This window comes from Tachyglossus aculeatus, chromosome 26 (genome assembly GCF_015852505.1).
Source record: "Tachyglossus aculeatus isolate mTacAcu1 chromosome 26, mTacAcu1.pri, whole genome shotgun sequence".
NCBI classification, from domain to species: Eukaryota; Metazoa; Chordata; class Mammalia; order Monotremata; family Tachyglossidae; genus Tachyglossus; species Tachyglossus aculeatus.
Window position 1 is genome coordinate 1,060,245 of NC_052091.1, and position 137,762 is coordinate 1,198,006.

Below are 137,762 nucleotides of genomic sequence, written 5' to 3' on the forward strand. Positions count from 1 at the left end.
TTAAGCGCTTACTATGTGCAAAGCACTGTTCTAAGTGCTGGGGGGGGGGGATACAATGTGATCAAGTTGTCCCACGTGGGGCTCACAGTCTTAATCCCCATTTTTACAGATGAGGTAACTGAGGCTCAGAGAAGTTAAGTGACTTGCCCAAGGTCACACAGCAGACTTCTGGAGGAGCTGGGATTCGAACCCATGACCTCTGACTCCAAAGCCCGGGCTCTTTCCACTGAGCCACGCTTCGCGCGGGGCTCGTGAGGGCGGGCGAGATGAAACAGGTCCGGGGGGCGGAACCCCAGTTTTTAATAATAATAATAATAATGGCATTTATTAAGCGTTTACTATGTGCAAAGCACCGTTCTAAGCGCTTTTAATGCTTCCTCCTTCCTGTCCGCCACCATCTCTGTGATTCCCTTCACCCTCCCCAGTCCACGACCGTATTGGAAGCAAGACCGGCGGAAAGGGGAAGCAGTGTGGCCTAAGGATGGGAAGCAGCGTGGATAAGAATAATAATGATAATAATGTTGGTATTTGTTAAGTACTTACTATGTGCCAAGCACTGTTCTAAGCGCTGGGGTAGATACAAGATGAGCAGGTTATCCCATATTCATTCAATCGTATTTATTGAGCGCTTACTGTGTGCAGAGCACTGTACTAAGCGCTTGGGAAGTACAAGTTGGCAACATATAGAGACGGTCCCTACCTAACAACGAGCTCACAGTCTAGAAGGGGAAGACAGACAGCCAAACAAAACAAGTAGACAATTATGTTGTAATAATAATAGTGATTGTGGTATTTGTTAAGTGCTTACTATGTGCCAGGCACTGTACTAAGTGATGGGGTAGATATAAGATAATCAGGTTGGACGCAGTCCCTGACCCCCATAGAGCTCACAGTCTTAATCCCCATTTTACGGTTGAGGTAGTCGAGGCACAGAGAAATTGCCCAAAGTGACACAACAGACAGTTGGTGGAGCCAGGATTATAACCCAGATCCTCTGACTCGCAGATCTGTTCTCTTTCCATTAGGCCATGCTGCTTCTTGTATCTACCTCAGTCCTTAGCAAAGTGCTTGACACATAGTAAGCGCTTAGCTGGTACCATAATTTTTAGCTCTGGGTTTGCTGCCTCCTGGGAACCCTCCCAGATTAACCCCACAGAACGTTTCAGTCATGAATGATGCTTTATGCCTTTATCTCTGATTGTCTTGTCTAAATTTAGGACTGACAGCCTCACCCCTGCCACGAGGCAAGGACCATGTCTCCTCCTCCTTCTGCTGTACCCCAATCAATCAATCGTAGTCATTGAGCGCTTACTGCATGCAGTGCACTCCACCCTTCAGCATCCAGAACAGTGAGAGACAGAGAGAGCCTACTCACTCACTATCTTTTGCTACGGGAACTCTCTAGGGGAGTCACGGTGTCAGTGGGCAGTGGGGCATTAATGGCAGGAAGAGGAATCTGGACTATTAGAGTCATTGTGTAATGTTTAATTTTTAAGATGAAAGAAAACTGTTTTGTTCGCCTGCTAGATATAAAGCATATAACGGAGGATTGACAGTTGGGTGGGTGGGCATGTGTTTGGGGGGATGGGGCATATAGGCCTGTATTGGCTTCTCTGGAACAGTCTGTGTGAAGGTCCGTATGTTTGAGTGTCTTTGAGGCGGAAGTGATTGGGCAGCATCATCATCATCAATCATCAATCGTATTTATTGAGTGCTATGTGCAGAGCACTGTACTAAGCGCTTGGGAAGTACAAATTGGCAACATATAGAGACAGTCCCTACCCAACAGTGGGCTCACAGTCTAAAAAGTGGGCTCGCAGTCAGGCAGGTGGCAGGGGGTAGGGGACCCAGGACAACAGAGGGACTGGGGGGGTAGGGGCTAGACTGTAAGCTCGTTGTGAGCAGGTAATGTAATAATAATAATAATAATAATAATAATAATAATCATGGCATTTGCTAAGCACTTACTGTGCCAGGTACAGTACTAAGCACTGGGGTGGATGTAAGAAAATCGGTTTGCACACAGTCCCTGTCCCACGTGGGGCTTACTGTCTCAATCCCCATTTTACAGATGAGGGAACTGAGGCCCAGAGAAGTTTAGCGACTTGCCCAATGTCACACTGCAGACAAGTGGCGGAGTTGGGATTGGAATTCATGACCTCCTGACCCCCAGGCCTGTGCTCTAACCCCCATGCCATTCACATGTAGCTGAATGTGTCAGCTATATTCATTCAATCGTATTTATTGAGCGCTTACTGTGTGCAGAACACTGTACTAAGTGCTTGGGAAGTACAAATTGGCAACATATAGAGTCGGTCCCTACCCAACAACGGGCTCACTGTCTAGAAGGGGGAGACAGACAACAAAACATGTAGCCTGGTTATTGCTATATTGTACTCTCCCAAGGGTTCTCTGCACACGGCAAGTGCTCCATAAATACGATCGATTGATTGATTGGTTGCTCTGCACACAGTAAGCGTTTCACAAATTCATTCATTCATTCAATCGTATATATTGAGCGCTTACTGTGTGCAGAGCACTGTACTAAGCGCTTGGGAAATCCAAGTTGGCAACATATAGATACGGTCCCTACCCAACAACAGGCTCACAGTCTAAAAGGGGGAGACAGACAACAAAACATGTAGACTGGTTATTGCTATATTGTACTCTCCCAAGGGTTCTCTGCACACGGCAAGTGCTCCATAAATACGATCGACTGATCGATTTTAAGCGTTTCACAAATACGCCTGAATGATTGATCGATGGGATGAGGGGGACAAGGGAGGGCATATGCCTTCCCGCTGTTCCCTGAGCGGCCACTAGACGGCGCCAATCATACGATTGATTGATTGATTGGTTGCTCTGCACACAGTAAGCGTTTCACAAATACGCCTGAATGATTGATCTATGGGATGAGGTTTGAGTACTCAGTGTCAGCCTAGCCCTGACTGAATTTATAGTGAATCCTCCTGTATTGTGGCTATGTTACTAACTTAATGGTTGGCTGGTTTGGGGGTTACTTGGCTACCTGGCTCCAATTACAACTGGCTGAGGCAAAAGCCTTCGCCTCTAATGAACTGCCATCTGGATTTTAACAAGTAACTGAAATCGGCTAGCAAGTAGTCCAGGTGGCAAAAGGTTAGGAGGCTTGTGGAGGGCTGGGGTAGCCCCAGACCTGAGGGGAAAGGAGTCTTGAACCAGTAAGGGGAAGGGAGGGCTCAGAAGGCACAGAGAAGAGGCAGAGAGAGTAACAGGCTGTTACCTGAGCTGCTCTTCTAGACTGTGAGCCCACTGTTGGGTAGGTACTGTCTCTATATGTTGCCAACTTGTACTTCCCAACCGCTTAGTACAGTGCTCTGCACACAGTAAGCGCTCAATAAATACGATCGATTGATTGACAACCGAGGGCATATGCCTTCCCGCTGTTCCCTGAGCGGCCACTAGACGGCGCCAGTCATACGATTGATTGATTGATTGGTTGCTCTGCACACAGTAAGCGTTTCACTAATACGACTGAATGATTGATCGATGGGTTGACGGGGACAAGGGAGGGCATATGCCTTCCCGCTGTTCCCTGAGCGGCCACTAGACGGCGCCAGTCATACGATTGATTGATTAATTGATTGGTTGCTCTGCACACAGTAAGCGTTTCACAAATACGACTGAATGATTGATCGATGGGTTGAGGGGGACAAGGGAGGGCACATGCCTTCCCGCTGTTCCCTTAGCGGCCAGTAGACGGCGCCAGTCATACGATTGATTGATTGATTGATTGTGAGCCTTTTAGACTGTGAACCCACTGTTGGGTAGGGACTGTCTCTATATGTTGCCAATTTGTACTTCCCAAGCGCTTAGTACAGTGCTCTGCACATAGTAAGCGCTCAATAAATACGATTGATGATGATGATGATGATTGGTTGGTTGCTCTGCATACAGTAAGCGTTTCACAAATACGACTGAATGATTGATCGATGGGTTGAGGGGGACAAGGGAGGGCATATGCCTTCCCGCTGTTCCCTGAGCGGCCACTAGACGGCGCCAGTCCTACGATTGATCGATTGATTGGTTGCTCTGCACACAGTAAGCGTTTCACAAATACGCCTGAATGATTGATCGATGGGATGAGGGGGACAAGGGAGGGCATATGTACATGTTTGTACATATTTATTACTCCATTTATTTATTTATTTTACTTGTACCTATCTATTCTATTTATTTTATTTTGTTAGTCTATTTGGTTTTGTTCTCCGTCTCCCCCTTTTAGACTGTGAGCCCACTGTTGGGTAGGGACCGTCTCTACATGTTGCCAACTTGGACTTCCCAAGCCCTTAGTCCAGTGCTCTGCACACAGTAAGCGCTCAATAAATACGATTGATTGATTGATTGATTCCCGCTGTTCCCTGAACGGCCACTAGACGGCGCCAGTCCCGGCCCGGGATGGAGGTGGGGGGGGGCGCTGGGCGGGGTTTGGGCTCTTTGGCACCTGGGGCCCGGTATTCCCGGGTCCCCGCCCGCTCCAGGGGGGGCCGGTTTGGGAGCGAGAGCGAGAGAGCAGCAGGGACACCCCCAGCCAATAATAACAATAATATATATTCATACAGATTTATTATTCATTCATTCATTCATTCATTCATTCAATCGTATTTATTGAGCGCTTACTGTGTGCAGAGCACTGTACTAAGCGCTTGGGAAGTACAAGCTGGCAACATATGGAGACGGTCCCTACCCAACAGTGGGCTCACAGTCTGGAAGACTGTGTCTATCAATCAATCGTATTTATTGAGCGCTTACTGTGTGCAGAGCACTGTACTAAGCTCTTGGGAAGTACAAGTTGGCAACATATAGAGACGGTCCCTACCCAACAGTGGGCTCACAGTCTGGAAGACCGTGTCTATCAATCAATCAATCAATCGCATTTATTGAGCGCTTACTGTGTGCAGAGCACCGTACTAAGCGCTTGGGAAGTACAAGTTGGCAACATATGGAGACGGTCCCTACCCAACAGAGGGCTCACAGTCTGGAAGACTGTGTCTATCAATCAATCAATCAATCGTATTTATTGAGCGCTTACTGTGTGCAGAGCACCGTACTAAGCGCTTGGGAAGTACAAGTTGGCAACATATGGAGACGGTCCCTACCCAACAGTGGGCTCACAGTCTGGAAGACTGTGTATATCAATCAATCAATCAATCAATCAATCGTATTTATTGAGCACTTACTGTGTGCAGAGCACTGTACTAAGCGCTTGGGAAGTACAAGTTGGCAACATAGAGAGACGGTCCCTACCCAACAGTGGGCTCACAGTCTAAAAGGGGGAGACAGAGAACAAAACCAAACATACTAACAAAATAAAATAAATAGAATAGATATGTACAAGTAAAATAAATAAATAAATAAATAAATAGAGTGATAAATATTGAGCGCTTACTGTGTGCAGAGCACTGTACTAAGCGCTTGGGAAGTACAAGTTGGCAACATATAGAGACGGTCCCTACCCAACAGTGGGCTCACAGTCTAGAAGTGTAAATATGTATATATATATATATATATATGTATATACAGGTGCTGTGGGGAGGGGAAGGAGGTAAGGCGGGGTGCTTAACAGGTACCACAGCTGTTATTAACACCACGTCTATCATCTCACACACAGACACACACTCAAAGAGACGGTCCCTACCCAAAAGTGGGCTCACAGTCTAGAAGCAGCGTGGCTCAGTGGAAAGAGCGAAGGCTTGAGAGTCAGAGGTCATGGGTTCGAATCCCAGCTCCACCACTTGTCAGCTGTGTGACCTTGGGCAAGCCACTTAACTTCAAAGAGAAGCAGCGTGGCTCAGCGGAAAGAGGGCTTTGGAGTCAGAGGCCATGGGTTCGAATCCCCGCTCTCCCAGTGGTCAGCTGTGCGACTTTGGGAGAGTCACTTAACTTCCCTGGGCCTCAGTGACCTCCTCTGTAAAATGGGGATGAAGACTGAGACCCCCGTGGGACAACCTGATCACCTCGTATCCTCCCCAGGGCTTAGAACAGTGCTTTGCACATAGCGTTTAACAAACACCGTCATTATTATTATTATTATTCATTCATTCAATCGTATTTATTTTAAAGTTTACTGTGTGCACAGCACTGTACTAAGTGCTTGGGAAGTACAAGTTGGCCACATATAGAGACGGTCCCTACCCAACAACGGGCTCACATATACGAATAGTATTTCTAGACTGTGAGCCCACTGTTGGGTAGGGACCGTCTCTATATGTTGCCAACTTGTACTTCCCAAGCGCTTAGTACAGTGCTCTGCACACAGTAAGCGCTCAATAAATACGATTGAATGAATGGGTATATTTGTACAGATTTATTACTCTATTTATTTTACTTGTACATATTTACTATTCTATTAATTTTGTTAACGATGTGCATATAGCCATAAATCTATTTGTTCTGACGATTTTGACACCTGTCTACATGTTTTGTTTTATTGTCTGTCTCCCCCTTCTAGGCTGTGAGCCCGTTGTTGGATAGGGACCGTCTATCAATCAATCGTATTTATTGAGCGCTTACTGTGTGCAGAGCACTGTACTAAGCGCTTGGGAAGTACAAGCTGGGACAAGCTTGGGAAGTACAAGTCTCTCTACGTTGCCGGCTTGTACTTCCCAAGCGCTTAGTCCGGTGCTCTGCACACAGTAAGCGCTCAACAAATACAATTGAATGAATGAATAATAATGACAGTATTCGTTAAACGCTTAACAAACGCTGTGCTACGCACTTTTTCTAAGCGCTGGGGTCTATTACTCTATTTATTTATTATTACTCTATTTATTTATTTGTTTTACTTGTACATATCTATTCTATTTATTTTATTTTGTTAGTATGTTTGGTTTTGTTCTCTGTCTCCCCCTTTTAGACTGTGAGCCCAATGTTGGGTAGGGACTGTCTCTATATGTTGCCAATTTGTACTTCCCAAGCGCTTAGTACAGTGCTCTGCACATAGTAAGCGCTCAATAAATATGATTGATTGATTGATTGATTAAGGGGGTAATCGTTGGAGAAGCAGCGTGGCTCGGTGGAAAGAGCCCGGGCTTTGGAGTCAGGGGGTCATGGGTTCGAATCCCGACTCCACCGCAAGTCTGCTGCGTGACCTTGGGCAAGTCACTTCACTTCTCCGAGCCTCAGTTCCCTCAGCTGTAAAAATGGGGATTAAGACTGTGAGCCCCACGGGGGACAACTTTATCACACTGTATCCCCCCCAGCGCTTAGAACAGTGCTTTGCACATAGCAAGCGCTTAACAAATGCCATCATTATTATTATTATAATCAATCAATCGTATTTATTGAGCGCTTACTGTGTGCAGAGCACTGTCCTAAGCGCTTGGGAAGTCCAAGTTGGCAACATATAGAGACAGTCCCTACCCAACAGCGGGCTCACAGTCTAAAAGGGGGAGACGGAGAACAAAACCAAACATACTAACAAAAGAAAATAAATGGAATAGATATGTACAGGTAAAATAAATAGAGTAATAAATATGTACGAACATATATCCAGGTGCTGTGGGGAAGGGAAGGAGGTAAGATGGGGGGATGGAGAGGGGGAGAGGAAGGAAGGGGCTCAGTCGGGTTGTCCCCCGTGGGGGTCGCGCTTTTAATTCCCTGTTTTCCAGATGTGAAGTGACTCGCCCCCGGTGACAAGAGGAGGAGGCGGGATGGGAACCACGTCTTCGTCCTGCCAAGCCCGGGCTGTTTCCCCTAGGCCACGCTGCTTCTCCGACGCTTCTTCCCCGCGACGTCCCTGTGAGAGGAGGGGGAAAGGAGCCCGTCGGGGTCCCACGAGATCCCCGTCCGGGGCTCCTTGCTGGACGCCCCCCGGGCCGGGGCGCGCGCCGGCCCGCACCGGGCGGCAGGGGGCGCCCCGGGCCCGGCGAGGGCCCCGGAGGTGGGGTCTCCGCCCCGGCTATAAAGCGGGCCGGCGGCCCCCCGCTCCGGGAGCCACGGGGCCGGCGCCGCCGCCGACCCGCCCGCCTCCCCCGCGCCTGGTCCCCGCCCCGCCGGAGCGCGCTTTGGGAGCCGGGTTGGGGCCGGGGTCTCCCAGCCCCCCGCCCCCCGCCGCCGCCGCCGCCGGGGATGCTGGGCTCCGTGAAGATGGAGACCCACGAGCTGGCCGACTGGAGCGCCTACTACCCCGAGGCCAACGAGGTGGGTCCGGCCTGGCTGGGAAGGGGCCCGGCCTGCGCGACACCGGTGACCGGGCCGCCGCGGGACGGTGGGAAGGGGGGGTGGCCACCCCTGCATTCCTACGGAGGACCCCGGACCCACCTTGCTTTCAATCAGTCCTATTTATTGAGCGCTTACTGTGTGCAGAGCACTGGGCTAAGCGCTTTCCCCCGCCCCTGGCCGGTCCCGCGGCCGCCTCGGCCTCCCAACGGACGTGGCAGCGGGTTCTCCGCCCCGGGCTGGCGGGGGGCCCTCCCGCCCCCCCGTCAGGCCTGGGAGACGCCCCCAAGCCCCCTTCCTCGACCCGTCGGACCCCCCGGCCTCCTCGCCGGCCGGCCGAGCCCCCTCCCCTCCGCACCCCCGGGAAGTCCTCCTTCCCGCCTGGCTCCCGGAGTCGGTGCAACGCCTTCAGACGTGAGGTTGCCCCCGAGCCCCGGGTGGAGGCCCCGGGACACGTTGTCCCCGCGCGAGGGTCCGGCCCCCCCCCCACCTCTGATGGAGGGGGAGGGGGTGGGCACCGTCTGGGGTCGGGGGTCACCGGGGTCCCAACGCTTGGCCCGGCACCGAACGGGGCCCCCCCGACGGGGAAGGGGCGCGCGCGGGAACTCCATCACCGAGCTGGACAGAGGAGAGAAAGAGGGGGAGGTCGAGGCCCGGGTGGGTGCCTCAGCCGGGAGAGGAGGGTGGGGGTCCCAGGGTCCCGGGGGAGCGGGGGTCTCGGAGACGAAAGGCTCGGGGGCCGGTGTCCGGACACCGGGGGTAGGAGGGGCTCGAGGGGAGGTGTCCGGGCCGGACTGGACCGGGGGTTAGGAGGGGCTCGGAGACAGAGGGCTCGGGGGCCGGACCGGACCAGGGGCAGGAGGGGCTCGGAGACGGAGGACTGGGGGGGTCGGTGTCTACATCGGGAGTAGGGGGGTCTCGGAGACAGGGCTCGGGGGGAGCGGTGTCCGGCCCGGGGGTAGGAGGGTCTCAGAGACAGAGGGGTCGGGGGCGGATCCCGGATCGTGGGTAGGAGGGGCTCGGGGTTCGGTGTCCGGACCGGGGGGGAGGGGGGGTCTCGGAGCCAGGGGTCTCATGGGCCGGTGTCCGGCCCGGAGTGCGACGGGCGGCAGGAGGCCCTAGGCCGGGCCCGGCCAAGCGCTCCGTTTGCCGCCTTATTGCCGGGGGGAGGGGGGCGGCACGAGCCCCGGGAAGGAGGTGGTGGGGGGTCTACCAGAGGATCTGGAATGGGAGAACGGGGAAGGATCGCGACGGGGCGGGGGGCCGGAACGAAAGGAGAAGTGGGAGCGAGGAGTCCTGGACGGCTGCCTTCCTGAGACCTCAGACCCCCGACCCGTTCCCGGGGCTTCGACCCGGGCCGGTGCCGGGAGGCGGGGAATGGCCCCCCGGGGGGACAGGGGAGGGGAGGAGGGGGGCGGAGGGGGCGGAGGGGGCGGGGCCCGGCCGCAGTGACCTCGGCTGGAGCCAATGTCCAAGGCCTCGGTGTTTGCCGGGACCTGGTGTGCGTGTGTGTGTGTGTGTGTGTGTGTGTGTGTGTGTGTGTGTGTGTGTGTGTTGGGGGGTGGGCATCCGCCAGCCTTGAGGGGAGTGTGTTGGGAGTTGGGACACCTGAGGACCACAGGCCCGGAGAGGCCTTTCCTCTCCGGGTGGGAGCATCGGGCACCAACGGGGCCGAGCGGGGGGTGCGGGGAGGGGAGGGGGCTCCCGCCCGGGGGTCAGCGCTGGGGGGTGGGGGCTCCCCGGGCCACACCTGCCAGCAACAATGGATCATCAGAGGTTGCAGATAAGAACCGGGCCCCTGGGCAAACAGGTTTATCTCCCCGCCCCCGCCCCGCCCCCCTTATCGCCATGGTGATGCCTCCCCCCCCCCCCGCAACAAACCGGGGTGCAGGGGGTGCCGGGCCCTCGAGGAGCCGGGAGAGGGGCGCCGGACCTGGCTTCTCATCCCAGCAAACGAGGAAATGAAACTCTAGAAATGGGGGGCCCCCCCACCCCCCTCATGCCCCCGCCCCCCACCCGCGGAATACCCGAGGGGAACCTGAAAGCATCCGCCGCCAGAAGACCCGACTCTCTCCCTCTCCGCTCAGCCCTGGCCTGAGTTCTGGGATGGGTTCAGCTTGGATTACTGGAAGTCTGAGTGAGCTCTGCCAGTTAGTTAGTCGATCTATTTGTTGAGCCCCTACTCCATGCAGAGCACTGTACTAAGCGCTTGGGAGAGTACAGTGGAACCGACACATTCCCTGCCTGCAATGAGCTTCTCTCCACTCCCTAACACCATCTCCACCCCCACCTCCCTCCCCTAGGTCTCTCCAACCCCTCCCCTCTGGTGGTCTCTGCAGCTGGCAGGATTTGGGTCAGACTTGGGGAGAGGGAGGTGGGACCCCCAGAGAGGCTTATCTTCCGGCCCCTTTTTTCCACTTGGGGATTTGGGGGTGGATAGATGTTATGTTGCCAACTTGTACTTCCCAAGCGCTTAGTACAGTGCTCTGCACACAGTAAGCGCTCAATAAACACGATTGATTGATTAATAGATGAAATATCTCTTCCATTCATTCATTTACTCATTCAATCGTATTTATTGAGCGCTTATTGTGTGCAGAGCACTGTACTAAGTGCTTGGGAAGTACAAGTTGGCAACATATAGAAACGGTCCCTACCCAACAGCGGGCTCACAGTCTAGAAGGGGGAGACAGACAACAAAACAGAACATATTAACAAAATAAATAGAATAAATATGTACAAGTAAAATAAATAGAGTAATAAATACATACAAACATATACAGGAGCTGTGGGGAGGGGAAGGAGGTAAGGCGGGGGGGGAGGGGGAGGAGGGGGCTCAGTCTGGGAAGGCCTCCTGGAGGAGGTGAGGTAGTAGGAGGAGGAGGAGGAATAGTATTTACTGATTGCCTAATGAGTACAGTGCGCTGTATTGGACACTCGGGCAATGTAGCAAAATCACTAGATCCCTGCCAATAAGGAGCTTCCACTCTAATTAGAAGACAGATGACATAGAACCATGGAATATGCATAGATATCCAGGCCCTGAGGGGGTATGTCGGAATCAATCAGTCAATCAATCATATTTATTGAGGGCTTATAGTGTGCGGAGCACTGTACTAAGCACTTGGGAGAATACATCATAACAGTATAATAGGCACATTCCCTGTCCACAGTGAGTCTAGAGGGGAAGACAGACATTAATAGAAATAAATAAATTACAGATATGGACGTAAGTGCTGTGGGGTTGTGGGGGGTGGCCGCGAATAAAGGAAACAAATCAGGCGACGCAGAAGGGAGTGGGAGTCGGAAGCGCCGGAGGCAGCCGAAGTGTTGAACTTGTTTTATTTTGTTGTCTGTCTCCCCCCTCTAGACTGTGAGCCAGTTGTTGGGTAGGGACCGTCTCTGTATGTTGCCGATTTGTACTTCCCAAGCACTTAGTACAGTGCTCTGCACACAGTCATTCATTGAATGAATGAGTGAAAGTGGAGATCAGAATGGATAGCTGGAAAATTGGTGTGGGGAGGCGTGGAGGAGTGGGGATTTAGGATGCTTTGATAGTGGGGAGAGTTGGGGCCTGGTGGCTATTGGGGCAGGGAGAGGTTTGGGCCCCGGGCACAATGTGACTGAAGGATTGGGAGAGGGCAAGGTTGGGGAGTGGATGGGAAAGCCAGGAGGAGGGCTTGGGAGGAGCAAAGAGTGCAAGCAGGGTGGCAGTGGCTGAGCGGAGTGGAGAACCGATATGTAAGGTGGACAGAGCTGGTGGAGAGTCTTGAGGCCGACGGGTAGGAGTCTGTGCTGGCTGCGGGAGGAGAGGGGTGACCACTGCATGGTTTTGTGAGGAAAAGGCCCTTGCTTGGGCCCCTCTGAAATCCCCTTCCCCCTCGGGAGTGCACCAGTGAGCAGAATACCAGGTCCGAGAGTGGGAATCTGCCCTAGCTCAGCCCTGGGGGGTGGGGGCAGAAATCCAGGGCCCTGGGGGTGGTTATCTATCCCTATATTTTCGTTGATCTTGTTGGGGTTTTTTTTATGGTATTTTAAGCAGGTATTATGTGTCAGGCACCATTCTAGGGGCTGGGGTAGATAATCAGGTTGGAAACAATCCATGTCCCACATGGGGCTCCCCCTTCTAGACTGTGAGCCCGTTGTTGGGTAGGGACCATCTCTATATGTTGCCAACTTGCACTTCCCAAGCGCTTAGTACAGTGCTCTGCACACAGTAAGCGCTCAATAAATACGATTGAATGAATGAATGAATGAATGAATGAGGCTCACAGTCTTAATCCCCATTTTATAGATGGTTTAACTGAGGCACAGAGAAGTTCATTCATTCATTCATTCAATCTTATTTATTTATTATTTATTTCTAGACTGTGAGCCCGTTGTTGGGTAGGGACCGTCTCTATCTGTTGCCAACTTGTACTTCCCAAGCGCTCAGTACAGCGCTCTGCACACAGTAAGCCCTCAATAAATAGGATTGGAGGAACGAATGAATGAATTTATTGAGAGCTTACTGTGTGCAGAGCACTGTACTGAGCGCTTGGAAAGTACAATTCGGCAAGTTAAGTGACTTGCCTAAGGTCACACAGCAGACAAATGGCAGGGTCAAGATTAGAACCCAGGTCCTCTGATTCCCAGACTTTAGAGAAGCAGTGGGTCCTAGTAGATTCATTCATTCAGTCGTATTTATTGAGCGCTTACTGTGTGCAGAGCACTGTACTAAGCGCTTGGGAAGTACAAGTTGGTAACATATAGAGACGGTCCCTACCCAACAGCGGGCTCGCAGTCTAGAAGTAGTAGATGATAGAGCACGGATTTGGGATTAATGGGGATTAAGACTATGAGCCCCATGTGGGAAAGGGACTGGGTCCAGTCTGATTAACCTGTATCTTCCACAGTGCTTAGAATAGTGCCTGGCACATAGTAAGCGCTTAACAAATGACATAAAATAAAATGAACAAAAACAGACCCGTGCTCTTTCCACTAAACCACGCTGCTTACTGCAGTTCGGCCGGGGAGGGGGCGGCGGAAGTCCGGTACCCCGGGGGTGGGTATCTTTTCCTGGGGTGAGCATCTGTCCCGAGTTTAGCCCCGGGGGTGGGCGGAACAACAGGGTCCACCCATCCCATCCCCGACTCCCCTCTCCCCCAGCTCAACCACTCCAGACTCCCCGCCCCAGCTCCCCCACCCCATTCCTCAGCCTCCTCCCCTCCTCCGCGGCAACCCACCGGGCCGAGACTAACACCCTTGCCCCCTGCTCTCCCCCCAGGTCTACCCAGCCGTAGGTGCCATGCCGCCCAGCCTGAGCCCCGTCAACTCCTACATGACCCTGAGCCCGCTGGCCACCCCAGCCGCCCTGAACATGCCCTACGGCCCCGGAGGGCTCACCTCCTCGCCGCTGCCCGGGCTGGGCCCGCCCCCCGCCAGCCCGCTGGGGCTCCCGGCCACCGCCGCGGCCACCGCCGGCCCGGGCCTGGCCCCGTTGGGGCCCCAGCCCCCCGCCGCCCCGCTCGGCCCTCTTGTGCCCTACCCAGGCGCGGGGCCACCGGCCGGACCCCCGGGGCTGGCCTACCCGGCGGGGGTGGCACGCCCCAAGGACGCGGGCGCCAAGACCTACCGCCGGCCGCTGGCTCACGCCAAGCCGCCGTACTCCTACATCTCGCTCATCACCATGGCCATCCAGCAGGCGCCCGGCAAGATGCTGACGCTCAACGAGATCTATCAGTGGATCATGGACCTGTTCCCCTACTACCGTGAGAACCAGCAGCGTTGGCAGAACTCTATCCGCCACTCGCTGTCCTTCAACGACTGCTTCGTCAAGGTGGCCCGCTCTCCGGACAAGCCCGGCAAGGGCTCCTACTGGGCGCTGCACCCCGGCTCGGGCAACATGTTCGAGAACGGCTGCTACCTGCGGCGCCAGAAGCGCTTCAAGATCGACGACAAGGCCAAGAAGCCGCCCGGCGCCAAGGTGGCCGAGGGCGGGGAGGGGCCGGGGCCGGCCGGGGCCGGGGAGGGGGCCGAGCCCGAGCCGGCGGAGCTGCCGGCGGGGGCCGCGGAGGACTCCCCGCCCCGGGCCTCCCCCCGGGCTTCGCCGGCCGCCCTGGGCGCCCCCCACTACTTCCCCGGCCTGGACCTGGTGGGCGACCTCAAGATGGACGCCCAGTACAACTTCAATCACCCGTTCTCCATCACCAACCTCATGTCCTCCGAGCAGGGCAGCAAGGTGGACCTGAAGGGCTACGAGCAAGCCCTGGCCTACGGCAGCTACGGCCCCTCCCCGGCGGCCACGGCCTCCGCCGCCGCCGCCGCCACGGCCGCGGATGCCAAGCTCGGCTACGAGGCGGCCGCGGCCCCGCTCGGGGAGGCTGGGACTTACTACCAGAGCCTGTACACCCGCTCTCTGCTCAATGCCTCCTAACGGAGCCGGGAGAGGAGTGGGGTCCCGGAAGGTCAATGGAGGAGGTTGGGGAGGCGGCCGGGGGCGCGCCCAGTGTCCGGCCCAAGCGGGAAGGGGGCCGGGACTCATTCTCTCTTCCCGCGATCGCCCCATCCACCACCACCGTGGTCATTTTGGCAGCCGTGTTACGACGACAGGGGATGGGGATGCTGGGGTGCGGGGAGGGGGAGATGTGGAAGGGAAGGATCTCAGTTACTTGCCCTGAACCCCCAAACGCTGGATGAGGGAGCCGGGGTGGGATGACCTTCCTCTTTCCACCCCGCCCCGGCCCCCTCTCCCCGCCGGGGCCCTAGGTTTCTATTTAAGCGTCTTCTGAAGTGGCGGTGGGCGGTCGGGCTGGGAGGGGTGGGTCAGATGAGAGGTGTTTTAATATATAGGATCACGGCGGGCTGGGGCCGGGGGTGGGGGGGGGGCGGGGGGCACCGTGTTCGGTTTTGTTATTAAAGGCGGCGGATACCCAACCAGCTCTTCCTGCCTCTGGGTAGCCTCTTTCTGGACGCGGGATGGGGAAGGCCTGGGGGGCGGGGGCCCGGGGCTGAGGGGGAGCTTGAGGGCCTGAAAGAGGAGGGGGCTGGGTGCCCCCTGCCCCCACCCCTGCCCTCCCCATCGACCTTTATCCTCTCCCCCCAACACCCTCGCCCCCGCTCCCAGGTCCATGACCGTTGGGACAGTTTGTTAACCAAACAGCCACCCCCGCCCCCCTACTGGGGTTCCGGCCAGCGGGGCTCAGGCCTCCTGGCCTGGTGGGTGGGGAAGGGTGGCCAGAGGGCCCGGCCCGCTGGATTAATCGCTAATCCCTCGTCAGGTCCCTCCACCGTGGCCACCAAGTCCCCCTGTCTGGCCTGGGGCATTAGTGTTCTGCTGGTAGCAAACTACCCTGAAGGGGACTAGCTCGCTGACCTGATAAATTTGTATCTACCCCAGTGCTTAGAGCAGTGCTTGATACATAGTAAGCCCTTAACGAATATCCTATTACCGTAATTATAAATTATTATTAGAAAGGAAGAGGAGAGATGTAACGGGGCGAAGAGAAAGAAGAGTGGAGGGATGCACTGAGATATTCAATCAATCGTCGGTATTTACTGAGCACTTATTTGGGGCACAGCGCTGAACCAAGTGCTTGGGAGAGTACAGTGAATAGAGGCATTAATACAGACTTTAAATTAATTTCCGCACAGCATAAGGATATGGATATAAGTGCTGGGGTCCTGGGGGTGGGTTCGGTCCTCTAAGAGGTTCAGACCCAGTGCACTGGTGACTCGGAATGGGGGGAGGGGGGGAGGGAGAACAGGGTAGGGATTTGAGGGGTTAGTCAGGGGAAGGCCTCTTGGAGGAGGTGTGATTTGAACGGAGCTTTGAAGATGATGTCGGATAGGAATCCGGAGGGAGTTCCAGGCGAGGCACAGTCAATCGATCAGTTGTATTTACTGAGTGCTTACTGTGTACAGAGCACCATCCTAACGCTTGGAAGAGTACAGAAGAGCAGAGTTGGTAGACGCGTTCCCTGCTCACAACCGGCTGACAGCGCAGAGGGGGAGACAGACGTTAAAATAAATTACAGCTATGCCTGTCTCCCCCTTTGCGCTTGAGACGGGGATTAGCGGGTAAAGGGGTATGTTGAGGCAGGGGTTGGTGGGCGGAGGAATACGCTGAGGCGGGAAGGGGTTGGTGGGTGGGTAACCTGAGGCACTTAGGAGTTGAGGAGCTAAGGGTACGTTGAGGCACACAGGGTTGGTGGGCAGAGGGATTTGCTGAGGCATAGAGGTTGTGGAGCGGTGGGATATGTTGAGGCACAGAAGACGTAGGTGGAGGGATATTCTCAGAGGGGAGGGGAGGGAATTCTGAGAGGAAGGCAGGGATATTCTGAGGGGAGGGCAGGGATATTCTGAGGGGAGGACGGAGGAATATGCTGAAACTCGCAGGGTTGGTGGTTGAAGGAATATTCTGTGGTGGGACAGAACTGGTGAATGGAGGGATGCGCTGAGGCCAAAAATGGCCCCCAAATGGTTCCACAGTTGGTCCCTCGGAACTGAGATGAGGAGAGCCCCTGAGGCCCCAAGGGCTAGGGGAGGGGCAGCCTGGGGAGGGCTGTCAATCAATCGATTCATTCGGACCATTTTTTGTAAGTGCCAACTGTGTGCAGAGCACTGGACTTAAAGTACGTGGGAGAGTACACTAGAGTTAGTAAACAAGCTCCCTGCCTGCTAGGTGCTTAGAGTCTAGTGGCGGTAGACTCTTGATCACCCAGTGTGCTCAGTGAATGTGGGGGATTGTGTGTGTTCTGTGAATGTGTGGGATTGTGTGTGCTCTGGGAATGTGAGGGACCGTGTGTGCCCAAATGAATGCATGGGATTGTGTGTGTTCATGGGGGATTGCGAGTTCCCCGTGCTCGTGTGGGATTGTGCCCTGTGAATCTGTGGGATTGTGTCTGTCCTGTAAACGTACAGGATTGTGTGTGACCTGTGTGCCGTGTGCCTGGGAAGTCTGCGAAGGTGTATTCTGAAATTCTGTATTTCTGACTGCCTATCTGTGGCCGAGGGTGCGAGGGAGTGTTTGTGTGCCTGCACCTGTCTCTGGTGTAAAGCGCCGGGTCCCTTCTGCCCGTCCGTGTGTGTGCGTGGCTGTGAGGGGGGGGGAGAGCACCGTGTGTCTGCTTCTGGGTCTGCGCTCCTGGCTTCGGCCGATTCCTCGTGCGTGCTCGCCCTCCGAGGCCGTGATGGCCTGGGGCCCGAGACCGCCTGACTCCTGCAGCCAGTCCGGGTGTCGGTGTCTGAGTGTGTGTGTGTGAGTGTCTGTCCGTCTGTCTCCGCCCCCGGGGGGCAGTGACCCAAGGCTATTCTGCCTGTTTCTGGAAAAAACAACCGAGCCGCAGAAAGACCCTCAGTTTCCCCGGGTTCCCCGCCCTCCCGCTCCCCGTCCAGCTCCTCCTCACGTCCCCGTGTCTCCCCCCGCCAACCCCGAGACACAGACTCACACACACAGACTCACACACACACACCTCCCTCCCTCCCTCCCCAGCCCTGGGTGTCTCCCGGAGCCCAGTGGCCTCGGGGGTGGGGCGAACGGGTGGGTGCGGTGCCAGGGGGAGCCGGGGGCCAGGCCGGGCCGGAGCTGGGCGGCCGGAGGCAGGAAAGGCTGTGGTTTTGCTGTCCCGAGGGCCCCCGGATCCGCTTCTGCCCCGCCAACAGCCTAAATATTATTCCATGCAGGCGTCCGAGCCGGGGAGCGGGGGACGGGGGAGCCAGGGCCGAGCAAAGGGAGAGCCGAGGCTTGGGACGGGAGGAGGGTGGGCCGCCCTGGAAGGCGCTCTCAAAGCTTCCAGGGCCCGGGGTGGGTGGGGGCTGGCGACAGGGGTGGGGAGAGAATTGGGGGGGGTGCTTGGGCTGGGGTCGAGGGGCCCGGGGTCGAGGCTGATTCCGGGATCCTGGCACGAGGGCCGTCCAGGCCTCCAGGCCCCGCCCGGTGCCAGTTGCCCGGGCTTCAGACACCCGGCCACAGGCTGCCACATCCGGCTGGGTGGGGGTGGCGGGTGGGGCCGGGCACACCTGGGAACAGGTTGGGGAGGGGACCCCCTCCTCCCCCGCCCTCGGGCTGTATTACTGTAGGGTCAACTGGAAGTCTGGGAGCTCTGCCTGCCCTTCCCCCCTGGGTGAGGCCCGGGGGAGCGGGAAGCGCGGGGTGGGGGTGGACAACCGCACATCCGGGTGTGTGTGTGTGTGTGTATACCCATGTGTGTGTGTGAGGGGTGCCCCAGGAGTCCCCTCCCCTTCTCCACCCGACGGGTCACCCGCGGGCGGGCAGAGAGGCCGCCGCCACGGCCTCGGGGTGTCCGCTCCTGGCCAGCGTCCACAGGGTCCGGGAGGAGGGGCCGGTGCTCAGCCATGGAGCTCGGCAGTGGAAAAGTACACGGACGCGGGACACACGGACAGGGACACACACAGACACGGGGCCCAGAGGCCTCTCTGACTACAGACACACGCTATTTACAAACACAGACACCCACAGACTCCCATCTGCTCAGACACACACGTACACACAGTGCATGCACTTACACTGTGAACTCACGTGCGTGCACACACACCACACACTCAACGCCGCTGAAAAACACCACCGCCACCAGGCTCGCATCCATATATTCATTCGACCGTATTTATTAAGCTCTTACTGTGTGCAGAGTACTGTTTTAGGTGCTTGGGAAGTCAATCAATCGTATTTATTAAGCTCTTACTGTGTGCAGAGTACTGTTCTAGGTGCTTGGGAAATCAATCAATCGTATTTATTGAGCGCTTACTGTGTGCAGAGTACTGCTCTAGGTGCTTGGGAAATCAATCAATCGTATTTATTGAGCGCTTACTGTGTGCAGAGTACTGTTCTAGGTGCTTGGGAAATCAATCAATCGTATTTATTGAGCGCTTACTGTGTGCAGAGCACTGTACTAAGCGCTTGGGAAGTACAAGTTGGCAACATATAGAGACGGTCCCTACCCAACAGTGGGCTCACAGTCTAAAATGTGGGAAAGAACAATGCAACAATAAACAGCACCAGTCCCTGCCCGCATCGAGCTCACAGGCTGGCGTCCAGTCACCCATGTACACCCACGATGAACGTGCACACATACAGTGACCCCCCCTCCCAGTTTTGGCTCTTGGGAGGTGTTCCCTCCATCCCTTCGGACCTGGCCCAGGAACCCCCTGCGCCCTGGGGCCCTCCTCCTCCTGCCCCGATGGGAGCGGCCACCCCGGGACCGTGGGGACGGGATTGGGGGGCAGAGGAGGGGAGGGGGCTGGGCAGGAAGCTGGTCCCGGCCTTTCCCCATTCCCACGGGGCCCCGGCCCCTAGGGCACCCACATCCGGCTCCGGGAGCAGCTGACGCCCAGGCCCCTCCCTCGGCACCATTGGCCTGCCTTGCTGGAGTCCTCCCTGTTTGCTCACGGCAGCCTCCTCCTCCTCCTCCTCCTCCTCCTCCTCCTCCTCAGCCCCCCCTCCGCCCCCCAGGGGAAACAGCCGGATCCTGGGTCCCCAGGAGCCGGACCTGGACGCGTCACTGTCACCGGTCACCGGCTGCTCTCCGCCTGCTCCGTGATCCTCGGGCCCGCACGAGGATCCCAGGGCGCGACAGGCCAGGGGAGGGGGTGCCCCAGCCAGACAAATTCACTTTGACAGAGCCAGCCGCCCCCTCCATCTCCCAGCCCTGCCCCCTCCATCCCCCACCTCTGCCCTCCTTCATCTCCCAGCCCTGCCCCTCCCTGCACAGTGTTGTCCCCCTTCTCGACGTTCTGGTTGCCCCTGGCCTCCGCTTCCATTGCTCCCTGACCATCGCCTCGTTGTCTCTGGATCTCAGAGAGGGATTGGGTCTCCCTCCCTCCGTCCCGAGTCCCTCCTCCCTCTTCTCTCCCGGTTGTCCCAACCCGGGGCTCGGGCCCCGCGGGTGGAGGGACCACATGCTGGGCCGGCCTGGATTTCTGAGCCTTCCTATTTGCCCCACCCCGCCTCTCCGCCACTGCCCAGGGATCCCGGTGCCCCTCTCGGGCTCTCCAGAACATGTCCGGCCCTGCCCTCAGGAAAACTCACCCCCCACCCCAATTTCACAGCACCCCTCCCTACCGCGCGGCTGCCTTGCCCCCCTCCCCGCACCAGAGCCGCGCGGCCAGGGCCTACATATACCTATTATATATATATATATATATATTTATATATATCTCCAGGCCCCGCCCGCGGCCCGCCGCCCGCCACCCGGCCCGGCCCGGCCCCAACACCGGCTCTGTGTTCCCGGCGGCGGGCGGCGGGCGGAGGCAACACTGGGGCCTTTGTGTCTGCCTGCGGCCCCGGCCCCAGACCCGGCCCCGGCCCGGCGCAATGATGTCCTGAAGGCCGTGCCAGTTTCCTACCAAGGTGTGAGGCGGCCCAGACCCCGGCCGGGGGGCGGGGCCCGGGGAGGGGGGGCCGGGGACCGAAGGAAACCCAAACACCGGGGATTTTCCTGGCGCGTGGAGAGCTTCCTCTGTGTGTGCGTGCGTGTTTATGTGTGTGCGCGCGGGGGGCTTCTGTTCCTGCTCTGTGTCTCTGTCCCTGTCTCTCTGCAGCTCGGGCCTGCCCCTCCAAGACTGTCCCCGTCTCCCTGTCACTGTCACCTCTGCATTTCTGGCCTCGTCTCTGCATCCCCATCTCTCATCTCTGCCCGCCTCCGTGTTTCTGCCCTTCCTTCCACCTGTCCCCGCCCGCCCGTCTCAGCATCTCCTTCCTCTTCCCCGTCCCGGTCCCCAGCCCCATCCACCCCTCATTCCCCGACCCCCGCCTCGGGCCTCCCTTCGATGGGGTGGGTGGCAGTGTGAAACGGGGTGTGTGTGTGTGTGTGTGTGTCTGTATACACACACGAGACCTGAGCCCAGGGGCAGGGCAGGCCGGATCCCTACAGGGACCTGCGGGAACGGGGAGTGGGCCCTAGCCCTGCGGTTAATGGTTAAACGGCCCCAGCCGGGAGGAGGAATGGAGGCGTAGAGGCCGCCTCTATCTAGAATACACACAGCCCGGTGTTTGCAGCCAGGTTGGGGTGACATCCTGGGAGTCCCGGGCCTTCCCCTCCCCCAGCCCCTCGGGGAGACGAGCAAGGAAGAAGGTGGGGGGGGGGGGGGGATCGGGACCCTGTATATATGTATATATATTTGTACATATTTATTACTCTATTATTTATTTATTTTACTTGTACCTATCTATCCTATTTATTTTATTTTGTTGGTACGTTTGGTTTTGTTCTCCGTCTCCCCCTTTTAGACTGTGAGCCCACTGTTGGGTAGGGACCGTCTCTAGATGTTGCCAATTTGTACTTCCCAAGCGCTTAGTACAGTGCTCTGCAATCAATCAATCGTATTTATTGATTGCTTACTATGTGCAGAGCACTGTTACTAAGCTCTTGGGAAGTACAAATTGGCAACATATAGAGACCGTCCCTGCCCAACAGTGGGCTCACAGTCTAAAAGGGGGGGACGGAGAACAAAACCAAACATACCAACAAAATAAAATAAATAGGATAGAAATGTACAAGCAAAATAAATAAATAGAGACCCCTGCACATAGTAAGCGCTCAATAAATACGATTGATTGATTGATTGATTGATTGATTGATTGACCCAGGCATCCGACGGTGCCCCGGGTGCCCCGGTCCCCCGGTTTGTGGGCCCGGGCCCCGCCGGCCCCCTAGTGGCCGCGGCCGGGGCTGCAGCCCCGGCGCCCCGCCCCTTTCGCCCCCACGTCCCTCCCTGCCCGGTCCCGGCCGGTGGGTCCGCACGGGAGCCGGACCGGACCCCACCGGACCCCACCGGACCGGACGGCGGAGGGTCCCCGGCGGCCCGGGCCGGTCCCTGGGGGTGGCCCCGTTTTAACCCTTGGAGGGCCGCTCAGCCCGGCCCCCTCCCGCCCCCGAGCAGGAAGTTCTGGTTAATGATCACCCGCGCGCGGCAGGTGCGGGCCAAGGACACAGAGATAACACGCGCCGTCTCCCGCCTTAACTCCCACCGTGCCGGGGGGGGGGGGGGGGGGGCGTCCATGGGTGTAGGGGGGGAGGTCTCCCTGTCGACCCGGGTTACCACCCCCTAAGCCACTAGTCTCCCCCCCGTCCCACCGGAGAGGAGACTGTCTCTATATGTTGCCAATTTGTACTTCCCAAGCGCTTAGTCCAGTGCTCTGCACATAGTAAGCGCTCAATAAATACGATTGATGATGATGATGAAGTAGAACAGTGGGAAAGGGCCCCTACGGACAGGGAGCAGCATCCCAGCCCTCCCACTCCCACCCCAACACGTGGGCCTGGGGACCGCGTGTCCGCCAGCCTGATCGTTGGGCCCGGAACGGCGAGCAGCTCCGCCAAGGTCGCCCCGAGCTTCCCACGGCCCGGTCGGCGCGGTCCTCCATCACTCCGGCTTGCAGCCCCGGTCCACCCTCTCCCGCTCTGCCCCTCGGTGGGACCGGAGCGGGGGAAAGGGCGGGCTACCGAGGGAAGGGCCGGGACCGGGCACGACGCCCTCGGCCCCCGTCCGCCCCCATCCACCCCAGGCGGCGGATAAGAAGGTTCCGGGTGTGAGGCTGGAACGGGCCCAAGTGGGGCCGGGGCCGCCGGGTCCCGTCCCCGCCCCGTCCCACCGGGCCCGGTCCCGGTCCCCGCCCAACCCCTGGCGCCCCCTGGTGGCGGAGCGGACGAGGCAAAGCAGCCGTGACACTCAACCAAAAAAAACCTCCCAAAAAACCAAAAACGGAACGGTTTATTGAAGGGGGGGGGGGGAAAAATGGTGTTTTATAAACAGCGTGTCTGCCCCTTCCTCCCCCCCCCAGCCCCCTAAAGCGCCAGAGCCCCCTCCCCCACCCTCCCCCCTCCCCGCGGACCCAGTTACAAGCAGCGCGAAAGCCAAGCAGCGAAGGGGGACAGGCGGCCCCCGGGGGGCCCACCCCCAGCCAGGGGCGAGGCCGGGAACTCCGTGGCGCGAAGCCCACCCCCTGCTGCGGGGGGAGGGTGGGGTGGTTAGTGTAGGGTCGCCCACAAGCCGCCGCCGCCCCCTCCCCCCCCCCCCCCCCCCACAAACATATAACAGCAACATGTTCCATACAGACTTGGCCGCCTCCCCTGCCCCACCAAGGCCGGTGAGATGAGTGGGGGGGCGGGGGAGGGACCCACGTGGCGGGGGTGGCGGGTGTGTGTGAGGGGGGGTGGTGGGAGGGAGCCCCCGCCGGAGCCCCGGAGCTGCCACGGCCCCCCCGAGGTGCCGGGGGCCAGTTTACAAAGAGCTATGTACAGGGTCAGGTTCTGGGGGGCGGGTGGGTGGGTGGAGGGGGGTGGTGGGGGGGCGGATGGGGACGGGAGGGGAGAATAATTTAGCAGCCAGGCGGGCCCCTAGGGGTCACGCTCCTTCTTGACCTTGACGTCTCCGGCCAGGATGGTGGCGATCTCCCCCTGCATGAAGGCCCAAGGCACGCTGGACCCCACCAGGGGGCAACGGTCGCCGCTGGGGCAGTAGACCTCCCCGGCCGGACCCTGCGCCTTGATGAACTCGCGCGAGCAGGGGAAACAGAACTTGTGCCCGGGCACCGACGGGCACTGCACGAAGTGGGTATCCTCCAGCCGCTCGCGGCAGATGGTGCAGCAGAGCGGGGCGCCGGGGGCCGGGCCGGACGAGTCGGGCACCCCGGCCGCCTCCTGCCCGTGCCCGCCCCCCGCCGCCGAGGAGGCCACCGAGGCGGCGGCGGAGGAGGAGGAGCCGGAGGAGGAGGAGGAGGAGGAGGAGGAGGAGGAGGAGGAAGAGGAGGGCGCGGGCAGGTCGCCGTTGCGGGTGACCAGGCGGTGCTGGGCCGGGCTGACGGGGCTGGCGCTGCTCTGGCGGCCGCCCGGCGTGGTCGAGTGGACGGCGTTGGACTCCTTGGGGGACTGGCCCAGGGCGTCCGCCACGTTCTTCAGCGCCGCGATGGGCGTGGGGGCCCCGGCCGCCTCGGCCAGCGGCGCCAGGCCCGGGTACAGGCCCCAGTGCTGCTGCCGCTGCTGCTGCTCCTCCCCGGTCAGCTTGCCGGGGCCCTCGCCCTCGGGCTCGGGGGAGGCGCGGCGGCGGCGGGGGGGGCGGGGGCCGGGCCAGCGCCGGGCCGCGGAGGCCGCAGAGGGCGGGGGGCGGCCCCCCGGCGGCGGCGGCGGCGGCGGCGGCGGCGGCGCAGGCCCCGTCCAGGAACTGCTGGGGCAGGGCCTCGGGGGGCGCGGGCTCCTTGAAGCTGCGCACGCTCTCGGTCAGCAGCTCGGCCAGCTGGCGCCAGTCGCCGGAGCCGTGCCGCTTCTCGTACTCCAGGTACTTGAAGCCGGACGAGATGACCTTGCCCGGCTCCTTGAGCGCGTCCTGGAACATCTGCTTGGCCACGGCCAGCACGCCGGCGTAGACGTTGCCCGAGCCGGACGGGTACTCCGTGAACAGCTTCAGCTCGAACTCGTAGCCCGGCGGGCGGGCGGCGGCGTCGAAGGCGAAGACGCGGCCCACCAGCCCGTGGTCCTTCTTGAAGCGGACGTTGAAGGGGGCGCAGGCGGAGAGCGCCAGCAGCTGCTCGCGCACGGGCTTGGGGCGCCCGTGCCACTCCTCCGCCCGCCCTCGCATGGCGTCGTTCAGCTCCGCCAGGCACTCGGCGCTGCGCTGCTTCTCCTTCTCGAAGTCGCCGTAGGCCGGCCGCCCGCCGCCGCCCCGCCGCCGCCGCCCCGACGCCCGGGCCCGGCCGGGGCGGGCAGCGCCAGCCCGCGCCCGCCCAGCCCGGACACGGCCGCCAGCAGCCCCGGGGTGACCAGGCCGGCGGGCACCGGGCCCACCAGGGCCCGCCGGGCCGTGGGGCTGTGGCGACTGGCGCCGCCCTCGCCCTCCTCGTTGCGGCCCAGCCCGTTGGGCAGCCTGGGGCTCAGGCTGTACTCGACGGGGGCCCCGGCGGCGCTGGGCCCGCCCCCTCGGGCGCGCTCGCCGCCGTAGCGGTCCCGGCCCGGTTCCCCGGCGGAGGAGGGGGGCCCGCCGGGCTCCTTGGAGGCTGCGCCGCCGCCGCCGCCGCCGCCGCCGGGCTTGTGGCCGGGGGGCCCGGGCGAGCGGCCCTCGGGCAGCACGTGGCCCCGCTTGAGCTGGCGGGCGGCGTCGATGAGCAGCTCGATGCGGTCGGCGCCCTCGAAGTTGACGCAGCCGCGGCACACGGCCTCGCTGAAGTCCCACACCATGGCCCACGGCATCTTGGGCAGGTCGCACAGGTAGCACCACTGGCGACGCGACGCCGCCCCCGCCGCCATGGCCGCCCCGGCCCCGCCCCCCTCCTCCTCCTCCTCTTCCTCCTCCTCCTCCTCCTGTCCTCCTGCCCGGCCCGGGCCGCGCGGGAGAGGCGGCCGGCGGGGGCGGGGGGGGGTCGCGGGGACGCAGGCCCGGGCCCGGGCCCGGCTCCCGCCTCGCTTCGGCTTCGCCCTCCCGCTCCTCCTCGCCCGCCCGCCCTTCCGCCTCAGCCGCGCGCACGCGCACGCGCGCGCCCCCCCGTTCGATCGCTCGCTCTCGCGCGCGCGCGCCCCCCGCCCCGTTCGATCGCGCGCCCGTCCCGCTCGCCCGCCCGCCCGCCCGCTCCAAGGGAAACTTACATAAGTCGCCGGCAAAGCCTTCTGGGAAATGGAGTCCCGCCGGGGCGGCGCTCTTAAAGGGGACTCGACCCTCCGACACTCTCTTTAATAACGATAATAAGGATGGGGGCATTTGTTAAGCGCTTCCTCTGTGCAAAGCGCTGTTCTAAGCCCCGGGGGGGGATACAAGGCGATCAAGTGGTCCCGCGCAGGGCTCACAGTCTTAACTCCCATTTTACAGACGAGGTAACTGAGGCTCGGACAGGTTAACCAAGCTCGCTCTCTTCCTCCCTTCAAGGCCCTACTGAGAGCTCACCTCCTCCTTCCTCTCCCCCTCCATCCCCCGCATCTTACCTCCTTCCCTTCCCCACAGCACCTGTATATATGTAGATATGTTTGTACATATTTATTACTCTTTATTTATTTTACCTGTACATATCTATTCTATTTATTTTATAAATAAATATTTTATAAATAAATCGTATAAATACGATTGATGATGATGATATGTTTGTACATATTTATTACTCTATTTATTTATTTTATTTGTACATATCTACTCTATTTTATTTTGTTAGTATGTTTGGTTTTGTTCCCTGTCTCCCCCTTTTAGACTGTGAGCCCACTGTTGGGTAGGGACTGTCTCTAGATGTTGCCAACTTGGACTTCCCAAGCGCTTAGTACAGTGCTCTGCGCACAGGAAGCGCTCAATAAATACGATTGATGATGATACAAGGCGATCAAGTGGTCCCACGCAGGGCTCACAGTCTTAATTCCCATTTTACAGACGAGGTAACTGAGGCTCGGAGACGTTAACCAAGCTCGCTCTCTTCCTCCCTTCAAGGCCCTACTGAGAGCTCACCTCCTCCTTCCTCTCCCCCTCCATCCCCCGCATCTTACCTCCTTCCCTTCCCCACAGCACCTGTATATATGTAGATATGTTTGTACATATTTATTACTCTTTACTTATTTTACCTGTACATATCTATTCTATTTATTTTATTTTGTTAATGTGTTTGGTTTTGTTCCCTGTCTCCCCCTTTTAGACTGTGAGCCCACTGTTGGGTAGGGACTGTCTCTAGATGTTGCCAACTTGGACTTCCCAAGCGCTTAGTACAGTGCTCTCTGCACACAGTAAGCGCTCAATAAATACAATTGATTGATTGATTGATTCCCCACAGCACCTGTATATATGTATATATGTTTGTACATATTTATTACTCTATTTCTTTATTTTACTTGTACCTATCTATTCTATTTATATTATTTGGTTAGTATGTTTGGTTCTGTTCTCTGTCTCCCCCTTTTAGACTGTGAGCCCACTGTTGGGGAGGGACTGTCTCTATATGTTGCCAACTTGCACTTCCCAAGCGCTTAGTACAGTGCTCTGTACACAGTAAGCGCTCAATAAATACGATTGATGGTGATGATATGTTTGTACATATTTATTACTCTATTTATTTATTTATTTATTTTACTTGTACCTATCTATTCTATTTATTTTATTTTGTTAGTATGTTTGGTTTTGTTCTCTGTCTCCCCCTTTTAGACTGTGAGCCCACTGTTGGGTAGGGACTGTCTCTAGATGTTGCCAGCTTGTAGTTCCCAAGCGCTTAGTACAGTGCTCTCTGCACACAGTAAGCGCTCAATAAATACGATTGATGATGATGATGATGATTACTCTATTTTACTTGTACCTATCTATTCTATTTATTTTATTTTGTTAGTATGTTTGGTTTTGTTCTCTGTCTCCCCCGTTTAGACTGCGAGCCCACTATTGGGTAGGGACTGTCTCTGTATGTTGCCAACTTGGACTTCCCAAGCGCTTAGTACAGTGCTCTCTGCACACAGTAAGCGCTCAATAAATACGATTGATGATGATATGCTTGTACATATTTATTACTCTATTTACTTATTTATTTATTTTACTTGTACCTATCTATTCTATTTATTTTATTCTGTTAGTATGTTTGGTTTTGTTCTCCGTCTCCCCCTTCTAGCCTGTGAGCCCACTGTTGGGTAGGGACCGTCTCTATATGTTGCCAACTTGTACTTCCCAAGCGCTTAGTACAGTGCTCTGCACACAGTAAGCGCTCAGTTAATATGATTGATTGATTGATTGGGACACCCGGCCCGGGGTTTCCCCGCCGCCGCCGCCGCCGCGGCTTGCGAAGTGTTAATCTCCCGAGCCTCCTGCCCGGTGGACTCCATTTCCCAGCAGGCACCGCGGGCCGACGTGATGACGCACGCTCTCGCGCCCCCCTTTCTCCCACAACCCCTCGCGTTCCCCTCTCCATTTTCTTTCCCCTCTTCCGGTCCTCCCTCTATCCCGTCCCCGGCTCCTTCCGCTCCCTCCCCTATTCCGTTCCCCTTCTTTCCCCACCCCGGGGGGCTCGGAGTCGCGACCTCGTTATCATCATCAATCGTATTTATTGAGCGCTTACTATGTGCAGAGCACTGTACTAGGCGCTTGGGAAGTACAAATTGGCAACATATAGAGAAGGTCCCTACCCAACAGTGGGCTCACAGTCTAAAAGGGGGAGACAGAGAACAAAACCAAACATGCTAACAAAATAAAATAAATAGAATAGATAGGTACAAGTAAAATAAATAAATAGAGTAATAAATATGTACAAGCATATATACAGGTGCTGTGGGGAAGGGAAGGAGGTAAGGCGGGGGGATGGAGAGGGGGACGAGGGGGAGAGGAAGGAAGGGGCTCAGTCTGGGAAGGCCTCCTGGAGGAGGTGAGCTCTCAGGAGGGCCTTGAAGGGAGGAAGAGAGCTAGCCTCGTCGCAGCCTTAGGGCTGCAGATCGGCCACGGTGGGGGAAAGATTGGGAAACTGAGGCCGCACCAACCCCCCCCCCCCCCCATGTACAACTACATCAGTGGTATTTATTGAGCACTGACGGTGTTCAAAGCACCGCACTAATCGCCTGGGAGAGATCAGTCAGTCGTATTTATTGAGCACTAATGGTGTTCAAAGCACTGCACTAATCGCCTGGGAGAAATCAGTCAGTCGTATTTATTGAGCACTGACGGTGTTCAAAGCACCACACTAATCGCCTGGGAGAGATTAGTCAGTCGTATTTATTGAGCACTGACGGTGTTCAAAGCACCGCACTAATCGCCTGGGAGAGATCAGTCAGTCGTATTTATTGAGCACTTACGGTGTTCAAAGCACCGCACTAATCGCCTGGGAGAAATCAGTCAGTATTTATTGAGCACTTACGGTGTTCAAAGCACTGTACTAATCGCTTGGGAGAGATGTCAGTCGTACTTATTGAGCACTTAACGGTGTTCAAAGCACTGCACTAATCGCCTGGGAGAGATCAGTCAGTCGTATTTATTGAGCACTTACGGTGTTCAAACCACTGTACTAATCGCTTGGGAGAGATGTCAGTCGTACTTATTGAGCACTTACGGTGTTCAAAGCACTGCACTAATCGCCTGGGAGAGATCAGTCAGTCGTATTTATTGAGCACTTACGGTGTTCAAAACACTGCACTAATCGCTTGGGAGAGATCAGTCAGTCGTATTTATTGAGCACTGACGGTGTTCAAAACACCGCACTAATCGCCTGGGAGAGATCAGTCAGTCGTATTTATTGAGCACTTACGGTGTTCAAAGCACCGCACTAATCGCCTGGGAGAAATCAGTCAGTCGTATTTATTGAGCACTTACGGTGTTCAAAGCACTGCACTAAATCGCCTGGGAGAAACCAGTCAGTCGTATTTCTTGAGCGCTAATGGTGTGCAAATCACCGTACTTCTTAGCACTTGGTAGAGAATCAATTAATTGTCTTGAGCAATTACGGTGTGCATGGCACTGTACTAAGGCTTTGGGATAGAATCGATCAGTTATAGGTATTGAACACTTACTGTGTGCAAAGCACTGTACCAAGTGCTTGGTTGAGAACTTCCCAAGCGCTTAGTAGAGTGCTCTGCACACAGTAAGGGCTCAATAAATACGATTGAATGAATGAATGAATGAATCAAGTGTATTTATTGAGCACTTATCATCATCAATCGTATTTATTGAGCGCTTACTATGTGCAGAGCACTGTACTAAGCGCTTGGGAAGTACAAATTGGCAACATATAGAGACAGTCCCTACCCAACAGTGGGCTCACAGTCTAAAAGGGGGAGACAGAGAACAAAACCAAACATACTAACAAAATAAAATAAATAGAATAGATATGTACAAATAAAATAAATAAATAGAGTAGTAAATATGTACAAACATATATACATATATACAGGTGCTGTGGGGAAGGGAAGGAGGTAAGATGGGGGAATGGAGAGGGGGACGAGGGGGAGAGGAAGGAAGGGGCTCAGTCTGGGAAGGCCTCCTGGAGGAGGTGAGCTCTCAGCAGGGCCTTGAAGGGAGGAAGAGAGCGAGCTTGGCGGATGGGCAGAGGGAGGGCATTCCAGGCCCGGGGGATGACGTGGGCCGGGGCACTTACGGTGTGCAATGCCCTGTACTAAGCTTTTGGTAAAGAATCGATCAATCTTATTTGTTGAGCAATTACTGTACGAAGCCCTTGGGAGACAGTACGCTACAACAGAGTTGGTAGACACTTTCCCTGCCCGTAGTGGGTTTACAGTCACACTCCCTCAGGCTAGCCTCAGGGTGCTTCCGAGGAGGTGGCCGATCCGATCCAGGCACTTTGGGGCCCGGGGCCCTGTTGCTCTGGCTTCCCGTTGCCACCTCCTCCAGGAGGCCTTCCCAGACTGAGCCCCTTCCTTCCTCTCCCCCTCGTCCCCCTCTCCATCCCCCCATCTTACCTCCCTCCTTTCCCCACAGCACCTGTATATATGTATATATGTTTGTACATTTTTTTTTACTCTATTTATTTATTTCTACATATCTATTCCATTTTATTTTGTTAGTATGTTTGGTTTTGTTCTCTGTCTCCCCCTTTTAGACTGTGAGCCCACTGTTGGGTAGGGACTGTCTCTATATGTTGCCAATTTGTACTTCCCAAGCGCTTAGTACAGTGCTCTGCACATAGTAAGCGCTCAATAAATACGATTGATGATGATGAGGATCTCCCGCCCCCAGGAGATGCCCATCCCGCGCTTCCCCTCAATCCCTATCCCCCTTCCCTGGGCCAGGCCTGGCCAGCTGCCCTCATCCGGCGCACCGAATCCAGGGGCGTTTCTATTAAAAAATAGTTTATTGATCTTCTCTGACCGACGGGGTGAAAGTGCGGAGCCGGGGGCAAGAAGGAACCGGCCACGGACGGGACCCTAAGGGGTCATCCAGCCGGCTCCGTCTCCCCCAAATCACCAACAGCGCAGGGCTGGGGGCAAACCGAGGGCCCGTCCTGGGTCACCGCCTCGCCCTTCCCGCCGGTGGCCCCGAAAGGTGAGCCCCGGCCTCTCCAGTCCTTCCCACACCCCCAGATTCGGGCAGGGGAGGGTGCTTGCCCCCTCCACCCGCAATCGAGAACTGACAAAGGGGCAGGGTCCCCCCGGCTTGGCGGGGTGCAATCATTTTAGGTTTAGAAGTTCACGGGGGCTTGGGAGGGCGGGGTGGGGAGGCGAAGCTGGGTGCTCCCTAGCCTCACCTTGGATCAGTAATAAATAAAACCATGACAGCAGCTCCAGCTTTTGATTGAAAAGGCCCCGGGGGCGGTGGGATGTGGGGGGCGGTTTCAGGGTCCTTCCTTCCTCGGAGCTCCATCACTGGGGTGGGGGCAAGCAGAGGGGTCTGTTGGAGGGGCGGGGATTCAGGCACTAGAGAGGAACTGGGGGGGTGGGCTCAACCATGACCGCCCCCCTCTCCCGGGGGAAGAGGAGACGGGGCAGAATGAGTTGGGGGAGCAGGCAGGGAGGAGGGCAGCTGGAGGGGGGGGGGGGGACCCGGTGGGCATCGGATCAGGGTGCGGGGAGGGTGCCGCTCCCCTCTCCCCCATCACAGATTCTTCCACCGGCCCCGCCTCTTGCGGGTCGGGAAGCCTTTTCGGCGCTTGGCTGGGGGGGACTCGCGTGCGGGGGCCGGCCTGGCCCCTCCGCCCTCCTCCCCGCCCCCTCCCGCGCCCCCCTCCGCCGCCGGCTCGGGCGAGGCCTCCACCTTGGGGGGCCGGGGCCCGGGCGGGGGCTGCGGTGGCCCCGGGGCGGCCGGGCCCGGGAGGAGCGGGAGCAGGGTGGCCAGCACGTGGCTCAGTTTGTCCAGGCCCTGGCGGAGGGCCCCCGCCAGCTCGCGGACGGCCGCCGTGGTCTCCCGCTGCGCCTGCAGAAAGTCCAGGGACGGGTCGAGGGGCGGCGGCGGGGACGGGGCGTCCTCCCCGCGGGGCGAGGGGCCCGGCCGGGCCGGGGGCCGGGAAGGGGCCGGGGAAGGGGCCAAGCGGGGCAGCTGGATGATCTGCAGCGGCGGCGGGGCCGGAGGCGGGGCGGGAGAGTCGCGCTCCTTGGGCCGGACCAGGGTCCCGTCCAGCGGGCAGCAGGAGGCTCGGGCGGAGGGCTCTGGGCTGCTACACACTTTGCCCCGGGCCGGCGTCTCTGTGGAGAAAGGGCAGGACGGAGAGAGACACACGGGGAGATGGGTTGGGGGACGGGGACACACAGGCAGGGCCGAGGGCACTGAGGGCCACAGAACTGAAGCGGCTTGCCCAAAGTCGCCCGGCTGACGAGTGGCGGAGTGGGGATTTGAACCCGTGACCTCGGACTCCAAAGCCCGGGCTCTTTCCACCGAGCCCCTCTGCTTCTATTTTATTTGGTTGTACAACCAAAATATGTACAATATGGTTGGACATATTTATTACTCTATTTATTTATTTATTTTACTTGTACATTTCTATCCTATTTATTTTATTTTGTTGGTATGTTTGGTTCTGTTCTCTGTCTCCCCCTCTTAGACTGTGAGCCCACTGTTGGGTAGGGACTGTCTCTATGTGTTGCCAATTTGTACTTCCCAAGCGCTTAGTACAGTGCTCGGCACATAGTAAGCGCTCAATAAATACGATTGATTGATTGATTTTGCAGTATGTTTGGTTTTGTCTCCCCCTTGTAGACTGGGAGCCCACTGTTGGGTAGGGGCTGTCTCTAGATGTTGCCAATTTGGGCTTCCCCAGCGCTTAGTCCAGTGCTCTGCACACAGTAAGCGCTCAATAAATACCATTGATGATGATGACGCGGAGGGGAGCAGGGAGAGACAGAGTGGGTCAGGGAAACAGAGAGGGAGTCTCAAAAGGGGAGATGACAGGGGCCAAGAGACACACACAGAGCATCTGAGAGACAGAGGGGTGTCGCAGAGGTCCACCACAGTCTGCCTCTCCCTGCTCCCTCTTGGCCTGTCAATCAATCAATCAATCAATCGTATTTATTGAGCGCTTACTGCGTGCAGAGCACTGGACTAAGCGCTTGGGAAGTACAAGTTGGCAACATACAGAGACAGTCCCTACCCAACAGTGGGCTCACAGTCTAAAAGGGGGGCTCACAGTCTAAAAGGCCTGTCCCCTTCCCACTGAGCTACTGAGAGCCGGGGGCCTGGGGAAATAATTATAATAGCAATAATAATGGTTAATAATGGTCATGGGTTCGAATTCCGGCTCCACCACATGTCTGCTGTGCGACATTGGGCAAGTCACTTAATTTCTCTGAGCCTCAGTGACCGCATCTGTAAAATGGGGATTAAGACTGTGAGCCCCACGTGGGACAACCTGATCACCTTGTAGCCCCCCAGTGCTTAGAACAGTGCTTGGCACATGGTAAGCACTTAACAAATGCCATTATTATTATTATTAAGCGCTTACTACGCGCCAAGCACTGTTCTAAGCACTGGGGTAGCTACAAGGTAATCCGGTTGTCCCACGTGTGGCTCCCGGTCTTGATTCCCGTTTTACAGAGGAGGTGACAGAGGTCCAGAGAAGTGAAGCCACTTGCCCGCGGTCACCCAGCAGACAAGTGGCGGAGTCGGGATTAGAAACCAGGTCCTCCGACTCCCGAGCCCGGGCTCCTTCCCCTAGGCCATGCCCCCGGATGGCTGCGGGGCTGGATCACGAAGCAGCATGGCTCAGTGGAAAGAGCCCGGGCTTTGGAGTCAGAGGTCATGGGTTCAAATCCCGGCCCTGCCAATTCATTCACTCATTCAATCGTATTTATTGAGCCGTTACTGTGTGCAGAGCACTGTACTAAGCGCTTGGGAAGTACAAGTTGGCGACATATAGAGGCGGTCCCTACCCAACAGTGGGCTCACGGTCTAGAAGGGGGAGAATTGTCAGCTGGGTGACTCTGGGCAAGTCGCTTGACTTCCCTGGGCGTCAGTCCCCTCATCTGTAAAATGGGGATTAAGACTGTGATCACCTTGTAACCTCCTCGGCGCTTAGAACAGTGCTTTGCACATAGTAAGCGCTTAACAAATGCCATTACTATTAATTATTATTATTAAGCGCTTACTGTGCCTCAGTTCCCTCATCTGTAAAATGGGGATGAAGACGGTGAGCCCGCCATGGGACAACCTGATCACCTTGTAACCTCCCCGGCGCTTAGAACAGTGCTATGCACATAGTAAGCGTTTAACAAATGCCATTATTATTATTAAGCGCTTACTGTGCCTCAGTTCCCTCATCTGTAAAATGGGGATGAAGACGGTGAGCCCCCCATGGGACAACCTGATCACCTTGTAACCTCCCCGGCGCTTAGAACAGTGCTATGCACATAGTAAGCACTTAATAAATGCCATCATTATTATCATTATTAACAGCCATCATCAACATCATCATTAACAGCCATCTCCCCCTTTTAGACTGTGAGCCCACTGTTGGGTAGGGACTGTCTCTCTATGTTGCCAACTTGCCCTTCCCAAGCGCTTAGTACAGTGCTCTGCACACCGTAAGAGCTCAATAAATACGATTGATTGATTCCCCCTTTTAGACTGTGAGCCCACTGTTGGGTAGGGACCGCCTATGTTGCCAACTTGTCCTTCCCAAGCGCTTAGTACAGTGCTCTGCACACCGTAAGGGCTCAATAAATATGACTGATTGACTGATTCCCCCTTTTAGCCTGTGAGCCCGCTGTCGGGTAGGGACCGTTGCCAACTTGTCCTTCCCAAGGATTAACTGATTGATTCCCCCTTTTAGACTGTGAGCCCACTGTTGGGTAGGGACCGTCTCTCTATGTTGCCAACTTGTCCTTCCCAAGCGCTCAGTACAGTGCTCCGCACACAGTAAGGGCTATATAAATACGATTGATTGATTGATTGATTCCCCCTTTTAGACTGTCAGCCCGCTGTTGGGTAGGGACCGTCTCTCTATGTTGCCAACTTGTCCTTCCCAAGCGCTTAGCACAGTGCTCCACACACCGTAAGGGCTCAATAAATACGACTGATTGATTGACTGACTGATTCCCCCTTTTAGACTGTGAGCCCACTGTCGGGTAGGGACCGTCTATGTTGCCAACTTGTGCTTCCCAAGCGCTTAGCACGGTGCTCCGCACACCGTACGGGCTCAATAAATACGACTGATTGATTGATTCCCCCTTTTAGACTGTGAGCCCGCTGTCGGGTAGGGACCGTCTATGTTGCCAACTTGTCCTTCCCAAGCGCTTAGCACAGTGCTCCGCACACCGTAAGGGCTCAATAAATACGATTGATTGATCCCCCCTTTTAGACTGTGAGCCCGCTGTCGGGTAGGGACCGTCTATGTTGCCAACTTGTCCTTCCCAAGCGCTCAGCACAGTGCTCCGCACACCGTAAGGGCTCAATAAATACGATTGATTGACTGATTCCCCCTTTTAGCCTGTGAGCCCGCTGTCGGGTAGGGACCGTTGCCAACTTGTCCTTCCCAAGCGCTTAGCACAGTGCTCCGCACACCGTAAGGGCTCAATAAATACGATTGATTGACTGATTCCCCCTTTTAGCCTGTGAGCCCGCTGTTGGGTAGGGACCGCCTCTCTATTAGAGTTGCCAACTTGTGCTTCCCAAGCGCTTAGCACAGTGCTCCGCACACCGTAAGGGCTCAATAAATACGATTGATTGACTGATTCCCCCTTTTAGCCTGTGAGCCCGCTGTCGGGTAGGGACCGTTGCCAACTTGTCCTTCCCAAGCGCTTAGCACAGCGCTCTGCACACAGTAAGGGCTATATAAATACGATTGATTGATTGATTCCCCCTTTTAGACCGTCAGCCCGCTGTTGGGTAGGGCCCGTCTCTCTATGTTGCCGACTTGTCCTTCCCAAGCGCTTAGCACAGTGCTCCGCACACCGTTAGGGCTCAATAAATACGATTGATTGACTGATTCCCCCTTTTAGCCTGTGAGCCCGCTGTCGGGTAGGGACCGTTGCCAACTTGTCCTTCCCAAGCGCTCAGCACAGCGCTCTGCACACAGTAAGCGCTCAGTTTGATTGATCATTATGCCCTGGAGTGTGGGCGCCTGGGCGTTGGGGTGCGGGGGGGGGGGGGGAGGGTGAGGCAGCCCCCCAACGCCCCCCACCCCCCGTCTCACCGCTCCGCCGTTCGTCCGCCAGCAGGTAGCGGCGCCCGAAGGCCCCCGCGGCGGCGGGCAGGGGTTGGAAGGGAGCGGGGGCGGCCTTCCCCGCGGGCTCGGGCGGCCCGCGTCCGCCGCCCCCGACGACGCCGGGCCCCAGGATGGCGAAGATGGTCTCCTCCTCGGCGGAGAAGGCGTTGGCGTTGGCGCTGGCGGCGGGGCCGTCGTCGTTGGCGGGGCCCCCGGCGCCCTGCGTGGAGTGGGGCACCCGGGCGAGCTTCTCCTTGGTGCGCCGCTTGAAGTCGTTCCAGCGCTTCTGCACCTCCTGGCCCGTTCGGCGCCACGTGGTGACGCCGTTGATCTTGGCGGCGATGCCCTCCCACAGCCGGCGCCGCTCCGCCACCGTCACCCGCCGGCTCTGCGGCCCGTACAGCTGCGGGTAGTGCGCCCGCACCTCCTGGATCAGGATCTGGTTCTCCTCGTACGAGAAGCGCGGCTTCCGCAGCCGGGTGATCTCCTCCGCCGCCCCCGCCGCCGCCGCCTCGTCCGCCATCCCCGGCCCGGGGCCTCCTCCGGCATCGGGGGCTGCGGGGAGGGCGAGGGCTGAGCGCCGACGGCCCACCCCGCCCGGCGACCCCCCACCGGGAAGGAGCCGACGACTTGACCCGTTAACGAGGGGTGCTTTCCAAGCGCGTAGCGCCGTGCTCTGCACGTACTTGTACTTCCCGAGCGCTTAGCGCAGTGCTCTGCACCCAGCAATAGCCCGATAAATACGATCGATGATGATAAGTCGGCGCTCAATAAGGGCGATTGAATGAAGGACGCTTGGCCCGGGAAGCGGTCCCGGCGCGGGGCGGGGGTGTAAGGGGGAGATGTCCCGGGGCCCGTCCGCCGTTCCCAGCCCTCCCGTCCCCGGCGGCACTCACCCCCGCCCCCGCCCCGGGCCCCGGGGCCCGGCTCCGGTCCGGCCGCTCTCGAGCGCGTCGCTCCCGCCGCCCGGACCCCTGCCCGCCCCGCCCCCACCTCGCCCACGGCGACACACACACACACACACACACACACACACACACGGAGCCCCGACCCCTCCCGACGCCCCGGCGGCCGCTCCCCCCCCCCTCCCGCCCCCCGCGCGCAGGCGCACTCGGCCGAGCGAGGCGCGGGATGGGAGGGGGGGCGACCACTCGCGGGGCGCGGGGACTGCGCGTGCGCGGGCCGGTGACGCTCCCCCGTGTCCCCTGCTCCCCACCACCGCCTACCCCCTCGGTCGCCACGCAGGCCCGGCGTCCCTCCCGCCCGGCCTGTTTCCATGGCGACCGCGGCCCGGCGGGGGGGGGGGGGAGGGAGAACGAGAGGGAGAGAGAGAGACGGGGGGAACGGCGCCGCCTCCTGGTCCCCCCTCCGCGCGGGGCATTTCGGGACGGCGCCTCCCTCGGGGGAGTCCTCCAGGAATCGCTCCTTTCCCTCCGATGCCCTTGCCCGCCTCCAGCTGCCAGGAGCCGGGCCGGGGGGGTTCTGGCGACGGACCCCCCCCCCAATCCCCATCCCATCCCCCCCCCCCACCTCGGGCTGGAAGCCGGGGAAAGGACCGGGAGTCTGGGACACTCGGGTCCTGGTGTGGCCTCTGGTAACCACGGCAACCAAACCGCCTCTCCTCTCCCGCCCATCCCTCCCCTAACGCCCCTCACCCTCCCCACTTGCTCCGACCCCTGGGGCGGCTCCGTCTTGAACCGTTTCCCGGTGTCCCCGCGGCCTCAGCCTCCCCTCCCGTCTAGAGAACCGGTTCCGGATCCGCCACCGGGTCGGGCGGGATCGCGCTTCTGGCTTTCCCCCTCGGGGGCCGCGGTCCTGCGGGGCGGGTGGAGCGGCTGGTCCCGGTTTCCCGGCCGCGGGGGAAGCAGCACCATGGACAGGTTCGGGGCCGGCCGCCCCCGCCCCTTAGGTGGAGCCGGGATGCCGTGGTGGGTGGGGAGGGGACCGCTCCCGGAGGGTCACGGAGCCTCCGGGCCTGGGGAAGCCCCCTCTCTCCTTCCTCCAACCGGTCCTAGTTCTAGCCTAGAGCCTGTCCCCCCCCCACGATGCTCTCAGGACAGTGCACAGATCGCGCGCTCAATAAATACCATAGATTGAGTGATGGCGTGCCAGGCCAGCAGGGAGGTGTGGTGGCTTGAACACGGGAGGATGGGGTTCTTGGAGAGGGGGAGCGTGGAAGACTGAGGAGAGTATTGGATGGGGCGGGGGGGCGTCCAGCCTGCTCCTCGCCAGCCTGACTCGGGGGCCGCTTGGGTCTCCCGAGAGTCGGTGCCTGAGAAGCTGACGTCTGGTTGCCATGACAATGGGTTAAGGTGGTTGCTATAGCAGCAGTGAGGGCTGGGGATTAAAAATATCTACGAGGAGGTGTGTGCGTGTGTAGACGTATGTGACTGTGTGTGTGTGTGTGCCAGAGTGGGTACGCGTGCGGCTGTGTAGACGCGGCTGCGTTGGTCCGCGTGTCCGGGTCGGGATGGTCGCGGACCCGCGTGTCTTTAAATGCGTGTCAGTGTTGTGATGCTGTCACGGCGTTATCAGTGTGGAGGCGAACGTTAGCGCGGGTCCGCCGGTGCGTGGCACCGGGTCCCCGTGGGCCTCTGGTTGGTGTCTCTGTGTGTGTCGGTGTGTGTCACGGTGTGCCTCTGGTCAGGGTCTCTGGGCGTCAGTGTGGGCCACTTTCTGTCCCTGGTCAGCTCCTCTGTGTGGGTCCCTGTTGGTGACTGTGCGTCTCTGGTCGGTGCCTCGGCGGGGGCCGGTGTGTTTGTTGTGCGGCTCTGGCCGGTGTCTCCGTGTGCGGTAGTGTGTGTGCCACGGTGTATCCCTGGACGGTGCCTCTTTGTGTGTCAGCGTGCGTCGCTGTGTCACTGTGTAGCTCTGGTCGGTGCCTCTGTGTGTGTCCATGTGTCTCATTGTGTCGCTGCGTGACTCTGTGTGTCCCGTCCTCCATCTTTATCCCCGTTGCCACTGGCAACCAGTCCCTTTGGCGCTGGCCCTCGCCGGCTTCTGGCCCACAGCTCCTTCCCTTCCCCCCACCCCGGCCCACCCCCTCCCAGGGTCTCAATGTGGCCAGAGGACAATGGGGAGCGGACAGATGGGGCCGGCCCCTCCCCCATCCCCCTAGACCGGGGTCCCATCTGCTCCAGGCCCCAGACGGGGCCCCTTCCCTCCGGAGCTCCCGAGGGCGGGGTGAGGGGACGGGCCAGCTGCCTCTTGGAGTCCGGTCCGGGGACCGCGCGCGATCCGGGCCCTGGGTTGTTCCCCTCCCGCTGCCCCGACTGCCGGCCGGGAGAGCCAAGAGGCGGCCCGGGTTCCGGAGGAAGCGGAGAGGCGGGTTGGAGCGGGGCGAGGGGACGGGGGACGGCGGCGGGGGGAGGGGGGGGTCCGCATGGTCCCAAAGTAGGCGAGATGAGGAGTCTGGTCCTCCCTAGCTAGGATGGTCCGGGGCCCAAGGCCAGGCCGGCCCCACCGCCTCCTCGGGCCTCGACGCCGCAGCAAGATGGTTGAAGCCTAAATTGGAGGAAGAGCTTCCCGGCCGTCGATGTGGGAAGGGCTGCGGATCCGGGGGACCTTTGGCGCCTCCGCTGTCCTGGGGTAGGAAACGGTATCCAGGCCTCCCGCTCCCACTCCCGCCCTCTCCGTCATCCCTGCCTCAGTTTCCCCACCGCCTCGCAGGAGCGGAAGCTCGCCCGGCCTCTCGGGGCGAGAGCACCGCCCCGGGGGCAGGGCGTTGGGGGAGGGGGCCGAATGCCCCCGTGGACCAGTCCGTCCGTCCCCCCCGCCCCTCGGCCCCCCCCCGCGATGAGCCGGACCGGGAGGGGCCGAGGCCCGGCGCGCGGGGGAGGGGCGCGGGCCCGGCCAATGGGAGGCAGGCCGGGGCGGGGCGGGGCCGGGCCGGGGGCGGGGGCCGGGCCGGGCCGGGGGTGTGTCCGCGGGGGCGGGGCCCGGGCCGCTCCGCCGGGCCACAGCCGGAGAGGATGCTGCAGGGAGGACCTGCCGCCGCCGCCGCCAAAGCCGCCGCCGCCGCCGCCCCCCCGCCGCCCCCGGGGCCGCCGTTAGCGGCCCCCGCCCGCCCTGCCCCGAACGGGACCGGAGCCGCCGAGGCCAGAGCCCAGGGGCCGGGCCTAAGCGCCCCCCCCGCCCAGCGGCCCCCGCCCCCGGCCCCCGCCCCGCCGTCCTTTGTGGGGCCCGGCCCGCCTTCGTCCCCCACGGTCCCGCAGGCCCCGCCCTCCTGCCCCCCCGGACCCCCTCCTCGCCCCCCCGGCCCCCCTCCCGTCCCCCCCCCGGCCCCCCTCCCGTCCCCCCCTCGGCCCCCTTCGGCCCCCCTCCTGCCCTCTCCGCCCCCGCCCGACATCGGCCCTCCCCGGCCCGCCCCCCGCCCCCCGCCCCCCACCATGAAGATGATGGCCGGCGGCGGCGGCGGCGGCGGCGGCGGCGGCGGGGGCGGCGGCGGGGGCGGGGGCGGCGGCGGCGTGCATCCCAACGGCCTGTTCTCCGGGTCGCACCCGCAGCCGCCGCCGCCGCCCCCCCCGCAGCAACCGCCGGCCCCCCCGCAGGCCTCCCACATGGAGGCCGAGCCCCCCGACTCGCGGAAGCGGCCGCTCGAGACCCCCACGGAGGCCATCAGCACCAAGCGGAGCAACACGGGAGGTGAGCGGGCCGCGGCCCCCCCCCCCCCCGGACCCTCGGGCCCCCGCCCCCCCCCCCCAGGTCCCAGGCAGGTGTAGAGACCCCTCCCCCCTCCCGGTCCGCGCCCCGGGTCCGTAGTCCCCCGTTTAATCCCCCCCCTCCCGAGCCCCGGTGTGCGGGGGACTGGCCCCCTCCTCCCCCGGGATGCGGCACTGGCGGCGGAGTCGGTCCGAGAGGCGCGGGGGCCGCGGGGGAGATCCCTGACCCCCCAAATCTCCACCAGTCCTCCCCATCACCCGCGCCCCGGGGGCTTTGTTCGGAGTAGGGGGAGGTATAGTGGCGTAGAGCGGGGATTGGGATTGCGGCTGTGTTACTGTGTGTGTGTATGTATGTGGGTGTGTGTGTGTTTGTGACTGTCCCAGGTGTACCGATGAATGTGCGTGTGTGTGTGTGTGTGTATGTGTGTGTGTGTGTCTGTCCGGCTACGTATGTGTGTGTGTGAGGGAGCTTGCGATTGTCCTTGGGGGATCGGTACTCGTAGGGGACTGTCCTTGCGTATGTGTGCACATGTGTGCATCTGTGTGAACCTGTGGCTGCCCTTGATCGACTGTGTGTCTGGGAGACTGCCCTTGGTCGTGTACGGGCGTCCGTGTGACTCCCCTTGGGTATGTGTGGGGGGTGGGGTGGGGAGCGGGTGTACGAGACCGTTTTGGGGGGAAGATGCGGGTAACGACTGCCTTTGGGAGCGGGATGCTAAAAACAATATTTGGTGGTTAACTGTTATTTCCCTAAGCCTGCGGGTGTGCGGGCAGTGATTTCTCCACTGAGCGAAACAGGATGCGTGTGTTTCTGGGGATCTGTCCATGGTGTGTGTGTGTGTGTGTGTGTGTGTGTGTAGGGGTCGCTTTCCTGGTCAGGGGTGTCTGGCTGTCGGTGGGCATGGTTGATGCCCGAGTGTGACAGAGATAGAGGGGACGGGTGTGTGTGTGTGTGTGTGTGTGTGTGTGTGTGTGTGTGTGTACGCGCGCGCGCGACTGTGAACAGCGGAGCCTTCGTGAGCGAGGGTGGGATTTGGGGCGTCCGGCCGATCCCTGGGGACCTCGGACCTGGCGTTTTCTCGACCGCTTAGCCCTCAGCCGGCTCTTGTTCTCCCTCGCCCATCATCTAGTCTACCTTAGGGATCTAGAATGGACAGTCGTGGATGGCTGCGAGTGTGTATATGTGGGGGAGAGGGTGTGCCTCTGAGTAGATGTGTGTGTGAGAGAGAGAGATTGGGGGGGGGTGTACGTGGGAGCGTGCGAATGCACGTGGGCGTGAGCGAGTGTGCTTGCTTGTGGTGTGTTTGTGCGTGAGCGCAGGCGGGATTTTGAGCGTGGGAGAACCAGGTTCGAGCCAGCCTCCTCTCCTCGCCCTCCTACAAAACCCCCTTGGCGCTCGGGGCCGAAGGCTCCACGGGGAACCCGCGTGGCCTGCCCACGGCCCGAGCCTCCCGGTCCCGGCCCCGGTCCCGGCCCCCTCCCCGGCCCCCTCCCTCCTCTCCAGGGGAGATAAAGGAGGAAACGGAAACTCCCGCCCAGGCGGGGGATGGGGCTGGAGGACCCCGTTTCCCGTCCTGTTTCCTGCTCCCTCCCCCGTCCCCCGCCATCTGCCCCTTCCTCTCCGGCTTCCTTCCTCCTCTTCCTCCTCCCCCCGGCCGGGCTGGCCGCTCCCCTCCGAGATGAGGCGCTTTGGTCGGTGGTGATGGATGGGGGTGGGGGTGGGGGTCTGGGAAGGGTCGCCGCGGGGAGGGGGAGGAGCAAGGGATTGAGGACCGAAGGCGGGAGCCAAAGGGAAGGCCCGGAGGACCGGGACCCCTTTGGGGACCCTTTGGACGGGGCCAAGAGCATCCCTGAGTTCCTTAAAGGGCCAGGTGCCCTTGAAAGGAAGGGCAGTGGGTGGCGTCAGGGAGCGGGAGGGTGCCGTCGGCCCCGTGCTGGGATCTGGGATCGGGACGGGTCCGGGTTCGGGGATGGCTTGGAGGGGTCAGTTTGAAAACCGCTCCGAGCTCAGGAGTAGGAGTGGGCGTTTCACTAGTGCGCGGGCATAACCTCCTGTCAGCTACCACTCTCCAGCGGCCCCCTGCCAATTACTCCCTGCTCGTCGCCCCCTGCCAAATACCCCTTGCCAACTGCTTCCCGCCCGTCACCCCCTGCCAGCTACATCCAAGCGTCAGACGGCCCTCTCCAGGTCAGCAACACCCAACACATTCCCTAAGGACAACAGGCGACGATTCTTCCCCTTCGAAAACGCTCAACCCATCCTCCCTCAATTTACACCCCCCCCCCCCGCAACACTCTCCACCCCTCCACCCCCACTATAAACATCCCCCAAACGCTCTTGGGCCACCCGGGGCTGGAGGGGAGGGTCCTGGCCCTCAGCCCGCCGAGGCCTTGGGAATCCCCTGCCCTGCAAGGAGGTGGGGGTCGAGGCAGAAGGAGACAGCGCTTGGGGTGCGGGGGAGGGGTGGGAGAGAGAAGCGGGCCACCGGGCGACCCTCCAGCTCTGGAGCAGCCTCACCAGAGCGGGGAAACGGGCCCGGGCAAGGTGGAAGGCCCGGGCAAGGCGGAAGGCCCGGCCGGCTGGGAGGGCAGGCTGAGGGGGCGGGGGCCGACTGCGGAGGGGTGGCAGGCGGGGCCCAAGTTCGGGAGGGCAGGCGGATCGGGCGGACCCGGGCCTAGGGAAGGCAGGCCGAGGGGGCAGAGCCAGGGCTGGAGGACAGGCTGAGCGGGCGAGACCTGGGCCTAGGGAGGACAGGCTGAGGGGGCAGGCTGAGGGGGCGGGGGCTGGCTGAGGGGGCAGGGCTTAGGGGAGGGGGGCAGGCTGAAGGGGCGGGGCTAGGGTTGGGCGGGAGGTCAATCAATCAATCAATCAATCAATCGTATTTATTGAGCGCTTACTGTGTGCAGAGCACTGTACTAAGCGCTTGGGAAGTCCAAGTTGGCAACATATAGAGACAGTTCCTACCCAACAGTGGGCTCACAGTCTAAAAGGGGGAGACAGAGAACAAAGCCAAACATACTAACAAAATAAAATAAATAGAATAGATAGGTACAAGCGAAATAAATAGAGTGATAAATATGTACGAACATATATACATATATACAGGTGCTGTGGGGAAGGGAAGGAGGTAAGATGGGGTGGATGGAGAGGGGGACGAGGGGGAGAGGAAGAAAGGGGCTCAGTCTGGGAAGGCCTCCTGGAGGAGGTGAGCTCTCAGTAGGGTCTTGAAGGGAGGAAGAGAGCTAGCTTGGCCGATGGGCAGAGGGATTGGGGGCATTCCAGGCCCGAGGGAGGACGTGGTCGGGCTGAGGGGGCTCAGGCTGAAAGGCGGGATCCGGGCTGGGCAGGGGAGATCTGCGGGAGAGGACCCAGGGGAGGGGGGAGCGGGCGGGTCCAGGCTGGGCCTGCAGCGGGAGGGATCGGGGTCAAACGGCAGGAAGGACTTCCCGCCCACGAGGTTTGAGTGAGGGAGGTCGGCTGCTCGGACGATGACGGTCCAGAATCCAGCCTGGGGCGGGGCTCGAGGCTAATGGTCTAACGGGTTTAGCGCGGCCGAGACGGGCGGGGTTAAGGGGGTTGGACTGGACGAGTTTCCCTCGAGCGAGCCTGGGGCCTGAGCCCGGTCCTGGGCCGCGGGGTCTCCCGTGTCCCCGGCCCCGCCCCCAGACCGGCCCGGCTCCACCCGCCGCCTCCGCGGGGAGGGTCAGTGGGGGCCCGGCCCGGCCTGAGCTGACCCGGCTTTCTCCTCCAGAGGACGGCGAGTTCTTCCTGAAGGTCCTGGTGCCCAGCTACGCCGCCGGCTCCATCATCGGCAAGGGCGGCCAGACCATCGTGCAGCTGCAGAAGGAGACCGGCGCCACCATCAAACTGTCCAAGTCCAAGGACTTTTACCCAGGTGACAGCCCGGAGAGGCCCCTAACCCCCTCCACACACACCACATCCACGAGTTCCTTTGCATGGCAACCGATGCGTGTCCTCGACCCGACCCTGTCACCTCATCATCCTCCTCCTCCCCCCTCCCGGGACTTTCCGGGGCTCGCCGCCCCCGCCCCGCCTCAGGGACTCCCGCCCTGCTCCCTGTGCTAAGCCAGGGTCAAACATCAGATATCAGGGCCGGGGGGCCGGGGGCGATAATCCGGGGGATCGGGCTCCCTGATCCGAGCCTCGCCAGCCCCTGGATCCAGCCCTGCTAAGCTGCTTTACCTTCCCCGCTCAGGGCTCAGGGGACTTGGCAGAGGGAGGAGAGGAGAGGGGCTGGGGCTGGCGGGACGGACCCGACTGCCGTTGCCCCATTCATTCATTCAATCATATTTATTGAGCGCTTGTTGTGAAGAGCGCACTGTACTGAACGCTTGGGAGAGTGCACTACAACAATAAACGGCGACATTCCCTGCCCACGGCGATCTTACAGTCTAGCGGGAGGAGAGAAGGACATCAATACAAATAAATTACAGCTACGTACATAAGTGCTGAGGGGCTGGGAGGGGGGCTCTTCCTCCACCCATTGCCCTACACCCCTGTCCTCATTGCACTTTCCACCCTTCTCCCTCTCCCCTACAAATTCATTCATTCATTCAATCGTATTTCTTGAGCGCTTACTGTGTGCAGAGCACTGTACTAAGCGCTTGAGAAGTACAAGTCTGCAAGATATAGAGACGGTCCCTACCCAATAACGGGCTCACAGTCTAGAAGGGGGAGACAGACAACAGAACAAAACACAACACACATGCCCCCAAACCCTCTTCCCCCCACCACACGTGCCCCCAGACCCTCTTTCCCCACAAATACACACACGCCCCCAGACCCTCTTTTCCCCACACACTCACACACGTGCCCCAGACCCTCTTTCCCCACAAACACACACATACACACATACACACATGCCCCCAGACCCTCTTTTCCCACAGACATGTGCCCCCGACCTTCTTTCCCCACAAATATACACACGTGCCCCCAGATCCTCTTTCCTCACACACACACACACACACACACACACACGCCCTCAGACCCTCTTTTCCCACAGACACATGCCCCCAGACCTTCTTTCCCCACAAACACATACGTGCCCCAGACCCTCTTCCCCGCCATGCACACACATTCATTCATTCATTCAATCGTATTTATTGAGCGCCTTACTGTGTGCAGAGCACTGTACTAAGCGCTTGGGAAGTACAAGTTGGCAACATATAGAGACGGTCCCTACCCAACAGTGGGCTCACAGTCTAGAATACATACATACAGACAGACAGACATAAATACACACACTCCTGCCTCCACACTCTGCATACTCCTCTCCCTTACACAAGCCCCTCTCCCACCCCTACCCCCTACCCTACTTCTGCTCCCTCTTCTGCCCCTTTCCCACACCCTACCCCACTCCCCCTACTGTGTTCCTACCCCACTTCCACTCTCTACTCTCCCCTTTTCCCACTCTCCTCTCTCCCCTTCTCCCACCTCTCCCCTCCCCTACCCCATTCTCACGCCCTTCTCTCTAGCCTACCCCGGCCGTCACCCTCTCCCCCACTCCCACGCCCTTTCCTATTTACACCGGGCGGAGGGCGGAGGCTGGAGGCTGCTGGGCGGGCGCTGACTCACTCTTGGCTCTAATCGGACTATTGTTCCCGGGGAGCGGAGGGGCGGGGGGCAAAACAACGTGGGGGGACGCGAGGGGTGACCAACCCGCTGGCCACCACCGCTCTGTCTGTCAGGGACTGAGTCCGGCCCAGGGAGAGGGACCCTCTACGCGACCCCCAACCCGACCCTGAGAGACGGGACCGTCCCCGGCCGCACACGCAGACCCTCACAGCTCCTCCCCGCACCCAGGCGCATCCACATCCACCTGCGTACACACTCACACACGTACTTCCCGATCTTTCCTTCCCTCTCCCCCTATATAGACGGGCGGGGGCGAATACATACGACACTTCACACCCAGGGGCCTACGGTAATTCCCGGGGCTGGACACTCCCACCCATGTGACGTCACTCCCACCCCTGTGACGTCACCCCCACCGTTCTCTAGACTCAGTCATTCATTCAATCGTATTTATTGAGCGCTTACTGTGTGCGGAGCACTGTACTAAGCGCTTGGGAAGTACACATCAGCAACACATAGAGACAGTCCCTACCCAACAACGGGCTCACAGCCTAGAAGGGGGAGACACACAACAAAATAAGTAGACAGGTGTCAATACTATCAGAATAAATAGAATTATAGCTGTATACTACATCATTACTATATACACAAAACATCGTTACATACAGAAGCAGCGTGGCTCAATGGAAAGAGCCCGGGCTTGGGAGTCGACACCATCATCGGCCCATTTCCGATGAGAGTGGAGTGGGATGGGGGTGATCGCTCCTTCCCACTCCCCTCCCCGTCTGACACACACACACACACACACACACACACACACACACACACACACACACGCACACACACCGCGGGGTCGGATGAGACTGACGGCTGAGGCTTTAAGGAGCTACCCTGGCAACACGGCCCAGCCCCCTGTCGCCAGGGTGGGCTGAGGGACAGACAGGGACCCCCAAACCCTCCGAGGCGGGGAGAATAAGGGGGTGCTGGTCACCTTGGCAACCGGCTCAAATGACCCGGTCTCCGGGAAGGGCGCCCGGTGACACGGAGGGAGGGGGACGGTTGCCCGGGCGACAGGAGCCGGAGAGGACACGGGCCGTGGTGCCTTTTCCCCATTCTCCCTCAAGGATCTCAAAGCGCTTTAGAGTAAATCCCCTTCCCCCCCCCCCCACTCTCAGGGAGCGAGGCGGGAAGACGCAGAAGGAAAGAGCCCAGGCGTCCTGATCCTCTTAACGACTCCCCTACCCGCCACAGCCGCGCTGTGAGACCCAGGCTCCTGCCACCGTCTCTCCTCCGTTTCTATTTCACCCTGTTTCGGTCTCCGGTCTCCATCTCTCCTTCCGCCTTCGCCTTTATCTGCCTCCGGTGTTCCCGATCTCTGTCTCCCATCACTTTCTCTTTTCCCGTCTCCTCTCCTTTTCCTGTCTCCATCTTTCCCCGCCTCCTTCTTTCCCTGTGTATTTTCGGTTTCTGTCTCTCCCCTCTTCAAATCGCCCTGTCTCAGTCTCTCCCCTTCTCCACCTTTCCCTATCTCCGTTCCCACCGACTACCTCTCCTCTGGTTTCTATCTTTCCCATTCATTCATTCATTCATTCATTCATTCATTCATTCAATCGTATTTATTGAGCACTTACTGTGTGTAAAGCACTGTACTGAGCGCTTGGGAGAGTACAGTATAACAATGAACAGACACATTCCCTGCCCACAACGAGCTTACAGTCTAAAGGAGTTTACAGCGCATCCATCCTCCTCGTCTTCCTCCCCATCTTTGTCTTCAAGCCCTGTTGTCCCCAAGTCATTCATTCATTCATTCAATCATATTTATTGAGCGCTTACTGCGTGCAGAGCACTGTACTAAGCGCTTGGAAAGTACAATTTGGCAACAGATAGAGACAACCCTACCCAACAACGGGCTCATAGTCTAGAAAGGGGAAACAGACAACAAAACAAAACAAGTAGACAGGTGTCAATACCATCAGAATAGATAAGTAGAAGAAGCAGCGTGGCTATGTGGGAAGAGCACGGGCTTTGGAGTCAGAGGTCATGGGTTCAAATCCCGGCTCTGCCAATTGCCAGCTGTGTGACTTTGGGTAAGTCACTTGACTTCTCTCATCTGTAAAATGGGGATTAAGATGGTGAGCCCCCCGTGGAGCAACCTGATCACCTTGTAACCTCCTCAGCTCTTAGAACAGTGCTTTGCACACAGTAAGCGCTTAATAAATGCTATCATTATTATTATATTATTATTATATATACATCATGAATAAAATAGAGTAATAAATATGTACAAATATACCCAAGTGCTGTGGGGAGGGGAAGGGAGTAGGGCAGAGGGAGGGAGTAGGGGCTATGGGGAGGGGGGGAGGAGCTCCTCCGTCCCGCCCGTCCCTTCGGCGCCGGGGCAGTGACCCTGGCTGTGGTTGGGGCAGAGCCCGCCCCACGATGACCGCGCGCCCCTGGTGACCCCGCATCCCTCCCGCAGGGACCACCGAGCGGGTGTGCCTGGTGCAGGGCACCGCCGAGGCTCTCAACGCCGCGCACAGCTTCATCGCCGAGAAGGTGCGGGAGATCCCTCAGGCGGTGGCCAAGTCCGAGGCCGTTAACATCCTGCAGCCGCAGACCACCATGAACCCAGATCGGGCCAAGCAGGTGGGGCTGGGGGCGCGCGGGGGAACGGGGGGGGGCGGGGAGGGGGCTGGTCAGACCGGGGGACCGGACACAGCCTGATGGGAGGGAGGGTCAGCACGCGGGGAAGGCACAGATGGGGCCTCCCCATTCCCTCTCCTCCCTTTCTCCTCTCATCCCTCCTCTTCTTCCCCCCCCCGCCCCCCATCCTTCTCTCCCTCCTTCCTCCCCCTCTTCCTTGGCCGCTTTCTCCCCGGGAGAGCGGGCCTCGGACCGCCCCCCAAGGGAGAGGAAAGTGAGCGAAACGGTCCGTCCCGTTGTCATGGTGAAATGGAAGCAGTCGGGCCGGACCGAGGGGACCCTCCCCCTCCCCTCCCCCGCCCCCCGCCGCTTCCCGGGCCTCCACCTGCTTTCCAGCACTGCGGCTCTCCAGTTGCCATGACAACGGCGGCGCGGGCGGCGCGCGCGATGGGGACCGTGGGGCGCGCAGACGGTCGGCTGGCGGGAAGGGGGGAGAGGGGGAAGCGGGGCGCCACGCCGGATTTCCCCGGTTGACGGTGTGAACCGAGCGGGTGGCAGCCCGGGGGCGGGGCCCGTCCTGGGGGCAGGAGAGCCACGCCCCTCCCGGACATTTCTGGGCGGGGGCCGAATAATGATGACAATAATAGTAATGATGGTATCTGTTAAGCACTTACTATGTGCAAAGCACTGTTCTAAGCGCTGGGGAGGTTGCAAGGTGATCAGGTTGTCCCACGGGGGGGGCTCACAGTTTTAATCCCCATTTTACAGATGGGGTAACTGAGGCCCAGAGAAGTTAAGCGACTTGTCCAAAGCCACCCAGCTGACAGTTGGCGGAGCCGGGATTTGAACCCATGACCTCTGACTCCAATGCCCGGGCTCTTTCCACTGAGCCACGCTGCTTCCCCAAAGCTTCCCCTTCGCTGAAGCTGCGAAGCTTCCCGAGGCGGGAATCGGGACGGCGGGGGCGGCGGGCGGGAAATCTCTGGGCCTCAGTTTCCCCAGGTCCGTTGAGGACAGGATGCGCCACCCCGTCGCCAGGAAACGGGGCCGGCCGTGTCGGGGTGGTGGCGGGGAGCTCCCGTCGGGCCGGAGCCCGGGCACGGGTCGCTGTCCGCGGTGCTGAAGGCTCGGGGCCTCGCCGGGCCCCGCCGCGGCCCCCTCCCACCGGGATGGGCGGTCGGACCGGAGCTCGGCTCCGAGCCCCTGGCTGGGCCGCCCCCGTTTTGGATTGGATGAGCTAGAAGCAGCGAGGCTCAATGGTTAGAACCCGGGCCCGGGAGCCAGAAGGACCGGGGCTCCAATCCCCGCCCCGCCCTTTGTCCGCTGCGTGACCTCGGGCAAGCCACTGCTCTGGGCCTCCGTTCCCTCATCTGGAAAATGGGGATTAAGTCCGTGAGCCCCACGAGGGACTCGGGCTGGGTCCAGCCCGATGAGCCTGGCAGAGTGGATAGAGCGTAGTCCCGGGAGTCAGAAGGTCATGCCTTCTAATCCCCGCTCCGCCACTGGTCTGCGGTGGGGCCTTGACTTCTCTGTGCCTCAGTTCCCTCCTCTGTCCCATGGGGGTTGAGACCGTGAGCCCCACGTGGGAGAGGGACCGTGTCCAACCCGATTTGCTCGTATCCACCCCCGCGCTTAGTACAGTGCCTGGTACACAGTAAGCGCTCAACAAATGCCCCAGTTACTAACAGTGCTTTGCACATAGTAAGCGCTTAATAAATGCTATTATTATTAACAGTGCCCGACGCGTAGTAAGCACTTAACCAATGCCCCAGTTTCCAACAGTGCCCGACGCGTAGTAAGCGCTTAACAAGTGCCCCAGTTGCTAACAGTGCCCGACGCGTAGTAAGCGCTTAACAAGTGCCCCAGTTGCTAACAGTGCCCGACGCGTAGTAAGCGCTTAACCAGTGCCCCAGTTGCTAACAGTGCCCGGCGCGCAGTAAGCGCTTAACCAGTGCCCCAGTTGCTAACAGTGCCCGACGCGTAGTAAGCGCTTAACAAGTGCCCCACTTGCTAACAGTGGCCGAGGCGTAGTAAGCGCTTAGCAAGTGCCCCAGTTGCTAACAGTGGCCGAGGCGTAGTAAGCGCTTAGCAAGTGCCCCAGTTGCTAACAGTGCCCGACGCGTAGTAAGCGCTTAACCAGTGCCCCAGTTGCTAACAGGGCCCGACGCGTAGTAAGCGCTTAACCAGTGCCCCAGTTGCGAACAGTGCCCGACGCGAAGTAAGCGCTTAACCAGTGCCCCAGTTGCTAACAGGGCCCGACGCGTAGTGAGCGCTGAACCAGTGCCCCGGTCCCTAACAGTGCCCGACGCGTAGTAAGCGCCTAAAACCAGCCAACAGGAACAAAAAGCAAGGAGTCCGCCGGACTAACTCGGCGTTTCCCCGGCCCCTCCCCCCCGGCAGGCCAAGCTGATCGTGTCCAACAGCACGGCGGGCCTGGTGATCGGCAAGGGCGGCGCCACGGTGAAGGCGATCATGGAGCAGTCGGGCGCCTGGGTTCAGCTGTCGCAGAAGCCGGAGGGCGTGAACCTGCAGGAGCGGGTGGTGACGGTGAGCGGGGAGCCGGCGCAGATCCACAAGGCCGTGGACACCATCGTGCAGAAGATCCAGGAAGACCCTCAGAGCAGCAGCTGCCTGAACATCAGCTACGCCAACATCACGGGCCCGGTGGCCAACTCCAACCCCACGGGCTCGCCCTACGCCAACTCCACGGACGTCCTGCCCGCGGCCGCCGCCGCCGCCGCCGCCGCCGCCGCCGCCGCCACGGCCTCGGGCCTGCTGGGCCCCACGGGGCTGGCGGGCGGCGGGGCCTTCCCCGCGGCGCTGCCGGGCTTCTCGGGCAGCGACCTGCTGGCCATCAGCACGGCCCTCAACACGCTGGCCAGCTACGGCTACAACACCAACTCGCTGGGGCTCAACTCGGCCGCCGCCTCGGGGGTGCTGGCCGCCGTGGCCGCGGGGACCAACCCGGCCGCGGCCGCGGCCGCCAACCTGCTGGCCTCCTACGCCAGCGACGCGGCCGCCGCCGCCGCCGCCGCCGCCGCCGCCGCCGCCGCCTCCACGGGCCCCGCCGCCCCCGCCGGGCCCGTGGGCGCCTTCACCCTGGGCTCGCTGGCGGCCGCCACGGGCGCGGCCAACGGCTACCTGGGGGCCGCCTCGCCCCTCGTGGCCGGCTCCTTCCTGGGCCCGGAGAAGCTGGCCGCCGAGAGCCCCAAGGATCTCGTGGAGATCGCCGTGCCCGAGAATCTGGTGGGCGCGATCTTGGGCAAGGGGGGCAAGACCCTGGTCGAATACCAGGAGCTGACCGGAGCCCGGATCCAGATCTCCAAGAAGGGCGAGTTCATCCCGGGCACCAGGAACCGCAAAGTGACCATCACGGGCTCGCCGGCCGCCACGCAGGCGGCTCAGTACCTCATCAGCCAGCGCGTCACCTACGAGCAGGGGGTGAGGGCCACAAACCCCCAGAAAGTGGGCTAGGGCGTCGGGCCCCGCCCCCACACCTCGGGGGTGGCGGTGGGGGAGGGCCCACCCCCCCCACCCCGCTCCCCTCTCCCGCCGCGCGCGCGCCTGCCCCCCACCCCACCCCCCGACCCCCGACCCCCTCCTGCTCCCCCGCCCCGGGAGGGGGGAGGGGGCAGAACACACTCCGGCAGCGTCAGGGGGGTGGGAGGGGGTCGGACGTCCCGTCCCCTTTCGTGATTTCTCTCCCCCTCCCCACCCCCACCCCCAGCCCCGCCGCGCTTAATAACTGGAGCCCCCTGGGGGGGCCGTGTGATCTCTGTATATATTGCATTTTGTTCATTTTAATAGAAAAATCTGGTTCTTTTCTCTTTCTTTCCCTTTCTCATTTGGGGGCGGGGGGCTGGGCCAGGGGGCAAGGCTGGGGTGGTCTGGGGCCCCCCCCTGCTTCAGCTCAGGTCGGGGGCGTCTGTCAGGATGAGGGGAGGTGGGGCACCTGGGCTGAAACAGGGGCTGCCTCAGTAACACCCCCCCCCGCCCCTCCGCCCCCGGCCCCCCCCCCCATCGTCCCTCCCCCACCACAAGGGTTGTGGTCGTGCGTGTCTGCACACGCAGGCTGGAAAATCTGTGTTTCTTTCTGGTGCTCAGGGTCTTCTGGGAGCAGGCGCTTTGTGGAGTCCGGTAGGGGAAGGAGCCCCTGAAGCAGACTCACGCCTGCAAGGCCTGGGGTTGCGGGGAGATGGGATTTTAGTAAATCTGAGGTATCCGCTGGTGCCTCGGGATCCCATGCTGGATCACCGGGGAGAAGAGAGATAGAGAGAGGCTCCCAAGGCAGAGGAGTGGATGTTTGGATGTAGCTGATTAGTGATTCCACCGCCCCCCACCCAGCCTAACACGTGTGCTCATGTGTGTGGGCGTGGGAGCGCTGGTGGGTGCCTGTTCCTTTCAATTTGGTTGAGTAAAGTGGTTAGGATCAGCCTCTAGGCCTGGTATTTTTCCTAGGGCTGTATGGATCAGTCTGTTCGGTAAAGATGTATGGACAGGTCTGTTCGGTAGGTTGTGGGGACCAAACCTGTTTGGGAGGGCTGAATGGACCAGCCTGTTTGGGAGGGTTGTATGACCCGATCTGTTTTGTAGGGCGGTACGGACTGGTCCGCGTGACAGAGCCGTGTGGAACGGTCTGTTTGATAGGACCGTAAGGATCGGTCCATTTCGTAGAGTTGTGTAAACTGGTCCGTTGGGTCAGCGCTGTGTGGACTGGCCCATTTGGTAGGGTTGTACAGAATGATTGATGCGTTGGGCAGTGCCGTGTGGACTGGCCCCTTGGGTAGGGTTGAACCGGCTGAGCCAATGGGCAGGAAGGTATGGACTGGCCGACTTAATAGGGTTGTACAGAACGATGCGTTGGCCAGTGCTGTATGGACTGGCCGATTCGGTAGAGTTGTTCAGACCGGTCCATGGGGCAGGAAAGCATGGACTGGCCCATTCGGTGGTGTGGTACATTGCGCAGGGCCGTAGGAACTGCTTCATTGAGTGGGGATTTACGGATCCGTCTGCTGGGACAGGGTAGGACGGATTCAGTGCTGGGCTCAGGGCTTCACTTGTGCCGCGATCCGGGCCCGGTCCTCTGAGCTCCACAGTCACGGTCCCAGAAGTGTGGTTGCCCCGCTGCGAATGACGGCAATCCTGCTCACAAGGCCACAGTTACAACCCCAGCCCCAGCCGAGGCAGCGTTGCGACAGATTTACCTGGTCCCCATCGCCTTTCACTCTGGCATGAATGCGTATGTGGGTGAGCGCGTGTGTGTATTTTTGTGCGTGCACGTATGTGTGTGTATGAATCAATGCCTGAGCATGCGAGTGTCGTTGGGGGGGGGGGGGAGTGTGCATGTGCGTGAGATCGCAGGTGAGGGTAACTGTATGGGTGAATCTGTGGGCATATTTGAGTGTGTGTGTGTCTGTGAGAGTGTATTTGTGAGCGTGTGTGTGTGTGTGTGTGTGTGTGCCCTCAGGGGCTGCGGCTAGGAAGGGAGAGAGGCCAAAGGTCAACAGGGCCCCTATCTCCAAACCCAGCCCCGTCCCCCCTGAAATTCGGGGTTCCCATATGGAGTCCCCGGCACAGAGACTCCACCTCCCACAACACCTGGTTCAGCATCAGCATTTTGGGCAGCTCCTGCTCCTTCTCCTCCTCCCCCCCAGCCCCGACGGCCCCCCAGCAGGTCTGAGCCCCAGTGGCCCCGGCCCTTGGGCCCCGCCCGAGTCCGAGAGGTGGGGAGAGGGAGGGGCCGGGCCTAAACGTCCTCCCCGCCCCCCGATTTTGGGGGTCGGGACCCCATCCCAGCAGCCAGCGGGGTCGCCCGACCGACCGACCAGCCCAGTGAGGGTGGGGGTCAGGGTGGTGCGTCCAAGCCTGGTCCAACTTGGGAACAAATTGAAAATGTGAAGTCCTTTCCTCCGGGGAGCCCGCAAAGCAATACTGAGTCTCCGAGTAGCACCTTGCACTGAATCCGTGCGAAAGGAGGGCGGAGCCAGGAAGTGGGCGGGTCAGGGGAAGGGCCAAGGGGCGCGGGCGGCGGCCGGGCGCTCCCCGGTCCCGGAGGACGGTCAGGCCGCCGCCGCCGCAGCCTCCTCTATCTGTGCATATCAACCGGGGGAAGGCGAGGAGGACGGGGACCCTTCCCCCTTCCTCTCCCCTTCCCCTCCCTGCCCCCGGCAGGAAACCCCCTGAAACAAGGAAACTATATATAGATATTTAGATATATATGTGTATCTCCTTCTCTGTGCCAAAACGAGTGTGTACCTCTCGATGTATATAGCTTGACCGAGGTTGCGCGGGGCCGGGGGGCGGGAGGGGGGGTGGTCTCAGGAGGAGACTCCCTCCCGTCCCCCAGGACCGGGCAGAATCACCCTGAGGTGGGGTGTGTCTCCTGGGACCTTCGCGGTTTCTGACCACCCCCTCACCCACCGCCGCCCGACGGGGCGACGGGACCCAATCCGTTTCTCTCTCCAGGCCCAGTCCCCCTTGATTTGCCTAGATTTTGCATGCGCCCTGCGGCCCTCCCGGAGGGTTCCTTTGGAAGCTGGATCTGGGGGAGGGGTCTCCCCGCAGAGGCCTGCAGGGTCCAGGGCCTCTGAGCACTTTTCGCTGTCCCCGCGGTGCTCCCGACTTCCGGGCGCAGGGAGGTGTGTGGACTAGCCCCCCCTCTCCCCTCTCCGCCCTTCTCCTCAGACAGTATTGAGGCGGGCACCCCCAAGAGTCGACCCAGGGCCCTCAGCCCCCCTCGACCACCCCCGTCCCTGACCCTCTGGGGGCCCTCAGCCCCCTCGACGACCCCTGTCCCTGACCCTCTGAGGGCCCTCAGCCCCCTCGGCCCTCCAACCCGTCCATGACCCTTCTGGGGTCCCTCGGCTCGGAGGCCCGAAGCTGGGCCTGGGGCAGGGACTCCCCTGACCTGGGACCTGCTGGCGGAGGTGCGGCTCTGCCTCTGGTTCCGGCTCGGGGCCCGAGAGTAGACTCTGGCCGGGCTCAACCGCCTGGATCGGGGATGCTTGACTTTGGGCTTCGGCCTCTCCCGGGCCTTCTCCTCCAGCGCGCCCCTGCCAAACTTCGCCCCGTTGGTTTCTGCTCTCCCCGGCCGGCCTGGGACACTGGAATGTCCCCACGCCGCATGGCCAGCCCCCACTGGGGTAGGGCCTGATCTGCCCTCCACGGAGGGAGGGGGATCTCCCCTCCCCCTCCGTTTCGGGGAGCCTGGACCCCAAGCTGTAGCAGCCTGCGGCTCCACCCTGGGACACTGGGTTCAGCTCAGATTGTCACAGTTCCGTTCTGTCGCCTCCTTCCTGGGGTCATGGGTTACTTGCACATGCTCATACACTCGCAACCATTTCCACTCACGCCTCACTCTCTATCTCTTTTCTCTCGCTTTTCTCTCTGTCTCTCTGTCTCTCTCTCTCTCACACAGACACACACGCACACCCTCTCACCCGCACACTCATTCACCAGTCGCCCTCCCAGGAAGGACTGTTGCAAAGTGCCAAATTTTACTTCTCCAGAAACATGCAGCTAGTCCAGGCCCCGGGGCGGAGATCCGCCTCTGAATTTGGGGGCGGGGGAGGAGAGATCAGAAAAAAAGGAGCCGGGTGTCTGGGGCAGGTTGTGGGGGCGGAGGGGGCAACTGGGCCCGCAGCGCTATGTGGGAAAAATCAAAGCCTGGATGGGACGTAGGACGCGGTCTCTGCCCCCTCGCCCCTCCCGCCTCCCCCATCGCCCGCCCGCGTCCGTCCGTGCCCCCGGGGCAGCCGGGGCGCCCGGGCCGGTTGTCTGTTCTGTCGTGGTCCGCGCGGGGCGGCCCGGGGGTCCGGACGAGGGGGAAGAGCCCTCCCTTGGGCCGCGGGAGTCCGGGCCGGCTCTGCCCGGTTCACTGTGCCAAACAAACTGTATTTCTTCTCTCGGATGGAGCGCTCAGCGCCCCCAGCCCCCGATGGACGCGGGCCAGAGAGCGGGACGGCCGCACCTCTAAGGCAATAATGAGGGGGGAGCGGGCGAGCGGGAGAGAGCATGGGGAGGGGCCCGGCTGGGGATGGGCGCTCCGAGGCTAGGTTTCCGGACACCCCCCCGTCCCCACCTCCTCCCGGGGCTCTCGGCTGTCGCAGGGGAGCCCCTCGCCAGGGAGAGACATCTGCACGGGACAGTACGGTACTCCCCTCTCTCGCCCCTCCCTCTATCGTCCGCTGGCCCCCTGCGTAGGTCAGAGCACCCCCTTCCCCCAAACGAGCCCCGGCCTCTGCCCCCACCCCCGCCCCGCCCTCGCGCGTGCCAAGACCCGCCTGTCCCCCCCCCCCCCCCCACGCCGCCTCCCATCTCTGAATTCTTTCGTTTCTGTGTCGTGACATCCATGGGGGACATCGCTCACCACTGTCTTCTCTCACGACACCACGCCGTCTATCACAATACCGCCACTGTCTATCGCAACATCACCGCAGCCCGTCGCCACATCACCACCGCCTGCCGCGACGCCGCCACCGTTTCTCGCAACTCTGCCTCACCAATCGCGACACGGCCACTGTCTGTCGAGACGCCACCCAGTCACTATCGCGACATCTGTCGGGGCGGTGAGGGACTCGGGGAAGGGAAGGGAAGAGGCTGCTGGCTTTTAAACCCCTTCTCGGCCGGTTCACGTCCAGGACATCCGGCTGACCCAGAGTCGATGGGGGAAGTGGAGGGCGGACCCTTGGCCTCCCCCCACCCCTTCTCATCCTCCTCCGCGTGACCATCGCCGGATTATCATCTCCTCTTCCTCTTCCCTTTCCTCCTCCTCCTCTCCTTCCTCCTCCCCCACCTCCTCCACCACCTGGTTCTCCTTCTACTCCATCCCTGCCCCCTCCTCTTCCTCCTCCTCCTCCTTTTCCTCCGTCCCGGGCGACGGGCTGGCTCACCCTCAACCTCCGTCTCCGAATCTCCGCCTCCGACCTCCACCTCATTGAACGATTTAACCTTTCCGTGTCCTCCTCCTCCTCCTCCTCCTCCGCCGCCACCCGAGAAGTCTCCGTTTCTCGGAGAAAGACTGTCCGGCAGGGCCAGGCCCGGTGAGGGGAGGCGAGGGGAGGCGAGCCGCCGCCCACTCCCCCGCTCATCGCTCCATTGAGACTGTTCACCTGGACGGCAGGCGGGGCGTCCCGCGTGGGCGAAGGGACTCTGGCCATCTCTCATCCCCCTCCCCTATTTATTCCCCCATCCCCACCCCTCCCTATCCCCCACCCCCCGGCGAGACCGCGGACTCGGCTCCCGCGCCCCGCCCGGCCGCACAGAGGGCGGGCTCGTGTTTGGATCGATTCTCTGTGAACTCTGTGCCCCCGGCCCCCATCCCGCCCCCTCCCCCCGGCTGCTAACGCCTATTGACGCCCCCATTCCCCTCTCCCCCCACCCCCCACCCCGCCGGTATAAACGTCCATCCCAGCACCGCTCGACTTCCGTTGTCTTTCTTTTCATCTCCAGCCCTGTCTCTTAGCAGGATCCGAGCAGGGCTGAGGTCTCGGGCTGGGGAGGGGGGCTGGGGGGCTGGAGGATGGGTTTGGGGCTGGAAGCTGGGAGCTGGGTTTGGGTCTCGAGGTGGGGCTGGATCTGGGGCTGGGGCTGGAGTCTGGGACTAGGGCTGAAGGGTTGGGCTGGGTCTGGCGTGGAGCTGGGGCAAGGCCTGGAGGCTCCGGCCTGGGAAGTTACAAGTGGCGAGCAAGGTGGAAAGAAAAAGGAAGAATTAGTCGCTGCCAGGGAGCGAGGCCGGGGGGGAGCCGAGGATGGACTCAGTCATTGCAAATCTCCTGCGTAGGCAGCGGGGGTTGGGAACACAGTGGGGAGAAGGAAGGCTGAAGCTCCCCGCACCCCCAGTTCCTCCTCTTCCTTCCTTATTCCCAGCTAGGCTGAGCAGAGTGGACTCCACATTAATGATTGAGGGGCAGAGAGACTCCCTGTGTATGACGTGTGGAGCCGAGAGTCTCCCCGTGTATAATGTGTGGGACCGAGACACTCCCCGTGGAAGACGTGTGGGGCAGAGAGACTCCCTGTATGTGACGTGGGGAGCAGAGAGTCTCCCCGTGAATGATGTGTGGGACCGAGACACTCCCCGTGAAAGACACGTGGGGCAAAGAGGCTCCCTGTATATGACGCGGGGAGCAGAGAGTCTCCCCGTGTATGATGTGTGGGACCGAGACACTCCCCGTGGAAGACATGTGGGGCAGAGAGACTCCCTGTATATGAGGTGGGGAGCAGAGAGTCTCCCCGTGTATGATGTTTGGGACCGAGACACTCCCCATGGAAGACATGTGGGGCAGAGAGTCTCCCCTCGTATGATGCGTGGGGCAGAGACTTCCCATGGATGACATGTGGGGCAGAAACTCCTCGTGGATGATGTGGGGGGCACAGAGTCTCCCTTTGTATGACCTGTGGGGCAGAGAGAGACTCTTATAGGAAGCGTGGAGGAGAGAATCTCCCCGTGAATGACGTGTGGGGCAGAGAGACTCCCTGTGGATGATGAGGGGGGCAAACTCCTCGAAAGAGTTGAGGAAGCTACTGCTTCAGTTCAGTCTCTGGCTGCCCTCCAACCTGGGCTGACAGGGCCTCCCAGTACCCCCACAGAGCAAAGTGGGCGGGGGGGGGGGGAGAGGCATGGAAGGCAGAGCTGGGGAGGGGAAGGAAGGGAACAGGGGAAGGCAAGGGGCAATTCGTGCAGAGGAAGGAGATGAGGAGATGTTGCCATAGCAAAGGAGACTCCAGCTGCGTCCCTCTCTTAAAGGACAAAAGGCCAAACTCCCAGCCCCCAAGCCGGCCGGCAGCTGGTGACAGAGGGAGGGGCCGCAGAGGCCTAGAGAAGCAGACGCGGGTCAGATGGAGAGGCTCGGGGTGGGCAGTGTCGAGGCCGGAGGACCCACCCGGGCACTTAGCCCACGGGATTTGGAAGTTGGAGGCCCCGGCATGGGGAGAAAGACAGAGTAAGAGGGAGGGGGAGGAGGAGGAGGAAGAAGCAGAGGAGATAGTGGAAGGAGAAGAGGAGGACACAGACCATTCATTCAATCGTATTTATTGAGCGCTTACTGTGTGCAGAGCACTGTACTAAGCGCTTGGGAAGTACAAGTTGGCAACGTATAGAGACGGTCCCTACCCAACAGTGGGCTCACAGTCTAGAAGGAGTGCTAGGCCGGATGTGGTGAGGGGCAAAGCGGGTTGGGGGAACAGAGCCGGGTGGCCCAAGGGGAGTGGGAAGGTCACTCAAGAAGCTCCCCCAGGAGGAGGGAAGAAAGGGGTCCTGGGATAAGCTGGGGGGAGGGGATACTTTCGGCCACCTGCCGGGGCTGGAGGGAGAACACCCCAAATCCAAACCCGAAGGAATGAAGCGGGTCCCAGTTCACCCCTCCCTCAGGCAGCCTCATCTCTGCAGGCCCTGGAGTCTGCCTGTGACATCACCGGTGCGGAGACTGCTCTGCTCTGGGCGTCACAGGCAGCATCCCGAAGGGCGTCAGGAAAGCAGGTGAAGGACTGAGCCTGGACAAGAAACCCAAGGCAAGTCTGCGGGCCTGGCACAAGGTGGGTGGGGGGAAGAGGGGGGAAGGGGGAAACCAGGGGGGCCGGAAGGTAGAGGCCCAGACGAAAGTCTTGGAACTCCAGCGGGGGATCCCTGGGAGGCTGACAGGCTAGGGGACGGCTGGAGCGGTGACTGCCTCCACCCACGTTACCACTCCCACCCGTTCCCTCCAGGGAAAACCAGAGCTCTGTCTATGGCTAGAGAAGAGAGCCTGTATCCTGGCAAACTGTTATGGATCCCTATCTTACTGCCCCCAACCCACCTTGGCCACTCTAAGAACCTTGCCCTCCCACCCCTACCACTCCTCCTAACCCCTCCAGCCTTCTTCTTCCCCGTAACACCTGTTCCTTCACTAACCCCTGGCCCCCAACAGCTCTCCATCAATCAACGGTATTTACTGAGTGCCTATTCATTCATTTGTATTTATGGAGTGCTTACTGTGTGTACTAGCATGGTGTAGTGGATAGAGCATGGGCGTAGGAGTCAGAAGGTCATGGGTTCTAATCCCAGCTCCACCACGTGTTGGCTGTGTGACCTTGGGCAAGTCACTTCACTTCTCTAGGCCTCAGTTACCTCATCTGTAAAACGGGGATTGAGACTGTGAGCCCTATGTGGGACGGGGACTGTGTCCAACCTGATTTGCTTCTATTCACCCCAGCACTTAATACAGCACCTGGAATATACTAAGCTCTTAACAAATACCACAATTATTGTTATTATTGTTACTAAGCTCTTGGGAGAGTACATTCATTCATTCATTCATCCAATTGTATTTATTGAACACTTACTGTGTGCAGAGCACTGTACTAAGCGCTTGGGAAGTACAAGTTGGGAACATATAGAGACGGTCCCTACCCAACAGTGGGCTCACAGTCTAGAAGTGAGTACAATACAAGCAGCATGGCCTAATGGGTAGAACATAGGCCTAGGAGCCAGAAGGATGGGGATTCTAAGTCCGTCTCTACCGCTTGTCTGTTATGTGAACTTAGGCAAGTCCCTTCACTTCTCTGTGCCCCCGTTTCCTTATCTGTAAAATGGGGATTAAGACTGTGAGCCCCATGTGGAACATGGACTTCATCCAACCTGATTAGCTTGTATCTACCCCAGCGCTTAGTACAGTGCCTGACACATAGTAAGCATTTAAAACTTGAGAAGCAGCATGGCTCATTGGAAAGAGCCTGGGTTTTGGAGTCAGAAGTCATGGGTTCAAATCCTGGTTCTGCCAGTTGTCAGTGTGTGACTTTAGGCAAATCACTTAACTTCTCTGGGCCTCAGTTACCTCATTTGTAAAATGGGGATTAAGACTGTAAGTGCCCCGTGGGATAACTTGATCACCTTGTAACCTCTCCAGCGCTTAGAACAGTGCTCTGCACATAGTAAGTGCTTAATTAATGCCATTATTATCATTATTAACAAATACCTAAAACACACACACACACACACACACACACACACACCCACACACACACACACCATAGTAGGTAGTCATGCTTCCTGTTCATAAGGCTCATGTAGTCTAGAGGGGAGACAGATATCAACATAAATTCTGGATATGTACATAAGTGCTGTGGGGCTGAGGGTGGGGTGAATATCAGGTTCTTAAAGGGGACAGATCAAAGTGCAAGGGTGGCAAGAAAGGAGAGGTAGTAGAGGATTTGAGAGCTTAATAGAAGAAGGCCTCTTGGAGAAGATGGGATTTTAATAAGCCTTGAAGGGGGGAGTGTGGTGATCTATTACCTATCTGTTTATCTATCTTTCTCTCTAGATACAGATATATATGAAGGGGGAGGGAGGATCCAGACAAAAGGTCGGTGGTTTGATAGACGAGATCAAGGTACCGGGAGTAGGTTGGCATTAGAGGAGAGAAACGTGTGGGATGAGTTGTAGTTGGAAATCAATGTGGTAAGATAGGAAGCAGTGAGCTGATGGAGTTCTTTAAAGTGGATGGTGGTAAGGACTTTCTTTTTGATGCAGAGGCAGATCATCTCCCTCCTCCTCCTCCTCCCTCCTCCCATTCCCCCAGTTCTCCCCATTGACCTTCCTGTGCCCAGGCTCAGGGGCTCAGCCCAGATTGGTAATGGGGCACCGTCGGACCAGGCCTACCAACTCCCAGCCCCTCTGCCCCAGGCTTCCGGCATCCGTGGATGGAGAAGATTTAAGTGTCTGCAGAGAGCCAAGGACGACCTAAAGAGGTTGGTGAGGAGGATTGGGGGGTTGGATCACAAGGTTAAAATGGGGGATGGGAGTAAGAGTGGGACTGGTTTGGGGGTCAGAGAGGAGGCTGGGGTCCTGGGGACAGAGGGCAGGACTGGTAGGTTTGAGCGGGGGCTGGGTTGGGAGTCAGAGGGAAGCTGGTGTCCTAGGGATGGAGTGCCCGGCTGGTGGGGGACGGAGCGGTCAGGGGGGCCGGGTCCCCACCCCATCTCTGTCTCCAGCAGAACATGACCTTGAGGAAGGAGAATGATGGTGAGTCGCCCCTTCCCCCTCCCCCCCCCTCCCCTTTTCCTCTTCAGCTCCAGGCCTCAGTTGACTCCTGTTCATTTAGTCATTCATTCATTCAATCGTATTTATTGAGCACTTACTGTGTGCAGAGCACTGTACTAAGAGCTTGGGAGAGTACAATGCAACAATAAACAGTCACATTCCCTGCCCTCAATGAGCTTATAGTCTAGAGAGGGAGACAGACATAAACATAAATAAATAAATTACAGCCATGTACATAAATGCTGTGGGGCTGGGAGGGGGGATGAATAAAGGGAGTAAGTCAAGGTGACGCAGAAAGGAGTGGGAGAAGAGGAAAGGGGCGCTTAGGGAAGGCCTCGTGGAGGAGATGTGATTTCAATAAGGTTTGGAAGCCAGGGAGAGTTCCAGGGAGTGTTCCAGGCCAGAGGGAGGACATGGGCGAGGGGTCAGCACTGAGATAGATGAGATTGAGGTACAGTGAGAAGGTTAGAGTTAGAGGAGCAAAGTACGTGGGCTGGGTTGTAGCAGAAGAGTAGTGAGGTGAGGTAGGAGGGGTCAAGGTGATTGAGTGATTTAAAGCCAATAGTGAGGAGTTTTTGTTTGATGCGGAGGTAGATGGGCAACCACTGGAGTTTACTGAGGAGTGGGGAAATACGTCCTGAACATTTTTGTAGAAAAATGATCCCGACAGCAGAGTGAAGTACAGACTGAAGTGGGGAGAGACAGGATACTGGGAGGCCAGTAAGGAGGCTGGTACAGTAATCAAAGCAGGAGAGGATAAGTGATTGTATTAACGTGGTAGCAGTTTGGATGGAGAAGGAAGGGTGGATTTTAGCGATGCTGTGAGGGTCGAACTGACAGGATTTAGTGCTGTACTGAATATGTGGGTTGAATGAGAGAGGAGTCTAGGTTGAAGCCAAGGTTAAGGGCCTGTGAGACAGAAAGGATGGTGGTGCCATCTACAGTGATGGAAAGGTCACGGGGAGGACAGGATTTGGGAGGGAAGATAAGGAGATCTGTTTTGCACGCGTTAAGCTTGAGGTGATGAGAGGACATCCAAGTAGAGATGTCTCGAAGGCAGGAGGAAATGCAAGTCTGCAGAGAGGAAAAGAAATCAGGGCTGGAGATGTAGATTTACGTAGCATTCAAATAGAGGTGGTAGTTGAAGGTCAGTGGGTGGAGAAGGGAACTGAATAGAGGTGATACTTGAAGATTGCAGGGTGGAGAAGGGAAGGGGAAAACCAACTCTGGGGCAAACCATCGGGAAAGCCCCCAGGGGAGCCCCTGCAGTCCCTCCTCCCCCCTTTCTTAAAGTCCTTCCTCTCCCCGCGAACTCCCTGGTAGCCCTGCCATGTCACAAGGAGGCTCTGCTCAGGTCAGGGGGGTGGTTTCAGGAGGTCAGGGCAGGACTCACTGGGTCCAGAGAGGAGAGACTCTTCCCGGATCTCCGCTTCTGGCCCTTCTGCTCTGGGGAAGAGGGAGGAAGGGGGAGGGGAAGGAAAGGTAGGGGAGGACATCTCTCCCTCGCTCCATTCTGCCATTGTGTCCCATCCCACCGGACTAGTGGCCAAATTAGAAAATTTACAGCTTGGAGAACCGACCACAAATAATAATAATGATAATTGTGGTATTTGTTCATCACTTACTATGTGCCAGGCACTGTACTAAGCTCTGGGGTGGATACAAGCAAATTGGGTTGGACACAATCCCTGTCCTACATGGGGCTCACAGTCTTCAACCTCATTTTACTCTCATTATACTCATCATCATTATACTCTCCCAAGTGCTTAGTAGAGTGCTCTGCACACAGTAAGTGCTCAATAAATATGATGGAATGAATAATAATATGATATTTGTTAAGCACATACTATGTGCCAGGCACTGAGGGGGTTGGCGGGAGGCAGCAGGGGGTGGGAGCATTGCAGGGGGCTCAGGGATGACCCCACCCCTGTCTCCCTACCCCAGTCCCCTGGAAATTGACCTCTATAAATTGCAACCACAGCTGTGTGATGCAGAGGGCAGGCAGTGCTGTGGGACACTAAGGGAGAGGTGGGGCGGCTCTCTCTGAGGGCCTGCATCCTGCTCATCGCCTTCCCTTCCCCGTCCCGCTCCTGGCCCTCCTATGTGCCTGCACGTGCGACGAGCAGATAATGATAATAATGATAATAATAATAATAATAATAATTGTGGTATTTGTTTAAGAGCTTACTATGTGTCAGGTGCTATTCTAAGCCCTGGGCTGGCTACAAAAAATTGGGGTGGGCAGAGTCCCTGTCCCACATGGGGCTCGCAATCTTCAACCCCATTTTACAGATGAGGTAACTGAGGCCCAGAGATGTTAAGTGACTTGCCCCAAATCACAAAGCAGACATGTGGTGGATTAGAACCCAGATCCTTCTGATTCCCAGGCCAGTGTTCTATCCTCTAGGCCAAGCTGCTTCTGTGATAAAGAAATGAAGACTTCCATGCCCATGCTGTATCCACTAGGCCAGGCTGCCTCTACAGTACAGAAATAAAGACTTTCAGGCCTATGATTTAATCACTAGGCTACTCTGCTTCTGTACTAAAGAAATAAAGACTCCCAGCCCATGTTCTATCCATTAGGCTACGCTGCTTCTGTGATATTAGGTTATGCTGCTTCTGTAATATGGAAATAAAGACTCCCAGTCCATATTAATCATCAATCGTATTTATTGAGCGCTTACTATGTGCACAGCACTGTACTAAGCGCTTGGGAAGTACAAATTGGCAACATATAGAGACAGTCCCTACCCAACAGTGGGCTCACCATATTAATAATAATTATGGTCCTTGTTAAGCACAAGCTCTGTGCCAAGCGCTGTTCCAAGCACTGTTCCAAGCACTGGAAGGGACACGAGTTAATCAGGTTGGATACAGTCCCTGTCCCACATGGGGCTCCCACTCTTAATCCCCATTTTACAGATGAGGGAACCGAGGTCTAGAGAAGTTAAGTGACGTGCCCACGGTCACAAAGCAGACGTGTGGCTGAACGGGGATTAGAACTCAGGTCCTTCTGACTCCAGGCCCACATTCTATCCACTAAGCCACGCTGCTTCTGTAATAATAGAGACTCCCAGCCCATGTTCTATCCACTAGGATGTTCTACTTCTGTAGTAGAGAAATAAAGACTCCTAGGCCCATGCTCGATCCACTAGGCCACACTGTAATGAAGAAACCCTGGGATGGGAGATTGGGATGGCAATGGGGGATGGGGTTGGGGATGGGGGAATCCCCCACCTCACCTCAACCCATCAGTTCAGGGTTGGCACTGGCTGGTCGGTCGGGGGCAGAGGGCGGGGGTCTCGATGATTGTGCATGGAAGAGAAGTGAGGAGAGGGAGGGGAAGGGGAAGGGAAGAGGGGGTGGCCCTGCCCGCTGCCTAGTCCTATCCAACTGCAGTCCTTCCTTCTCTGTCCTTCTGCCTTTCTCCGTCCCCGTTGGCCCAACTCTGCATCTCTGTCTCGCTACGATCCTCTGGGCCCCTCCTTCCCCTCTGCCTGCCACTGCTTCCCTCCTGGACCCCATCCAGCTCACCCTGCTTGAGGAGGGGGAGGTGGGGCTAAAGAGGGGTAGTGTGTCTGGGCCCCCTCCCCCCACAACCAGGGAAAAGTGTCAAATATGATTAAATGAATGAATGAATTAATGAAGGCATCAAGGAGACCCACACCATGCTCAGGGGCCTCAGAGGACTCGGGGAGGGAAAGGGGGGGGGGAAATCAATCGATCGATTGATCATAATTCTTGAGCGCTTAATGTTTGCGGAGCACTGTACTAAGCTCTCAATAGCCCAGACCTCACTCTGAGGCCCCGATCACTTTTCTAAAATGTCATTTTGTACACATTTAAATCCCCCAGTGGTTGCTTATTCCTGTCAGCCACAAACAGAAACTCCTCACTAATGGCTTTACTCCATCAGCTCTCTCTCCCCACTACCTATCCTCATTCCTCTCCCACTGCAACCCAGCTAGCACAATTTGATCCTCTCAAGTCAACCTACTCACTGTGCCTCATCCTCATCTATCCTGCGGCTGATTTATGCTCACCCACTCCCTCCTGCCTAGAACGAGAAGCAGTGTGGCTCAGTAGGAAAGAGCACGGGTTTTGGAGTCAGAGGTCATGGATTCAAATCCCAGCTCTGCCAATTGTCAGCTGTGTGACTTTGGGCAAGTCACTTAACTTCTCTGGGCCTCAGTTACCTCATCTGTAAAATGGGGATTAAGACTGTGAGCCCCCCGTGGGACAACCTGATCACCTTGTAACCTCCCCAGCGCTTAGAACAGTGCTTTGCACATAGTAAGCCCTTAATAAATGCCATAAAAAAAAACCTCCTTCCTCCTTCAAATCCAGCAGACTATTGCTCTCCCCATCTTCAGAGCCCTTTGGAGATCTCATCTCATTCATTCATTCATTCACTTGTATTTATTGAGCACTTACTGTGTGCAGAGAACTGTACTAAGTGCTTGGAAAGTACAATTCAGCAACAGATAGAGACAGTCCCTAACCAACAATGGGCTCATCTCCCCTTGGTGACCTTTCTCTCATTGATTTCTAATGTCCCCACCATTTTCCCTTTCTCACAGGATCATAACCTTGGTATTATCCTCATAATATCTCTATCATTCAAATTGCTTACTGCATCTGTCACCAATCTTGTCAGTTCTACTTTCACAACGTCTTTAGAATATGCCCTTACCCCGCCATACAAATTACTACCACATTGATACAAGCACTTATCAGATCCTGCTTCATTCATTCATTCAATCGTATTTATTGAGCGCTTACTGTGTGCAGAGCACTGTACTAAGCACTTGGGAAGTACGAATCGGCAACATATATATCTACTGCATCAGTCTACTCTCTGACTTCCTCCTCCACATAATAATTAATTACAATATTAATAATTGAGGTATTTGTTAAGCACTTTGTGATGCCAATTTGTACTTCCCAAGCGCTTAGTACAGTGCTCTGCACATAGTAAGCGCTCAATAAATACGATTGATTGATTGATTGATTGATTCCCTGATGACCCTCTTTTCCCCCACTCCCTCTGTGTTACCTATGGACGTGGATCTGTGACATTTAGGCATCTGGTCAGTGAGTCAGTTATATTTATTGAGCGCTTACTTTGTGCAGACCACTGTACTAAGCACTTGGGGGTGTACAATAATATAAACAGACGCATTTCCTGCCCACAACGAGCTTTCCGTCTAGACCCTCAGTCCCACAGAATTTATTACATATCTATAAATTACTATCAGAAATTATGAATTTATATTAATGTCTGTCTTCCCTTCTAGACTTTAAGTTCATTGTAGGCAGGGAATGTGTCTACTGACTCTGTTGTATCTCTCCCACGTGCTTGTAAGTGCTCTGCACATAGTAAGTGCTCAATAAATACCACTGATTGATTCACTGACTTCCCTGCTTCCTATCTCTCCCAGCTCCCATCCACAGTTCACTCTGCTGCTCAGATCATTTTCTACAAATCGTTAAGTCCATTCTCCCAACTCCTCAAAAACCTCCAATTGTTGCCTAGCCAACTCTACATCAAACAGAAACTCCTTACCATCGGCTTTGAGGTACTCAATCAGTTTGCCCCTTCATACCTCACCTCACTGAACTCTTCTGTGACCCAGCCCACACACTTCACTCTTCTAACACCAACCTACTTACTGTACCTCACTCTCATCTGTCTCACCACCAACCTTTTGCTCATGTTCTCCCTCTGGCCTGAACTCCCTTCCCCTCCGTATCCAACAGACTACCACTCTCCCCACTTTTAGAGCCCTACTAAAATCACATCTCCCTCAAGTAGCCTTCCCTGACCAAGCTCTCATTTCCGCTATTTACCCTCCCTTCTGTGTCATCCACACACTTGGATCTGTACCCTGTAGGTCCCACAGCACTTACAAATCCTTATACTCTGCCATTTCCCTTATCTGTAATTTATTTTCATGTCTGTTTTACCCTCTAGTCTGTTAGGTCCTTGTGGGTACTGCTAAAATACACCCTTTCCTCTCTAGGCAAACTACTACTACACTGATCTAAGCACTTATCATATCTCACCTTTTAATGGTCTTTGTTAAGCCCTTACAGTGTGCATCAGTGTCCTCACAGATATTCCCTCCTCCTGTCTCTCCCCACTCCAGCCTTATTTTTCTAAAAAAAATTCAGTTCACCTTCTCTCTTTGGCCTGGAACTCCCTCCCTTTTCATAACCGACAACAGCCACTCTCTCTACCTTCAAAGCCTTATTAAAATCACATGTCCCAGAGGCTTTCCCCCACTAAGCCATCATTTCCCCTACTCCCTCTCGCTTCTGTGTCACCATGCATTTGGATCTATACCATGTAAGCATTTGCTATTCACCCTACCCTCAACACTTTTATACACATCCATAATTTATTTGAATATCTGCCTCTCCCTCTAGGCTGTAAGCTCCTTGTGGGCAGGGGACTCTGTTGTCTTGTACTTTTCAAAATTCTTTGTACTGTGCTCTGCACACAGTAAGGGCTCAATAAATATGATTGATTGATTGGCCAGGGATCATGTGCACCAATTCTGTTGTATTCTACTCTACCAAGAGCCCAGTACAGCACTTGCCATACAGTACTTTCTAAATAAATACCATTAATTGATTGATTCTGCAAGGGGGTTGCCTGTGGGGGCTGGGATTGAATTTGTATAATAATTTTAATGGTATTTGTTAAGCAGTTACTATGTGCCAGGCACTGTTGTAGAGTGAGGATAATCGGGTTGGATACAGTTGGCGTTCAGAACAGTGCTTGGCACATAGTAAGCATTTAACAAATACCATAATTATTGTTACACAGTCCCTGTCCCATATGGGGCTCACAGTCTTAACCCCATTTTACAGATGTGGTAACTGAGGTCAAGAGAAGTAAAGTGACTTGCCCAAGGTCACAAGGCAGACAAGAGGCAGAGACAGGACTAGAACCCAGATCATTTTGGCTCCCAGGCCTGTGCTCTATTCACTTGGCCATGCTGCTTTAGTTCAGAACCTCCCGGGAGGCAAGCAGGCAGGCAGCCAGCCAGCCAGCCCGATCACTGATTGATAACAAATAGCAAAGACTGGTCACTAATCGTCCTAATCAACACGCCCGGATGAAGTCCCCTTCTAATAATAATAATAATGACATTTATTAAGCGCTTACTATGGGCAAAGCACTGTTCTAAGCACTGGGGAGGTTACAAGGTGATCAGGTTGTCTCACGGGGGAGCTCACAGTCTTAATCCCCATTTTACGGATGAGGTAACTGAGGCCCAGAGAAGTTGACTTGCCCAAAGTACCCCCCCCAGAGCACCTGTATATATGTACGTATGTTTGTATGTATTTATTACTCTATTTATTTATTTTATTTGTACATATTTATTCTATTTTATTTTGTTAATATGTTTTGTTTTGTTCTAGACTGTGAGCCCACCGTTGGGTAGGGACCGTCTCTATATGTTGTCAACTTGTACTTCCCAAGCGCTTAGTACAGTGCTCTGCACACAGTAAGCGCTCAATAAATACGATTGAATGAATGAATGAATGTCACACAGCTGACAATTGGCGGAGCCGGGATTTGAACCCATGACCTCTGACTCCAAAGCCCGTGCTCTTTCCACTGATCCACAATGCTTCTCTAGCCTGACCGCCTCTATATGTTGCCAACTTGTGCTTCCCAAGCGCTTAGCACAGCGCTCTGCACACAGTAAACCCTCAATAAAGACGATTGAATGAATGAATGGATGAGGAGGATGCGAGGCCCACAACCAAACGCCTCCCTTCCTCCCCACCCTTGGGGGATGACGTCACGGATCACGTGGGAAGGGCGTGACCCGGGGCTCTTCCGGGTTCCCGTCTCCTCGCCCCCCGCCCCTAGAGCGTGGCGTCTGCTTTGATTGGCGCCTGAGCCACCCAATGAGCGTTGGGAGGTCCGGCGCACCCGGGAGGGAGTCCTAAGGGGGAGGCCGCGACCGTCCAATAGGAAAGCCAAGAGGGCTGGGTTTCCGAGAGTAGCGAGGCGGAGGGCCAATCACCGCTGAGAGGCCGCGCTGGGGGCGGGGCTTGGCTGCCGGCGGTTGAACGGCCGGGGATCAGAGGCAGCGGAGGCGGCGGCGGTTGTCGAGGGTCCGTGGGGCGCTCGGGTTCCCGGGTGTAGCGGGGTCAGGCTGGGACCCGCGACCCCCGAGCCCCCCTCATTCATTCAATCGTATTTATTGAGCGCTTACTGCGTGCAGAGCACTATACTGAGCGCTTGGGAGAGTATCCCGTCCCCACCGGGCGGCCACCTGCCGGGAACAAAGGGAGAGAGCCCGTCCCGCCCTCAGCCTGGGACCCCCACCCCAGAAATTCCAGGCTTGTCACCGTCCCGTTTGTTCGGAGCGTCTCCCCCTCCAAGCCATCTCCAGTTAAATACGATTGAATGAATATGTTTGTACATATTTATCACTCCATTTTACTTGTACATATTTACTATTCTGTTTATTTTATCTTGTTCGTATGTTTTGTTTTGTTGTCTGTCTCCCCCTTTTAGACTGTGAGGCCGTTGTTGGGTAGGGACCGTCTCTATATGTTGCCAACTTGTACTTCCCAAGCGCTCAGTACAGTGCTCTGCACACAGTAAACGCTCAATAAATACGATTGAGTGAATGAATGAATCTCCAGCCCCTTCTTCCCCTCTAAACTATCCCTGTGGCCGAGGGATGCTGCAACAGTCTGGGGGCTCCCCAGGCTGGGCCCCCACCTTACCTCCTTCCCCTCCCCACAGCACCTGTATATATGTTTGTACATATTTATTACTCTATTTATTTTACTTGTACATATTTATTCTATTGATTTTATTTTGTTAATATGTTTTGTTTTGTTGTCTGCATCCCCCTTCTAGACTGTGAGCCTGCTGTTGGGTAGGGGCTGTCTCTATATATTGCCAACTTGTACTTCCCAAGCGCTTAGTACAGTGCTCTGCACACAGTAAGCACTCAATAAGTACGATTGAATGAATGAGCAGGAGGGACTGAGGCTAGACAGCAGCAGGGACTTCCTGTCCCAGAGCGGTGCCTAGTCAGTCAGTTGTATTTAATGAGCGCTTACTGTATGCAGAGCACTGTACTAAGAGCTTGGGAGAGTACACTAGAACGGACACATTCCCTGCCCACAGCAAGGTTTCAGTCTAGAGGGGCCGGGCAGGTGCCCGGGGGGCCATTGTGGAGGCTGGGGTGCCCCAGCAGCTTGCCCATCCCTACTCCTGCCCACAGAGCTGCCATGGACCAGCCGGCGGGGCTGCAGGTGGACTATGCTTTCCGTGGAGTGGAGCACGTTGTGCGCTTGGCGGTGAGCGGTGGCGGAGAAGGCCGCGTCCTGGAGCTGGAAGTGGAGGACAAGATGACCACCGACCAATGGCGGGGGGAGTTCGACATCGCGTGTGAGTCAGGATCAGAGCGGGGGCTCAGGGCTGGGTTTAGTCCGAGTGGGCTTCCTGGAGGCGTCAGTCTGTCAATTGTATTTACTGAGCGCTTACTGTGTATGGAGCACTGTACTAGGCATTTGGGGGAGTACAATACAAGAATAAACAGACACTCTCTGCCCACGATGACAGCAAGCCGGGAGTGTGGCCCAGTGTGGTTTTACCCTCCCTCCACTACCCCTTCTCTCCCCGGGTCCTCTTCTCCCCACCCACCCCTCACCAACCAGTCATCGAGGATCTGACGCACAAGACGGGCAATTTCAAGCAGTTTGGCATTTTCTGCAGCATGCTGGAGTCGGCCCTCACCCAGGTAGGGGCCGTGGAGGTGGAATTGGGCCGGGGGAGGGGGTCTGGGCTAGCCAACTCCCACGTGGGAGACGAGGACAAGCATGGGTTTGCGTGCCCCTACTGTGTCCCTGTCATGCCTCTCCCCTGCTCCTAGAGCAGCGAGTCGGTCACCCTGGACCTGCTGACCTACGCGGACCTGGAAGCCCTGAGGATGCGAAAGGTGGGGGCGCGGCCCGGCCCCCCGGCCCCCCGCTCCGCCCTGCTCAGCTCCAAGCGCTATCTCATCCTCGTCTACTCGGTGGAGTTTGACAGGTGACTGGGAAAAGGACCTGGGGGTCGGGCTTGGGGGGCAACGGGGCCTGGGTTTGCCGGAGCCCCAAGCAACGGCATCACCCGTTCCTCTGGCCCCCAGGATCCACTACCCACTGCCCCTGCCCTACCTGGGCAAGCCAGACCCTGCAGCCCTGCAGGGAGTCATCCGGGCACTGAGGGAGGAGCTGGCCCAGTTCAAGGCAGGGACCGGCCGGGACGTGGAGATCCAGCGGCTGCGGGAGCAGTCAGTGAGGCGGGAGTCCGCGGGACCCGGGGAGGCGCAGGGTGGAGGCGGGAGCCTGCGGACCCGGGGAGGCTCAGGATGGAGTTGGACAGCCAGTGTCCAGTCTGGGCTCCGGCAGGATGTGCTGCCGGGTTGGGCACGGGCGGCTGGGTCCCAGTGCTAGAGGGAAGCGGGTGTGGGTTGTCCTGTCCCAAGTGTCTCTGCCACCGCCTTTCCTCCTCCTTGCACGTGCCCACAGCCCCCTCCACCCCACCCCCAAGACCCTGCCACTCTCCTCCTCTCTGGGCCAGGCTGTCCCAGGCAGTGGTGGAGAAGCGGGAGCTGGAGGCGGCGCTGAGCCGGGCCCGGGCGGCAGAGGCCCGGCTGGAGGAGGTGCGGGGCGGGCATGGGGCCCCGCGGGAGGTGGTGGCGCTGAGGCAGCTGGTGCGTCGCCTGGAAGAGGAGCTGCTGCGCCAGCGGAGCCAGCACCAGCGGGCGGCCGGGCACCGCCAACAGGAGTGCAGGCAGCTGGCCCGGGAGGTGGGGCCCGGCCGGGGCCACCGGCGGCCATGGGGGGCAGGGGCTGGGAGGTGGACCCTGGTGGGTGGGGCCTGAGGGTGGCCATGGGGGCCACCGAGGCCCAGAAATGGACGGGGTGGGGACACAGGTGGCCGAGTGGATAGAGCACTACCCTGTGAGTCAGAAGAGCCTGGCTCCGCCACTTGTTGAGCGAGTCACTTCAGTCCTCTGTACCTCAGTTCCCTCATCTGTAAAATGGGGATTAAGACTGCAAGCCCCATGTGGGACATGGATCGTGTCCATCCTGAGTAGCTTGTCTCTACCCCAGCGCTTAGTACAAGTACCGTAAACATAAAAATGGGTGGAAATGGGAAAGCCCGGGGGGCAGCGCTCAGCCCACGTTGTCCGGCCCCCTGTCCAGCTGGAGGAGGTCAAGGCCTCGGAGAGAAACCTGCGCATTCGGCTCAAGACGGTATCCAGCGAGCTGGCCTTGTACAAGCAAGGGTGAGCATGGAGTCTCAGACCCCTCTCTTCTCCCGGGCAATCAATCTGTCAGTCGGGGTTTCTGAGTGCTTACTCCATGCAGAAAGCACTGTACCGAGCACCTGGGAGAGTACAGTAGAGAAAGTAAACACTATCCCTGTCCTCAAGGAGCTTACAGTTTTTCAGAGGGGGCGGACACTACCATAAAATTAACAATAGGGGAAGAGGCAGAGTGTAAGGATATGGAGATAAGGGCTGTGGGGCTGGGGCTGGGGTGGGTACCATAAGTACTTAGGGGCTATGGATTCCAGCGCACAGGTGATGGTGTCGGGGGGAGAAAGTGGGGAGATGAGGGGCTGGTCAGGGAATGCTCCTTGGAGATGGGGTCTTAAAAGGGCTTTGAAGATGGGGAGAGTGGTGGTCTTGTTGGATATGAAGGGGAAGGGCCGGGGCCAGGGGAGAGATGAGACTGAGGCCCCATGAGTAGGTTGAGGGTAGAGGAGTGAAGTCTGGGCAGGGTTGTAGTGTCCTTCGCCCCTTCCCTGTCCATTTCTCCATTTGGGCTCCCCCTGGCCAACCACCCCCACCACCGTACTGTGTCTCAGAAGGAGGATCCCCAGGGGACCGAGCCCGTCCCCCCCAACCCGCACGGAGCGACCGTCGTCCTGGAGCCGGGCCGACCGCTCATCCTCCCGCGAGAGCCGTCCCCGCAGCCGGGGCCACCCGGCCCCTTCCCCCACAGGTATGTAGGCCCACCCCAAGTACAGACTCTTCCCTCCCCCACCCCCCGGGCACCCAGCTGAGTCCTCTCCCACTCCCGATCTGTAGGTGGCCGAGCTCCCCGCTTCGACCCCACCGCCTTTGTGCAGGCCCGGCAGCAGAAGCAGAAGGAGGTCATCCGCAACAAGTGAGGAACCCCCAGCCCCTGCCCTCCCCCCCCCGGGCTCCCAACCCAAGGGTCCCTCCCTGCCCCACCCCCCAACAGCCTATGGTGTCCCCCTCCTTGGGGTTCGGGTGGGGGAGAAACAGGCCGATTCTGCTCCCCGACCCCCAGCTGTCGCTCCGCTCCTGTTCTCCCGCAGCCAGCGTAAACTGCGTCTCGGCCCAGGGGACCCTCCCTCTGGGGGCCGGGCCAGGGGCCGCCCCCCTTCCCGGGGCTCTGGCACCACGTTGGCCCGGGCAGGTACCACAGGGAAGAACCGGACCCGAAGCTCCTCAGGTGTGGGCAAGGGGTGGGCGATTGGTGGGTTGGGGGTGGCGGGCAGGGCTAGGGGTGGCGTGTGTCCCAGCCCAGCCCTCACCCTCCCCCCCCATCACCCCTCTCCCCCATGCCCACAGTGGAAAGTTTCCGGAGTCAGCGTTCGTCCTTCAGCTCCGGCAGTGAGTTGGAGGATTTCTCCGAGCCCCTGATGCCCCGCAGGTGAGGTCCCCACGGCTGCGGACCGGCTCGATGGCTCCCCTGGGGCAGGGAGACCCCCGTGCTGGCTCACCACCCCAGCCCGCCCCTCTTTCCTCCCTGCCCACAGTGGCCGCCGATGCCTGAGGAAAAGCAGACCGCCCTTGCGGGCCTCATCCTGGAACAGCCCTGCCGGGGTGAGGCTCCTTGCCCCTGTGGGCTTTGTCCTGAAACAGCCCTGGGCATGGCAACCACGCCCCCTCCTCGCCCTCATCTTGAAACAGCCTTAGTGGGGTGATTCTCCCTCCCCCCCGGTGCCCCGTGGGCCTCATTCTGGAACAACCTTGTGCAGGGGTTGCCTTCCTCCCCTCCTCCGTGGCCCATGTCCTGGGTGGGGTAGCGGGGGACAGTGGACCAGGAACAGAGAGGTTTTTAAGGCAGGGAGGGGCTGGGTCGGAGCCTCTGGCAAAGAACAGCGAGGACCGTGACTCTTCTTCTTCCAGGTGCCCCCTCCTTCTGGCAGCCGTCGGAAACGCCTGGTCAGCAGCACCCCCAGCCCCGGGGAACATGGCAAAGGTGAGGGGGCCGGGCGAGGAGACCCCGTTGCCCCTACCAGATCCAATCCCATCTTGATCTGTGCCCCCAGCCCGTGCTGCCCGAGGCCACTGGGACTGTCCGTTTGTCCAGCAGAGATTGAGCGGTCGGAGCCGGCGGCCCAGCTGTCCGACATCGATGCGCGGCTGCAGGCGCTGCAGGAGTACATGACCCGGCTGGACACGAGGACGTGACCCGGAGCCCGACGGACTCAGAGAGGGCCAGGAAATGGCTGGGCAGCCAGGGGCCAGGGCCGGTGACCATCAGGGTGTGCGGGTGTGTCTGTCTGGCTGTCTGTCTGTCTTTCTGCCTGCCTGTGGGCATTTGTAAATAAAACCGTTTGTTCACTAATGCAAGAACGCCCTTGCAACCGAGCAATGCACCGAGCAGAGCAGAGTGAGGCCCGGGTGGGATGGAAACGGGGGAGCCGGGCGGGCGCCGTGTCCCGTCGGCCGGGGGCGCTGCTGCCGCGCTCTGGCCGCTAGGGGGAGCTCGTCGCTCCGACCGCCGCGACCGCTTAACCATCATTCATTCATTCATTAAATCGTATTTATTGAGCGCTTACTGTGTGCAGAGCACCGTACTAAGCGCTTGGGAAGTACAAGTTGGTAACATATAGAGACGGTACCTACTCAACAACGGGCTCCCAGTCTAGAAGGGGAAGACAACAAAACAAGTAGACAGGTGTCAATACACACTTCCTCCAGGACACCTTCCTTGACTAAATCCTCATTTCCTGTTCTCCCACTCCCTTCCGCATCACCCTTGCACGTGGATTAGTACTCTTTATGCACCCCTCCCTCTGCCCTTCAGCGCTTACGTACCTACCCGAGAGAAACAGTGTGGCTCAGTGGAAAAAGCCAGGGCTTGGGAGTCAGAGGTCAATCAATCAATCAATCAATCATCATCATCATCAATCATATTTATTGAGCGCTTACTGTGTGCAGAGCACTGTACTAAGCGCCTGGGAAGTACAAGTTGGCAACATATAGAGACAGTCCCTACCCAACAGTGGGCTCACAGTCTAGAAGGGGGAGACAGAGAACAAAACCAAACATATTAACAAAATAAAATAAGTAGAATAGATATGTACAAGTAAAATAAATAGAGTAATATATATGTACAAACATATACATATGTGCAGGTGCTGTGGGGAAGGGAAGGAGGTAAGACGGGGGTATGGAGAGGGGGGCGAGGGGGAGAGGAAGGAGGGGGCTCAGTCTGGGAAGGCCTCCTGGAGGAGGTGAGCTCTCAGGAGGACCTGGGATCCAATCCCAGCTTCATTTGTCAGCTGTGTGACTTTGGGCAAGTCACTTAACTTCTCTGTCCCTCAGTTACCTCATCTGTAAAGTGGGGATTAAAACTGTGAGCCCTAAGTGGGACAACCTGATTGCCTTGTATCCCCCCCAGCACTTAGAACAGTGCTTAGCACATAGTAAGCACTTAACAAATACTATCATTATTATTATTATTATTATTGTATTTGTTAAATGTTCACTATGTGCCAAACAGTGTACTAAGAGCTGGGGGTAGACAGCAGCATGGCATATTAGATAGAGCACAGGCCTGAGAGTCAGAAGGTCATGGGTTCTGATGCCATCTCTTACACTTGTCTGCGTGTGACCTTGGGCAGGTCATTTCACTTCCTATGTGCCTCAGTTACTTCATCTGTAAAATGGGGATTGAGACTGAGAGCCCAACATGGAACAGGGACTGTGTCCAACCCAAGTTGCTTGTACTGACCCCAGCGCTTAGTACAGTGCTTGGCACAAAGTAAGCGCTTAACAAATACCATCGTTATCATTACAAGATAATCGAATTGGACACGGTTCCTGTCCCACATAGGGCTCCCAATCTCAACCTCCATTTCACAAATAAGGGAACTGAGGCACAGAGAAGTTAAGTGACTTGCCTGAGGTCACACAGCAGACAAATGAAGCCGGGATTAGACCCCAGGTCCTTCTTACTCCCAGGACCCTACCTTATTGGCTGGGCCATGCTGCTTCTCTATATTAACATAAAATGTATTATAAATACAAACACATTTATATGTATTAATATGTCTCCCTCTCTAGCCTATAAACTCGTTGAGGGTAGGGAATGTGACTACCAATTCTTATATTGTATTCCGCCAAGCGCTTAGTACAGTACACTGTCCACAATAAGCACTCAATAAATACCACTGTGGGAAGTCGCAGTGACTGAGCACTCTGTGCAAGTCCCTATCCCAGGGTGGCTCCGACAGGGGAATTCCCCGGGGCTGCGGGACCCCAGGGAGAGGAGGGGGCCTGTAGCCCCCAATCTAACCAGCTTCCTTGCTGTCCCGCCCCGAATTTCCCCGTTGTCTCTGCTGCTGCAGATAGCAGAGGGGCGGGGCTGGACCCAAGTAGCCGGCACTTTTACTAAAGTGGCGGTGGTTCAAACCCACAGGTTCCTGCCTGCCTTCTGGCCTCCCTTTTCCCTTATCTTGGAGGGAACAAAGGGGCCTCGTCTCTCTGCCTCCGCGACCCGCCCCCACGAGGGCCCTTCTTGCCAAATCACTTCTCCTTTCCCTCCCCTCCTCCTCCAGGAAGCTATTTTTTTTGTGGGGGGAGGGGTATTTGTTAAGCGCTTACTACGTGACTGACACTGTACCAAGCTCTGGGGTTGGTACAGCTAACCAGATCGGACACAGTCCGTGTTCCACTTAGGGCTCCCAGTCTTAATCCCCATTTTGCAGCAGAGATAACTGAGCCATGGAGAAGTTAGATGAGTTGCCCCCAATTCCAAGCCGACAAGCGGTGGAGGCGGGATTAGAACCCAGGGCTCCCAGGCCCGTGCTCTCTGTCCACACGCTGCTTCTCTTTCTCGACTGACCCCCTGGCCTCCACAGATGCCGACCACCCTCCGGACCCTTCTCCCAACGTTTTAGGGGCAGACACCGCGTCTCCGTTCTCTTCCCACCCCTCCGGCCCTGGGCTAGGCCCCCAATCCCCCAGTCCCGTCTCCCCCTCCTCCCCTCAGCCGTCTCCCACTCATCTTTCTCTCCCTTCTCTGTCGTCCTGACTCACTCCCTTTGATCTACTCCCCATCCCAGCCCCACAGCACTTATCTATATATCTATTTTATCTATTTGTATCGATGTCTTTCTCCCTCCCCCATAATAATAATTGTGGTATTTGTTAAGCACTTACTAGGTGCCAAGAACTGGAGTAGATACAAGGTAATCAGGTTGGACACAGTCCACGTCCCTTATGGGGCTCACAGTCTTCAGCCCCATTTTACAGATGAGGATAGTGAGGTACAGAGAAGTGAAGTGACTTGCCTAAGGCCACACAGCAGACATGTGGTGGAGACAGGATTAGAACCCAGGACCTCTGACTCCCAGACCTGTGCTCTTTCCACTAGGCTATGCTGCCTGTAGACTGCGAGCTTGTTGAGGGCAGGGAATGTCACTGTTTATTGTTGTATTGCACTCTACCAAGCGCTTAGTAGGGTGGTCTGCACACAAGTAAACGCTTAATAAATATGATCGAATGAATGAATGAATGATGATGATGGTATTTGTTTAAGCTCTCACTATGTGCCAAGCACTGTTCTAAGCGCTGGGGTAGATACAAGGTGATCAGGTTTTCCCACGCGGGGCTCACGGTCTTCATTCCCATTTTCCAGATGAGGAAACTGAGATACAGAGAAGTGAAGTGACTTGCCCAAAGCCACACAGCTGACAAGCAGCAGTCTTGGGATTAGAACTCACGACCTCTGACTCCCAAGCCCGGGCTCTTTCCACTAAGCCATGCTCCTTATCGAATGAATGAATGAATCCATCCTAGTCCCAACCCCACCCGCCCACCCCCAGCCGTATCAGCCCCTGCCCATTCTAGCCCCTTTCCCATCCTCTCTCCTGGTCAGGGGGAACCAGCCCCCTCACACCCCTAATCCAGAGTTTCCCCCGCCCTCCCCCTCTAAACCGCAGGCCTCGCCGAACTCGTGGGTTCTAATCCCGGCTCTGCCACTTGTCTTCTGTATGACCCTGGGCAAGTCACTTCACTCCTCTGAGCCTCAGTTCCCTCCCTTGTAAAATGAGGATTGAGATTGTGAGCCCAGCATGGTAACAATAATAATGATAGCATTTATTAAGCGCCTACTATGTGCAAAGCACTGTTCTAAGTGCTGGGGAGGTTAGAAGATGATCAGGTTGTCCCACGGGGGGCTCACAGTCTCAATCCCCATTTTATATATGAGAGAACTGAGGCCCAGAGAAGTGAAGTGACTTGCCCAAAGTCACACAGCTGACAAGTGGCGGAGCCGGGATTTGAACTCATGACCTCTGACTCCAAAGCCCGGACTCTTTCCACTCAGCCACGCTGCTTCTCGTGCAGGGTACAGGGATTGTGTTCAACTCTATTTGTGTCCACCCCAGCGCTTAGTACGGTGCCTGGCACAAGGTAATCGCTTAACAGAAACCATTATTATTATAGCTCTCTTCCTCCCTTCAAGGCCCTACTGAGAGCTCACCTCCTCCAGGAGGCCTTCCCAGACTGAGCTCCTTCCTTCCTCTCCCCCTCGTCCCCCTCTCCATCCCCCCATCTTACCTCCTTCCTTCCCCACAGCACCTGTATATATGTATATAGGTTTGTACATATTTATTACTCCATTTATTTTACTTGTACATATCTATTCTATTTATTTTATTTTGTTAGTATGTTTGGTTTTGTTGTCTATCTCCCCCTTTTAGACTGTGAGCCCACTGTTGGGTAGGGACTGTCTCTACATGTTGCCAATTTGTACTTCCCAAGCGCTTAGTACAGTGCTCTGCACATAGTAAGCGCTCAATAAATACGATTGATGATGATGATGATTGTTGTTGTTATTATTGGGTTTCTACTCGACTGGCTGTTGCCTCTTCCTCTCTTGGCCTCGCACCTTTTTTCCCTTCTTCCATTCTTTATCACCTTTCACATCATCACACCCCCGGACCCCGATGCCCCCTCCCTTCCCGTCCCCGCCGGCCTCCTCCCGCCCCGCACCTGTTGCCCCTCCCGCCTTCCAGCCCGCATATAGGGCCGGGCTGCGGGCCCGGCCTCTTGTCAGCCCGCCCACGGGACTGGCGACTGTTCGCTCCGCTCACCCCTTTCTCCGGACAGACGTTGGCGGCCAGGATGCTGTTGCGCTGGGCAACCCTGCTCGGAGCGCTCTGCGCCGGGAGCCTCGGTGAGGCCGGGGCCCGGAGGGACGCGCGGGGCAGGAGGTCGGGGGGCGGGCAAAGGAAGCCTGGAGCTCCAGGGGATTGAGGCCGCCCCCTCCTCCGCCCAGGGTGCCCCGAAATCGTCTCCCGCGCCCAGTGGCGGGCGGCCAGACCCCGCTGCCAGAAGCCGTTAAGGACGCCGGTGGACACGGCCATCATCCACCACACGGCAGGCCCGGCCTGTTCCTCCTCCGCCAGCTGCCAGCGCATCGTGAAGGCCATCCAGAACTTCCACCAGGGCCCCCAGAGGAAGTGGTGTGACATCGGCTACAAGTGAGGGGCGCGTCCCCCGGGGCGGAGGGCTAGTTTCCCGGGGCGGCGGGCCCGGCCCTCGGGTTCAATCAATCAATCAATCAATCAATCAATCAATCGTATTTATTGAGCGCTTACTGTGTGCAGAGCACTGGACTAAGCGCTTGGGAAGTACAAGTTGGCAACATATAGAGACGGTCCCTACCCGACAGTGGGCTCACAGTCTAGAAGGGGGAGACAGAGAACAAAACAAAACATATTAACAAAATAAAATAGAATAGATATGTACAAGTAAAATAAATAAATAAATAGAGTAATAAATACGTACGAACATATATACATATATACAGGTGCTGTGGGGAAGGGAAGGAGATAAGGTGGGGGGATGGAGGGGGGAGGAGGGGGAGAGGAAGGAGGGGGCTCAGTGTGGGAAGGCCTCCTGGAGGAGGTGAGCTCTCAGTAGGGCCTTGAAGGGAGGAAGAGAGCGAGCTTGGCGGATGGGCAGAGGGATTGGGGGCATTCCAGGCCAGGGGGATGACGTGGGCCGGGGGTCGACGGCGGGACAGGCGAGAACGAGGCCTAACGGTGAGGAGATTAGCGGCAGAGGTGCGGAGGGTGCGGGCTGGGCTGGAGAAGGAGAGAAGGGAGGTGAGGTAGGAGGGGGGCGAGGTGATGGACAGCCTTGAAGCCCAGGGTGAGGAGTTTCTGCCTGATGCGTAGGTTGATCGGTAGCCACTGGAGGTTTTTGAGGAGGGGAGTAACATGCCCAGAGCGTTTCTGGACAAAGACAATCCGGGCAGCGGCGTGAAGTGGGGAGAGACAAGAGGAGGGGAGATCGGAGAGGAAGCTGATACAGTAGTCCAGACGGGATAGGATGAGAGCTTGAACGAGCAGGGTAGCGGTTTTCATGGAGAGGAAAGGGCGGATCTTGGCAATGTTGCGGAGCTGAGACCGGCAGGTTTTGGTGACGGCTTGGGTCTGAGGGGTGAACGAGAGAGAGGAGTCGAGGATGACACCAAGGTTGCGGGCTTGTGAGACGGGAAGGATGGTAGTGCCGTCAACAGTGATGGGAAAGTCAGGGAGAGGGCAGGGTTTAGGAGGGAAGACAAGGAGTTCAGTCTTGGACGTGTTGAGTTTTAGGTGGCGGGCAGACATCCAGATGGAGATGTCCTAAAGGCAGGAGGAGATGCGAGCCTGGAGGGAGGGGGAGAGAGCAGGGGCAGAGATGTAGATTTCGTCCTGACGCCGCGCTCGGCCCGATCCGCAGTTTCCTGATCGGCGAGGACGGGCGGGTCTACGAGGGCCGCGGTTGGAAGACCTTCGGAGCCCACGCGGGACCCAGCGGGAACGGGCGATCCCTCGGCATCGCCTTGCTGGGATCCTTCAGCTGTGAGTGACCCCCTCCCCGACCCCCAACGCGGTCCGGACCCCGGCCAAGCCCCCCGCCCCCATCCCAGTGTCCGGCTCCAGCCCAGCTCCCCTCCCGGTCCATCCGAAAAGCAGCGTGGCTTAATGGACAGAGCCCGGGCTTGGGAGAAAGAGAACGTGGGTTCTAATCCCGGCTACGTCACTTTTCTGCTGTGTGACCTTTGGCAAGCCACTACACTTCTCTGTGCCTCAGTTACTTCATCTGGAAGATGGGAATGAAGACTGTGAGCCCCACGTGGGACCACCCGATTACCTAGTATCTGTCCCAGAGCTTAGAAGAGTGCCTGGCACATAGTAAGCGCTTAACAAACGCCATAATTATTATTATTATCCTCACCAAGTGTCCCGCCCTGTCCATCCCCCAGTGTTGGGGCACAGGGCCCCGTCCCAGCCAGCCCCACTCTCCTGCTCCATCCCATCTCTCCTCTCCGTCCATCCTTTCATTCATTCATTCATTCGTATTAAGCGCTTACTGTGTATAGAGCACTGTTCTAAACGCTTGGGAGAGTACAGTATAGCAGTAAGTCACATTTTCTGCCCACAACGGACTTTCAGTCTAGAGTGGAAGAGACAGATATGAATACAAATAAATAAAACGACAGAGACATACATAAGTGCTGTGGGGCAGGGAGGGGGAGCAAGTCAGGGCGACGCAGAAGGGAGTGGGAGATGAGGAAAAGTGGGGCTTAGTCTAGGAAGGCCTCTTGGAGGAGATGTGCCTTCGTTAAGGCCTTGAAGAGGGGACGAGGAATTGTCTGTCAGATTTGAGGAAGGAGGGCTTTCCAGGCCAGAGGCTGGATCATGGCCAGGGGTCGGCGGCCAGACAGGCGAGATGAAGGCACAGTGAGAAGGTTAGCACTGTGGGGTGTGGGAGAGAAGTGAGATGAGGTAAGGGGGGACAAGTGTCCGTCCTGAGGGCCCAGCCACTCGCCAAAATCCTGCTCCACCCCAGCCAGGGCCCACCCCCACTTCCCATTTCTTCCCTTCACCGGGGCGCGGTGGGGTGAGGGGCGCAGGGCGGCAGGGATCCCCCTCCCCCGGGATGCCGGGCCTTGGTGGTCCCGCCCAGCTTCCCCGCCCCTCCTCCCGCAGCCCGGGTCCCGAACGCCAAGGCCCAGGCCGCCTTGCGGAGCCTCCTCCTCTGCGCCGTGAGACGGGGCGCGCTCCGAGGCAACTACGCTCTCAAAGGGCACCGCAACTTCATGCCCACCTCCTGTCCCGGCCAGGCTCTGTACGACCTCCTCCGCCGCTGGCCCCATTTCCAGGCCTAAGCACCCGGATCCCGCCCCCCGCCTCCCCAGTAAAACTCTGGAAACCGCTGTCGTGGTCAGGGTGTGGCTGTTTCGGGGGGGCCCGGAGATCTCTTAGCGCCTATCCAGCCCCGGGCCCTGCGCGCAAAGCCGCGCCGGTGGATCGGGGCTGCGGCTCGGGTCGCGGGGCGGGGGCCTGGGCCGGGGGTCGGGGCGGGCCAGACAGGGGCAGGGCGCGGTGCTCGGAGTATGTGTTGGGGAGGGGGCTTTCGTGCTTGCAAGTAGGGGTGAGTTCTCGGGCTCCTCCCCAGTCCTGCTCTCCTGGAGTCGGCTGCCTCCGAAGTGATGATGATGGTGGTATTTGTTAAACGCTTACTGCGTGCCAAGCACTGTTCTAACCGCTGGGGTAGCTACAAGGTAATTAGGTTGTCCCACGTGGGGCTCACAGTCTTAATCATCATCAATCGTATTTATTGAGCGCTTACTATGTGCAGAGCACTGTACTAAGCGCTTCATATGTGCCAGGCACTGTACTAAGCGCTGGGCTAGGTACAAGTTAACCAGGTTGCACACAGTCCCGTCCCACATGGGGCTCACATTCTTAGTCCCCATTTTACAGATGAGGTAACTGAGGCACAGAGAAGTGCCTTGCCCAAAGTCACACAGCTAAGTGGCGGAGCCGGGATTAGAACCCACGACCTCGGACTCCCAAGCCCGTGTTCTTTCCACTAAGCCACGCCGCTACTCCAGGAACCACACTCCTCCACTGCTTCTAAGTGCCCGGGTCTCGTCCCTTCGCCCCTCTTCGATTGGGTCCTTCCCACTTCCCTGCTCGCTCTACCCAGGCCGCGTGGCCTAGTGGCTAGAGCACGGGCCTGAGAGTCAGAAGAACCTGGATTCTAATCCCGGCTCCACCGCTTGTCTTGGGCGTGACTTTGGAAAAGTCACTTCACTTCTCTGGCCCTCAGTTACCTCGTCTGTAAAATGGGGATTAAAAGTGTGAGCCCCATGTGGGACGGGACTGTGTGCAAGCTGGTTAACTTGTACCTAGCCCAGCGCTTGGTACAGTGCCTGGCACATCATCATCATCATCATCATCAATCGTATTTATTGAGCGCTTACTGGGTGCAGAGCACTGTACTAAACGCTTGGGAAGTACAAGTTGGCAACATATGAAGCGCTTAGCAAATATCCATAAAAACAAACAAACAAAAACCCTCAGCCCCACGGGTGCTGGTCTACTTCTTGCGCCACCAGGTTTACACCCGGGACAGAACACTGCAGGAGAGGCCCGACTGGGAAGGAGGGTCTAGTATGGGGAGGAGGGTCTAGTATGGAGAGGGGGCTGCACAGGGAGTCTTGCCTTGGCCAGAGAGTAGGCGCCCCTTCGGGGGTCTCCAGGAACGAGCCGGGAGATGGAGACAGACTCGGGCTCCCTGACTCGCTGCCCGCATAACCGTCTGAGGAGCCGGTGCGGGCGGTCGGAGGCGCGAGGATCAGTGCGGGGGTCCCAGGGCAGGGACCCCCGGGGCTGCGGGCCCCAGTGTGAGGAGTGGAGTCCCGGCGCCCAGCCCCGGTCCGCCCTCACCCCGCATCCCGGGGGCGGCGACGGAGAAGGAAGCAGCAGGCGGAGCGGGCGGGGACCTCACGGAGTTTATTGCCGGGAGCCGCCGCCCGCCCCGCCCCCTCCGGTCCTCCCCCTCGTCGTGCGTGTCCAGCGGCGAGCGTGTCGGCGGCCGACCCGCGGGGGTCCGGACGGGAGCCCCGAACTGGCCGCGACGGCCGGCGGGCGGGCGGGCCAGCTGGGGTCCCGGCCCCGCCGTTCCCGCGCCGACCCCGGCGGCGGCCTCCCCTGGAGCCGGAGAAAGCAGGCGGCGGCGGCGGCCGGGGGGCGGGGGGAGAATCTGGGGGTCCGTACCTGGCGGCGGGCGGAGGGTCCGGTCTTGTGGGCCACGTGGACGGGCCCGGCCCCCGCGGCGGGGACGCAGCAGCACTCTACCCGGGCCCGGTAGGTGTCGGTCGGTCCCGCAGCACAGCCCGCCCAGCGGCCGCCCCCGCCCCCCGCCCGCAGCACTGGGAGCCCCAAGGGTCGTAGGCCTCCGCCCCGCAGAGCTTCCACGGCTGGCACAGCCACACGGGGGGCGTGGGGGGCGCTGGGGACACACCCGGGGGCCCTCTCCGAGGTCCGGACCCCCGCCCCGCCCCGGGCCGGCACCCGGGCCCTCCCCCGGCCCCGCCGCCCGATGCCCGATGCCCACCTACCTCCCCCTGCCCCGGCCCCGTCATGAGAGCATCCAGAGAGCTCAGGTTGGTCCCGAGGCAGAGGGCTGGCGGAGGGCAGAGGGGAGGCTCAGGCCGGGGCAGGGGGCAGCCGGACGGGGGGACGGAGAGACCGAGGGACTAAGGGACGGAGGGACACAGAGATGGAAGGGCGGTGAGACAGAGAGACGGAGGGAGGGCAGGACGGGGAGACAGAGGGACGGAGAGATGAAGGGACAGAGATGGAAAGACGGTGAGATGAAGGGACAGAGAGATGGAAGGACGATGAGATAGAGAGATGGAGGGACAGAAGGACGGGGAGACTGGGGGACGGAGAGACGGAGGGAGGGCAGGACGGGGAGACAGAGGGACGGAGAGATGAAGGGACAGAGATGGAAAGACGGTGAGATGAAGGGACAGAGAGATGGAAGGACGATGAGATAGAGAGATGGAGGGACAGAAGGACGGGGAGACTGGGGGACGGAGAGACGGAGGAAGGGAAGGAAGGAGAGAGAGAGGGACGGAGAGGTGAAGGGACAGAGATGGAAAGACGGTGAGATGAAGGGACAGAGAGATGGAAAGACGGTGAGATGAAGGGACAGAGAGATGGAAAGACGGTGAGATGAAGGGACAGAGAAATGGAAGGACGGTGAAACAGAGATAGAGGGACAGAAGGACGGGGAGACGGGGACGGAGAGACGGAGAGAGGGAAGGACGGAGAGACAGAGAGATGGAGGGACGGAAGGACAGATGGACAGGGAGATGAAGGGACAGAGAGATAGATGGCCGGGGGCGGGGGGGGGACAGCCTGCCGGGGGCGGAGGGACGTCTGGTCACTCGGGATGGAGGGAAGTGGAAAATGGGTGCTCGGGAGTAGGCGAGGCACGGCGGGACAGCCTGGAGTTGACAGGGGCCCGGGGGCCGTATAAGGGGGTGTCCCGGGCCTCCTGAGGAGGCTGGGGCTGGGGCCGGGGCCGGCCCGGCCCTGGGTTCGGGTTCCGCTGGGGTCCCAGGCAGGAGAAGGCCCAGGGCGACAGCGCAATTGCCACGTGGACCGACGTCCTGCCGCCGGGACTGGCGACGGGGGCCGAATTTGGGGCAGAAGCCGAGGGGCGGGCGGCAGCGCCCGGTGGTGAGGGTGGGGTGGGGTGGGGTGGGGGACGGGGGTCGCCTTACCCACGAAGAAGCCGGCCGCCGCCACGGAGCTGAGCTGCACCCCGGCCGTGGACGTCGGGGCTGCCGGGAGCGGAGATGGAGGCGCAGGACTCCGGGGTCCTATTTATCGGGGGCGGCTGGTGATGTCAGCTCCATTCTCCGCGCTTTCTGCAGGGACACCCTCGGTCCTGGGGGCGGTGTGTGTGTGTGTGTGTGTGTGTGTGTGTGTGTGTGTGTGTGTGTGTGTGTGTGTGTGTGTGTGTGTGTTTTGGGGGGGTGTCTGAGTCGCGACACCCCCTGTGGAATTGGCGGGCCCGCGAGGATTGTGTTCTCTGGGCTGCCAGAATTGGGCGCCTCACTCCCGTCCTTGGTCACCCGGGGAAGGACTTGGCCTGGTGGAAAGAGCCCGGCCTTGGGAGTCCGAGGACGTGGGTTCTAATCCCGCCTCCTCCACTTGTCTGATGGGTGACCTTGGGCAAGCCGCTTAACTTCTCTGAGCCTCAGTTACCTCATCTGGGAAATGGGGATTAAGACTGTAAGCCCCACGTGGGGCAACCTGATTACCTTGTATCTACTGCAGTGCTTAGAACAGTGCTTGGCACATAGAAAGCGCTTAACAAACGCCATCATTAATTAATTAATTAATTACCTTCAGCGCCGAGCCCGGGGAAGGGACCGGGCTGGGGGAGGGGACGGACCAATCAATCAATCAATCAATCAATCGTATTTATTGAGCGCTTACTATGTGCAGAGCACTGTACTAAGCGCTTGGGAAGTACAGATTGGCATCACATAGAGACAGTCCCTACCCAACAGTGGGCTCACAGTCTAAAAGGGGGAGACAGAGAACAGAACCAAACATACCAACAAAATAAAATAAGTAGGATAGAAATGTACAAGTAAAATAAATAAATAAATAGAGTAATAAATATGTACAACCATATATACATATATACAGGTGCTGTGGGGAAGGGAAGGAGGTAAGACGGGGGGATGGAGAGGGGGACGAGGGGGAGAGGAAAGAAGGGGCTCAGTCTGGGAAGGCCTCCTGGAGGAGGTGAGCTCTCAGCAGGGCCTTGAAGGGAGGAAGAGAGCTAGCTTGGCGGATGGGCAGAGGGAGGGGCATTCCAGGCCCGGGGGATGACGTGGGCCGGGGGTCGATGGCGGGACAGGCGAGAGCGAGGTACAGTGAGGAGATTAGTGGTGGAGGAGCGGAGGGTGCGGGCTGGGCAGTAGAAGGAGAGAAGGGAGGTGAGGTAGGAGGGGGCGAGGTGATGGACAGCCTTGAAGCCCAGGGTGAGGAGTTTCTGCTTGATGCGCAGATTGATTGGTAGCCATTGGAGGTTTTTGAGGAGGGGAGTAATATGTCCAGAGCGTTTCTGGACAAAGATAATCCGGGCAGCAGCATGAAGTATGGATTGAAGTGGAGAGAGACACGAGGATGGGAGATCAGAGAGAAGGCTAGTGCAGTAGTCCAGACGGGATAGGATGAGAGCTTGAATTAGCAGGGTAGCGGTTTGGATGGAGAGGAAAGGGCGGATCTTGGCAACGTTGCGGAGCTGAGACCGGCAGGTTTTGGTGACGGCTTGGATGTGAGGGGTGAACGAGAGAGCGGAGTCGAGGATGACACCAAGGTTGTGGGCTTGTGAGACGGGAAGGATGGTAGTGCCGTCAACAGAGATGGGAAAGTCAGGGAGAGGACAAGGTTTGGGAGGGAAGACAAGGAGCTCAGTCTTCGACATGTTGAGCTTTAGGTGGCGGGCGGACATCCAGATGGAGATGTCCTGAAGGCAGGAGGAGATGCGAGCCTGGAGGGAGGGGGAGAGAGCAGGGGCAGAGATGTAGATCTGGGTGTCATCGGCGTAGAGATGATAGTTGAAGCCGTGGGAGCGAATGAGGTCACCAAGGGAGTGAGTGTATATTGAGAACAGAAGGGGACCAAGCACTGAACCTTGGGGAACCCCCACAGTAAGAGGATGGGAGGGGGAGGAGGAGCCTGCAAAAGAGACTGAGAAAGAACGACCGGAGAGATAAGAGGAAAACCAGGAGAGGACGGAGTCTGTGAAGCCAAGGTCAGATAACGTGTTGAGGAGAAGGGGGTGGTCCACAGTGTCAAAGGCAGCTGAGAGGTCGAGGAGGATTAGGACAGAGTATGAGCCGTTGGATTTGGCAAGCAGGAGGTCATTGGTGACCTTTGAGAGCGCAGTTTCCGTGGAATGAAGGGGACGGAAGCCAGACTGGAGGGGGTCGAGGAGAGAGTTGTTGTTGAGGAATTCTAGGCAGCGCGTGTAGACAACTCGTTCAAGGAGTTTGGAAAGGAATGGTAGGAGGGATATGGGACGATAACTAGAAGGTGAGGTGGGGTCAAGAGAGGGTTTTTTTTAGGATGGGAGAGACATGGGCATGTTTGAAGGCAGAGGGGAAGGAACCAGTGGAGAGTGAGCGGTTGAAGATGGAAGTTAAGGAGGGGAGAAGGGATGGAGCGAGAGATTTCATAAGATGAGAGGGAATGGGGTCAGAAGCACAGGTGGCCGGAGTAGCACTTGAGAGGAGGGAGGAGAGTTCCTCTGAGGATACCGCTGGGAAGGATGGGAGAGTAGCAGAGAGTGTTGAGAGCCGGGGGGTTGGAGAAAGGGGGGAAGAGACTTTGGGGAGGTCGGACCTGATGGATTTAATTTTGTTAATGAAGTAGGAGGCCAGATCGTTGGGGGTGAGGGAAGGAGGAGGGGGAGGAACCGGGGGCCTGAGAAGGGAGTTGAATGTACGGAAGAGCTGGCGGGGGTGATGGGCATAGGTGTCAATAAGGGAGGAGAAATAGTTTTGTCTGGCAGAAGAGAGGGCTGAGTTAAGGCAGGAAAGGATAAACTTGAAGTGAACGAGGTTGGCATGGTGTTTAGACTTTCGCCAGCAGCGTTCAGCAGCTCGAGCATAAGAGCGAAGGAGGCGGACAGTGGCAGTGATCCAGGGCTGTGGGTTAGTGGTGCGAGAGCGGCGAAGGGAAAGGGGAGCGAGCGAGTCTAGCTGAGTAGAAAGGGTAGAGTTGAGAGCAGTAATCTGATCATCAAGACTGGGTAGAGAGGAGAGGGCGGCGAGGTGGGGTGTGAGGCGCTCCGAAAGATGGGTGGGGTCCAGAGAGCGGAGATCTCTGTGAGGGAGTAATACGGATTTACAGGGGAAAGGAGTGTGAGTGAGGAGGCAGGTGAGAAGATTATGATCAGAGAGAGGGATCACAGAGTTGGTGAGGGTGGACACAGTGCAGCGGTAGGAGATGATGAGGTCGAGGGTATGACCAAGTTGGTGAGTGGGTGAGGTGGGGTGGAGGAAGAGGTTGGCAGCGTCAAGGAGAGATAGAAGGCGGGCGGCAGAGGAGTCGTTAGGGATAACCATGTGGATATTGAAGTCTCCGAGGATCAGAGTGGGCATGGAGAAGGAGAGAAGGAAGGTGAGGAAGGGGTCAAAGTCGTTAAAGAAGTTGGAAGTGGGGCCCGGAGGGCGGTAGATGACGGCTACAAGAATCTGGAGGGGGTGGTAGAGGCGAATAATGTGGGCTTCAAAGGAAGGGAAGGAAAGGGAAGGGGGAGGAGGGATAGTGCGAAAGCGACATTGGGGGGCGAGAAGGAAACCGACACCTCCTCCTTTTCCGGTGAGCCTGGGGGAGTGGGAAAAGAAGAGGCCTGCACTGCAGAGAGCAGCAGAAGAGACCGTGTCGTCCGGCGACAGCCATGTTTCAGTTAGGGCGAGGAGGAGTAGAGAACTGGAAAGGAAAAGGTCCAGGATGAAAGGGATCTTACTTAAAACGGAGCGGGGGGTTCCAGAGGCCACACTTGGCATCAGCTGTCGAGGGTGGGGAGGGAGGGGGAAGGGTGCGAGGGGTGGGGAGGGTTTGGATTGGGATGAGTTGGCGGGGGCCTGGGCGGGGAGAGTGGGAAGGGGGGTGGCGATGGGAAAGGAGAACTGGGATGGGGTGGGGACGGGGAGAAGGGGAGGAGGGGGGCCGGGAGGGAGAAGCGGAGGACCTGCGCTGGTACAGAGGAATCCTTGGTAGGGGTTGAGGGGGAGCGGTCTTGGTGGGTGAGAGGGAGGGAAACAGCTGGGTGGGAGAGGGGAAGGGGAAGGTGAGGAATGGGAATGGCAGTTGGGAGCAAGGGAACTGAAAGTTCATGGTGAGGTCAGCAGGGCGAGTGACAGTACCGCGGGGGGTTAACAATTGAGATGCAGAAGCAATAAAACAGTAGCAATGATAAAAGTAGGCGATGGCATCACAGGGTGTAGTTGAGCAATCAATATGCTCAACCAGGAAGCGGGGCCTGGCGGCGGGCTTTGACCTGATCAGGAAACTGGCTCCGGCCCAGGGGGTGAGCACAGAGGCCCCAAAATGCACGGGTTGAAGTCATGGATCTGGAGAAAAGAACAGCAGTGGTAGGGTGGGAAGTGGTGTGTGTTTGTGTGTGAGAGCAGGGCGGGTGTATGTGTGTGTCTCAGGTGTTTGTTTAAGGGTGCAGCTTTGGGGGTGCCAGAGGCAGTGGGGCATTGATGCAAGGGAAGGGGAAAGAGACCCCGGAGGTCCGGACCCTCAGGAAACAATAATAATAACTGGTATTTGTTAAGCGTTTACTGTGTGCCAGGCACTGTACTAACAGTGCTGTAAACCCGAAAGCAGGCCGCGTGGTAGATTTGCTGCCAATGAATATGTCATGGGTCAAAGCGCTCGGCCCAGCGTCCTGTGCACAGAAGATACCCAGTACATCATCCTGCACATTGTAATAAATAAATAAATAAATAATGATGGCATTTTTAAGCGCTTACTATGTGCAAAGCGCTGGGGAGGATACAAGGTGCTCAAGGTGTCCCACGTGGGGCTCACACTCTTAATCCCCATTTGACAGGTGAGGCAACTGAGGCACAGAGAAGTTAAGTGACTTGCCCAAAGTCACACAACTGACAAGCAGCAGAGCTGGGATTTGAACCCATAACCTCTGACTCCCAAGCCAGTGCTCTTTCCACTGAGCCACGCTGCTTCTCTAATAAAAGGCACCCGGCACAGGGTTCTGCACACAGTGGGTACCCGGCACAGCGTCCTGCACACGGTGGGTGCCCCGCACACCATCTTGAAGAGGGTGGGCGTTCGGCACAGCATACTGCACCAGCACAACAAATGTCGCCTCTGCCGGCAGTGGTGTTCAGGGAAAAGCCCAGGGGTTTGCCAAAGCCTGACTGACATCCGCAGCACTGCAAAGGTGACTTCCCAGGTCTCGGGCTTTATCCGCTCTGCTCCCGGATTACATGAATGTATGTGCCCAAGGGGCACATTCAGGGCAAGTGGCGAGCCTGACCATGGGAGATGCGTGCATCTCCGTGTAGAGTAGAGCTGGTCCTTAGGCTGGGGGTGGGGGTCCACTCTCTTCCCTCTGCGTGACCCTCTAGTCTCTCTGTCCCAGGGGCGGGGAAGTCCTCCCTCTTCCCATCCCTTTACCCCCGTCTTTTTCCCCCGTTCTCGTGGGAAAAACAACCTCAAGGCCTCAGCACCCTCAGAGCCTGCAACGTGTGAGTCGTTTGCTCTTCTACCCCTGACTCACCTTTCCTCCTGCCCCTTCTCCCCCTCCTTTCTAGATGCCAATTTTCTATTCAGCCCCAGGGCACGGGTCACCACACCCAGGGAGGCAGCGAGGCATAGGTGAGGGAGGTGAGGCCGAGCCCCCAAGTCACGTGATCAAGTGCTTTCTCCACGTCCCCCTCCCCCCCAACAATCCCCTCTTGCCCCGTGGCTGCTCAAATCCATGTGTCAATCTGCCCTGTCACCCGGGCCCCGACCCAGGACCCCTGAGGGAAGAGCATCCACCTCCCACTTATTGTAGGCAGGGAATGTGTCTGTTATATTGCTATATGGTACTCTCCCAAGTGCTTAGTACAGTGCTCTGCACACAGTAAGCACTCAATAAATATGATTGACTGACTGACTGCACTATCTGAGCTGGGATACTGGAGTCCTTCTCTGGGCCCTGGGTAGGGGCAGGGCCGGGTTGGGGGCACTCCCAGTCTGCCTTACCTGGTGGAGTCCCACAGGGCTCAGCTCTGGGCCCTCAACACTCCTCATGAATAATTGTAATAATAATCATATTTGTTAAACATGTACAATGTGCCAAGCACTGTACTAAATGTTGGGATAGATACAAGATAATCAGATCTTACACAGACCCTGTCAACCACAGGACTCCCAGTCTAAGGAGGAAGGTGAAGAGAAAACTGAGGCACAGAGAATAATAATGATGGTATTTGTTAAGCACTTACTGTGTGCCATGCACCGTTCTAAGTGCTGGGCGGGGGGATACAAGGTAATCAGGTTGTCCCAGGTGAGGCTCACAGTCTTAATCCCAATTTTACAGATGAGGGAACTGAGCACAGAGAAGTTAAGTGACTCGCCCAGAGTCACACAGCTGACCAGTGGCGGAGCCGGATAACTTGCCCCAGGTCATATAGCAGGCTAGTGGTGAAGCTGGGATAGAACTCAGGTTTCCTGATTCCCAGGCCCTTGATCTTTCTATGAGGCCATGCTGTTTCTCTCTGTCTCTCTGTCTCTCTCTTTCTCTCTTTCTCTCTCTCTCTCTCTCTTTCTCTCTCTCACTCAGCTCACCCACTTACCCAGATTCAGCTAACACCTCTATTCAAGTGACTCAATCAATCATTCAATCAAATTTATTGAGCACTTACTGTGTGTGGAGCACTGTCCTAAGCGCTTGGGAGAGTACAACAAAACAGAGTTGGTAGATATGTTACCTGCCCACGAGGTTACATTAGAGGAGTGTTAGAGGAGCAAAGTGTGGAGGCTAGGCTGTAGTAGAAGAGTAGCGAGGTGAGGTAGGAGGGGGCAAAAGAGATCGAGTGTTTTAAAGCCGATGGTGAGGAGTTTCTGTTTGCTGCTGAGGTGGATGGGCATCCCTTGGAGGTTCTTGAGGAATGGGGAAACGTGGTCTGAACGTTTCTGTAGAAAAATGCATCTGGGCAGCAGAGTGAAGTACGGACTGGAGCGGGGAGAGAAAGGAAGCAGGGAGGGCAGCAAGGAGGCTGAAACAGTAATCAAGGAGGGATAGGGTAAATAGTATGGCCTAGTGGATAGAACATGGAACAGAAAGTCAGAAGGTCATGGTAATCCCGGCTCTGCCACTTGTCTGCTCTGTGACCTTGGGCAAGTCATTTCACTTCTCTGGGCCTCAGTTCTCTCATCTGTAAAATGGGGATTTAGACTGTGAGCCCTGTGCGAGACAGAGACTATGTCCAACACAATTATCTTGTATCTACCCTGGCGCTTAGAACATTGTCTGGCATATAGTAAGTGCTTAAATACCATAATTATTATTATAAGTGATTGTATTAACGTGGTAGCAATTTGGATGGAGAGGAAAGGATATATTTTAGTGATACTGCGAAGGTTGAAATGACAGGATTTAGTTATGAATTGAATTTGTGGGTTGAATGTGAGAGAGAAGTCAAAGGTAGGATCAAAGTTACAGGTTTGTGAGAAGGGAAGGATGGTGGTGCTGTCTACAGTGATGGGAAAATCAGGGGAAGGACAGGGTTTGGGTGGAAAGATAAGGAGTTTTGTTTCAGACGTTACATTTGAGGTGATGGAAGGACATCCGAATAGAGATGTCCTGAACGCAGAAAGAAATGTGAGACTTCAGAGAAGGAGAGAGATCAGGGCTGGAGATGTAGATTTGGGTATCATCTGCATAGAGTTGGCAGTTGAAGCCACGGGAGCAAATGAGTTCTCCAAGGGAGTGGGTGTAGAAGGAAGATAGACAGTAAGCACTCAATAAATATGATTGAATTAATGAACACAGTCAATTGTGGGCTTTCCAAATCACAGTGTGGCTTCACACCTATACGTGTAGCCCAACACACATATTCTTTGTAGTTTGACAGATTTGGAAAAAGGACAAAGGACAAAGCAATACCCAAACTTCCTCATTCTATTTTTGACCTTAAAAATAGTAACCCTAAGGACAGACATAACAATAAGAAAATGCGATGTATAACAATAACTCTGATAGAAAATGATAGCACATGATTTGTAAATATATTCTTTCTTGATGGACTGAAGGCAAAAAACAAAAGCACCTTCCATATAGTTAAGGTGGAATAGAAAATATGTTGGATTCTAAACATGACATTTGGAAGGGAAGACAAAGAGTTGGAGCTGTGATCCTCCGTGCCGGGCTCTCCTCTCCTTCCTCCTCCCTCCCTGCCCAGGCCTGTCTCCGGTTTGAGCTCTCCTCAGTCAGAATAGCAGCCACTATCAGCTTTTCCTAGAAACCAGGCTGAGGCTCACGTCCCCATCCCTAAGGCACGACATCCAACGAGCTGCAGATAAGTGGATTCAAACCCTTCTGTAGCCACAGGCTGGCAGGGGATGCTCATGGGGGGTGGCTGGGGGGGCGATTGGTGGGATGGCTGGCGAGGATTCTGGTGGCGGGCGGGCACTGTCTGGGCATACTGAGGTGACTGGGAGATGGAGGTGGAGTTCCCAGTCAGAGAGCCAGGATCTGAAGAACAGCCGACCCCTATAGTTATATCATACTCTCCCAAGCACTTAGAACAGTGCTCCGTACACAGTAAGCGCTCAATACGTACAAGTGAATGAATGAATGAACATCCAAGTCTTCCACCTGCAGGGCTCCAAGTTCCCTTGCCCCCTCCCACCAGTGGAGATACTGATTCTCCCTGCAGCCTCCCTCCCCTCCAGCCTTCAAACAGCATGGCCTAGTGGATAGAGCACAGGCCTGAAAGGCAGAAGGGCCTGGGTTCTAATTCCGGCTGGCTCAGCCACTTGTCTGCTGTGACAGGTGGCAAGTCACTTCACTTCTCTATGCCTTAGTGACCTATCTGTAAAATGAGGATTAAGATTGTGAGCCCCTGAGGGACAGGGACCGTGTCCAACCTGATTGGCTTGTATGTACCCCAGTGCTTGACACATAGTAAGCCCTTCCTTAACAAATACTATTACTGTAATTATTATTCGGCAGGACGATTAGGTGCCTCTGGTGGGAGGGGGGTGGGTAGATGGGGACTGGTATGGGAGTTAGGTGTTGGCAGGGGGGCTGAGCCCACATCTGGTCCTTGATTTCATCCTCAAGGCCTCAGGCCTTGACGGTAGCACCTCCCCCTCCACCTGGGGCTCAGTTTTTCCCGGTGCCAGCTTGCCTGCCGGCCTTCCCCACTCTCCAAAGGGAGGAAGAGGGAGGGAATGGGTGGAAGGTGGGCGTCAAGAGATCCATTCTGCCTTCGGGACTGGAAGGGCCAGGCCTCCCTCCACTTTTCCAAGCCTCGGGCTGTTTTCCCTCTCCCCTTCCTGCCCTCCCGCAGCAGGGGTTACATCACCGCTGGGAACTCCCTACCAGGGCAGCGGAGAGCGTGGTGGAAGGGAAAGCCAGAGTGGAAAGGACCTTTAGGTCCCATCTGTGTGCAGTCCAGCCCCGTCTACCCTCTTTCAATTCTATTCAGTCGTCTTTATGGAATGCTTAGTGTGTGCAAAACACTGCACTAAACGCTTGGGAGAGTACAATATAACAATAGACAGACATGTTCCCTGACCACATCATCATCAATCGTATTTATTGAGCGCTTACTATGTGCAGAGCACTGTACCACATGGAGTTTATAAGATAAAGGGGGAGCTTAATCGTATTTATTGAGCGCTTACTGTGCGCAGAGCACTATACTAAACACTTGGGAGAGGATAGTATAATAAGGAGCAGCGTGGCTCAACGGAAAGACCCCGGGCATGGGAGTCAGAGGTCATGGGTTCAAATCCCGACTTCACCAGTTGTCAGCTGTGTGACTTTGGGCAAGTCACTTCACTTCTCTATGCCTCAGTTACCTATCTGTCAAATGGGGATGAAGCCTGTGAGCCCCACGTGGGACACCCTTAACACCTTGTATCCTCCCCAGCGCTTAGAACAGTGCTTTGCACATAACACCTAACAAATGCCACTATTATTATTATTATTAATAAACAGAACGTTTCCTGCCCACAAAGCGAATACAGTCTTCCCCTTCTCCCAGCGGTCAGAGGAATGGGCTGGGGGCCGTGGGGGCATTGGGGGGGATGGGGGAAAATCAGACCTCCCCTTAGCTCTGGGGGAGGGGTCAGCAGGGACTTACTCTCTCCCTTCTTCTTTCAGTGCCCCTGACCCCCTCGTTGTGCTCGGGGAATGTGTCTATTTATTGTTACAGTGTACTCTCCCAAGCGCTTAGAGCAACATGGCCTAGTGGCAAGAGCACAGGCTTAGGAGTCAAAGGTCGTGAGTTCTAATCCCGGCTACGCCACTTGTTTGCTGTGTGTCCTTGGGCAAGTCACTTCACTTCTCTGTGCCTCAGTTACCTCAGCTATAAAATGGGGCTTGAGACTGTGAGCCCCACGTGGGACAATCTGATTACCTTATATCTACCCCGGCGCTTAGAACAGTGCTTGGCATATACTAAGCGCCTAACAAATACCATCATCATCATTATTATTATTATCATCATTATTATTATTGCAGTGCTCTGCACACAGTAAGCCCTGAATAAGTACAACGATTGACTGACTGACTAAATGAATGTTCTCTCCTCCGGGAGTATGGGAGGGAGGAGCCGGCCGATGGACGCATTTTCAGAGACTGCCACCGGCACCCGGGGAGTGGGGGAACCCCGTGGCAGGGGGAATCCTTAGAACCCAGAAGCTTTCCTGCTTTAATACGTCTCTCTTTCGGTACCTTCGGAGCTCGGAGAGCCAAAAGCCTGGTTTGGGAGAGCATGGGAAAAGGTAGGAATGAAGAGTGGAATCTCAGGAATGAAAGAAAGAATGCAAGACATCCGGACACCTTCTCCAGCCTCCACGTCACGGCCCTGGCCGGGGGGGAGTCGGGGGCGAAGGAACTGAGGGGTGGGGGGAGGGAGTAGGGAGGCTGAGGGTCTCTGCTTGCTGAGAAATGGGGGGGGAGGGGGAGGGTCTTTGTTCTCTGAGGGATGGGGGAGGCTGAGGGTCTTCCCCACTGAGGGATGAAGTGGGAGGCAGAGGGTCTCTGCTCGCTGAGGGATGCTCGCTCCTTTGCTCTGAGGGATGGGAGAGGCTGAGGGTCTTCACTCTCTAAGGGATTGGGAGGCTAAGGGTCTTCGTCTCTGAGGGATGGGGGAGGGGTTGAGAGTCTCTGCTCTCCGAGGGGCAAGTTAGGAGGCTAAGGGTCTTTGCTCTCTGAGGGATGGGAGGAGGCTGAGGGTCTTTGCTCACTGAGGGAAGGGAGAGGCCAAAGGTCTTTACTCTCTGAGGGATGGGAGAGAGACTGAGGGTCTATGCTCACTGAATGGTGAGGTGGGAGGCAGAGGGTCTCTGCTTGCTGAGAGATTGGGGGTAGGCTGAGGGCCTTCACTCATGGTGGTTAGGGGGATGGTGGTCTCCAGTCGTTGAACTAAGAGGGACCCCCCTGGATGTGGGGAGGGGTCAGCCTGGAGATGGTGGAGGGGCTGGGCCGGGGTTGAGGGGATGGAGTTTTGTTGGGTGGGGGCGCTGAGGGAAAGTGCTGAAGAGGCAGCAGGGTCCGGGGGAGAAGGTAGCCCTCTATCAGGAGCCCCTTGTGCCTTCCTGCCCAGATGAACCTGGCATCGTCTCATTCATTCTTTCATTTAATCATATTTATTGAGCGCTTACTGTGTGCAGAGCACAATACTAAGCGCTTGGGAGAACACAATACAACAATAAACAGGCACATTCCCTGCCCACAACAAGCTTACAATCTGGTGGGGGGGGTGGGGGGAGACAGACATCAATACAAATAAATAAATGACAGATATGGAGATGAGTGCTGAGGGGCTGGGAGGAGGGAAGAACAAAGGGAGAAAGTCAGGGCAATGCAGAAGGGAAGGGGGAGAAGAGGAAAGGGGGCGCTTAGTCAGGGAAGGCCTCTTGGAGGAGATGTGCCTTCAATAAGGTTTTGAAGTGGGGGAGAGGAATTGTCTGATGGATATGAGGAGGGAAGGCGTTACAGGCCTCGAGATCCTGACCCTCATGCCCCCGAATTCCCATGGCTAATTAACCCATGAATGGTGGGGCGCAGCTCGGGTTCAGACATGGTCCTGACTCAGGGCCTCCCCCCAATCTCCCCTCCTATTCGTTTTAGGAAACACCTGCTCAGGCTCGAGGCCAAGCCCTGCCTGGAACCAAGCGAGTCCCACAGCCCTTCTTCTCTGGGGTCTGAAGCCAGAGCCCGAACAAGCAGGAAGGGACCGGAGCCTCTGCAGTGAGAGGGGAGCCTCTGCAGTGAGAAGGATTCGAGTTAGCTCCTAGGAAAACAGCGGGGACCTGGGAGGGGTGGTGACTCATCCCCTAGAGGAGTCTCCTACTGAGGGGTCTAAAGTGTAGACTGTAAACTCTTTCAGGGCAGGGAAAGAGTCTCCCATCTCTGTTATATTGTACTCTCCCAAGCGCTTAGTACAGTGCTCTGCACACAGTAAGTGTTCAATAGATATGACTGGTGGATTGATTGATTGGGGAAGTACAAGGGATCGAAAAGTTCAGAGTCATGCAGGGTGAAGCCGGGTCATAATAATATTCAATTTTTCAATTCAATTCAGTTGTATTTATTAAGTGCTTACTGTGTGCAGAGCACTGTACTAAGCGCTTGGGAAAGTACACTACAACAGTAAACAGTGACATTCCCTGCCCACAATGAGCTCACAGTCTAGAGGGAGACAGACATCAATGCAAATAAATAAAATTACAGATAATAATAATAATAATAATAATAATAATAATGGTAGTTGTTAAGTGCTTTATTATGCTCCAAGCATTGTTCTAAGCAGTGGAGTAGATACAGGTTAATCAGGTTGGACACAGTCCCTGTCCCACATGTGGCTCACACTCTTAGCCCCATTTTACAAATGAGGGAACTGGGGCACAGAGAAGTTAAGTGATTTGCCCACGGTCACACAGCAGAAACGTGACCGAGCAGGGATTAGAATCCAGGTCCTTCTGATTCCCAGGTCCGCGTTCGGCTGCTCATCCAAACCTGTAGCTGAGGCTACAGCAGAGGAGGTCACCCGCCCAGGGGAGAGGGAGCAGGTTCAAATCAAACAAAGGGGAGTGCTTAAGGAGGACTTCCCTGATTGATTTTTCATCCCCTCCAGACTGTATCCCTCGCAACGGCCTTTGGGCCCTTGTGCTCTCACTTCTGTCCACCTCTCCTCCCACGGCCCACTACTGAAGCAATCATTGACAATAATAATAATGGTGGCATTTGTTAAGTGCTTACTATCTGCCAGGCACTGTACTAAGTGCTGGGGTGAATACAAGCAAATTGGATTGGACACAGTCCTTGTCTCACCTAGGGCTCACAGACTGAATCCTCATTTTGCAGATGAGGAAACTGAGACTCAGAGAAGTGATGTAATTTGCCCAAGATCACACCGCAGACAGTTGGCAGAGTTGGGTTTAGAATCCAGATTCCCAGGCCTATGTTCTACTTACTAGGCCAAGCTGCTTCTTTTAGAATGTGAACCCTGGCTGGGGCAGGGACTGTATCCCACCTGATGATTTTGTATCTACCCCAGCACTTAGTAGAGTGCTTGGCAGATAGCAAGCACTTAACAAATACTGTTATTATCATTGTTAATAATAATAATAACAATTCAAAGGCTGGCTGCTCCCACAGTGGTTGGAAAGTGTGTGGGCTGAGTTACTGCAGGAAATCCTGCCAACTGGAAACATCAACCAGTTCCTGCAGAGGAATTTGAATAGGTTCAGGGAAGTGAGACGCAATGTAGACTAGTGGGGAAATCTCCGGCCTTGCAGGGAGGAGGGAGTGTCAGAGGATCTGGGTCCTAATCCTGTTCCACCACTCGCTGGTTATGTGACCCTGGGCAAGTCATCCGACTTTTCTGTGCCTCAGCATCCTCAACTGTAAAATGGGGATTTAATACCTGTTCTCCCTCCTACTTAAATTGTGGGCCCCACATGAGACAGGGACTGTGTCCAACGTTATTAACTTGCATCTGCCCCAGAACTTAAAACAGTGCTTGATACAGGGTAAATGCTTAACAAATGCCAAAAAAAACCCCACAGCTCAACTCTGACACTTGTCTGCTGTGTGACCTTGGGCACTTCACTTCACTTCTCTATATAAAGTGGGGGTTATGACTGTGAGCCCCAAATGGGACAAGGACTGTGTCTAACCTGATTACCTTGAATCTATCCCAGCGCTTAGAACAGTGCCTGGCACATAGTAAGCACATAACAAATGTCATCTAAAAAAAGACACAGTCTCTCTCTTATTTAGCCTAGGAGTCCCATGTGGGACAGGGAATGTCATTATCATCAAGTGCTGTCGAGTAGTTTCCAATTCATAGTGACTCTATGGATATATTTTCTCCAGAATATCCTGCCTTCTGCCATAATCCGTAACCTTGCTATCAGTTCTTCCTTTATTGCTGTTATGGTTTCTATCCACCTAGCTGCTGGTCTGCCTCTTCCTCGTTTTCCCTGAACTTTTCCTAGCATTAGCGTCTTCTCCAGAGAATTAGTCTTCTTGATTATGTGTCCAAAATATGCTAATCTAAGTTTAGTCATTTGGCCTTCCAAAGACCACTTTGGCTTAATTTGCTCCAAATTCCATTTGCTTGTTTTTTTGGGCAGTCCATGGTATTCACAAAAATCTTCTCCAACCCCACATTTCAAAAAATTGATGCTCTTTCAATCCTGTTTTTTCTGTCCAGCTTTTGGATCCATGCTTTGTCACCGGAAACACTATAGAATTGACAATTTGTATTGTTGTGGCAATTGTTGCATCAGCACCTTTCATGACTTTTTCCAGGCTCTTCATAGCAAGTCTTCCTAACATTAATCTTTGGCATATTTCTTGACCACTAGTTCCTTTATTATTGATTATTGATCCCAGGAGAGAAAAATTGTCAACTATTTCAATCTTCTCTCCATCCACTACAAATGTGTTAAAACTTCCAGTTGTCATGATATGTTTTTTCTTGACATTCAAATGGAGGCCCATCTTTTTGCTCGATTCCTTAACTTTTTATAATAAGCCCTTCAAATCTTCTTCACTTTCTGCTAGTAAGGTAGTATCATCAGCATAATGATGATTTTTATATTCCTTCCTCCAATCTTTGCTCCCCGTTCATCTTCATCCAATCCGGCTTCTCTCATTAGGTATTTCGTATAAAGGATGAACAGATAAGGCGATAAGATACATCCTTGTCTTATACCCTTACTAATGGGAAAACAATCTGTTTCTCCATATTCTGCTTTTATTGTAGCCTCCTGTTTGGCATACAGGTTCTGTATTAATGCAATTAATATAGGAACTATGCCTGACCTGATTTTCTTGTATCTACCCCTACATTTAATACAGTGCTTGGCGCATAGTAAGTTCTTAGTAAATACCACAATTATTCTTATTTATTATTAAGTGGGTCCTTGGGGGAAAGGTGGGAGCTGTGTGAGGGGAACATGAAGAGTGTTGGCAGTCCTGAAGAGACTGAAATGGATCCCATGGGTAAATCAATCAATCAATAATATTTATTAAGCATTTACTCTGTGCAGAGCACTGTACTGAGCACTTGGGAGAGTATGATACAACTGAATTAGCAAAATTGCAAGGATGATAGAGATACCATGGGTCATTGGATGTACCATTCATTCATTCATTTATTTGATTGTATTAATTGAGTGCTTACTGTGTGCAGAGCACTGTACTAAGTGCTTGGGGAAGTACAACAATAAAAAGTCATATCCCCTGCCCACAGTGGGCTTACAGTCTAGAGTGGGGGAGACAACATCAATAGAAATAAATTAAATGACAGATATGCACATAAGTGCGTGGGGCTGGGAGGGTGGAAGAGCAAAGGGAGCAAGTCAGGGTGATGCAGAAGGAAGTGGGAGATGCACTGTACTAAGCACTGGGGTGGATACAAGCAAATCATGTTGGACACAGTCCCTGTCCCACACGAGCTCACAGTGTCAATCCCCACTTTACAGATTAGGTAACTGAGGCCCAGAGGCAGGAAGTGATTACCCAAGATCACCCAGCAGAGAAGTGGTAGAGCAGGGATTAGAATCTATGTCCTTCTCTCTCCCAGGCCCGGGCTCTATCCATCACCCCAGGGAGCTGTCCCAGCCCGGACGAAGGTAGGAAGGTGCAGGAGGAGGGATTTGCAGCGTGGCTCAATGGAAAGAGCACGGGCTTGGGAGTCAGAGGTCATGGGTTCAAATTTCGGCCCTGCCAATTGTCAGCTGCGTGACCTTGGGCAAGTCACTTAACTTCTCTGTGCGTCAGTTACCTCATCTGGAAAATGGGGATGAAGACTGTGAGCCCCACGTGGGACAACCTGATCACCTCGTATCCTCCCCAGTGCTTAGAACAGTGCTTTGCACAGAGTAAGCGCTTAACAAATGCCATGATGATGATGATGATGATGATTTGCGGGGGCGGGGGGATCTGTCGATTTATGGGAGGGAAGAGGAAGGACCGGATACATTTTCTGATCTCCCCAACCGACTGTCGCTTGCCCGTGGGCAGTGGCCCCGGGGGTCGGGTGGACGGTGGGCTGCGGGCTGGGATCCCCCCTCTCGGCCGACAGAGGGCGCTCGGGGTCCACCCTTGGGCCATGCGATGCCAGTCGTATTTATTGAGCGCTTCCTGTGTGCGGAGCACTATACTAAGCGCTTGGAAGAGTATAATACAACAATAAACAGACACATTCCCTGTCCACAACACTATTAGGTACCCAAGGACCATTCGTTCATTCATTCATTCAATCGCATTTATTGAGCTCTTACTGTGTGCAGAGCACTGTACTAAGTGCTTGGGAGAGTGTAATACAACAATAAACTCACACAACTTGTACTTCCCAAGCGCTTAGTACAGTGCTCTGCACACAGTAAGCGCTCAATAAATACGATTGAATGAATGAATTATTATTACTCTATTTATTTTACTTGTACATATTTACTATTCTATTGATTTTTATTTTGTTACTATGTTTTGTTCTGTTGTCTATCTCCCCCTTCTAGACTGTGAGCCCGCTGTTGGGCAGGGACCGTCTCTATATGTTGCCACCTTGTACTTCCCAAGCACTTAGTCCAGTGCTCTGCACACAGTAAGCGCTCAATAAATACGATTGAATGAATGAGTTATTATTACTCTATTTATTTTACTTGTACATATTTACTATTCTATTGATTTTTATTTTGTTACTATGTTTTGTTCTGTTGTCTGTCTCCCCCTTCTAGATTGTGAGCCCGCTGTTGGGCAGGGACCGTCTCTATATGTCGCCAACTTGTACTTCCCAAGCGCTTAGTCCAGTGCTCTGCGCACAGTAAGCGCTCAATAAGTACGATTGAATGAATGAATTATTATTACTCTATTTTACTTGTACATATTTACTATTCTATTGATTTTTATTTTGTTACTATGTTTTGTTCTGTTGTCTGTCTCCCCCTTCTAGACTGTGAGCCCGCTGTTGGGTAGGGACCATCTCTCTATGTTGCCAACTTGTACTTCCCAAGCGCTTAGTCCAGTGCTCTGCACACAGTAAGCGCTCAATAAATACCATTGATTGATTGATTGATTGATTGAATATTGCGCCTAGTTACCCTCCCCGCCCACCGAGCTCCTCTCCCGCCTTCTCATTGGCCAGTTCCAGCGCCCGCGCGCTCCCGTCGGGCAAACTCATCCATTCATTCATTCGGTCGTATTTATTGGGCGCTCACTGGGTGCAGAGCACTGGACTAAGCGCTTGGGAAGTACAAGTTGGCAACATAGGGAGACGGTCCCGACCCAACAGTGGGCTCACAGTCGTAACAGCCTCGCGCCAGAGTAGGGGGAAGGGAGGAGAGGCCTGCCAATTTGTACTTCCCAAGCGTTTAGTACAGTGCTCTGCACACAGTAAGCGCTCAATAAATACGATTGATTGATTGATTGGTGTGCATGTGACAGAGCCCGACAGGACGGGAAAGGGGGCTAGTCGGAGCATGCGCCAGGGAAGCTACTCCCCCCCCCCCCCCCCCCCCCCGCCAATTTTAGGTGTTGCTTAAGGTTGCGCATGTCCTGGACCCCTAATGCAGGCGCAAGTGCAAACTTTGGCACCACTGTCTACGCATGCGTGCCAGCCAGGCTACAGGTGGGTCACGTCTTGGATGGCATTTATTAAGCGCCTACTATGTGCAAAGCACTGTTCTAAGCGCTGGGGGGGAGGATACCAGGTGATCAGGTTGTCCCACGTGGGGCTCACAGTCTTCATCTCCATGTTACAGATGAGGTCACTGAGGCTCCAAGAAGTGAAGTGACTTCCCCAAGGTCACACGGCAGACGTGGTGGAGCCCTGATTCGAACCCATGACCTCTGACTCCAGAGCCCATGCTCTTTCCACTGAGCCACGCTGCTTCTCATTGTGAGTGTGGCGGGTAGCAACGTTTTGGTGACCCCTGCACCGGTTTCTTCCCCTCCCTCCCAACTTTGCCCTAGCAGCTTGCCCTCTTCAGTACTTCGGAGGGGCCCTGGATTCCAGGCGGCGGGAAATGGGAAGCAGCATGGTGTAGTGGGAAGAGCACATGCCTGGGACATCGAAATTCATGGGTTCAAATTCCGCCTCAGCCGCTTTTGTCTGCTGGGCGACTTTGGTCACTTCACTTCTCTGGGCCTCAGTGACCTCATCTGGAAAATGGGGGTGAATAATAATGGTGGCATTTGTTAAGCACTTACTATGTGCAGAGCACTGTTCCAAGCGCTGGGGGATCACAAGGTAATCAAGTTGTCCCACATGGGGTTCACAGTCTTAATCCCCATTTTACAGATGAGGTAACTGAGGCTCAGAGAAGTTGTGACTTGCCTAAGGTCACACAGCAGACATGTGGCGGAGCCGGGATTCGAACCCATGACCTCTGACTCCAAAGCCCCTGCTCTTTCCACTGAGCCATACTGCTTCTTGGAAGTACAGTGAAGACTGTGAACCCCTCGTGGGACAACCTGATCACCTTGTGGCCTCCCCAGCGCTTAGAACAGTACTTTTCCCATAGTAAGCGCTTAATAAATGCCATTATTAATATTATTATTATTGTTTGGACAAGTCAGCTTAACTTCTCTGGGCCTCAGTTGCCTCATCTGTAAAATGAGGATTGAGAGACTGTGAAGCCCACATGGGACAGGGACTGTGTCCAACCCGGTTTGCTGGTATTCACCCCAGTGCTTAGTACAGTGCCTGGCACATAGCGCTTAACAAATTCCACAACTAGTATACTGTTATATGAGGGGGAACCTGCTTGACTGTGAGCCCGTTGTTGGATAGGGACCGTCTCTATATGTTGCCAACTTGTATTTCCCAAGGGCTTAGTACAGTGCTCTGCACACAGTAAGCGCGCAATAAATACGATTGAATGAGGTGCGTCCGTCTGTAAGTCGCCCTTGTCCACCAGTGGCTATAAGTTGCACCCCCAAGCAGATTTCACAGTTCAGAGATTTAGTTTCCATCCTTATGCCTGGCCCTCCGACTCCTCTCCCCCCTCCGCCCCTCTCATTTCCCCCAGAGCCCCCTAGATCGGGGGCGATTGTGGTTCCGATCAGGGGTCCGGAGAGATGTGGCCTCGTCCTTCTTCTCCCCGGGGGTTGGGGAAAACAGAGTTGCCCGGGGTTGGAGGACGGCAGAGCCGTGCCCCCTACCCACCCCTACTAATACCCACACTCCGTCGATCCAGTCCAGTTTATAGTGAGAGTTGGTCAAATGGAGACTGAAGGGCCAAGGATTGAAAGTGGTGGGCAGAAGGTGGACGAAGGGACAGTCAGGGGGCTTGAGAGAGAGGTCGGAGAGACAGGGGTGGGAGAGATAGAGAGACAATGCCCGGGGGGGATAATAATTATGGTATTCGTTAAGCGCTTACTATGTGCCAGGCACTATTCTTTCTAAGCACTGGGGTGAATACAAGCAAATCGAGTTGGACACAGTCCCTGTCCTATGTGGGGCTCACAGTCGCAATCCCCATTTTACAGATGAGGCTGAGGCACAGTGATTTGCTCAAGGTCACACAACAGACAATAATAATAATTATTAAGGTATTTGTTAAGCGCTTATTGTGTCCCAGGTACTGTACTAAGCACTGGGGTGGGTACAAGCAAATTGAGTTGGACACAGTCCCATGTGGGGCTCACAGTCTCAATCCCCATTTTCTAGATGAGGTAACTGAGGCCCAGAGAAGCGAAGTGACTTGCCCAGGGTCACACAGCAGACAAGTGGCAGAGGGGGGATTAGAACCCATGACCTCTTATGACTCTATCCACTACACCACGAAGGGGTGTTTGTTCAATCACTCTTTCAATCGTACTTATTGAGCGCTTGCTGCTTGCAGAGCACTGTACTAAGCACTCGGGAGTGTAGCGGGATGGGCGAAGCTCATGAGGAAGAGCCAGACTGAGCCCCCCCCTTTTCTTCTACTCCTCCTCTCCTCCCCATCACCCCAACTCGCTCCCTCTGCTCTACCCCCCCTCCCTGCCCCACAGCGCTTGTGTATATACGTACATGTCTTTTATTCTATTTTATTAATGATGCATTTCGATGAAGCAGCGTGGGTCAGTGGAAAGAGCCCGGGCTTGGGAGCCTGAGGTTATGTGTTCAAATCCTGGTTCCGCCAAATGTCAGCTGTGTGATTTAGGGCAAGTCACTTAACTGATCTGAGCCTGTTACCTCATCTGTAAAATGGGGATAAAGACTGTGAGCCCCAGGTGGGACAGCCCGATCACTTTGTAACCTCCCCAGCACTTACAGCAGTGCTTTGCACATAGTAAGCGCTCAATACCACGTTTTGTTTTGTTGTCTGTCTCCCCCCTTCTAAACTGTGAGCCCATTGCTGGGTAGGGACCACCTCTATATGTTGCCGACTTGTACTTCCCAAGCGCTTAGTACAGTGCTCTGCACACAGTAAGCGCTCAATAAATACGATTGAATGAATGAATGAATAAATGTCATTATTATTAATAATAATAATGATAGCATTTATTAAGCGCTTACTATGTGTAAAGCACTGTTCTAAGCGCTGGGGAGGTTACAAGGTGATCAGGTTGTCCCACGGGGGGCTCACAGTCTTCATCCCCATTTTACAGATGAGGTAACTGAGGCCCGGAGAAGTGAAGTGACTTGCCCAAAGTCACACAGCTGACAAGTGGTGGAGCTGGGAGTTGAACCCGCGACTGTGAACCCGCTGTTGGGTAGGGACTGTCTCTATGTGTTGCCGACTTGTACTTCCCAAGCGCTTAGTACAGTGCTCCGCACACAGTAAGCACTCAATAAATACGATTGATTGATTGATTGACCTCTGACTCCAAAGCCCAGGCTCTTTCCACTGAACCTGTATATATGTATATATGTTTGTACATATTTATTACTCTATTTATTTATTTTACTTGTACATATCTATTCTATTTTATTTTGTTAGTATGTTTGGTTTTGTTCTCTGTCTCCCCCTTTTAGACTGTGAGACCACTGTTGGGTAGGGACTGTCTCTACATGTTGCCAACTTGAACTTCCCAAGCGCTTAGTCCAGTGCTCTGCACACAGTAAGCGCTCAATAAATACGATTGATTGATTGATTGATTGACTGTCTCTATGTGTTGCCGACTTGTACTTTCCAAGCGCTTAGTACAGTGCTCCACACACGGTAAGCGCTCAATAAAGACGATTGATTGATTGATTGACTGTCTCTATGTGTTGCCGACTCGTACTTCCCAAGCGCTTAGTACAGTGCTCCGCACACGGTAAGCGCTCAATAAATACGATTGATTGATTGATTGACTGTCTCTATGTGTTGCCGACTTGTACTTCCCAAGCGCTTCGTACAGTGCTCCGCACACGGTAAGCGCTCAATAAATACGATTGATTGATTGATTGACTGTCTCTATGTGTTGCCGACTTGTACTTCCCAAGCGCTCAGTACAGTGCTCCGCACACGGTAAGCGCTCAATAAATACGATTGATTGATTGATTGATTGATTGATTGACCTCTGACTCCAAAGCCCAGGCTCTTTCCACTGAGCCACGCTTGAGCCCTATTTATAGTGATGCCTGTTTACTTGTCTGGATGACTGTCTCCCCCCCTCCTAGCCTGTGGTTGGGCCGGGATTGCCTCTGTTTGTTGCCGAATTGTACTTTCCAAGCGCTTAGTACAGTGTCGTGCACCCAGGAAGCGCTCAATCCGTACGGTTTCATGAATGAAGACACAGGGGAGCGGGGGGAAGGGAGGGAGGGGTCGGTGAGTGACTTGCCGGCTGCCCAACGAGCGCGGCCCGCGGGGGGCCGGTGACGGGGGAGACCCCCCAGGGTGGGGATGGGGGGCCAATGGCGCGGCGGGGGCGGGGTTGGGGAGGGGTCTGGGGGCGGGATCGATCGGGCTGGTGGTGGTGGCGGCGGCGGTGGCGGCTTGAGCCATGGAGCCCGGGCTACAACGCGCCAGGTAGGGGGGTGCCCGGGCCACAAATCACATCCCCAGGCCCAGTTTACCAACTTCGAGGTGGGGGGAGTTTGGGAGGGAAAGATGCGGGGTGGGATCCGAACAGGTCCAGGGGTCCGTCATCCACCTCCCCTGCAACTGGAGCCGTTCAGATGATGCCCCCTCGGTTGGGTCTGGGGGCTGGACAGGGAGCTGCCCTGGATGCTAATTCCTAGGGTGAAAGCTTGTCAACCCCCACACCCCTGGCAGTAGCCTTCAATCAATCAATCAATCAATCAGTCGTATTTATTGAGCGCTTACTGTGTGCAGAGCACTGTACTAAGCAATCAATAGGAGCAACCTCGGCTACTAGGGGAGAGGGGCGACTGGGAAGCCCAGCAAAGCCAATTGGGATGGGGCCTAGACCCCTTGGGTCTGAGCCACAACTTAGCGGGCGGTGCAGACGCCTCCTCACCCCCCCCATTCGCACCCCGCTCACCCAAGCCCACACCTGGCCTTTTGGTCCCTGGGGGAGGGGGCGGGCAGTGCTGCCCAGCTGGTGCTACCCATCCTCTTGTCCGGCAGGTGCAGTGAACTGGGCAGGAGTGGGTGTGTCAGTGTGAGGGAATGTTGGTGAGGGGGCCACAGAGGGGGACTGGACCAGCCAGCCACCCCTCCTTCACTTCAGGGGACCCTCCCCTTGTTCTGGTCACTGGGGGTGGGGTCCAGGCTGGGGCTGGAGCCCATGTGACTCCATTCCCAAGTCCAGCCCTCTAAGGCCCCCCCCATTTCCTGGTCCAACTCCTGTCCCTGTTAGAGTCTCCAGGCTTTGCCCCCAACCTCCTGACCCTGTGCTGGGTCTCCCACAGAAGCCCCCTCCCGGTATCTCCCCACTTCCTTGACTCTGTGCCCAGCAAAGCCTTCTCTGGGCCCACCCATTCTCCCCCTCCCCGATTGGGGTGGGGTCTTGGCTCAGGCTGGGGTGCCCTCCCCCCACCCCCCCATTGGCCCTGCCCCTTCCTGCATGTCATCCCACTGCGGGGGCCCCCCCCCACCCCTTCCTGCTCACAACTCGCACTCGGGCCCCAGGAGCGGATGACTCCCTCCCAGCTCCGGGCACCTCCTCCCCGGAGCCAAGACACATCAGACGTGCGCTCCGATGCCCCCGTGCCAGGTATCCAGAGGTGCCAGGTTCCTGGGGACGGAGCTGGGGGAGGTGGTGGGGGCCGGAGGTTGGAAGGACCCCGAGCCGGGCCCCGGGAGAGCAGCGTGGCGTTGAGTGGGTGTGGGGGAGTACTGGGTGGGGCGATGTGGTGGACATGGTACCCTCTTTCCCTCCTCCCTTCTTCATGCCCCTACTCTGGGTGGCCTGGCCGATGGTCACACCCGTCCCTTGGGAAAGGTGGCCGTCTACCGGGCTGCCCTCCCCTCCGGCCAGTGGGGCTCAGGGCCCAGCCTTCCCTAGGAGGAGTAGCGGCCCAGGGCCGGGGGGTGCTGGAGGCCAATGTTGGGGATCTGAGATGCTTGGAAGCATGGGGCACCCCCTCTCACCAGTCCATTTAACTCCAACCATGCTGGAGCTGGGGTCCCGTAAAGGGCCAGGGGTGCTGGGTTGTCCATCTGAGGTCCAGCTTTGCTTTGGGCAGCTTGAGGGTCAGCCAAGGCTGGAGCCCTGGTCGGCTGTGGGGTGGTGGCCTGGGACCCCCCACCCCCACCAGGAGGGCCTCAGAATCCAGGCCCCCCACCCACCTTCCCGCAGTGGGAGACCCTAGGGCTTTCCGAGACTGTAGTTGGGGTGGCTGGGGGAGGCCAGGGACTGGTGTCCCCCCATTGTTGCCTGGCTCCTTGACAGCAGCTAAGAGGACACAGGGCAGGGGCGAGGTGGCTTCCCACCCCTCTCCTGCCAAATTGGGGGAACAGGGGAGCCCCCGGCCTGGTGGAGCTGTCGCCCTGCCCCCTGTTCCCAGCCGGAGCACAGGAAAGGGAGCCGGCCCCCTTCCCGGCCTGAGTCGCACGTCCCGACTGGGCAGGGAGCCAAGGGGGCCGGGCCGGAGCAGGGCTGGGAGCTGGGTTGGGGCCAGGCCGGGGGGCCGGGACTTGGCTGGAAGTGGGGCTGGGGGCCTGGCAGGGAGGGGAACGGAGGAGCCTGGTGACGGGGTGCGGACAAGCAGAAGTATGGAAGGGACCGTCCCCCCAGCCGAAACCCAGATGCCTGCACACACCTAGACGTGCCTGTCCGTGGCAAGACAAGTAGGCCCAGCGCACATACGCACACCTTCACATGTGTACCAGCACTTTGCTGACCCTGGGGGCCGGTGGCCCTCGAGGCGATGACCCTCCGGGTACCCTGGGGCACACATGTGCAATGCTGGCGCCCCTGCCAGCCCCTCCATGGGTGCATGGGGACGTGCTAGGACCCATGATATGTGTGCACTTAGGGGCACTGTGAGTCTCCACATGGTAGCATATTCATGGAGACCCAGACGGGGCCCTGAGCCGGCCTGGAAGGTTTTGGGGGTTCCGTATCTGACTCGAACCTCCCAAGAGGAAACCAAGTCACCTGGGGGCCGGCCCACTCAGGGCACTTGAACTGGGAGTGGAGAATGGAGTCTGACATGGGTCGAGGGAGAGGGGGAAGGGGTGGGATTGGGGATGCAGGGCTGAATCTCAGTTTGGTAGGGTGCGGGGGGCGCTTGCCCTGTTAGACGTCCCCTCCCTCCCTGCCCCTAAACCAGTCTCTCCAGATAATAATAATAATATAATGCTATATGTTAAGTGCTTACTATGTGTCAACCAGTGTTCTGAGCACTGGGCTGCCTAGCCGGGAGAAGAGTTTGAGGGATGGTGGGGGAGAAAGGGACAGAGGGCTCAGCTGCTAGGCTGGGCTGTGGGGAGGGGGGTGTGCCTCCTGGATCCAGCCCCCTCCCCGCCCCCAGCCCCCGCCTGGGCCCCCGGCCCTGAGAGGCCCCAGCGGCCCCTCCCCGCTGCAGGAAGACAAACACGGAGGGAACAGAGTGAAACAGAACAGAATGTCCCCCAGCCCGGCCTGGCCCCACCACCCACCGCGGCCTGGGGGAGGGGAGGGTGGGGATTGGAGCTGCCGCCCACCGCAGCCGCGGGTTGGGAGAGGGGGGCGTGGGGATCAGAGCTGATGCCTACTAGGGGAGGTGGGCGTGGGGATCGGCTGGGGGCAGGGGTGTAGGGATCAGAGCCGCTGGGGGGGGGGGGGGAGCGTGGCACACTCCCACTCCCCACTTCGCTTTCCCTGGCAAAGAGACCCTGTCCAGGTCCAGCCTATCCGACACAGTTGATCCGCCACGATGGGGTGGGTGCAGGGGTCTCAGCCGGCCCGGAGGACCGGCCCTTTTTTCCCCGAGCCCTGGTGTGGGTGGGCTGACGGGGTGGCGTGGGGTCGGGCAGCGCCTCTCACGCACCAGGCCCGGTCACCGGTCCGGTCCTACGGCCATGCGGCGTGCTGGGAGCCTGGGATCTTGGCCCTGGTGGCCGGGCGTGGGGAGTGAGCTCCGTGGGGTGGAAGAGCCCTGCCTCCTGGGATGGGGCCTCTGCCAGGCAGCCTTCCAACCTGATCCTGCATGTCACCCTCCCCTGGGACCTGAGGCCAGCTGGTGGATGGGCCGGGGGAGAGGGGGGTGTGAGTGAATGGAAGGTGGGTATCCATGCATCTGGCCCCGGCATCCCATGTGGGAGGCCTCCCGGGGGGGCGGAGAGAGACCAGCTGTTTGGACGGGTTGAGTTTTCCGGCCTCTACTCGAAGCGGGGCAGGGACCCTTCCCGCCGTGACCCCTGATACCGGCCCCCCTCCAGGTCGAGCACGGAGCTGCGGAAGGAGAAGTCCCGGGATGCGGCCCGAAGCCGGCGGAGCCAGGAGACAGAGGTGCTGTATCAGCTGGCACACACTCTGCCCTTCGCCCGCGGGGTCAGCGCCCACCTGGACAAGGCATCCATCATGCGCCTCACCATCAGCTACCTACGCATGCACCGCCTCTGTGCTGCCGGTGAGCCCCGTCCCCGGTCCTACCCCACTCTTAGTGGGGTCCCCGACACCCTGACAGCACCCCTGAGACGTTCTCCTCCCCACTGGTCCCCAGCTGTGTCACTCTGCCTGCATTGACCCTGACCCCGGGTCACACTGTGGTTCTTCATAGGCCCCACCTCCTATCAGTCGACCCCACCCCTTGGTTTTTTCTGCCACCAATTGTCTCTGCTCTTTGGAGGTTCTCCATAGGCCCACCCCTTGTCAGTCTGCCCCAGTTGGCCTTACCCCATTGTTCCTTGGCCTCAAATAGGCTCTACCCGTAGGAGGCTGTGTCCCCCAACACTGGCTCTGCCCCTGCATCACTCCGCCGGCCGGAATGGGGAGGCCGTTCTCGGCCTTCTTGGAGTGACATGGGCCTTGACCTCCCCGTCCCATCCCTGGTCTTTCAGGGGAGTGGAGTGCAACGCAAGCGGGTGGGAGTCCCGAGGAGCCCCTGGACGCCTGCTACTTGAAGGCTCTCGACGGTTTTGTCATGGTGCTGACTGCTGAGGGCGACATGGTCTACCTGTCTGAGAATGTCAGCAAGCACCTGGGACTCAGCCAGGTCTGGGGGCCGGGGGGCCGGGGGGCCGGGGAGAGAGGGACAGGATCAGGGGGGCGAGGACTGAGGGACAAGACACCGGACGCAGGGGCTGGGGGGATGGTGGTGGTGGTTTTGTGTGGGGAAGATTTAGGGTGCATTGGGGGCTGAGTGGGGGTAAGTCAGTGGGGAATGGAATGAGGTTCCTGACCCCTCCCCAACCCTGCCCCCCAGCTGGAGTTGATTGGACACAGCGTCTTTGACTTTGTCCACCCATGTGACCAGGAGGAGCTGCAGGATGTGCTGGCCCCACGCCATGGTGAGACCCTCCGAGACCCCTCCCATCCATCCTCCCTTCCCATTCTCCAAGCACCATTACCCCCTGCCACAGTGAGACCCTCGCCCCTCCCCTGTCAGCGTCTTTCTCTCCTCTGCCTTCACACCGCCCCCACTATGGTGAGACCTTCCCTTCCTCCTGTCAGCCCCTTTCTCCACTCCCCCATGAGAACCCTCCAACTACCGCCAACCTCTTTCTCGAATCCTCCTCCAGCCTGGTCTTCCTCCCCCTCCATATATGCCAGACCACCATTCTCCCATTTTCAAAGTACTCTTAATGTCACATCTCCTCCAAGAGGCCTTCCCTGATTAAGCCCTCTTTTCTATCAATCATATTTATTGAGCACTTACTCTGTGCTGAGCACTGTACTAAGTATTTGGGAGAGTACAATATAATAGAGGGTATTTTTATGGTATTTGTTAAGCGCTTACTTTGTTCCAGGCACTGTACTAAGTGCTGGGGTAGATTCAGGTTAATCGGGTTGGACACTGTCCATGTTCCACATGAAGCTCACAGTCTTAATCCCATTTTTCAGTTGAAGTAACAGGCCCAGAGAAGTTAAGTGACTTGTCCAAGGTCGCACAGCAGACCAGTGGTGTAGTTGGGATTAGTACCCAGGTCCTCTGACCCCCAGGTCTGTGCTCTTTCCACTAGGCCACACTGCTTTTCTGGTAGTCACGTTCCATGCCCACCACAAGCTCACAGTCTACTGGGGAATACAGACATTAATATACATAAATAAATTATTTTCTCCTGCTTCCTCTCGTCTACATTCTATGCACTTGGACTTGTGACCTTTGGGCATTTGGTATTTACCCCATCTTCAACCCCCCAGCACTTATGTACATATATTTAAATAATATACTATAAATTATTTGTACTAATGTCCATCTCCCCCTGTAGACTGTAAGCTTGTTGCGGGCAGGGGAACATGTCTGCGAACTTTGTTGTATTACACTCTCCCAAGCGCTTAGTACAGTGCCCTGTATATAGTAAGCTCTCAATAAATGCTCTGTAAATTGATTGATTCATTCATTCACATTTATTGAGCACTGTGCAGAGCATTGTTCTAAGTGCTTGGGAGAGTACAATATAATAATAAGTGGACACATTCCCTGCCCAAAATGAGCTTACATTCTAGAAGGGGAGAGAGACATTAATATAAATAATTACAGATGTGGACATAAGTGCCATGGTGCTGGGAAGGGGGATGAATAAAGGGAGCAAGTCAGGGTGAAGAAGAAGGGAGTGAGAGAAGAGGAAAGACTCAGGGGGGGCCTCTTGGAGGAGACGTGTCTTCAATAAGGCTTTGAAAGGGGGGGAAAGGAATTGTCTTTTGACTAACCCCTCCCCCCACACCCCGCTGCCACAGTGAGACCCATCCCTTCTCTCTCTCATTCATTCAATCATATTTATTGAACGATTACTGTGTGCAGAGCACTGTACTAAGCGCTTGGAAAGCACAATTCAGCAATAAAGAGAAATAACTCCTGCCCACAACGGGCTTACCCCCCTCACAGGGTTGACACCCTCCGCAGGCCCTATGAACGCTTTTCGCCCTCCCACCCCCGTCGGGGGCTTCCAAGAACCTGGGCTGAGCCCCTGCCGCCCCTCCCCTAGGTCTGTCCAAGAAGAAGAAGGAGGGGACGACGACGACGTCGATGGGGTCGTTGGCCACGGAGCGCAGCTTCTCCCTGCGGATGAAGAGCACCCTGACTAGCAGGGGACGAACCCTCAACCTGAAGGCTGCCACCTGGAAGGTCAGCACCGGGAAGGGGCCGGGGGTGGGCCGGGCGCGTGGTGCAGGGGATTGGTGGGGGTGGGGGGGCCTTCCCGGTGGCTGGCATCCTGCTCCCTCCCACCCCGACCCCAAAGCCGGACACATGGAGGGACCAGGGGAGGGGCCGGGCTCTCTCAGGGGGCACGAGGCGCGGGCTCCAACTCATCCCCCGGCCTCCCCTCCTGTCTCCCGCCCCGCCGTGGCCCCCCAACTCTGCCCATCCCCCAAACCCCCCACCCCCCCCACCAGGTGCTGCACTGCACGGGCCACATGCGGGCGTATGCGGCCCCCCCGGACCCAGGGCCCGAGGGGGGGGCCCCCGGGGAGCCCCCACTGCGCTGCCTGGTGCTGATCTGCGAGGCCATCCCCCACCCCGGCGCCCTGGAGCCCCCGCTGGGCCGTGGGGCCTTCCTCTCCCGCCACAGCCTCGACATGAAATTCACCTTCTGCGACGAGAGGTGGGGGCCGGGCCGGGCCAGGGGCCCGACCCCCAGCACCCCCGGTCCCCTCAACGCCCTTCCTCTCTCCACCCTCGACTCCCCCTTCTGCCTGACCCCGACCCCGATCCCTACTCTGTGTCACGCGCTTCTGTCCGAATCCCATGCTGCCTGAACCCCAGCTCTTGCTCTTCGTGACCCCAACCCCCGCTCTGCCTGACCCCAGCGCTGCTCCCACTTCCGCACAGTTTCTATCCCACCCTTGAGGTCTTGGGGGGGGGGGGGTCTCCTCACCAGAAGGGTCTCTCTTCCTGGGGTCCCTCTGCTTCCCCACGCACCTCCAAAGCCTGCCTCCTGCTCCTCTGCTCTTCCTCCAGCTCCTGGAGGGTGGCAGTGCCTCCGCGGGGCTGGGCTTACCATTCTGGGAGTCAGTGGGGGGCACCACGGTGGAGGGTGGGGGTGCTCTGTGGGTGACTAGGTTTGTGCTCCTCTTCTCCTCCTCCCTCCTCCTCCTCAGGATTGTGGAAGTGGCGGGGTACACACCGGACGATCTCATTGGCTGTTCAGCCTTTGAATACATCCACGCTCTTGACTCGGATGCGGTCAGCAAGACCATTCATACTTGTGAGATCCGGACCCATCTCCCCTTGTTCCCCGTGCCCTGCCCTGTGGCCTTCACCCCTGCTCTCCATCAGTAGTATTGACCAGGTGCCTACTGTGTGCAGAGCACTGGACTGTCTGCTTGAGAGAATCAGTAGAAGCAGCATGGCCTAGTAGAGCACAGGCTTGGGAGTCAGAAGGACCGGGTTCTAATCCCACCTTTGTCAGTTGTCTACTATGTGATCCTGGACAAGTCACCTCACTTCTCTGGCCCTCAGTTACCTCATCTGTAAAATGGGGATTAAGTCTGTGAGCCCCATGTGGGACAGGGACTGTGTCCAACCCGATTTTCTTTTTTCCGCCGTAGTGCTTAGTACAGTGCCTGGCACATAGTAAGTGCTTAACAAATATCACTAGTATTATTATTAGGATTAGTAGACACGATCTCTGATTCAAAGAGCTCACAGTTCAGGCGGGGCAACAGCTGCTTAAACAAATTGGGGCTAGGAAGACAGAGGAAAGGTGACCTGTACCCTTGTTGGTACTTAATAGAGCATGGAAGCTATGAGCTGAGGTACTACAGGAAATTGTGAATTCACAAAGGCTGAGAAGCCATTTGCTTATATGCACCCCAGCGCCCACAGTGCCTGGCACATAGTAAACGCTTAACAAATACCACAGTTATTATTACTGTTATTAAGTGGCTGCGAGGATGGAATCAGGGGAGAGTAGAAATTAAGTGAAGAAGGTGTCTGGGAAGAGATGGGATTTCAGAAGAGGTTTGAAGATGGGGAGAGCAATAGTTGCCAGTTGTGAAAAGGAAGAGGAGTGGGGCATAACGATAATAAAGTATTTGTTAAGCGCTCACTGTGTGCCAGGCACTGTTCTAAGCCTTGGGGTAGATACAAGGTCATCAGGTTTTCCCACGTGTTGCTCACTGTCTTAATCCCTCAGTTACAGATGAGGTGACTGAGGCACAGAGAAGTTTAGTGACTTGCCCAAGGTCATACAGCAGACAAGTGGCAGAGCCGGGATTAGAACCTAGGTCCTTCTGACTTCCAGGAATTTTCCCTATCCACAGGGCAACACTGTTTCTTGTGTAAGCAAGAATTCAGTTCCGGGAGAGATGAGAATGAGATACAGTGGGTGGGTTGGCTTGAGAGGAACAGAGTGTGAGCTGGGGTGTTGTGGGAGAGCGGGATTGGGGGTGAGAGCTGATCTAGTGTCTTAGAACCGGTGTTCCAGAGTTTCTGCCTGATGTGGAGATGGATGGGCAACCATTGGAGGTTTGAGGGAGCAAGGGGGACGGGGGCGGAATGATGTTTAATAATGAATAGTTAAGGTATTTGTTAAGTGCTTACTATGTTTAGGAAAACGATCTCAATCTGGACTGGATGGGGAGAGGCTAGAGGTAGCGAAGTCAGTAAGGAGGCTGGTACAGTACTCAGTCAGTCAATCAATGGTAGTCATTAAATGCTTTCTGGGTGCCCAGCACAGTAATAATAACAATGATGATGGTATTTGTTAATAAGCACTTACTACGTACCAGGCAAGAAGTGGAAAGAAGAGGAAGCGAGGGTGATACCAGGGTGGTGGGCTTCGGGAAGGAGATGGTGGTGGTGTTGTCACCTGGGATGGGAAAGTTAGGTGGAGAAGGATTTGAGAGGGAATGTGGAGAGTTCGGTTTTGGATGTGTTGAGTTTGTTCTGCTGGGTCACCCCTTTGAAGGGAAGGGTGGGAGCGGGAGATGGGGAGACAGCTGGGTGGTACAGTGAGGGCCAGGGGAGGTTTTTAAGGCTTGGGGAGATGAAGGGATCTTTAAACCAGCGTAGCCTAGTGGATAGAGCACAGACCTGGGTGTCAGAAGGACCTGGGTTCTAATCCTAGCTCCGCCACTTTCCCGTTGTGTGATGCTGAGCGAGTCATTTCTCTGGGCCTCAGTTACCTCATCTGTAAAATGGGGATTAAGACTGTGAGCCCCATGTGAGGTGGGGACCGTGTCCAACGTGATTAGCTTGTATCTACCCCAGCGTTTAGCACAGTGCCTGGCACGCATAAACGCTTAACAAAAACCATTAAAAAAAAGAAAGGAGGGAGGCTTCAAGTATCTCATGCCTATTGGTCTTTGTGAGCCCATTGTTAGGTAGAGATTGTCTGTTGCCGAATTGTACTTTCCAAGCGCTTAGTACAGTGCTTTGCACACAGTAAGCACTCAATATGACTGAATGAAAGAAAATGAATGAATGAACTCCTCCGGTCACCCACACCGCGAGAGCCTTCTCCTCCGCACTCTTCTCCAAAGTCAGTCACTCTGTCGGTGGTATCAATCACTGTTCTAAGAGCTTGGGAGAGTACATTATCACGGACACATCCCCTGCCCACAATCAATCAGTTAATCAATGGTATTTGTAGAGCACTTACCATGTGTAAAGCACTGAACTGAGCCTTTGGGAGCGTACAATATAACAGAGTTGGTAGACACAACGAACTTACAGTCTAGAGGGTCCAGGGGGGATTCCCAAGTTGTCCCGATATGTCCCAGTCCCTCGTCGGCTGGCGGGGCTTCTCCTCTGTAGCCAAACCTTGACCTTCCGTCCACCTCCTCCTCCCTGCTCTGCAGTGCTGAGCAAGGGTCAGGCGGTAACAGGCCAGTACCGCTTCCTGGCCCGCAACGGGGGCTATCTGTGGACCCAGACCCAGGCCACAGTCATCTCCGGAGGTCGCGGAGGCCAGGCCGAGAGCATTGTCTGCGTCCACTTCGTGCTCAGGTACGGGCTCTGCTTGGTGTGAGGCGGAGGGCGGGGTGGGAAGGGCACGGTGACAGGGGATGGACTCGGACCAACTCGGAACGCTCCCCCGGCAGCCGAGTAGAGGAGACGGGAATGGTGCTGTCACTGGAGCAGACGGAGCAGCAGGGCCGGCGGCCCCCCCGGCCCCCCGAGCCTGGCCCCCATCCCGACAAGACCCCCACGGACCCCGAAGGGCTCAGCTCCGGTATGAGGGGGTGTTGGGAGTGGTGGGGGTGCTGCGGAGGGAGGGGGGACCACCTGCCACTCTGGCCTCACCCCCCAGGGCTCACACCTCCCCCCTTTCACAGCCGCCCCCGGCCCTCGGCTGCTGGCCTTCCTGCGGCCCCCGGCCCGGAGCGAGGCAGAGCTGGCCGCCGACCCCCGCCGCTTCTGCAGCCCCGACCTGCGGCGTCTGCTGGCCCCCATCTTGGACGGGGGGCTGGCCCACGCCCCGGCCGCGGGACCGCGGGAGCCCCCCCGGAGCCCACCCCCGGTAAGGCAACCCCTCCCCGCCACCCTTCAACCACGGAACCGGGATGCCCCATCCCAACTTGCACCACCATGACCTAATAATACTAGTAATGATCGTGGTATTTGTTAGGCACTTACTGTGTGCCAGGCACTGTACTAAGCGCTGGGGTGATACAAGCAAAGCAGGTTGGATACGGCCCCTGTCCCAGGTGGGGCTCACAGTCTCAAACCCCATTTTACAGATGAGGTAACTGAGGCCCAGGGAAGTGAAGTGACTTGGCCAAGATCACACAGCAGACAAGTAGTGGAGCTTGGATTAGAACCCCTGACCTTGCCACTCCCAGGCCTGTGCTCTGTCCACTACTCCATGCTGCCCACCCCTCTGATTCCCCCCCTTGCCCTCACCTCCAACCACCCCCATTCCCTGACCTCCAAATTCCTTGCACCGTGACCTCTGACCCCACCCCCATGCCCTGACCTCCAGTCAATCAGTCGATTGCATTTGTTGGGCACTGACTATGTTCAGAGCACTGTCCTAACCGCTTGGGAGAGTATAATGGAACAGCGTGGTCTAGTGGAAAGAGTATGAGACTGGGAGTCAAAGGATATGGGTTCTAATCCTGCATCTACCACTTGTCTGCTCTGTAACCTTGGGGAAGTCACTTAACTTCTCTGTGCCTCAGTTGCTTCATCTGTAAAATGGGGATCAAGACTGTGAGCACCATGTGGGACAGGGACTGTGACCAACCTGATTAGCTTATATCAACCCCAGTGCTTAGAACAGTGCTTGGCACATAACAAGTGCTTAACAAATCCCACAACTATTATTGTCATTATTATTAGTAATAAACAGTAGACAGACACAGACTCCAAACCCCTCCCTAATCCTTGCGCCCCAATGCCCCAAGCTCCCTCCGTACACCCTGACCTCCGACCCCTCCTCCTCCTGACCTCCGGCCTCCGGTCTCCAGGCCGACCTCCCAGAGGAGCTGTTCCTGGACCTGGAAGCCGTACACCGGCTCTTCGCCGCAGACCGGGAACTGGAGGCCGGGGCGACGGCACTGGATGAGGCCCAGGTGAGGCAGGGGTGCGGGCGGAAGGATGGACAGATGGACGGTAGATCCCTGGGTGGGAGGCGGCGGCCAGCCATCGTGGAGGAGAAGGGTCTCGTGTGCCTACTGACCGGGCGCCGGCTGGCCCGTGCCGCCCTCGCCAGGCCCCTGAGGCGCTGGACTTGGAGATGCTGGCTCCCTACATCTCCATGGACGATGACTTCCAGCTGAGCTCCGGCGAGCAGCCCCGCCGGCCACCCCTGCGCCGGGCCGCCCCGCCCCGGCCCCGAGCCCGCAGCTTCCATGGGGAGTCCCCCCGCCCACCGGTGCCACCCACCCTACCACGCTGGGACAGCCACCCCCGCCTCAGCCGGCCCACCAAGGAGGGGTGTGACCCAGGGGAGCCCCCCGCAGCCTGCACCGCCCCCCGACCCGGGGCCCGGAAGAGGTAGGGGGGAGCCGGGTGGGGACACTGGGGAGAGACTGACGAACGCTCTATTAGTGGGATTTACTAGGAACCTGCTCTAATGATTATTATTATTATCATTATTGTTGTTATTATCATTATCATTGTGGTATTTAAGTGCCAGGCACTGTACTAAGCACTAGGGTAGATTCAGGCAAATCAGGTTGGACACAGTCCCCGTCCCACGTGGGGCTCACAGTCTCAATCCCTGCTTTACAGATGAGGTAAATGAGGCTCAGAGAAGTGACTTTCCCAAGGTCACACAGCAGACAAGTCAGGGAGGAAGGATTAGAACCCATGACCTTCTGACTCCATCACTCTATGAAGAGGGATGGATGGATTGGGTGCCTACTGTGGGCCGAGCCCTGAACCGGATACCTGCTGCATGCAGAGGATCACTTCTGTCCCCCACTGTCTGCAGAAGAGTAGGGCGGTTGCTTGCAAGTGTGATAACGAGATAACATATCGTTTCTGCCCTCCTGGAGTTTACAGTCCAGTCGGGGAGATGGGCAGGCCCAAAATGACTTAGTTTGGAGGAAAAATAGAAAAGGGCTTGGAATGAGGGAAGGGGAAGGTGGGAGAAAGGACAAGCAAGGAGGAAATGAGGCGAGTGTGGGAATCCACGCTCGTGAGCGTGTGTGCCTGAGGTTGTGAATGCAGTCATCCTTTCGTGTGAGCTGGTGGGCTGCAGGTGGTCCTCCAGGAGACCCCGTGCTCTGCCCGCCCCCCACCCCTGCCCAGCTGCTGAGCTCCATCTCTCCCCACCCACCCTTGCCTCTCCCATCTCAGGGGGCTGCTTGCAAGTGCAGCAGAAGATGGGGTGGGAACCACATCCCTGGGGGCGAAGCCCCCCAAGCGGCCCCCCAGCCTAGATCCTGACCACTTCCTGTTGCCACAACTTGGACTGGTGGGTATGGAGATGGGAAGCGTAGAAGGGGGCATGGGCAAGATCTGGGGGGTGGGGACCGTGGTGTGGGGTTGGTTGGGGGAGCTGGGCAGGGACGGGAGGGTCTTACCCTTGCTGACACTCTCATCGTGCATCATTCCCTTCTCCGGCCCTCCTTCATTCACACACCCTTAATCCCACCCCCTCAAAAGAGCTACTTGCTGGTGGGGCAGCCGGCCCCTGGGACCCCGCCCAGCCCTGTCCCCCAGATCCTGGGCCTGGAGGAGTCCGAGGGTGAGTGTCGCCTCCTGGGAGGGAGCTGGAGTGCGTGGCCGGCGTCGGGGCGTGACCTGAATGGGCCTTGGCCACCGTGGGGATTGTGGCCGGGGCTGGGGGCATGGGGTTTTGGTCTGTGTGAGGGTGGGGCCAGAGTGCGGGTGTGGCCCAGAAGGAGGTTTTGGCGGGAATGGGGGTGTGGTGGGGGGGGCGGTGACCAGGGTGGGCACGTCCAGGCTGATGTTGCATGAGTCCCCCTCGGGTTCTCTTCAATTCAGTCGAATTTATCAAGCACTAACTGCGTGCAAAGCACTGTACTGAACACTTCCCTCTGCCTGCAGCCTCAGGCTTGGATGCGGCCGCAGAGCTGGTGGACCTGTATGAGGACGGAGGTGCCACTCAGGGCGGGAGTCGCTTCCAACCTGGGGAGGGGCTGCTGTAGGCCACAGGGCCGGGCCGGGCCAGCTGACATCCCCGGCCCGCTCCGCCGCCCCAACCCCGTTCAGCCACACTCCAGACCCGGGTCTCTCCAACAACGCACAGGGGTCTCGCCAACCCCACCCAAGCCGGGTCCCCGGGGCTCCGACATCACTCCGCAGCCCCCTGACCTCACTGATGCCCCATCCCGCCACCACCCCCCTTCTCGGGGGCCCGGCCCTCCATGGTGCTCTAGTTCCGCGATTACCTCAATTTTTAGGGTTCATCTTTATTAGGGGGGGAGGGGGGAGGGGGGTTTATACCTGTCTGAGCTCGGGGGACTCCATTTGGACGATCCCTTGGTCTCTGAGTTTCTTTTGGGACACTGGTGGGTTTTTACTGATATTTGTTTCCTGGGATCAGGCTCGAGCCGCCCTCCCGCCTGTCGGCCTCCCTGGCTATGGTCGCTGGTTCCCCACCACCACCCCCAGCAGCCGTTCCAGCCGCTCGGTGATCACACGCACAGCCCTGCCTCCTGCAGCCGGGGGTGGAGGGACAGACGCACACACAAACCTCCCCCTTCCCTCCGCCCCATCTCTCTGCCGGACAAGTGACCTGTTCCCACGGGGCCCGGGGGGCCGCGTGGCACTGTGACCTGGACCGCCCCACCCCCTCCCAGCCTCGATTCACCCCCTTTCGGGCATCGCCCCTCTGGCTCATCCCAGGTCAGGGGGATACAAAGCCCACATGGTGCTATGGGGGAGGCTGGGGGGAGGGCTGGTGGTTCCTGTCTGCCCTTGGTTGAGGGAAGGGGGTCTGGGCCCCCTAGGGACTCTGTACCCCCTGATCCCACCCTGGTACCATAAAATCAGCGGACAAGACAAGCCTGCCCCCGGAGCTGTTGACCAAGAGCAGTTTGTAACGTTGTTCTGGGCAACTTGGGGGGTGGGCTTTGGTCTCCAACGTGTGCATGTGTGGGAATGTAATAATAATAATAATAATGATGGTATTTGTTCATAATGATGGTATTTGTTAAACGCTTACTGTGCGTCAAGCACTGTTCTAAGCTCTGGGGTAGGTACAAGATAATAAGGTTGGACACAGTCCCTGTCCCATATGATGATGATAATGGCATTTATTAAGCACTTACTATGTGGGCTCACGGTCTTAATCCCCATTTTATAGATGAGGTAACTGAGGCACAGAGAAGTTTAAGTGACTTGCTCAAGGTCACACAGCGGACACTTGGTGGAGCCGGGATTAGAATCCATGACCTCTGGCTCCCAGACCTGTGCTCTATCCACTACGCCATGCTACTTCCTTGCACTGTACTAAGCGCCTGGGGTAGATCCAAGTTAATTAGGTTGGACACACAGTCTATGACCCACATGGGATTCGCAGCCTTAATCTCCATTTATGGATGAGGTAACAGGCACAGAGAGTAACTATAATTGTGTACGTTAAGCGCTTACTATGTGCCAGACACTGTTCTAAGTGCTGAGGTGGATACAAGCAAATCGGGTTGGACATAGTCCCTGTCCCACTTGGGGTTCATAGTCTTAATCTCCACTTTACAGGTGAGGGAACTGAGGCACAGAGAAGCGAAATGCCAGGCCCAAGGTCACACAATGGACAGATGGCAGAGCCAGGTTTCGAACCCAGGTCCTCTGACTCTCAAGCCTGGGCTTTATCCTGTAGAACAAGCTGCTTCCTATTATCCCATTGTCTTTCTTGGACTCTTCCCTTTTCTCTCTGCTCATTTTAGACCCTCCCCATTCACCCTCTCCCCTACTGCCCAGTGCCCCAGCTGGCTCCTGTTAGCCTGGCCAGAATTTTGGACCTGAGGCCCAGCATCCTGTCTTTTTTTTTTTTTTATGGTATTTGTTAAGCACTTACTATGTGCCAGGCACTGTACTAAGGCTTGGGGTAGATACAAGAAAATTGGATTGGACACCGTCCTTGTCTTACGTAGGACTCACCTCTTAACCCCCACTTTACAGATGAGGTAATGGAGGTACAGAGACATTAAGTAACTTCCCCAAGGTAACACAGCAAATGAGTGGTGAAGTCAATATTAGAACCCAGGCCTTCTGACTTCCAGACACATGCTCTTTCTGCTAGGCCACGAGGCCATGCTTATGATTATTATTATTATAGGTATTTTTTAAGATAATCAGGTTGGCCACAGTCTGCGTCCCACATTGGGCTCACAGTCTTCATCCCCATTTTATAGGTGAGGGAACTGAGGCACAGAGAAGTCAACTGCTTTGCCCAAGTTTACCCAGCAGACAAGTGGCAGAGCCAGTCTTGGAACCCAGATTCTTTAGGGGGTGGTCAAGGGACACTGATTTCTTGAGGGCCCTCTGAGGTGGCCAAGGTTATTTAGGGGGTCCTTCTGGGGAGAATGAGGGTTTTTTTATAGGCATGATGCCAGACACTGTACTAAGCAATGGGGTAGATACAAGATAATCATGTTGAACACAGTCCATGTCCCACATGGGGCTCACAGTCGTAATCCCCATTTTACAGATGAGGGAACTAGGCCCAGAGAAGTAAAGTGACTTGCCCAAGGTCACACAGCGTACAAGTAGCAGAGCCACTCAGGTCCTTCAAATCCCCAGGCCTTGCTCTACCCACCAGACCACACTGCTTCTCTGTAGAATGCTTCCTTTTAGGGCAGTGGCCCAGTCACAAGGATTCTGAACCAAGGGTGAGGTGAGATGAGTTTCCCCTCCTCCTTCCACTTCCCCTGAGTTGAGGGGAGTGAGATGCAGGCTGAGCATTGCACACATCAGCCCTTCATTCATTTACTTATTTATTCATTCAATCATTTATTGAGCATTTACTGTGTGCAGAGCACTGTACTAAGCACTTGGGACAGTACAATATAACAATAAACAGATGCATTCCTTGCCCACAATGAGCTCACAATCTAGAGGGGGAGACAGACACCAGTGTAAATAAATTACAGATCTGTGCATAAGTGCTGTGGAGCTGGAAGGGGGGATCAATCAATCAATCAATCATATTTATTGAGCGCTTACTGTGTGCAGAGCACTGTACTAAGCGCTTGGGAAGTACAGGTTGGCAACCTATAGAGACATTCCCTACCCAACAGTGGGCTCACAGTCTTAAAGGGGGAGACAGAGAACAAAACCAAACATACTAACAAAATAAAATAAATAGAATAGATATTATCAACAAGTAGGGTGCAAAATAGGTTAATCAGTGTAAATCGGCCGCAGGGTTCTTGTACCCAGGGTGGTGATGCAGATAGGAAAAATGACTCGGAGACATGAGTTCAGATAGAGCAGTAAAGAAGGAAAGTGGCTACCTGCCCGTTCACCTCCCGGGAGAGGTCCGAGTGACAAGCAGCCCCAATCCCAATATCACTGTGTCTTTTATTGAGTTATAGCAACATGGGAGTGGGGCATTTGGAAATTTCAGGAATTTCAGGAATTGGGATGAGTAAAGGTAGCAAGTCAGGGTGACACAGAAGGGAGTGGGAGAAGAGGAAAGGAGTGCTTAATTAGGGAAGGCTTCTTGGAGGAGATGTGCCTTCAAAAATACTTTGAAGGGGGGAGAGTCACTGTCTGTTGGATATGAGGAGGGAGAGCGTTTCAGGACAGAGGCAGGACATAGATGAGGGATCAGCAGCAAGATAGACGGGGTCGAGGTACCGTGAGAAGGTTAGCATTAGAGGGGTGAAGCGTGTGAGCTGTGTTGATCTGCCCCTGGGGCTCTGAGCCCTGACCATGTATTCCTCCTCCTTCCCCCATCCTTTCCTGCAGGTCTTGGAAAATCAACTCCAGGGCTAAGGATGAAGGGCGGGTGAGGTTGGGCAACCTTCAGGCTGCCCCCTTGGCCAGTTCTGGGAGAGCACAAGGCTTTGGGCATATTGGGTACCAGCTGGACCTTGTGATCCAGGGTGCAGTCTAGGGGCTAGGGACAGCTGTAGGTCTGCCACGGCTGTAGCCCCTATATAAGACACCAGCCCAATGTGAGCTACCCCCCCATGCCCCTATAGGAAGTCCCACCTCTCTAGACCATAAGCTTGTTGTGGACAGGGAATGTGCCTGGTTTATCATTGCATTAGTGCTTAGTACAGTGTTCTGCACATAGTAAATGCTCAATAAATACAAGTGAATGAACTATGACTGGTGCCCCCAGTAGGAGCCCCATCCCAGTGTGAGTCATGCCCCATTCCCCTATGGGAAGCCTTAACCCCAGTATGAGCTGTGCTCTGTGCACCTATAGAGAGTCCTACCCCAGTGTGAGCTGTGCCCTGTGCCCCAATAGGGGCATCACAAGGAGAGTCCCACTCATATGAGAACAGTGTTTGTTCATCATGCCTATAAAAAGCTTCATTCCCCACAAAGGATCCCCTAAAAACAACCCTGCCACCTCAGAGGGCCCCAAAGAAATCACTGCCCCTGGACCACCCCGTAAAAGAAGAACTGTCTCCTCAACTGTAGACTGTGAGCTCATTGTGAGCAGGGAATGTCACTGTTTATTGTTGCACTGTACTTTCCCAAGCACTCCATACAGTGCTCCGCACACAATAAGCACTCAATAAATACAATTGAATGAGTGAATGAACCTGGGTTCTAGTCCTGGCTCTGCCACTTGTCTGCTGTGTGACCTTAGAAAAGTTGCTTCCCTTCTCTGTGCCTCAGTTCCCTCATCTGTAAAATGGGGATTAAGACTATGAGTCCCATGAGGGACCCGAACTATGTCCAACCTGATTAGCATGGATCTACCCCTTTGTTTAGAAGAGTGCCTGGCACATAGCAAGAGCTTAATGCCACAAAGGAAGCTCTGTCCCCTATAAAGTTGCTCCGTGTCAATGCGTCCACTCGAGATGGGACTTGTAAAGATGCTTATAGTGCTTCTTTCTGCCCCATTTCCCATCACCAGTTTGGCTGCTCCAGCCTCTGGAGGCTATTCTAACGTCTCCTTCTCTCCATCCCTCTAATAATAATAATAATAATGACGGTATTTGTTTAGCGCTTACCAGGCAATATACCAAGCGCTGGGGTGGATACAAGCAAATCAGGTTGGACACAGTCCCTGTCCCTCATGGGGCCCACACTCTCAATCCCCATTTTACAGATGAGGGAACTGAGGCCCAGAGAAGTGAAGTGACCTGCCCAGGGTCACACAGCAGACAAGTGGCAGAGTCGGCATTAGAACTCATGATCTTCTGACTCCGAGGCACGCCGTGCCATTTCTCTAGACTGTGAGCTTGTTGTGGTCAGGGATTATCTCTCTTTATAATAATAATAAAATAATGATGGATTTTGTTAAGTGCTTACTACGTGCCAAGCACCGTTCTAAGCAATGGAGGGGATACAAGGTAATTAGATTGTCCCACATGGGGCTCACAGTCTTAATACCCATTTTCCAGATGAGATAACTGAAGCACAGAGAAGCAGCATGGCTCAGTGGAAAGAGTCCCAGCTTTGGAGTCAGAGGTCATGGGTTCAAATCCCCGCTCTGCCAATTGTCAGCTCTGTGACTTTGGGCAAGTCACTTAACTTCTCTATGCCTCAGTTCCCTCATCTGTAAAATGGGGATTAAGACTGTGAGCCCCACGTGGGGCAACCTGATCACCTTGTAAGCTCTCCAGTGCTAGAACAGTGCTTTGCACATAGTAAGCGCTTAATAAGTGCTGTCATATGCACAGAGAAGTTAAGACTCAGTTAAATTAGAGAAGCAGCGTGGCTCTGCAGAAAGAGCATGGGCTTGGGAGTCAGAGGTCATGGGTTCTAACCCCAACTCCACCACTTATCAGCTGTGTGACTTTGGGCAAGTCACTTAACTTCTCTGTGCCTCAGTTCCCTCATCTGGAAAATGGGTGTGAAGACTGAGCTCACGTGGGGCAACCTTGATTACCTTGTATCCCCCCAGCATTTAGAACAGTGCTTGGCACCTAATAAGCAGCGTGGCTCAGTGGAAAGAGCCCGGGCTTTGGAGTCAGAGGTCGTGAGTTCAAATCCCGGCTCTGCCACTTGTCAGCTGTGCGGCTTTGGGCAAGTCACTTAACTTCTTAACTTTTAGACTGTGAGCCCACTGTTGGGTAGGGACTGTCTCTATATGTTGCCAACTTCCCAAGCGCTTAGTACAGTGCTCTGCACACAGTAAGTGCTCAATAAATACGATTGATTGATTCTCTGGGCCTCAGTTCCCTCATCTGTAAAATGGGGATGAAGACTGTGAGTCATCATCATCATCAATCGTATTTATTGAGCGCTTACTGTGTGCAGAGCACTGTACCAAGCGCTTGGGAAGTACAAGTTGGCAACATATAGAGACAGTCCCTACCCAATAGTGGACTCCCCGCGTGGTTACCTTGTATCTACCCCAGCGCTTAGAGCAGTGCCTTGCACATAGTAAGCGCTTAACAAATACCAATATTAGTATTAGTAGTAGTAAGCTTTTATCAAATACCAACATTATTATTATTAAGTGGCTTGCCCAACGTCACACAGCTGACTAGTGGCGGAGCCGGGATTAGAACCCATGACCTCCGATTGTGAGCCCACTGTTGGGTAGGGACTGTTTCTATATGTTGCCAACTTGGACTTCCCAAGCGCTTAGTACAGTGCTCTGCACACAGTAAGCGCTCAATAAATACGATTGATTGATTGGCTCCCAAGCCCAGGCTGTTTCCACTGAGCCACGCTGCTTCTTTATTGGTGGATTGGGCTTTTCCAAGCGCTTAGTACGTTGCTCTGCACCCAATAGGCGCTTAATAAATGCGACTGATTGATTGACTGATTGATTGAGTGACCGAACGACCTCCACAGCGCCGCCTGTGGAGCCCGGCATTGCGCAGGCGCAAGGCGGAGGACCAGTGGGGGGGGGGAGCTTTGCGGCAGTGCCGGGTGGCGCCGCTGCTCCGGCGTCTTTGCGACAGCGCAGGGGGTGGCGGTTGCCAGGGGCTCGCTTTGCGGCAGCGCCGGGTGGCGCCGCTGCTCCGGCGTCTTTGCGACAGCGCCGGGGGCTGCCGCGGGCGGCGGTTGCTAGGGGGCTCGCTTTGCGGCATGGCGATGGCGGAGGGAGAGCGGGCCGAGTGCGCGGGGCCCCCCCGCGACGAGCCGCCGGCCGAGGGTGCGCTCAAGCGGGCCGAGGAGCTCAAGACCCGGGCGAACGAGTATTTCAAAGGTGCGGGGGCCGGGGAGGTAGGGGCTGCCGGAAAGTGAGCCGCGGGCTGGGGGTTGCCCCGGACTGAACCACGGTGGAGGGGTGGGGGGGGGGGGAGGTGGAGATTGGCGGGCCCGGGAGGTGCCAAAGAGTGAGCCACATGGGGGGGGGGGGAGTGGCGGGGTGGGCGATACCATGTAGTGGGGGGAGTGGCGGGGTGGGCGATTCCATGTGGTGGGGGGCGTGGCGGGGTGGGCGATACCATGTAGTGAGCCACGCGGGGGGGCAGGGGGGAGTGAAGGCCGCAGCCTGCCCCACGGTGAACCACGGGGCGGGAGAGGGGGCGGCCATTCATTCACTCATTCAGTCGTATTTAGTGAGCGCTTCCTGCAGTGTACTAAGCGCTTGGGACGTAGAAGTCGGGCCGGGGGCTGCCACGGGGCAACTCAACATCAGTCGTATTTATTGAGCGCTTACTATGTGCAGAGCACTGTACTAAGCGCTTGGGAAGTACAAATTGGCACCATAGAGAGACAGTCCCTACCCAACATTGGGCTCACAGTCTAAAAGGGGGAGACAGAGAACAAAACCAAACATACTCACAAAATAAAATAGATATGTACAAGTAAAATAAATAGAGTAATAAATATGTACAAGCATATATCCAGGTGCTGTGGGGAAGGGAAGGAGGTAAGATGGGGGGATGGAGAGGGGGACGAGGGGGAGAGGAAGGAAGGGGCTCAGTCTGGGAAGGCCTCCTGGAGGAGGGGAGCTCTCAGCAGGGCCTTGAGTGAACCGCGGGAGGGCGTGGCGGGGTGGGCGATACCATGTAGTGAACCGTGGGGGGGGGGATGGGGGAGAGGGAGGAAGGGCCGGAGCCTGCCGCACAGTGCTCTGCACACAGGAACCGCGCCATAAATAATAAGAATGGAATTTGCTAAGCGCTTACTATGTGCAAAGCACTGTTCTAAGCGCCGGGGAGGTTACAAGGTGATCAGGTTGTCCCACGGGGGGGACTCACACTTTTAATCCCCGTTTTACAGATGAGGGAACCGAGGCCCAGGGAGGTTAAGTGACTTGCCCAGAGTCACACAGCTGACAGTTGGCGGAGCCGGGATTTGAACCCGTGACCTCCGACTCCAAAGCCCGGGCTCTTGCCACTGAGCCGCGATGCGGTCGAGTGAATGAGGACGCGGGCTGCCACATTGCAAGCCACCGGGTGGGAGAGAGGGAGGTGGAAGGCTGCCCCACGGTAATAATAATAATAATGATAGCATTTGTTAAGCACCTATTATGTGCAAAGCACTGTTCTAAGCGCTGGTGAGGCTACAGGGTGATCAGGTTGTCCCACAGGGGGCTCACAGTCCTAATCCCCATTTTACAGATGACTGTGAGCCCACTGTTGGGTAGGGACTGTCTCTATCTGTTGCCAACTTGTACTTCCCAAGCACTTAGTACAGTGCTCTGCACACAGTAAGTGCTCAATAAATACGATTGAATGAATAAATGAATGAGGCAACTGAGGCACAGAGAAGTCAAGTGACTTGCTCAAAGTCACCCGGTAAACCACCTGGTGGGTAAGAGGGAGGCTGGAGGTTGCCACACAGTGAACCGTTTGGTGGGAAAGTGAGAGATCAGGGGTGGTTACGTAGTGAACCATGGAGGGGTGAGGGGGTCCAGGGCTGCCAAATAAGTGAGCCCACCGTGGGGGAAGTTAGAACTGGTGGCTGCCACATGGTAAACAATAATAACAATAATGATGGCATTTGTTAAGCACTTACTATGTGCAAAACACTGTTCTTAGGGCTGGAGAGGATACAGGGTGATCAGGTTGTCCGTCTTGGGGCTCCCAGTCTTAATCCGCGTTTTCCAGATGAGGTCACTGAGGCCCAGAGAAATGAGTTGCCCAAGGTCACACAGCTGACAATTGGCGGAGCCGGGATTTGAACCCATGATTTCTGACTCCCAAGCCATTCCCAATGGGGTGGGAAAGAGAGAGATCGGGGACTGCCGCGCAGTGAACCACGGGGTGGGAGGGAGGTCAGCGGCTGCTGCACAGTGAACAGTGGGGTGGGAAATTGAGAGATCAGGGGCTGCCACAGAGTGAACCGTAGGCTGGGGGAGTGGTGGGCCCAAGGCTGCTAAATAGGGAGCCGGGGGGGTGGGGGGGAGTTAGGGCCAGAGGCTGCCACACAGTAAACCACAGGGTGGGAGAGGGATACTGGGGGCTGCCACACAGTAAGATACGGGGTAGGAAAATGAGAGGTCGGGGGTCTGCCATATAGTGAACCATGGGGTGGGAGGGGGGCCGCGGGCAGCCAGAGTTAGTGCTTGGGGTACGAAAGTGAGAGACAGGGGGGCTGCCACATAGTGAACCGTGGGGAGGAAGGAGTTGGGGCCTGCCCCATAATGAGGGAGAGGGAGAGGGAGAGATGGGCTGAGGAGTCATGGATCTGGGGAGAATGGCAGAGTGGGGACCAGGTACAGTGTACCTTGGGGTGGAAAGGGGCTGAGCTTGACCCCTTGAGAAGCAGTATGGCCTAGTGGATAGAGCACAGGCCTGGCAGTCAGAAGGTCCTGGGTTCTAGTCCCAGCTCTGCCACTTGTCTGCTGGGTGAACTTGGGCAAGTCACTTCACTTCTCTAGGCCTCTGTTGTCTCATCTGTGAAATGGGGATTAAGACCGTGAGCCCCATGTTGGACAGGGGTCACGTCCAACTCAATTTGCTTGTATTCAGGACAGCACTTAGTACAGCGCCTGGCACATAGTGGGGAAGCAGCGTGGCTCAGTGGGAAGAGCACGGGCTTTGGAGTCAGAGGTCATCGGTTCAAATCCCGATTTGCCCAAGTGACTTTGGGCAAGTCACTTAGCTTCTCTGTGCCTCAGTTACCTCATCTGTAAAACGGGGATTAAGACATGAGTCCCACATGGGACAACCTGATCACCTTGTAAACTCCCCAGTGCTTAGAACAGTGCTTTGCACATAGTAAGCACTTAATAAATGTCATCATCATCATTATTATTATTATTGTAGTAAGTGCTTAGCAAATAACACAGTTACCACCAGTGGTAAGACAAAGGGGGAAGTGGCAGTCAGTCAGTCGTATTTATTGACTGCTTATAGTTTGCAGAGCACTGTACTAAACGTTTGGGAGAATACAATACAACAATTAACAGACACATTCCCTGCCCACAAGGACTTTACAGTCTAGAGGGAGAGACAGACTTTAGTATCATATGTGACAGGCAGAGGCTGCCATGGGGACTTGGGGGGAGTAGTGTAAGTTAAGTGACTTAAGTCACTTAACTTCTCTGGGCCTCAGTTCCCTCATCTGTAAAATGGGGATTAAAGACTGTGAACCCCCGGTGGGATGACGTGATCACCTTGTAACCTCCCCAGCGCTTAGAACAGTGCTTTATACATAGTAAGTGCTTAATAAATGCTGCTATTATTATTATTATTACTATTATTATTAGTGGGCCTGGGGCTGCCACACATTGCTAGCCCTGCGGCTACCTCTGCTGAGGGCTGGGCTCAGGGGCACTTTGAAGGAGTAGGAGAGCAGCCCCCTCAAACCCATCTTCCCACCACACAACATCCCTTAACTCTGTGTCAGCCCTCCTCACCTTTCACCCTCCAAGCCCCCGTCTGGCATCTCCACCCTCCTGCCTCTCCTCTTGGTCCCCCCGGACGTCCCTGCCTGTCCCCTCCTCTCCTTTATGCCACCCTCAGTTTCCCTTCTGATGTTGACCCTGGGCCCCCTGGGCGGGGGGATGCCCAGGCCGGGGGGGCCGGTGGTCTGCCCAGGTCCCAGCGAGACTCCTCGTGTGCCCTAGGGAAGGACTATGACAACGCCATCAAGCTGTACAGTCAGGCCATCGAGATTAACCCCAGCAACGCCGTCTACCATGGGAACCGCAGCCTGGCCTACCTGCGCACCGAGTGCTACGGCTACGCCCTGGCCGACGCCACCAGGGCCATCGAGCTGGACAAGAAGTACATCAAAGGCTACTACCGCCGGGCGGCCAGCAACATGGCCCTGGGCAAGTTCAAAGCCGCCCTGCGCGACTATGAGACGGTGAGCACGTGGTTGCTGTCCCCACCTGGTCTTCCCATCCAGCCCTCCGCCTTGTCCACCTGTGGTCTGTCCCCCGTCCCCCCCTCAGCTATGCCCAGGACCCTCCCCCCAGGTTAGCTGCACCCTGTCATCCCCCCTACTTAGCTCTGCTCACCTTCATGTTGCCCAGGCCCCTGCCCTGACTTGTCCTAGCCCTGGCCCATCATCCCTCTCAACTGTGCCCATCCTCATCCCGACTGGCCATGCCCAGGTGCCGTGTCTCTCCCCCGTCCCTCGCTCAACTGTGTTCACCTTCACCATGCACGGGCCCCCTTGACTGGCCAGAGCGATCATCCCAGGGTCACAGGGTCAGGGGCGGTGGGTCACCGCGGGGCCCTGACCCGGTGGCCGGCGGCACCTTGGCCCGGTGACCCGCAGGTGGTGAAGGTGAGGCCCAATGACAAGGACGCCCAGCTGCAGTACCAGGAGTGTCACAAGGTGGTGAAGCGGAAGGCGTTTGAGCGCGCCATCGCGGGCGATGAACACAAGCGCTCGGTCGTGGACTCGCTGGACATCGAGAGCATGAGTGAGATGGGCCACGGGGACAGAGGGGCACCGTGGGAAGAGGGAAAGGAGGGGGTTGGGGGGAGGTCAAGGGGGGGGCACGCGGGAGGGCTTGGGGTCCTGACACCCCTCTGCGCCTCAGCCATCGAAGATGAGTACAGCGGGCCCAAGCTGGAGGATGGGAAGGTGACTGCTGGCTTCATGCAGGAGCTGATGCAGTGGTATAAGGAACAGAAGAAACTGCACAGGAAATGTGCCTACCAGGTGCGCCCAGCCTGAGCCCCACCTCAGTACCCCCAATCTCCCCCCACCCGGGATCAAGAGTCACCCAAACTGGACAGCAGCCCCTCTGCAGGAGCTGGGGGAGAGGAGGGGTCACCCAAACCATCACTTTCCCCCCGTGGCAGATTTTGGTGCAGGTGAAGGAGCTGCTGGCGAAATTGACAACGCTGGTGGAGACCAAGCTGAAGGAGGTGAGGAAACGACTGGACCGACGTCTCTGGCCCTGGGCCAGTCTCTAGCCCTGCAGCGGGGTGCTCTCGGCCTCTGAGCGGGTTTCTCTGTGGGGCAGGAGGGTTAGGGGGCGGCAGTCTGTTCACTAATGGGGGCTTCTCTGCCTCACGAATCTGTCCATCCGGGCGATAGGAGTCTTTCTGGTCTCTGTGAGTTGGGCGGGGGTCTCTCTCCTTGGTCCTGAGTTTGGGCAAATTAATTTTCCCTTATTAGGGGGAAGCATGTTTGGGAGACTGCAGGTGGGGGGCCCGGAGGGAGTTGGTGGATTCCCTGGGCACTGCCCCTCACTCCCCCCAAAAAAAACCTCCACGGCTCCAGGGGGAGGGGGCGAGTATCCACCACGTGTCTCTGTCCCCCGGTCTCCCCTCACCTCTTTTCTTTCAGACAGAGCAGATAACCATCTGCGGAGACACACACGGCCAGTTTTATGACCTGCTCAATATATTCGAGCTCAACGGTTTGCCCTCCGAGACCAACCCCTATGTATCCTCCCCAGCCCACAGGGATGGTGGCCGGGGGTGGGGGATGGGGAATGGGTGGCCTTGCCCTGAGTGGCGCCTGGCAGGGAGCAGAGACTTCTCCTGATTCGGTGGGGGAAGCAGGGCCCGGTGGGATGACGAAAGGGATCGTGGAGTGGAACGTGGGAAGTGAGGGATTCCGGAGGTGGTCCCGGCTCCTGGCCCCGCCATCACCCATGTTTCCTGAGCAGCCCATGCTGCAGATATTTAATGGCGACTTCGTGGATCGCGGTTCCTTCTCCGTGGAAGTGATCCTCACTCTGTTCGGCTTCAAGCTCCTCTATCCCGACCACTTCCACCTCCTGCGAGGTGAGGCGGGAGCCGGGGGTGGAGGGAAGGGACTCCGCCCTCAGCCCCGACTTCCCATCAGCCTCTCCCAACTCCCTCCTCCACCTTCCCCTCTGTGCCCTCTATGCCCCAAGTCCATCAGGACACACTC

General features: G+C 56.8%; 8 protein-coding genes across 11 annotated transcripts in view; 6 read left to right on the plus strand and 2 right to left on the minus strand.

Moving 5' to 3' along the window:
- Positions 1-8,102: 8,102 nt before the first annotated feature.
- On the plus strand, positions 8,103-14,984 carry FOXA3 (forkhead box A3). The gene is made up of 2 exons (XM_038767398.1): positions 8,103-8,181; positions 13,466-14,984. The coding sequence occupies exons 1-2, from the start codon at positions 8,110-8,112 to the stop codon at positions 14,612-14,614; spliced, it is 1,221 nt and encodes a 406-aa protein (XP_038623326.1). The 5' UTR covers positions 8,103-8,109; the 3' UTR covers positions 14,615-14,984.
- Positions 14,985-23,488: 8,504 nt separating this feature from the next.
- IRF2BP1 (interferon regulatory factor 2 binding protein 1) lies at positions 23,489-25,436 on the minus strand. The gene is given in 3 exon segments (XM_038766862.1): positions 23,489-24,251; positions 24,253-24,847; positions 24,880-25,436. Coding segments are annotated over 3 exon segments (1,869 nt in total). The 3' UTR covers positions 23,489-23,534.
- A 6,235-nt stretch (positions 25,437-31,671) lies between these two features.
- On the minus strand, positions 31,672-38,497 carry LOC119946193 (Myb related transcription factor, partner of profilin). The gene is made up of 3 exons (XM_038767639.1): positions 38,299-38,497; positions 36,200-36,766; positions 31,672-32,258 (listed from the first exon to the last, which is right to left on the minus strand). The coding sequence occupies exons 2-3, from the start codon at positions 36,732-36,734 to the stop codon at positions 31,672-31,674; spliced, it is 1,122 nt and encodes a 373-aa protein (XP_038623567.1). The 5' UTR covers positions 36,735-36,766; positions 38,299-38,497.
- Positions 38,498-39,631: 1,134 nt separating this feature from the next.
- On the plus strand, positions 39,632-52,611 carry NOVA2 (NOVA alternative splicing regulator 2). Its single transcript, XM_038766843.1, has 5 exons — positions 39,632-39,799; positions 40,717-40,855; positions 44,625-44,768; positions 48,948-49,114; positions 51,512-52,611. The coding sequence occupies exons 2-5, from the start codon at positions 40,771-40,773 to the stop codon at positions 52,583-52,585; spliced, it is 1,470 nt and encodes a 489-aa protein (XP_038622771.1). The 5' UTR covers positions 39,632-39,799; positions 40,717-40,770; the 3' UTR covers positions 52,586-52,611.
- A 10,053-nt stretch (positions 52,612-62,664) lies between these two features.
- On the plus strand, positions 62,665-76,715 carry CCDC61 (coiled-coil domain containing 61). Of its 4 annotated transcripts, none has more exons than XM_038766836.1 (14): positions 62,665-62,837; positions 72,389-72,555; positions 72,825-72,907; positions 73,040-73,197; positions 73,298-73,441; positions 73,732-73,960; positions 74,361-74,443; positions 75,028-75,164; positions 75,251-75,329; positions 75,505-75,641; positions 75,761-75,842; positions 75,949-76,015; positions 76,322-76,394; positions 76,506-76,715. In XM_038766836.1, the coding sequence occupies exons 2-14, from the start codon at positions 72,396-72,398 to the stop codon at positions 76,604-76,606; spliced, it is 1,533 nt and encodes a 510-aa protein (XP_038622764.1). In that variant the 5' UTR covers positions 62,665-62,837; positions 72,389-72,395; the 3' UTR covers positions 76,607-76,715. The 4 variants fall into 4 exon arrangements, with proteins under 4 accessions (XP_038622764.1, XP_038622766.1, XP_038622767.1 ...); XM_038766838.1 differs by having other exon boundaries at positions 76,509-76,715; XM_038766839.1 differs by having other exon boundaries at positions 75,031-75,164.
- Positions 76,716-81,553: 4,838 nt separating this feature from the next.
- On the plus strand, positions 81,554-84,602 carry PGLYRP1 (peptidoglycan recognition protein 1). Its single transcript, XM_038766857.1, has 4 exons — positions 81,554-81,605; positions 81,708-81,912; positions 83,159-83,280; positions 84,412-84,602. Exons 1-4 carry the CDS (start codon positions 81,554-81,556, stop codon positions 84,588-84,590), a joined length of 558 nt encoding a protein of 185 aa, XP_038622785.1. The 3' UTR covers positions 84,591-84,602.
- A 25,812-nt stretch (positions 84,603-110,414) lies between these two features.
- Positions 110,415-124,826, plus strand: HIF3A (hypoxia inducible factor 3 subunit alpha). The gene is made up of 15 exons (XM_038766863.1): positions 110,415-110,460; positions 114,262-114,452; positions 114,883-115,037; positions 115,248-115,332; positions 116,971-117,110; positions 117,380-117,588; positions 118,085-118,191; positions 120,788-120,935; positions 121,031-121,161; positions 121,265-121,449; positions 122,399-122,503; positions 122,644-122,927; positions 123,735-123,852; positions 124,044-124,125; positions 124,449-124,826. Exons 1-15 carry the CDS (start codon positions 110,435-110,437, stop codon positions 124,547-124,549), a joined length of 2,067 nt encoding a protein of 688 aa, XP_038622791.1. The 5' UTR covers positions 110,415-110,434; the 3' UTR covers positions 124,550-124,826.
- Positions 124,827-131,541: 6,715 nt separating this feature from the next.
- Positions 131,542-137,762, plus strand: part of LOC119945702 (serine/threonine-protein phosphatase 5) — an 8,533-nt gene continuing 2,312 nt past the window's right edge. Inside the window, exons 1-7 of the mRNA XM_038766842.1 lie at positions 131,542-131,691; positions 135,508-135,749; positions 136,167-136,314; positions 136,435-136,556; positions 136,700-136,765; positions 137,190-137,288; positions 137,527-137,632. Coding sequence (XP_038622770.1) covers positions 131,571-131,691; positions 135,508-135,749; positions 136,167-136,314; positions 136,435-136,556; positions 136,700-136,765; positions 137,190-137,288; positions 137,527-137,632 — 904 coding nt within the window. The 5' untranslated portion in view covers positions 131,542-131,570. The remainder of the gene's footprint in view (positions 131,692-135,507; positions 135,750-136,166; positions 136,315-136,434; positions 136,557-136,699; positions 136,766-137,189; positions 137,289-137,526; positions 137,633-137,762) is intronic.

Coding starts and splice junctions, on each gene's coding strand:
- PGLYRP1 (XM_038766857.1), top strand. CDS start 81,554: ATGCTGTTGCGCTGGGCAACCCTGCTCGGAGCGCTCTGCGCCGGGAGC. Junction 81,913..83,158: donor TGGTGTGACATCGGCTACAA/GTGAGGGGCGCG, acceptor CCCGATCCGCAG/TTTCCTGATCGGCGAGGACG. Junction 83,281..84,411: donor CTTGCTGGGATCCTTCAGCT/GTGAGTGACCCC, acceptor CTCCTCCCGCAG/CCCGGGTCCCGAACGCCAAG.
- FOXA3 (XM_038767398.1), top strand. CDS start 8,110: ATGCTGGGCTCCGTGAAGATGGAGACCCACGAGCTGGCCGACTGGAGC. Junction 8,182..13,465: donor ACTACCCCGAGGCCAACGAG/GTGGGTCCGGCC, acceptor CTCTCCCCCCAG/GTCTACCCAGCCGTAGGTGC.
- HIF3A (XM_038766863.1), top strand. CDS start 110,435: ATGGAGCCCGGGCTACAACGCGCCAG. Junction 117,111..117,379: donor TGAAGGCTGCCACCTGGAAG/GTCAGCACCGGG, acceptor CCCCCCCACCAG/GTGCTGCACTGCACGGGCCA. Junction 117,589..118,084: donor TTCACCTTCTGCGACGAGAG/GTGGGGGCCGGG, acceptor CCTCCTCCTCAG/GATTGTGGAAGTGGCGGGGT.
- CCDC61 (XM_038766836.1), top strand. CDS start 72,396: ATGGACCAGCCGGCGGGGCTGCAGGTGGACTATGCTTTCCGTGGAGTG. Junction 72,908..73,039: donor TGGAGTCGGCCCTCACCCAG/GTAGGGGCCGTG, acceptor CCCTGCTCCTAG/AGCAGCGAGTCGGTCACCCT. Junction 76,395..76,505: donor CCCCGGGGAACATGGCAAAG/GTGAGGGGGCCG, acceptor CCGTTTGTCCAG/CAGAGATTGAGCGGTCGGAG.
- LOC119946193 (XM_038767639.1), bottom strand. CDS start 36,734: ATGGCGGACGAGGCGGCGGCGGCGGGGGCGGCGGAGGAGATCACCCGG. Junction 32,259..36,199: donor GGCGGACGAACGGCGGAGCG/GTGAGACGGGGG, acceptor CTTTCTCCACAG/AGACGCCGGCCCGGGGCAAA.
- NOVA2 (XM_038766843.1), top strand. CDS start 40,771: ATGGAGGCCGAGCCCCCCGACTCGCGGAAGCGGCCGCTCGAGACCCCC. Junction 44,769..48,947: donor GTCCAAGGACTTTTACCCAG/GTGACAGCCCGG, acceptor TCCCTCCCGCAG/GGACCACCGAGCGGGTGTGC. Junction 49,115..51,511: donor ACCCAGATCGGGCCAAGCAG/GTGGGGCTGGGG, acceptor CCCCCCCGGCAG/GCCAAGCTGATCGTGTCCAA.